This window comes from Schistocerca serialis, chromosome 3 (assembly GCF_023864345.2).
Source record: "Schistocerca serialis cubense isolate TAMUIC-IGC-003099 chromosome 3, iqSchSeri2.2, whole genome shotgun sequence".
In the NCBI taxonomy this organism is placed as follows: Eukaryota; Metazoa; Arthropoda; class Insecta; order Orthoptera; family Acrididae; genus Schistocerca; species Schistocerca serialis.
In genome coordinates this window covers 361,640,528-361,784,706 of record NC_064640.1, presented here as the reverse complement: position 1 = coordinate 361,784,706, position 144,179 = coordinate 361,640,528, and the positions used below count along the sequence as shown (strand labels likewise).

The following is a 144,179-nucleotide window of genomic DNA, read 5'->3' as shown; positions in this document are numbered from 1 at the left end:
GGTATGAGGTGACAGGGGTAGTTACTGTACATGTGGTTACAGTGTTTTCAGATTGCCACTCTTTAACGAGTGTGGGGATCTTCACCTTCAGACACTGTACATGAAGTTCCTCTGTATGGTGAACATGTCACTGTATGGTGTGGCTTCACGGCCATGTTCATCGTTGGCCCATTCTTCTTTGAACAGGTTGGCACTCGAGGACCAAAGACTTGCAGTATGACTGGCCAGCGTTACTGTGATATGCTTCGCCAGCTTGTCATACCCGCCCTACAGGAGAGAAACACATTGAACTCGACAGTTTTCATGAAAGATGGGGCGGCCGGCTGGAGTGGCCGAGCGTTTCTAGGCGCTTCTGTCTGGATCCGCGTGACCGCTACAGTCGCAGGTTCGAATCCTGCCTCGGGCATGAATGTGTGTGATGTCCTTAGGTTAGTTAGGTTTAAGTAGTTTTAAATTGTAGGGGACTGATGACCTCATATGTTAAGTCCCATAGTGCTCAGAGCCATTTGAAGCATTCGAAAGATGGGACGCCACCGCAAATCGATTGTGAAGTTCACCTGCTTCTCCGAAACACCTTTGGAAACGATCGAATTATCAACTGATGGTTTCCAAGTGCTCGGCTGGCATGATCACCTGACCTCAAGCCCTGTGGTTTCTGGTTGTGGGGTTACCTGAAGGAAAGGGTTTGCCAGGAGAACATTCACATATGTGCTGACCTGAAGCACAGCGTATCAAGAGAAGTAGCCAGCATACCTACGGACATGCACTTTCAAACTCTTCTGGACACCAATGGGCTCCATACTAAGCCTCTTTTGTAGCCTTAATGGTATCGGTAAGTAATGGTTTGATGTACCGTAACAGTACATGAAAAGTGTTTCAGTTGAATTGATTCTACATTATTTCTCTTCCCCATGTCCTTGACATTAATGCTATCAAGATTGATCCTCATACGGGAATTAGTTTCTGTGTTATAACGTGTTAAATAGGGAAAGTTTCATTATAACCACCCAGTACATGATATGGGGACAGCATGTGAACACGGGCTTGCACCTGCTACTACTCCATCAGCTGACCCTGCAATAATGTGTTCACTGCCCCATCTTGGTTCTTTGATGGTGTATTCGCTGCACACACAAACGTTTTGCAATTGGGTTCACCATCATGAGCTTGCTATGGGCTGATGCCACAAACTCGTCTGCCAACACAGCAACACTCTCCATGTCCTGGACCATCTCGAATTCATCATCCCTGGATATCACGTCGACGTCATTCTGGGCCTAGCAGCAGCAGTAGCCCTGGACGCTTTGTTGTGAATCACCAAGTCCTGTAGCCACAATGGACTACTCTGTGGCTGCTGATGGATTGTGTAACAGGATCTCAGAAGCCTATATTGACAACATGAATGTGAAGAACCGAGATACTGAAACTTCTCTCGATGCTTGCCAAGGCGTTTAGGAAAGAGTGCTCCCCAAAATCGTCAGCGACTCACACTATCCTACCATCAAGTGTATGACAGCTCTATACTGTGAGTTCACACCTCCTCCCCCCGAAAGAGGACAGTGATGCTGATGAGGGAAAGGACTCCATCGAAATTTGGGGGAGAACTGGAGTGATATCATGAAGCAATTCAACTGCAGAGCAGTACTAAACTTTTGTCAAGAGTGGCATACTCAGTCTTCCTTCCGATATGCAAGAAGGGGATTCAGGTAAGGCGCTCAGTAGCGTACTTCACCTCGATGTACATTCACATGTCTACAATCCACTTACTGTGGGATCCAGTTTCATCCCTCTTCTGGACGATATTGCCACTTAACATGCTTGTATTATATCCAGAATCTCGTGCCTTACATGAGTAGGCACTTAACTTCATCTTTGTGTGGTACCAGTGGATAGAAAGGCAGAATGTCCGTATAGAGACCACTGTCATCTAATGGGAAAGTTATGCAGTGCAGCTCACAATGTGTCCAACTTGAAATGCCAATTGCCATGACACATATGACACATACCCTTCTTCTTCCGTAATTTGAGCAGTATGACGCTCAAGTCCTTGTTGAGCATGTGGATCAGTTTGGTTTCAAAGATAATAAGGTCATGTTGCACCTGAGACAGTTGAACAGTATATTTCATTGTCAAAGCACAATTGCACAAAGTTTTCAAAAAAAGTTGTAAAGAATTTATTTTTCGAAAAACGCTGGTAATAACTTTAACTAAAACTGTATGAATGTGTAAAATAATCTGCTTTTATTAATACCATAGCACAAGTGAATTCATTCAAACAGGAAAAAACAAAGCTCAGTGTTACGGAAGTTGTACAGTATACATACAGTTTCACAATACATTCACAACAAATGTTCAAAAATATCTCCACCGAGTTCAATGCATTTAGCTGCACGTGTATGAACAGATTTTGTTGCTCGTTTCAGTTTCATAAGGTTGTTCTTTTCATAATTCTAGCAAGTAATGCCTCACGTGTTTCATGGTTAGGAAATGACTGAAACAACTCACTAACGGTTGCCAACAATGACATTAACATTTCTACATTCTTAATGCAAAGTAAACAAATTTACTTGTATAATAATCTATGCTTCTCTGGATGTCCTGGAAAACTGGTGCAGATACACGTCTGAGACATGTCTTATTGGATTCACCAGACCAATAACAACAAAATAAATGGAAATCGTGCTTTACTTTAACATCATACAGTTTTGTGATGGCTTCCTACTACCGAAGTTGCTAAATTTCAGGCAAAATCTTCTATTAGCCATAACGCTGTAACTAAACATTTGCAGATCTATGTTTATATGAACGTTTTTCTTCAGTTTTAATTGTAGAATAAGATATAAAATATTGGCATATCTTCGTGGATCACTCTGTATATAGAAAAATGTGTACAGATTGATCAATGATTAAAATACAAATACTGTATATAGAATGATCAGAAATAAAGTGTAAGTACTGCACATAGCACAATCAGATAGAAATTGATTAAAAATGTAAATACTGTATATAGAATAAAAAACAGTCAGTTCTATGTGAAACACAGTTTTATATATATATATATATATATATATATATATATATATACACACACACACTCCTGGAAATTGAAATAAGAACACCGTGAATTCATTGTCCCAGGAAGGGGAAACTTTATTGACACATTCCTGGGGTCAGATACATCACATGATCACACTGACAGAACCACAGGCACATAGACACAGGCAACAGAGCATGCACAATGTCGGCACTAGTACAGTGTATATCCACCTTTCGCAGCAATGCAGGCTGCTATTCTCCCATGGAGACGATCGTAGAGATGCTGGATGTAGTCCTGTGGAACGGCTTGCCATGCCATTTCCACCTGGCGCCTCGGTTGGACCAGCGTTCGTGCTGGACGTGCAGACCGCGTGAGACGACGCTTCATCCAGTCCCAAACATGCTCAATGGGGGACAGATCCGGAGATCTTGCTGGCCAGGGTAGTTGACTTACACCTTCTAGAGCACGTTGGGTGGCACGGGATACATGCGGACGTGCATTGTCCTGTTGGAACAGCAAGTTCCCTTGCCGGTCTAGGAATGGTAGAACGATGGGTTCGATGACGGTTTGGATGTACCGTGCACTATTCAGTGTCCCCTCGACGATCACCAGTGGTGTACGGCCAGTGTAGGAGATCGCTTCCCACACCATGATGAAGGGTGTTGGCCCTGTGTGCCTCGGTCGTATGCAGTCCTGATTGTGGCGCTCACCTGCACGGCGCCAAACACGCATACGACCATCATTGGCACCAAGGCAGAAGCGACTCTCATCGCTGAAGACGAGACGTCTCCATTCGTCCCTCCATTCACGCCTGTCGCGACACCACTGGAGGCGGGCTGCACGATGTTGGGGCGTGAGCGGAAGACGGCCTAACGGTGTGCGGGACCGTAGCCCAGCTTCATGGAGACGGTTGCGAATGGTCCTCGCCGATACCCCAGGAGCAACAGTGTCCCTAATTTGCTGGGAAGTGGCGGTGCGGTCCCTACGGCACTGCGTAGGATCCTACGGTCTTGGCGTGCATCCGTGCGTCGCTGCGGTCCGGTCCCAGGTCGACGGGCACGTGCACCTTCCGCCGACCACTGGCGACAACATCGATGTACTGTGGAGACCTCACGCCCCACGTGTTGAGCAATTCGGCGGTACGTCCACCCGGCCTCCCGCATGCCCACTATACGCCCTCGCTCAAAGTCCGTTCACTGCACATACGGTTCACGTCCACGCTGTCGCGGCATGCTACCAGTGTTAAAGACTGCGATGGAGCTCCGTATGCCACGGCAAACTGGCTGACACTGACGGCAGCGGTGCACAAATGCTGCGCAGCTAGCGCCATTCGACGGCCAACACCACGGTTCCTGGTGTGTCCGCTGTGCCGTGCGTGTGATCATTGCTTGTACAGGCCTCTCGCAATGTCCGGAGCAAGTATGGTGGGTCTGACACACCGGTGTCAATGTGTTCTTTTTTCCATTTCCAGGAGTGTATATATATATATTACTACTGGCCATTAAAATTACTACACCAAGAAGAAATGCAGATGATAAAAGGGTATTCATTGGACAGATATATTATACTAGAACTGACATGTGATTACATTTTCATGCAATTTGGGTGCATAGATCCTGACAAATTAGTACCCAGAACAACCATCACTGGCCGTAATAACGGCCTTGATACACCTGGGCATTGAGTCAAACAGAGCTTGGATGGCATGTAAAGGTACAGCTGCCCATGCAGCTACAACACGATACCACAATTCATCAAGAGTAGTGGCTGGCGTATTGTGGCGAGCCAGTTGCTCGGCTACCATTGACCAGGCGTTTCCAATTGGTGAGAGATCTGGAGAATGTGCTGGCCAGGGCAGCAGTCGAACATTTTCTGTATCCACAAAGGCTCGTACAGGACCTGCAACATGCGGTCGCGCATTATTCTGCTGAAATGTAGGGTTTCGCAGGGATCGAATGAAGGGCAGAGCCACGGGTCGTAACACATCTGAAATGTAACGTCCACTGTTCAAAGTGCCGTCAATGCGAACCAGAGGTGACCGAGACGTGTAACCAATGGCACCCCATACCATCACGCCGGGTGAGACCCTAGTATGGCGATGAGGAATACACGCTTCCAATGTGCGTTCACCGCGATGTCGTCAAACACGGATGCGACCATCATGATGCTGTAAACAGAACCGGGATTCATCCGAAAAAATGAAGTTTTGCCATTCGTGCACCTAGGTTCGTCGTTGAGTACACCATCGCAGGCGCTCCTGTCTGTGATGCAGCGTCAAGGGTAACCGCAGCCATGGTCTGCGAGCTGATAGTCCATGCTGCTGCAAACGTCGTCGAACTGTTCGTGCAGATGGTTTTTGTCTTGCAAACGTCCCCGTCTGTTGACTCAGGGATCGAGAAGTGGCTGCACGATCCGTTACAGCCACAAGGATAAGATGCCTGTCGTCTCGACTGCTAATGATACGGGGCTGCTGGGATCCAGCACGGCTTTCCGTATTACCCTTCTGAACCCACTGATACCATATTCTGCTAACAGTCATTGGATCTAGACCAACGCGAGCAGCAATGTCACGATACGATAAACCGCAATCGCAATAGGCTACAATCCGACCTTTATCAAAGTCGGAAACGTGATGGTACGCATTTCTCCTCCATACACGAGGCATCACAACAACGTTTCACCAGGCAACGCCAGTCAACAACTGTTTGTGTATGAGAAATCGGTTGGAAACTTTGCTCATGTCAGCACGTTTTAGGTGTCGCCACCGGTGCCAACCTTGTGTGAATGCTCTGAAAAGCTTATCATTTGCATATCACAGTATCTTCTTCCTGTCGGTTAAATTTCGCGTCTGTAGCACGTCATCTTCGTGGTGTAGCAATTTTAATGGCCAGTAGTGTATTATATCAACAAATCCGATATGGCGTATCTTTCCACCAGTGAGGCATATCTGTATTGTTCGATTCAATGTTTGCATCACAAAAATATAGGTTATAATTATGTTACATTGCTGCTAGTAGACATTTTCCTCACTTTTTCTTAGACAGTTGTTACCTGTTACTCCATCAAAGTAATTTATCTGTGCAGCATTGTTAATTTCATTTTGATACTACATCGTGCTAATCACATTCAGCCAGTCAGTCTTAATGTGGATTTCCGACAACGACTCTCATCATATGACAGACTCGGTAAACAACATTCCTAATCAGACTGTTGAATCTAGATCACTTATTTATGACAGGGTCTGAATTCTTAAACCCTATGGAAAATACTAACACAATGTGCTTATTGTAAATAAATGTCGTGTGACTAGGGCCTCCCGTCGTGTAGACCATTCGCAGCGTCCAAGTCTTTCGATTTGACGCCACTTCGGCGACTTGCGCGTGGATGAGGATGAAATGATGATGATCAGAAGAAAACAACAACCAGTCCCTGAGTGGAGAAAATCTCCGGCCCAGCCAGGAATCGAACCTGGGCCCTTAAGATTGACATTATGTCGTGCTGACCACTCAGCTACCAAGGGCGGACAATGTGCTTATTACAAATACGTTATTTAAATATAAATGTATGAAGTAGCGAGATGACAATTTACTTACAGGACCACAGGCCCATTCATCATAGCAGATTACTCCTAGATTTATTTCTGGGCAAAACGAGGACAAAGCTGTTGGCGTTTGTTCCACGATCACCGGACCTCAACCTGATGGAGAATAAGTGGGTGGAGGTAGCGAAGTCATTGCCATTCGGACCTACAAATGCAAGCGAACTTTAGACGAATATAGAAAACGTATGGTGGGAAGTAAATCACCACATTACCGTTAGTGGAATCAATGCATCGATGCCTTCGAGAAATGTTATGTATTGATGGTGGGTGGGTTGGTTACTAAAAGTATACTCGTACACAAAACCCATTTGGACAAACATCCGAAAATCAGTCAAGCTTTGTTTTGTCGCAACTCTTTAGCAAACAAGTCCATTTATTTTCAGTCTTCTCCTCACAATTCATGCAATCCAAGGTAGCTGAAATATCTCACCCACTCGACGCCAGTAGTGGAACAATGCGAGCGTCACCCCACTCTCCATTGTTGTCAGATGTATCAAAGATAGAATTGGCAACAGCGCATGACATCATTCGAGATGGCCCATTCTGGTGGGAAGATAGGTCAATTGGGCTACCTCCACTAACCTAAGTCATCTGTCCACCACTTCTTAATAGGGATTGGTGGGAAGTTTGAATTTTGGTGGTAAAAAAAGGTCATTTGAGGTATCTCTACTGTTGTTGTTGTTGTTGTTGTTGTTGTTGTGGTCTTCAGTCCTGAAACTGGTTTGATGCAGCTCTCCATGCTACTCTATCCTGTGCAAGCTTCTTCATCTCCCAGAACCTACTGCAACCTACATCCTTCTGAATCTGCTTAGTGTATTCATCTCTTGGTCTCCCTCTACGATTTTTACCCTCCACACTGCCCTCCAGTATTAAACTGGTGATCCCTTGGTGCCTCAGAATATGTCCTACCAACCGATCCCTTCTTCTAGTCAAGTTCTGCCACAAACTTCTCTTCTCCCCAATTCTGTTCAATACTTCCTCATTAGTTATGAGATCTACCCATCTGATCTTCAGTATTCTTCTGTAGCATCACATTTCGAAAGCTTCTATTCTCTTCTTGTCTAAACTATTTATCGTCCATGTTTCACTGCCACACATGGCTACTCTCCACACAAATACTTTCAGAAACAACTTCCTGACACTGAAATCTTTCCTTGCCATTACCAGTCTACATTTTATATCCTCTCTACTTCGACCATCATCAGTTATTTTGCTCCCCAAATAGCAAAACTCCTTTACTACTCTAAGTGTCTCATTTGCTAATCTAATTCCCTCAGCATTGCCCGACTTGATTCGACTACATTCCATTATCCTCGTTTTGCTTTTGCTGATGTTCATCTTATATCCTCCTTTCAAGACACTGTCCATTCCATTCAACTGCTCTTCCAAGTCCTTTGCTGTCTCTGACATAATTACAATGCCATCGGCGAACCTCAAAGTTTTTATTTCTTCTCCATGGATTTTAATACCTACTCCGAATTTGTCTTTTGTTTCCTTTACTGCTTGCTCAATATACAGATTGAATAACATCGGGGAGAGGCTACAACCCTGTCTCACTCCCTTCCCAACCGCTGCTTCCCTTTTGTGTCCCTTGACTCTCATAACTGCCATCTGGTTTCTGTACAAATTGTAAATAGCCTTTCGCTCCCTGTATTTTACCCCTGCCACCTTTAGAATTTGAAGGAGAATATCTCTACTAACCTAAGAAAATGGCAGGAAGATAGGTCACTTGGGCAGCCTCCACTAACATAAGTCACCCAACCGCCACCTCTTCCTAGGGATTGGCGGGAAAATAACTCAGCCTCTCCTCGGCTGCTAGAGAGAGGAAGGAGTGTACTTTATTTATTTTGGAACAATTTATTTAGGGATGGACGTTGAAAGATAGTATATTTATCACAGTGATACAGAACACACGCTCTGACATGCTTGGGGACATGCCACACAGCCTACAGACCTCCAAGCCACTAGTAAATAATGCAATAAATTTATGTCCAGAGAGCCAAACAACCCGTAAATCGTCAAAATAATAATCCGCCTAAAAGACTCTTCAAACATGCTTGCTAATCGTCAACTGTCGAAATTATGCACCAGTCTTTATTTAAACAATTTGAGGCACTACCACCATCCAGTGTGTCCGCAATGAGGTCCAGATCTAACTGATCTAGAACACAGTACCGCCAGCAGAGGACGCTGTCGTCCATTCCGTGACATAACCAACCAACCAAAGATGACTGTCTGAAAGGGAAAATGACTCAGCCTGCGCTGAGCTGCTGGAAAGAAGAAGGAGTGTACTGTATTTATTTTGGAACAATGTATTTAGTGATGGATTTGAGATAATATATTTATCACAGTGATACAAAACACGCTCCGACATGCTCGGGGTCATGCCACAGAGCCCACAGACTTGTAAACTACTCCTAAATAACGCTCTGAAGACACGAAAACATCTCCTAAATTACCAAAATAATTTCAGTACAGACATGCAAACACCTCCTAAATAATGCAGTACACTGATGTGCAGACACGTAATCAACTCGTAAACTGTCCAAATAACACATAGCACAACCTACAGACCTGCTCACAAAATAATGCGACAGACATGCAAACAATGTACACAGGTACTGCTCGCCGTTCCCTGTCCACTAGGTCGCACAGGAAGCTACGGCAGATGTTACCAGAAGTCAAGATGCGCAGGCACCCCCCACGAAGTGACGCACAGTTGCCATTAGGGCCCTGCAACTATGAGGTGGCAACATTCCTTCCATACTTCTTATCTGAGAAATTAGTCTCCGAATACGTGTTCACCCAGGTTCTGTTGCTGACGCGACTGGATGGGAGTGAAAACCTATTTGCAGAGTGCACACACTCCAAGGGCATGCGCCAGTCATCCCTCTCTCTCCACTGCCGATGGCATGTGAAAGTTCTTCAAGTGTTCTACCGATGTCACATGTCTACCTAAATCGGCGCCAAGTCATCCTTTGAACCGGGTGCACTTGTGTTTACCGTCGGTCGCGATGATGCATAGCTGCGGTGTGGGTCCATTAGGAGAACCGTTCGCCATTGTTTTCAGCAGATGATACTTTCAGCGGTAAAAATATTTTGCACAGATAGCTAAATTGCACTGATAGTTAAACCCACAAAAGTTGTCTACAGATCATCAAATACATACAAGACTCACAAAATATTGGAAGACAGGAACATATTTACCAGTGTAACTACAATTAAATATTACGATTGCTGCTACAGTCTGACACCGATCGATATACAGGTAATGTCTCCTTTTGATGAATGTGGTTCTGGAACGAATCTCAGTATCTATAGCAGACATAACATTCCACGTAGAAAATCTCACTCATACCCTCACAGTCATCGATGAGCTGAATCTATACATTCCTCATGATAGGACACATTTACCTTGTCTGGTCATGCCACAACATTAGCCACAGTAAGTTGCTGCATCCTGACAAGATTTCTCAAACAAGTGTTATGAAGGACAAGCGTCTAGCACTATGCGTCATAATGAGTACCACACCCGTAGATGTAATGCTTGGAAAGACAACAACGACGCGGGTTATTGTACTGTAATCATCATCACTATCGATAGAACAACAAAGAAAATGCGAATTCGTTCTTCCTCAAGGTCCTAACATGGCACCCCATCCATCACATGTCACCCTTCCTGCTTTCAACATACACAAACATTCTCACCGCTTTGTAGAGACAGCACAAAGGATGTCTTGTGAATGAATGGGGGATTATGATTGGCACTTATCGAAGTTACCCGCCGAATTACTGATGCCGACAGTGTGGAAGCACCGTTCGCTATTTTTTTTCTTTCTGCAGACGAGACTTTCAGCGGCAAAAAACTATTTTACACTGATCGCCATAGTGCACCTGCTAAACATTGCAAAGAGCCCTACATATTGTCAGATACAGAAATACTCTTATTCAGTTACACTTCTCTCCCACTGAGGACAGGAGCTTGAATATTACAGCATGACACCGATCTCCTACACAGCAGTATATCACTGTGTCCCGTGTCGAACCAGTAAACATACTATTCGTGTCTTGCGCCATACAAAATCAGCCCCCTTACATCATTCGTACATAGACCACAAAGACATACAGAACCGTATCTACCCCTCGCAGCACTAGATATTTCCGTATGAGGTCGGAGGTATCCTCTCCTGATGGGTGACCAGCGTGCCCTCAGCAGACCGAAGTCACTCTCAGAACTGTTCTACAAATTCGGGCTCATTCCCCCTTGGCACGGATGCATTACTGTTTCTGGTCTGGACCTACTTGTTTGCTTGCTTTTCTACATCCATCACCAGACTTTGGGATTACAAGAACACAGGTATTTTCGCATGGTTTGCCATAATATTATACAATTTTCGCGCTACTTCTCGATATCAAGCACACAGAAGCATCCTACCAATCGCTCGCGCAACATAATTCCAAAGATATAGACTAGAAATTATTTCTCTACAAACCCCAAACTTTAGCGAGGTGGACTATGCTCTAGACCACAGACTAACTAGAAACTTATCCCGTCTCTGAATATCTTTACTTGAGAACTCGAAACAAATAGAGGAGAATGATATTTCCACTCGCAAATACAGATGTTGGTGATGTAACAGATTCCAAATAATCCCTATAATTCAGAAAGTCAACTAAGATGTTTCTCATGTCTAGAGAACCGGCAAATGTGTCTTCCACCTGCTAGACACACACACGACAATTGATCTTTTCTCAACTAAATAAAGGAGTCAAATGCAAAGAACCAGTCAACTGAACAATTTACATGGGAAGGAATAATAGCCTATCGCAAACACATGTCCATATTAAATCTTGTCAAATTTCCACTAGATCAAATGGTTGAAATGGCTCTGGGTGCTATGGGACTTAACTGCTGTGGTCATCAGTCGTCTATAACTTAGAACTACTCTAACCTAACTAACATAAGGACATCACACACATCCATGCCCGAGGCAGTATTCGAAACTGCTGCCGTTGCGGTCGCGCGGTTCCAGACCGTAGCGCCTAGAACCGCTCGGCCACTCTAGCCGGCTGCACTTGATCAGGAAATCTGCCCAACACATACTAAGTATGAGTTCGCTATTCAACTGTCTAGAGAACAACTCCGTTAAGTCAACTGCATTCCTGCACTGCAACAGTTCACTCCATTCAGACGGTTTCTACCGTTAACGGGAAATGTGAATCATTCCCGTCACCAGCTCTGCATGCCAAGCACGCACAGGTAGAATCGTCCTAGGAAACCAGTCACATGTATGTTTTATCATTTTACTTACAACTAAATGTTACGGTTGCGGTCTCAGTTGCACGACATTCGACAATAAGCGAAGTATTGGAAATACACCCTGCTGACGACTGTGGCTCTGTAAATAAAAATATCTGCACCATTTTTATGACTTAACATACTCTTCCCTTTGCTGTCACAGTACTGCATGTCATATCCATACCTTCCTTGCGACTGGACATAGTCATTTCCTTTGCAAATGTCGGAACACAAACACATACTCTATAAGACTGATGCTCAAGGCAAACCTATCATGCCATTGCAGCATTGCTCGGTGTTGAAGTTACTGTAAAATTGCTAAAATTGTTTGCTCTATCAACTGTGATGCTTCTTATTAGAGTACATTGGTGGTGTCTTTTCCACCCCATCTGTCCACTGGTACACTGTTGGTTACCACATAATGACTGACTCACATCGCCTGTTTGAGTTGGAGAAAGAGTTTTGGTGGAGGGAAAACACCTTCTGGGGATGAATAGCACCGAAAAAGCGATAATGTACATGACTGCAATGTGAGGAATCAGTCGAAATGTAGCGCAGAGACATCAGCTATTCAGTCACTGTGACTGATGAGTTTAAATGCAGAGGTCGTCAATCACTTTCGCCAGCAGTTTGGAAACTCTCCACAACGCCGCTAAACTCTTACAGTTTCCTTATGCTGTAACAGTCTTTTATTTAAAATCATCCACTTTGTGGGGCGTGTTATGGTAGCCACAGTGACAATATGATTTACAACATGCGACGTCTAGTTTTCTGCGAGAGGCAATGAATCAGAATGTGTTAAAGTCAGTTTAGTACCTGACACGGACCTCGAAGTCGTGGTGCAAAAACAAAATGTATGGCAGCGTACACAACGTGTTACGGCAGGAACAAAAAAAAAACAATGTTACAAACAACGACACAGGGTCACAGGGAGAGTCTCTTGAGACTTACAGTATAGTCTGTGGAAGTGGAATACGATCATCCTCCTACAGTACAGGTGATGAAACTGTAAACTGATCTGTGAAGTGGATCAATACCTGCATATTTAATAATACATGCAGTACTGGGACAGCAAAGGGAAGAGTATGTCAAGTCATAAGAATGGTGCAGATATTTTTATTTCCAGAGCCACAGTCGTCAGCAGGGTGTATTTCCAATACTTCGCTCATTGTCTGATGTCGTTCAACTGAGACCGCAACCGTAACATTTAGTTGTAAGTAAAATGATAAAACATACATGTGACCAGTTTCCTAGGACGATTCTACCTGTGCGTGCTTGGCATGCAGAGCTGGTGACGGGAATGATTCACGTTTCCCGTTAACGGTAGAAACTGTCTGAATGGAGTGGCCTGTTGCAGTGCAGGAATTAGCTGCCTTAACCGTATTGTTCTCTAGACAGTTGAATAGCGAACTCATGCTTACAAGGGAACCTCCCTATCGCACCCCCCTCAGATTTAGTTATAAGTTGGCACAGTGGATAGGCCTTGACAAACTGAACACAGATCAATTGAGAAAACAGGAAGAAATTGTGTGGAACTGTGAAAAAATAAGCAAAATATACAAACTGAGTAGTCCACGGGCCATATAGGTAACATCATAGACAAAACAAGGTGAGGAGCGCCGTGGTCCCGTGGTAGCGTGAGCAGCTGCAGAATGAGAGGTCTTTGGTTCAAGTCTTCCCTCGAGTGAAAATTTTACTTGCTTTTTTTTTGCATATTATTATCTGTCCGTTCGTTCATTGACGTCTCTGTTCACTGTAATAAGTTTAGTGTCTGTGTTTTGCGACCGCATCGCAAAACTGTGCGATTAGTAGGCGAAAGGACGTGCCTCTCCAATGGGATCCGAAAACATTTGATCGCAAGGCCATAGGTCAACCGATTCCTCCACAGGAAAACACATCTTATATATTCTATACGACACTGGTGACGGCATGTGCGTCACATGACAGGAATATGTTGTGGACCCACCTAACTTGTACACTTCGCGAATGGGTAAAAAGATTCTTCTACTTTGCCCGATTTAGGTTTTCTTGTGGATGTGATAATCACTCCCAAAAAAGTGATGAAAACATAAGAGTTTGTCACATAAACTGAAAATAAAAAATTAAATTTTTGACTCGATGGAAGATTTGAAACAATGACCTTTCCTTCCGCAGCTGCTTACGTTACCACGAGACCGCGGTGCTGCGGCGTTCCCAGTGTACATGACGTTGCCTATCTTCCCATGAACTACTCAGTTTGTATATTTTGCTTATTTTTTCACAGTCCCACACAACTTCTTCCTGTTTTCTCAATTGATCTGTGTTCAGTTTTTCAAGGCCTATCCACTGTGCCAACTTACAACTAAATCTGAGGGGGGTGCGACGGGGAGGTTCCCTTGTTAGTATGTGTTGGGCAGATTTCCTGATCAAGTGGAAATTTTACAAGATTTAATACGGACATGTGTTTGCGATAGGCTATTATTCCCTCCCATGTAAATTGTTCAGTTGACTGGTTCTTTGCATTTGACTCCTTTATTTAGTTGAGAGAAGATCAATTGTCGTGTGTGCGTCTAGCAGGTGGAAGACACATTTGCCGGTTCTCTAGACATGAGAAACACCTTAGTTGACTTTCTGAATTATAGGGATTATTTGGAATCTGTTACATCACCAAAATCTGTATTTGCGAGTGGAAATATCATTTTCCTCTATTTGTTTCGAGCTCTCAAGTAAAGATGGTTCCAAATGATTGGAAAAGAGCACAGGTAGTCCCAGTCTTCAAGAAGGGTCGTCGAGCAGATGCGCAAAACTATAGACCTATATCTCTGACGTCGGTCTGTTGTAGAATTCTAGAACATGTTTTTTGCTCGAGTATCATGTCGTTTTTGGAAACCCAGAATCTACTATGTAGGAATCAACATGGATTCCGGAAACAGCGATCGTGTGAGACCAAACTCGCTTTATTTGTTCATGAGACCCAGAAAATATTAGATACAGGCTCCCAGGTAGATGCTATTTTTCTTGACTTCCGGAAGGCGTTCGATACAGTTCCGCACTGTCGCCAGATAAACAAAGTAAGAGCCTACGGAATATCAGACCAGCTGTGTGGCTGGATTGAAGAGTTTTTAGCAAACAGAACACAGCATGTTGTTATCAATGGAGAGACGTCTACAGACGTTAAAATAACCTCTGGCGTGCCACAGGGGAGTGTTATGGGACCATTGCTTTTCACAATATATATAAATGACCTAGTAGATAGTGTCGGAAGTCCCATGCGGCTTTTCGCGGATCATGCTGTAGTATACAGAGAAGTTGCAGCATTAGAAAATTGTAGCGAAATGCAGGAAGATATGCAGCGGATAGGCACTTGGTGCAGGGAGTGGCAACTGACCCTTAACATAGACAAATGTAATGTATTGAGAATACATAGAAAGAAGGATCCTTTATTGTATGATTATATGATAGCGGAACAAACACTGATAGCAGTTACTTCTGTAAAATATCTGGGAGTATGCTTGCGGAACGATTTGAAGAGGAATGATCATATCAAATTAATTGTTGGTAATGCGGGTACCAGGTTGAGATTCATTTTGAGAGTCCTTAGAAAATGTAGTCCATCAACAAAGGAGGTGGCTTACAAAACACTCGTTCGACCTATACTTGAGTATTGCTCATCAGTGTGGGATCCATACCAGATCGGGTTGACGGAGGAGATAGAGAAGATCCAAAGAAGAGCGGCGCGTTTCGTCACAGGGTTATTTGGTAACCGTGATAGCGTTACGGAGATGTTTAACAAACTCAAGTGGCAGACTCTGCAAGAGAGGCGCTCTGCATCGCGGTGTAGCTTGCTCGCCAGGTTTCGAGAGGGTTCGTTTCTAGATGAGGTATCGAATATATTGCTTCCCCCTACTTATACCTCCCGAGGAGATCACGAATGTAAAATTAGAGAGATTCGAGCGTGCACGGAGGCTTTCAGACAGTCGTTCTTCCCGCGAACCATACGCGATTGGAACAGGAAAGGGAGGTAATGACAGTGGCACGTAAAGTGCCCTACGCCACACACCGTTGGGTGGCTTGCGGAGTATAAACGTAGATGTAGATGTAGAGACAGGATAAGTTTCTAGTCAGTGGTCTAGAGCATAGTCCAACTCGCTAAAGTTTGGGAATTGTAGAGAAATAATTTCTAGTCTATATCTTCAGAATTATGTTGCGCGAGCGATTGGTAGGATGCTTCTGTGTGCTTGATATCGAGAAGTAGCGCGAAAATTGTATAATATTATGGCAAACCATGCGAAAATACGTGTGTTTCTGTAATCCCAGAGTCTGGAGATGGATGTAGAAAAGCGAGCAAACAAGTAGGTCCAGACCAGAAACAGTAATGCGTCAGTGCCAAGGGGGAATGAGCCCGAATTTGTAGAACAGTTCTGAGAGTGACTTCGGTCTGCTGAGGGCACGCTGGTTACCCATCGGGAGTGGATGACCTCTGACCTCACAGGGAAACATCTAGTGCTGCGAGGGGTAGATACGGTTCTGTATGTCTTTGTGGTATATGTACGAATGATATAAGGGGGCTGATTTTGTATGGCACAAGATGCGAATAGTATGTTTACTGGTTCGACACGGTACGCAGTGATATACTGCTGTGTAGGAGATCGGTGTCATGCTGTAATATTCAAGCTCCTGTCCTCAGTGGGAGAGAAGTGTAACTGAATAAGAGTATTTCTGTATCTGACAATATGTAGGGCACTTTGCAATGTTTAGTTGTCGGTGCACTATGGCGATCAGTGTAAAATAGTTTTTTGCCACTGAAAATCTCGTCTGCAGAAAGGAAAAAAAAGTCAGATGTTACTTTGACACCGGCGACATCAGTAATTCGGCGGGTAAATTCCATGAGGGTCAGTCATAATCCCCCATTCATTCACAAGATATCCTTTGCGCTGTGATATAGGAGTCTGTAAATAGTGGTGAGAACGCTTGTGAATGGTTCAAATGGCTCTGAGCACTATGAGACTCAACATATGAGGTCATAAGCCCCCTAGAACTTAGAACTATTTAAACCTAACTAACCTAAGGACATCACTCACATCCATGCCTGAGGCAGGATCCGAACCTGTGACCGTAGTGGTCATGCAGTTCCAGACTGAATCACCTAGAACTGCTTGGCCACACCTTCCGGCGTTTGTGTATGTTAAAAGCAGGAAGGGTAACACATGATTGATGGGTTGCCACGTTAGGACCGCAAGGAAGAACGAATTCGCATTTTCCTTGTTTCTATCGATAGTGGTGGTGATTACAATACAGTGATGTCTTTCCAAGTATTACATCTTCAGGCGTGGTATTCGTTATCACATTGTGCCGGACACCTGTCCTTCATAACACTTGTTTGAGAGAATCTTGGCAGGATGCAGCACCTTCCAGAAGCGCTGATTCGAAGACTTTGGCATACAGTTTCCTAAGACTGAGGAAAATCGAGACATATAGCTAGTGTGAGTGTAGGCATACCACAATTTTGTCAGTCACTGTACAGATATAAAAGACAAGTACACTGTTTGTGTAAAACGCGTATACATTGCAGTGTAAAGTTACTGTGGCTTGTGTTATGGCATGACCAGATAATATGAGTGTATGTCCTATCATGTGGGACCTACAGATTCAGCACATCAATAACTGCGAGGGTATGAGAGAGAGTTTTTACGTGGAAAATTATGTGCACTGTAGATAGTGAGATTCGTTCCAGAACCACAGCCATCAAGAAGAGACATAACTTGTACGTCTATCAGTGTCAGACTGTAGCAGCAATCGTAATATTTAGTTGTAGTTACACTGGTAAATATGTTCCTGACTTCTAATATTCTAGTGAGTCTTCAGTGTATTTGATGATCTGTAGACAACTTTTGTGGATTTAACTGTCAGTGCAATTTAGCAATCTGTGCAAAATAATTTTACCGCTGAAAATCTCATCTGCTGAAAACAATGGCGAACGGTTCTCACAATGGACCCGCACCGCAGTTATGCATCACCGCGCTAGTGACGTTAAACACAGGCGCACACGGTACAGAGGATGACTTGGCGCTTATTTAGATACACATGTGACGTCAGTATTGTAGGCGCCCCGGTGGTCCCAATGGCCTATGGTGGACTGGAGACCGAGCGGTGACCTCTCCAGTTGTCAGGATGCTAGGAAATGACTGTGGACGCGTCAGAAACGCCAAAGAAACATTATTAATTCATGACAACTTTATTCCTGCCGATTACAATGTGGCTTGGTGATATCAACGACCTTCCCCGAGTCCTCGCTGCCTCGTAGCGATGACACCAGCTCTGGGCCGTTTAACTGCAAGTGCCTTGTTGCTATCAAAGCTGGCGTATTTAAAGGAAGCACGAGCGACGTCCTGACGTCATGCTCGTTTGTAATGAACGCATTCGTTCCACTTATACTGCTGATTCATCTGTCGTACTCGCCCCTTAGGTGTTCTTGCGACAGAGTTACGTGTTGTTACGGCAGATTCACGCAAAGTTGTGAAATGCAATACAGCTGACGCTATACCTCTGTCTTGCACTCTACGAAAGTCTCCGTCTAACACAAACCCGCGTGCTAAGCAATTTTCTCTCGCCTGTTGCGTGTAACCAGGCCATTGTCCCTGCATGACGACACATTCCCATATATGTGCAACCTTCCTGCCTCTGGATCTCGGCACAGGCAACGAAACTTTGACCATATTCCACGTTTCCAACTCTTTACTATTCCGCAACACTACAGTATAACATTCGAAGAACTTTCTCATGCCGTCGGCAGCGGAGTGAGAGTCATGGCTCGCACATGTCCTTGGAGTGTCTGCGCTCTGCAAATAGGTCTTTGTTCCCATCCAGTCGCATCTGCAACAGTGCCTAGATGAACACGTATTTTGAGAGGAATTTCTCAGGTACCAAGTATGCAAGGGATGTCGCTGCTTCATGTTTGTGGGACCCAAACGGGCAGCTGCACATCACTTCACGTGGGGTGCCAGTGCATCCCAACTTCTGGGAACGTGTGCGGTATCTTCCTGTGAGACCCAGTGGACAGAGGGCGGCGGGCGGTGCCTGCGTATGTTGTTACTTTGTGAGCAGGTCTGTAGGCTCTGCTATGCATTATTTGGACAGTTTACGAGTTGATTTCGTGTCCGCACATCAGTGTACTGCATTATTTAGGAGTAGTTTGCATGTCTGTACTGAAATTATTTCGGTAATTTAGGAGTTGTTTGCATCTCTCCAGAGTATTATTTCGGAGTAGTTTATAAATCTGTGGGCTCTGCGTCATGACCCCGAGCATGTCGGAGCATGTTTTTTATCACTGTGATAAATATACTATCTCAAATCCATCACTAAATAAATTGTTCCAAAATAAATAAAGTACACTCCTTCTTCTCTCCAGCAGCTCAGCGCAGGCTGAGTCATTTTCCCTTTCAGACAGTCATCTTTGGTTGGTTGGTTATGTCACGGAATGGACGACAGCGTCCTCTGCTGGTGGTACTGTGTTCTAGGTCAGTTGGATCTGGACCTCATGGCGGACACACTGGATGGCGGTAGTGCCTCAAATTGTTTAAATAAAGACTGGTGCATAATTTCGACAGTTGACGATTAGCAAGCATGTTTGAAGAGTCTTTTAGGCGGATTATTATTTTGACGATTTACGAGTTGTTTCACTCTCTGGACATAAATTTATTGCATTATTTACTAGTGGCTTGGAGGTCTGTAGGCCGTGTGGCATGTCCCCAAGCATGTCAGAGCGTGTGTTCCGTATCACTGTGATAAATATACTATCTTTCAACGTCCATCCCTAAATAAATTGTTCCAAAATAAATAAAGTACACTCCTTCCTCTCTCCAGCAGCCGAGGAGAGGCTGAGTTATTTTCCCGCCAATCCCTAGGAAGAGGTGGCGGTTGGGTGACTTAGGTTAGTGGAGGCTGCCCAAGTGACCTATCTTCCTGCCATTTTCTTAGGTTACTAGAGATACTCTCCTTCAAATTCTAAAGGTGGCAGGGGTAAAATACAGGGAGCTGAATCTTTACCCAACCCATGTCCTGCATATTACATTAAATAAGATGTATTAACACCATAATATCGTTAGGAGAGACAGTGCGCTCTTGTTGTTGCGGCTCACGACAAGTGCAGCAATTAGCAGTGCCCAATGCTGCTGCAATTTGTTTATGTTGGCTGAGCGTTGACAGTGCAGCAAACGCTTTGCGATAAACAGAAAGAAATCACCTTAACTCTGACTGGAGTGAGCAGATAAAAAATGGTTCAAATGGATCTGAGCACTATGGGACTTAACATCTGAGGCCATCAGTCCCCTTGAACTTAGAAACACTTAGAACTAACTAACCCAAGGACATCATACACATCAATGCCTGAGGCAGGATTCGAACCTGCGACCGTAGCGGTCGCGTGGTTCCAGATTGAAGCGCCTAGAACTGCTCGGCCACGCTTACCGGAAGTGAGCGGATATCACTGCCTACATGTTCTAATAGTAACCAACGTGAAACTCTACTCACAGGTGCCATGGAGCAATTAGAACGGGTATCATGTCATTAGTCATCAGAATATTAACCAGTGATGAAACGTCCACTCTATTTGAATCCCAAGAAAATAGGAATATTCACATGAAGTAATGTGAAGTAATATCGAAATTTATCCAACACACAAAAATTAACTGCAAGAGCTTCCATGCACTCCTTGCACCCAGTAGTAGCACACAAGTAGTATGAAGTGAAAATATAAACAGTAGGGTCCTGATGCATGACACCAGATTCTTGCCGTAGGCCATATCGGAAACGCAAAAAGCAGAGACCTCTCCATTCTTTTGTCCAACAGTCTGTTTCCTTTCATGCATTTCTACCACTCTCAAAAAATGGTTCAAATGGCTCTGAGCACTATGGGACTTAACATCTTAGGTCATCAGTCCTCTAGAACTTAGAGCTTCTTAAACATAACTAACCTAAGGACATCACACACATCCATGCCCGGGGCAGGATTCGAACCTGCGACAGTAGCAGTCCCGCGGTTCCGGACTGCAGCGCCTAGAACCGCACGGCCACCGCGGCCGGCCTACCACTCTCAGATTCTTATTTAAGGACTTGTGGGCATCAAGTTCTTCAGCAGAATGAGCCATATGTTATTGTGCTAATCACAGTGTGAAAAAAATGCAACAAGGACGAGTTCCCCTTGAGCAGTGAAGATGTTTGCACATGTCTGTATTCAGCAATGACTGCCAGCTGCCAAAACACTTTACAGAATTCATGTGGTGGGCAACACAACTGTGAGTGCACTTCAGACTTCACTCAGTAAGTAGTCACGAGACGGACGGAAACGTCAAATTAACGTCGCTTTCCTAGTCATATTCAGTCCAAAATGAGGTATTATTAAGGTAGTTGAGTGTTCTAGCAATTACACTTTGATAATTCCCATATGAGTATTCCGATAGCCAAAAGAACCCGTTATTGAGAAACCATCAGGAACTACTTTAATATCAAACTGCAAGAATTCGAGACAATACGTGGACTCTTCCCTTCGCTAGGTAATCTCTTACTGGATTCTTTCTGTCCTAGGCGTAATGCAAATAGAACTTCACATTCACGAGGCACTTTCCATTATTCTTGACAAACATCACCAACTTGTAATCACTGTGAGTAACAACTGTGTGATGATAATGGTACAGGTTTTCAGTTCATGTGGTGGTGTTATGCTGTCAGACTGGTTACAGTAATGTAATGGTGGCGCACATAATACAGCGCTGACTAACTGAGTAGAGATAGAGTGGTGGCGTCGTCGCTTCTCTTTATTTGGCGTCCTCTTGCGTAATCTGATATAACGAACATAGTACTCCATTCACGAACTGCTAATGATACAGTATGACTACAGAGATCATTGTTCAGATGTTACACTAATTCTGCAGTGATAGCTTGACAAATATTACCGTCAGCTATGCAGCTGAAATGACTCACTACCCAGGTACTCTATGCTGCACTTGGTTAAGTAATCAGCTCTCTGCAAACCTGCTTGTACTGTTCGTAAATACTTGTATACTGACCATTCGTTATTTCACAAACTATGCGCTACAATCTGATTCGCATGTATGTGACAAGGGTTAGCGCCATCACAAAGCAATGACTAAGGAATGGATGCTGTTGGAGTACCATTACATTGATGGCAAGACAAATGTTCGCAAAACACCTGTATTGCCTCAGAAAACAATTGCATACAGCTGGGTTCCACGCATTTTCGTTTCGTTTGTCGGTCCTTATAGGACCCCGTTGTCGACACTTCCTTGAAAATGAGCTTCTAGCATTATTTGGCTACAAGGATGCGTATGTTCGTCCAGTGCAATTGGGGCTCCTGCACATTCTAGTCGTCAGATGAAACAGCATCCAAACCTAACATTTCCTGGATAATGGATCAGTAGATATGGGCACTTTTCTTGGCACCCAAGGTCCCCAGAACTTATCCATTTGGATTTTTGCCAATGGGGATGGTTGAAAGGCTAAGTCTACAAAAGTAAGCCCAAGGGCCAATTTGATCGTTCAGATTGTGAGTAGTGCTGCCCTCATAAAAGAACAGAAAGACGATCTCAGAAGAGCTAGCTGTGGTGTTATCAAGAGAAGTCAAAAGCGCATTGTAGTTGCTGGGGGAATTTTTGACAGTCAACTTTGAACGCCCTCACTTGCCTTTGCTTTGAGTCTGTTAGGGTTACGTACTAACATCTGTACCACTGTACTCAATAAAAGGTGAACACATTTATATGGAATTTTTTATGCAATTCGTCTATACTACCATCTACTAGAATATCTAATATTCCTCCTGAAACACCCAGTATATGCATATATGTGTGGTGCCTGTTCTTTCAGACATGTTCAAAAGAAAAGAAACCCCAAATCTGGGTTAGAACCTGGTCAGGCACAAACTTTCATCTGCCCCTGTAGCTGGTTTTTTAACGCCCTGTGACAGCCTAGACAGCTGTCCTTCGATATTTAATTGATTAACAAGGCTGAATGTTTCGATTCGTAGTATCTGTGTTATTCGGAAAATGTTTGGCAACTCAGCGATAGTGACGGACTGGAGTTGCATTAACCTACTTATTTCACTAGATATAGTTGTAATTTTCTGAACAATTCAAGTTTAATAAGTGACACCGATTTGGAAAATTTACGTTCACGAGATGATTACTTCGTGCGTTAATTACAGTGTCTGTTATCATAAGACTCATTGACAGATAATGAGGATATTCCGGCCCTTGCTACCCACATCTTTGAGACGAGATATGATCTCTTGACCGGCACGCGCTAGAGCCATCTATCGGTAGGTCCGGTAGTTGAGCATCCCTCATTTCGCTAGCTTTAGACGCCTGTACTCACAGAAGACACCAGCTGCTATCCTTCCTGGCAGTAAAACTGAAACTTGGCAACAATGCAGATATGTTTGGCAAGTGGCAACTCTGTACAGGCGTCTAAAGCTAGCGAAATGAGGGATGCTCAACTACCGGACCTACCGATAGATGGCTCTACCAGCTGATTACTGTCGTCTGTATTGCCCGCCATATTTGAATTTGCCAAGAAGTTTCTCTCGGTCTGTACGGTGTATAAGGAATTAAGGATTATCGAAATGGTGATTTCTTGTTCCGCTTGCAATTGTACGAAGCGATGGAGTAAGGAAAGTGACTTACCATTTCACAGGTAATAGGACTACCGATACAATACGCCAACAATGCGTTTGCTAATTCGATGTTTTTGAACAGGTTTCCTCTAAAGCACCCAGAGCTGCTAAAGAAGTGGATTACTTCCGTGAAGCGGAAAGATTTTAAACCTATGTCTTGCAGTTTTCTTTGCGGAAACATTTTCCGACAAGATGATTACGTAGTGAGCCCTGGAACGTGGAAGAAACGTCTCAGACCCGAAGCAGTGCTATCAATTTTTTACTTTCCGACACATTTGATGCCACCAAACAAACAGCCACGACGACATGTTAGGATTTTGAGTGACAACGATACTTCTCCATTTGAGGTAGCTAATTAATTTCCTTGTTATGTGTGTGGTTTTGACTTTTGTGAATTTATTTCGTACGGACACAAATGGGTTGCATAGGTCTAAGCAATGTTGTAATACAGTTCCACATTTTTGTTTTTAGCGTTCTGTCCTGGAATCCGTGTTTGATTTGCCCTCTGCAGAAGCTACTGATTGCGTGGAGAATGTTGTCAATGAGAATTCTTCCGTGGAAAGCACGTCCCATTTATCCGATGCAGAAGCTACGAATTGTGTCGAAATCGTTAGTATAAGGATGTTTTCACACCCCCAAAGTTTTCTTATAATATTTTTTCATCAAGCCGTGAGTTATTTCAATCATATATAACGAAATTATTTCTTTATTTCAGAGTGCAGTTGGTTCTCAAGTAATTGATTGTGGTATACAGTCGAAAGTAGAAATGGAAGACAAGGCGACCGAAACTTGCAATTTTTTCTCAGACATTGAGCACGAATTAAAATGTAAACTGAAGTGTGTCCGTGAAAAACTTTCGAGGAAGAGAGAAGAAAGTGTTTTCCATGGATGACATCATAAGTTCATTGAAGGAGAAGGGGCATCTTCCTGAGAAGTTACATAACTTCCTCAATCATCAGAAAGGAACACAAGTGGAATTAGTGTGCAATTTAGTGGACAACTCTCTCTCGTCAAAGGGTAATAGATACACAACAAATGTGAAAATGTTTGCGATGACTGTGTACTTTTATTCACCAGCAGCATATGAATACCTGCAAAAATTAATGCCTCTGACTCATAAATCATTGATTTCCAAAAGGGGGGCAAGTGTCGACTGTGAAACTGGCTTCTTAAAAGATGTTTTTAATTACGTTAAATCGAACCCAATTGTAAAGGACCAGTTCAGCGATTCATGTCTAATTGTAGACAATATGGCACTCAGGAAGCAAGTAGTTTGGGACCAAGGAACTAAGCAATACACAGGTTTTTTAGAGTTTGGTGGGGAAGTGCCTCAGTCAAAAGAAGTAATAGAGGCATCTGAGGCTCTGGTTTTCATGCTTGTCTCTATTAAAGGCAAATTTATATGCCCGATCGCATATTTCTTTATCAATGGTGTACAGGCAAATAATCAGGCCACACTGATAAAATCCGCTTTGGAGAGGCTGCATAGTTCTGGCATTAGGGTTTGGTGTGTTACATGTGATGGCTGCAAGGTAAATATAAGCACTTTACGTACACTTGGCTGTACTTTAAATTTTTCCAAGGGTGATTTTAAGAGCTACAATGTTTATTGTATCTTGGACATGTCATATGATTAAGTTTGCCAGAAATGCTCTAGCAGAAGTATCTGCTAGAGTCTCCAACTGGCATTATTAGATGGCATTTTGTTGAGCAATTGAACAAGGTACAACATCTCCAACTGGCATTATTAGATGGCATTTCGTTGAGCAGTTGAACAACGTACAACAAGAAGAAGGTATGACATTTGCCAAAAAACTATCAGGACAACGTATAAGTTATGTAAATAGAAAAATGAATGTTTCATTAGCTCCACAGACTGAGTTCTAGTGTGGCAGATAGTATAGAGTGTTTGAGGAGGGTTGGTGATCCAAATATTAAAGGAAGTGAAGCAACAGTAGAATTTTTGTATAATATTTATAGGATTTTTGATATTCTGAACTCCAGAAATCCATTAGGTAAAGGGTATAAGAGCCCCCTGAGACTTGATAACAAATCTTATTGGCTTGGTATTTAAAAAAAAAAATTAAATTAAAAAAAAAATGGTTCAAATGGCTCTGAGCACTATGGAACTTAACATCTATGGTCATCAGTCCCCTAGAACTTAGAACTACTTAAACCTAACTAACCTAAGGACATCACACAACACCCAGTCAACACGTTGGTATTTTCAGACACACTGAAAATTATATCAAAAGCTTAAAAATCATTGGTGTTCCATTGCTGCTCCATGCAAGAAATACTTTTGCTTTTGGGATAATTTTCAATGTGCAATCAGTAAGGCACATAGCTCTGACAAGTATGCTTCGTGTTGAATCTCCTTTGAAGTATTTGCTAACATATAAACTGTCACAAGACCACATAGAGCTTTTTTCCCCTGCATTCGGTCCAGATGTGGTTGGAACAACAATCCAAATGCATACCAGCTCAAATGTGCCATGAGAAAGTTGCTCTTGGGTAACAGTGTCACTGCCATGAATGGGAATTGCTCAAATTTTAATGTGTGTTGTTTGCCACCTGTTTATGATTTTCATGCAAGAAAGCATGTAGTAGAAAGTGCTGCAGAAAATGAAGTAGAGGAGTGGTGTGCACTTCACATACTGAAGCCACCAGTAGTTAAATCTGCATTAGAATGTGATTCTCTCTATGCTTTTCCCAATATGGCCAATAAAAATGCATTTGTAAATTTTGTTAAATGGGGAAAACTGGTTAAAACAAGTGACTGCGTGTACTCTGTTGTAGAATACTCAGAAACTGTTTCAGATGTTTGTGACTGCTGGGGATATGTGACAGAAACATATACAGGCCAAGATTTTGCATTGTGTTAAAAATAAATTTGTAGATTTCCTGCTCTTGGTCATGATTACCGTTATGAAATTAGGATTGAGGACTTACATCAGACTCAACTTGTTTGTAAGATTGCATCCCTATACTCCTGCATATGCTTAAAAACATGTGGAAAAAAAGCCTGCTGAGAAAATTTTAAACAACAAATCAAGTATAAGGCAGAAGTTAAATAAACTCATATTGTTTAATCATGTATAGTGCTCAAATTGGAAAAATTATGTAATGGGACATTCCATGCAGATGGGTGTGACATTTTGACAGCTTTTTTAAAACTATTTTGTCCATAGATTTGTTGTTGTGTAATGATGAACTTCAAAAGATGAATCACATTGAAGTAAAATCAAGTCTTTACATCCTGTGTAGATATTGTAACAAAATTATAATTGTTTATTATACAAGCTTATTTTAAGATGTTTGGTGTTACAAAATATGCACTTGCATTAAAAACAGGTGATTTTTGTGAAATTAATGAAAAAAATGTTCTGAGACTTATTTGACAGATGGCTTTCAGTGTGAGAAAATATGTCCCTCAATAACTATGTTAACTTGAATTTTTCACTTTAAGAAAACAGTTTAATCACAGGATGGGTGTGATCTAATGAAGTATGCAGTGGCCCTATATTTCAAACAGTAATGTTTGTGGATACTCTGCAACATAAGAGCAATAAAATTGTTACTCTGTTAATTCTTCCTATAATGAACACAATGTTCCAGTTGATCATAAGCATTCTTATTACTTTATAACCATTCTAGAATAAGGGGACTTGAGTCAGGCAAAACCTAATTTTCTGAATTTTGTCCTTATTTTGTTAGGATGTCTTTCTATTATATTTTCCTGTGTTAAGGGGGTGGGGGGAGAGAATGCAAATAATCATATAGAATTATCTTTCTAGCACTACAAAGTACAGAATGCAGTGATTACAGGTGCACGTGGAAATCTAGGAAATTTCAGTATTCATGTTACATGCCTAATTTTCATCAACATTTACCTTAATTATACGGTTACACTTTTTGCTGATTTGAACTGTGTACTACATGTTAAAAAGATTTTGTTTGGTCATAGTAATAAAAGCATTTCATTTTGTTGGTTCATATGTCCCATACGGAACTGAAATTATCGAGTTATGACGACAAAGGAAGGAAATAACATTAAGGAATCTTACTTCACAGAAATTATGTAACAATGGTTACACTTTATGCTAGTTAACTTTAACATAAACCATTTAGTTTTCCATTAAGAGTGAAAGCAGTTGCACGAGTCACGTAAAGAACAAAGTTTCCCATAGGGAACTAAAGTATTTTACATTTGAGTTATTGCAGACCCAAAGTATTGTGATCTTCATATTTCTATTTAAAAAAGTTTGTAACTCAAATTCACAGACATTTTGGAATCTGTACATACATGTGTGTAGCAAGGTACTTTTCATGTGCCATGTGGAACCTTTAATTTTCTGGTTTAAATATAATTTATTTCATGAATTACCTTTAATACCAGCACTGTCTGAATGCATTAGTTACCATTTAGAAGAAGAAATATTAGTGTACAGAATAACAAACCTCATGAAAAATGCGAGAGATTGTTCTGTACAAAACTTGGAATGGCTCTTTATCAATAACAGGTAAAAAAGAAGGCTTCTATTAAATGTTCAAAGAAACCAGTCAGTACCTCTTAATTCACCATAGGGGTGATACAGTAATAAAACAATTTCCTTTTTTCAGAATTTCTGCTAAGTATTAAAAGTGTGAAGACGTATTCAATTAGTATTTGCTTTACCAATAACCTGTAGTACAAGCACACGTATAAGCAGATAATTATGGGAGTCAAGAGTTACGTTAAAATTAAAGATACTGACTGTTATTACTTGCTCACAAAGCATTGTAGTTGCTGTACAGTTTATGCTGTATGTGGTGTACCCAATGTGATTCCTGGAGGACATAATATTCTGTTATCCTATGGGAGTGCACTGGTACCACACCTATTGAAAGTACGTTTTGTTGTGGAATAGTTGTATCAGGTGTCTGTACCAGAAAACAAATCTCCACTGTGACACCCTCATGTTCTTGGGATGCTATTAGCTATTATTACAGGAATACTCTTCACATGGAGGAGGAAGCATAGTGAGATTTTCTTTTTCATCATTTCCAACATTGTACACAACTTTCTTGCGCTTTTGTTATCACATTTTTCCCATGATAATCGAAAAGAGAGAGGGGAAAAAAAAAAAAAAATTAAGCAAGCTTTCATAACTGAAAACTCTACTTGCGTCATTTGTTATTTTCAAAATGTTACTCTCTTTCCAAATACTGTCCTATTTCTTCAAACCAATTTTGAATTTCTGATTATTACATATTATTTACTGTACATTGTCCACCAATACTTCTGTTTTTTACCAGATAGTTTGTAATGTGGCACTACCTTTGTGCCACTGGTATTGGCTAGTATACTTTTGCAGATAAGAAAATCGACTGGACTAGATTGTCCTGTCAGTATAGGACAAATTCAGACAATATGGAGCTTTTTTACAATAATTTTGCAATATAATGTCACCCTTGTCTCACACAGATTGTAGCAGCCATTGGGGTGCCTGTCTAGCCAGCTTCTGCAGCTTTCACTTTCAGGTTTGTTTTTTGCTTGGGCCGTATAATGACAACTAGTCATTCCAGTGATTGACACCATGTCAAAGACTGGAACCAAGATTCACAGAAATAGAATTCTATGGTTGTAAGTCAAAGTGTAATTAATTTTGCTCACTGACATGTTTTGAATTCAATTTTAAAATTGTTTGGGTGTCAGACTGGAAAATTACAGTTTTAAGACACGCCAACCTTAAAATTAACAACTAATCGAGGTTATTTTCAACATGGATCAGTCCAATATAATATTATTACTAGACTTAACTTCCAAATGATACAAGTCATGCATTTAAGAGGAGCCTTAACGTTGGGCTTTGTGTTTATCTCATTTAAATGTATTTCTTGTCTCGTATCAAAGACTGAAGCACTGTTAAAAACTGGTGCTTCTACCATATCACTCAGTTTAAATACACCGTGTCATGTACAGGCGTTAATAAAATCATGGCATTTAAATTACTGATCAAAGGGAGAGCCAAATTCGTAAGTGCATGTTGCAACTACAGTGTCAGCATATATGCAGATCGGTAATGCATCACTTCAGATAAAGAAAAATAATGATTTTTTCTGTTTATACGTAAGTAATACTTTAATAGTTCGGTTGTAATTTCTGTTGTCAGTAAAGATACCCCTCAGCAAACGATGTCAACTTTTCTTCAAGAGACGTCTTCACTGTTGTCCACATTTGATTTTCCGAATTATACCAGTAGTTACAAGTTTCGGCAAGTAAGGTAATTTGTTGACCTCCATTGAATCTTAAATAGTGTTTTAAAACGGGCAAATAAGTAAAGCACTCATAAAATAGTAAACAATTTATAGGTCAGCTTGTCAAACTTTCAAAACACACTCGAATTTAGGAATTTCATAGCAGAACTGTCACTGTTTTTTCTCGCTAGATTAGAAACACTTCATTATGTTGATGTGTAGATATCTAGAACATCCAATATAAAATACTTATGAGGGCGCAGAACGAAAAACATTCTCATCCGTGTTTTGACACTTCGCTTTTTTTGCCAAATTCAGATATGCCGGCACGCGCTAGAGCCATCTATCGGTAGGTCCGGTAGTTGAGCATCCCTCATTTCGCTAGCTTTAGACGCCTGTAACTCTGTGATCAACGAGTTACTTCCTTGATGGCACGGAACTATCCTGCTAAATTCACTTGATATTATCGTATGATTTCAATTGAATAATGTGAATGATTTGTCTTGAGATATTATATCAGTATATTAGTTAATACTTTTGGGTCCACGAAAGTCGTTCCACACAGGAAATACAACTACTCACGTCTCTTATGTTGCAATTTATCTGTCATAGTGACTACTGGGGCAATAAGTAAGAAAAGGAAACTGCACCTATTCGCTAGCTCCGTGGTAAAGTGCTTGCCTGTCTGTTGCAAGTCGCTTTTGTTCGTCTATTGAGAGTCGGTGAATGCCAGATTTTTATTCTTTTGTAGCAGAGCTACAAGCAGGCAGATGGAAATACAGTAAGGGAATCGTAAGACAACACTCGAGCAAAATTCTTCTTGCTAATTTTGGTACTCCTTAGTGTCAGAGCAAAAACGTTATGGTACTGCAAAATTCATAATGCCATTTTTGTTTTCTGCCGACATTTTTTGTTGTTGTGAATTCATAATTTTATCTATGAACTGCCACGCTTTTAATACTTGAGTACTATTTACATGAAGTAAATACAGACTTCTCTGAAGTCAAAAAGTTGGTAATATACTACTAATTCGTGTCCAAATAGGCACAATCGTCTTACAGACACTTGATGGCTTATTAAAATAGACTTTCGTCGTGATGTTTCTGCAGTAAGTTGAATTTGATTTCTATTAGTACAGTGAATATTTAAATTGCGTTTTCTATTAGTTTATTGAACACGTCAGTAATCATCAAAGAGAAATTAATCAGCGACAGTATATTCTTTCACAATATCTAAAACCATCTGACAATTCTAAAGTAATTTACAAATTCTATGCCTGTAGAAACCTACTGGTTCAAAGGTTCAAATGGCTCTGAGCACTATGGGACTCAACTGCTGAGGTCATTAGTCCCCTAGAACTTAGAACTAGTTAAACCTAACTAACCTAAGGACATCACAAACATCCATGCCCGAGGCAGGATTCGAACCTGCGACCGTAGCGGTCCTGCGGTTCCAGACTGCAGCGCCTTTAACCGCACGGCCACTTCGGCCGGCTCCTACTGGTCCTAACGATGTTATTAAACCAGTGTAGTTTGAAGAGCGTTTTCGTCTAGAAATGGATTGCCTTGACGGTTGATCGATCAAAAGCAGGAGAGGTAAAATTTTACGACAAGAACAAGTGCCTGAGAGATGACTTCCCTATCAATCCAAGTGCCTGAGTGATGACTTCCCTATCAATCTCCTTTAATAGGGAATGCTCACAGCCAGAAGGCTCAGTGTGGTGCAAACGTGTGAAGTAGGCAGATAACCATGCCATGGAGAAACACTTGTGCTTCCTGCAGACAACTGAGCAAGTTTGAAATGGTGCAAGTGTATCCTTCCGAGTGGTGGGAAGGTCCTTTCAGAGAATTGCCACACGAGTTGGACATGCTGCATCAGTTATGCAATGAGGTGGGCATTGGTGGTCACTTGAACATTCTCACACTAGTAGGTGAAGTTCAGGATGATCGTGCTGCACAGACACCTGCCACGATCATCGTACTGTTAAGGCTGCTGTGTCAGGTGGTACAGCTACCACAACACAGATAAGAGGACTTGTGTGCCCAGACACATCAACTCGAACCGTTGCAAACCATTTATTAGCAGTGGGACTACAGGAATGCACACCCCTAGTCCATCTTCCTCTTACATCATATCATCAATGTGCACAACTACTGATGCTGTCAGAGGGTCACTCGGAAGATGGTCAATGATGAAAGCAGATTCTGCCAGCATGCGAGTGATGGTCATGTGTGCATACAGTGTAGACCTGATGAGTGCTGTCTTCTAGAGTGCATTCATCCATGACACTCTGGCCCCACCCCAGGCCTTATGGGGTGCAAGAAGCTACAACTCTCAGTCAACTTTGGTGTTTGTGGAGGGGACACTGACCACTTCTTGGTACATCCAGAATGTTGTTTGATTTGTTCTTTTGCCATTCTTGCAACAGGAAGGTGATGTGTTGTTCCAACAGTATAATGTTTGCCCACACACTACTAGTGAAACTCCACATGCTCTGCTAGATGTGCAGCAACTTCCCTGGCCAGCCTGATCTCCGGACTTATCTCCAATCAGAGACATGTGGGATATGATGGAACAAGAAGTGACACGTGCAACTCATCAAGGAACAACTCTTACAGAACTGTGTGAACAGGTCAAGAGGTATGGCATAATGTATCCCACGACTGTATTCACCATTTGTATGATCAACTGGATGCCAGCCATCTGCATTGCCACCTGTGGAGACTACATCACCTATTAATGCGGGTGTTTCAACATGGGTAAATACCTAGTACCTCAGAACCGCATGTGTTATTGATATGTAAATATAATCATTTCACGTACTCCATATGCACTGTTGCAACAATAAATCTTCAGTGTATTTTTTTCTGGCATTGCATTATTAATGGTAAGAGGATGTTTTATTACTGCATTACAAAGTTTACTATTATTAACTGGTTTCTTCCATTTATCTGCAACCATGATTTATTTATGGGTATAGGACAATTGTCATAAATCATACTTTTACTATCCAAAACATTTGACCAATTGCGTAATAGCATGTTGGTTTACCTTTGTAACACAATATGGCAGTGACTCTGCAAGGCATTGATTCAACAATCCTTGGTGATTTTCTGAAGATATGTTGGCACTGGATATTCATGCGTAGGTCACGCATTTCCTACAAATTATGGGCTAGTGGTTTGTGAGCATGGAGAATCCTAGATGTGTACTATTGGGTTAAGGTCAAGCAAATTTGGTGCCCAAGGCATCAGTGTGAGTTCACTATCATGCCCTTCAAACCATTGTAGCAACAATCTGGCCTTGTGACATGGACAACTATCCTGTTAAAAGACACTGTCAGTTTTGGAGAAGACATCTACATCTACGTATGTATTCTGCAAGCCACCTAACAGTGCATGATGGAGGGTACCACAGACCACTACTAGTCATGTCCTTCCTTGTTACACACAGTGGCAGAGTGTTGCATGGTCTGATGAATCCCGGTACCTTCTTCATCATGCTGATGGGAGGGTGTGAATCCATCATCTTCGAGGTGAACAGAAACAGCTTGGAGCAGCAAGCCACAGCAGACTGGCAGTAGAAACAGTTGCAGCCATGGACAGTGTTGTGGGGTTCCAGTAACTGGACCGGAGCTGGCAGCATTTGACGGACATACTCTGTTGTGTGTGTGTGTTTGTGTGTGTGTGTGTGTGTGTGGAGAGAAAATTGTCAACATGGAGAAAAGTGATAAGCCTGTAATAAGTGAAACGAAGGAGTGTGTAGATTTTCATGATTCCACACTTGCAGATGATAGTTTAGATTCCACACTTGCAGATGATAGTTTGAGAGGAAATATTAGTTTTGATGTGTCTCAAATTAATGACAGTGGTTATCCAAATTCAGTCTCAGATACTTACGGGTGAATCAATGAGCAAGTCATGGTGGAAGCTAATGTTAAGTTGGCACCAGGTCTTGTGAAGAAAATAAGAAGGGAGTCAGATTATGAAGCTGATGAGAAAAAATATATGTATTCTTATTCAAGAAAGAAGTAGGGAACAGACACCTGGCCCTAATGTTAAAATTAGTACCATTTACTGTTACTGAAGCAACAATAGAGCTAACATTGGAGGCTGGTGAGCAGAAAGTTAGCGTTGCAACCATGTTCCAAAACATTATGAAATGGGTGCTTGGTATTAGCAGTAGTATTATGAATGAAGTAAGATCTGAAATAAATGGATATTAAAATACACGCATCAAAAAAAGTTTTGCACCACCCAGTTCTCAGAACTCCTGAAGACAGACGTTGACTGTGGATATTGTATTACAGACACAGTCCCTTTGACTGTTCAGAGATGTCACTAAACCTGGCCAAAGATGTAAACAACCATGCATGAGCAGCGCCTATTAGATGGAGGGGGTCCGACAGCCAATCAGTTACAGTCATCCCACCAGGAAGGAGGTACAGGGCTCATGTTGTCTGTGGTACAACCATGCCTAGACGGTCAATACGGCGGTTTGATGGCGCCCACATTGTTACTGTGTGTCAGGAAGGGCTCTCAACAAGGGAAGTGTCCAGGTGTCTCGGAGTGAACCAAAGCGATGTTGTTCGGACATGGAGGAGATACAGAGAGGCAGGAACTGTCCATGACATGCCTTGCTCAGGTCGCCCAAGGGCTACTACTGCAATGGATGACCGCTACCTACAGATTATGGCTCAGAGGAACCCTGACAGCAATGCGACCATGCTGAATAATGCTTTTTGTGAACCCACAGGACGTCGTGTTACAACACAAACTGTGCGCAGTAGGCTGCATGATGCGCAGCTTCACTCCCGACATCCATGGCGAGGTCCATCTTTGCAACCACGACACCATGCAGCGTGTACAGATGGGCCCAACAACACGCCGAATAGACCACTCAGGACTGGCATCACATTCTCTTCGTCAATGAGTGTCGCATATGCCTTCAACCAGACAATCGTTGGAGACGTGTTTGGAGGCAACCCAGTCAGGCTGAACGTCTTAAGACATACTGTCCAGGGAGTGCAGCAAGGTGGAGGTTCCCTGATGTTGTGGGGTGGCATTATGTGGGGCTGACATACGCAACTGGTGGTCATAGAAGGTGCCGTAACAGCTGTATGGTATGTGAATGCCATCCTCCGACCGATAGTGCAACCATATCGGCAGCATATCGGTAAGGCATTCATCTTCATGGATGACAATTCGCACCCCCATCTTGTGAATGACTTCCTTCAGGATAATGACATTGCTCGACTAGGGCGGCCAGCATGTTCTCCAGACATGAACCCTATCGAACATGTCTGGGATAGATTGAAAAGGGTTGTTTATGAATGATGTGACCCACCAACCATTCTGAATGATCTATGCCAATCTGGACCAACAGTGCCTTGATGAGCTTGTGTACAGTATGCCACGACAAACACAGACACGGATCAATGCAAGAGGCCTTGCTACTGGGTATTAGAGGTACTGGTGTGTAGAGCAGTCTGGACCACCACCTCTGAAAGTCTCACTGTATGGTGGTACAACATGTAATGTGTGGTTTCCATGAACAATAAAATGGGCGGAAATGATGTTTATGTTGATCTCTCTTCCAATTTTCTGTACAGGTTCCAGAACTCTCGGAACCAAGGTGATGTAATACTTTTTTGATGTGTGTAAGTGGACTGGGTACTGATATAAGTAATATGAATACAAAAATATTTGAACTTGGGTCTGATGTGGATAGTAAAATAACTGGATTAGTTTTTGAAAATTCAGAACAGTCTGAATATAAATTGAAAAATTTTAAAGAGGAAATTCAGGGAGAAATGGATCACAGAATTTCAGGCTTAAGTGATTCTGTAAAAAATGAGATATCACAACTTAATGAAAGTTTGAAAGGACAAATTTGCCATGCAAAACAAGAATGTAAGAATGATATTGTAACAGTAAAAGGTGAGCTAACTACCCATATAAAGCAAGTTGCTCAAGGTAGTAAACAGCTAGGTGAGCCGTTACGTGCTGGCTTGAATAAAGTACAGGCCCAAGTAGATCATGCTGAAAACAGTGTAATGAGGATCACAAAATTCTGGCTGATAAAATTAAGGAGGAATGTGTAAAATGCAGACTGCTTGGGGGGGGGGGGGGGGGGCAACGTGTGCAAGAATAACTGATTTAGAAACTAACTTGTCAGAATGTGGTAAAGCAGTAAGTGGTAACCTACAAGAGCATGACACAAGACTCACAAATGTAGAACAGATAATTACTAACAGCAGTGGTCATGTAATAATAAGTAGTGTTGTAGAATCATCATTACAGTATCAGTATAAAGATGGGTGCCCCACTAGCAACTTGCACCAGGGAAGAACAGCGTTCTGTTATCCCGTTTTTGCGTAGTGAAGGTGTGAAACCTATTGAAATTCATGCTTTTTGTGAACCCACAGGACGTCGTGTTACAACACAAACTGTGCGCAGTAGGCTGCATGATGCGCAGCTTCACTCCCGACATCGGTAAGGCATTCATCTTCATGGATGACAATTCGCACCCCCATCTTGTGAATGACTTCCTTCAGGATAATGACATTGCTCGACTAGGGCGGCCAGCATGTTCTCCAGACATGAACCCTACGGTGATGCATGTCTGTCACAGCAGCATGTCTACGAATGGAGTAGGAAGTTCGCAAATGGTGTGACTTCAGTGGAAGATGCTCCTCATCCAGGTCAGGCACTACAAGTTGTGACTCCACAGAACATTGCAGCAGTTGAAGCCATAGTGAAGGAAAACTGCCAAGTGACACTGAATGACACTGCAGCATGTTTACAGATTAGTCATGGGTCAGCATACCACATTGTGCATGATGTGCTCCAGTTTCACAAAGTGTCTGCAAGATGGGTGCCACGGCAGCCGACTCCTGAAATGAGATAATGACGTGTTGATGCTTGTGAAGAAATTCTTCGGCGCTTTGAACGAGGTGATTGCTTTCTTGCAAGAATCATTACTGGGGACGAAACCTGGGTTCACTTCCACCAACCGGAAACGAAGAGAGCGAGCAAGGAATGGCGCCATTCCTCATCACCAAAACCAAAGAAGTTTTGAACAGAACCATCAGCAGGGAAGGTTACGCTGACTCTCTTTTGGGACGAAAAAGGCATCATTTTGGAGCATTACATGCTTAGAGGGACCACTGTCACCAGTGCATCATAAACAGATCTCCTAAAAGATCATCTGCGGCCTGCAATCAAATCAAAGCGATATGGATTGCTGTCAGCAGGTGTCCTTTTGCAACATGACAATGCAAGCCCCCACACTGCCGGTACAACAGTTACAACAATCACAGGCCTGCATGTTGAGTGTCTTCCTCATCCACCAGACTCACCAGACCTTGCCCCAAGTGATTTCCATATGTTTGGACTACTCAAAGACGCAATGGGAGGAATGAAGTTCTGTTCTGACGAAGAGGTACACCACACGGTGCACGAGTGGTTGTGCAGACTAACAAAAGAATTTTTTTCTAAAGGAATTTATGCACTTTGTAAGCGCTGGAGGACTTGCATTGAGCGTGGGGGACATTATGTTGAAAAGCGATACAGCTTTGTACCACTTCTGCACAATAAATAATATTTAAAAAAATATTTAAGGTTTTCATTTGACTCACCCTCGTAGTTAAAAGCAGACTCAGTCATCCAAATTTTCCAAAATTAGTAGAATATTACAGATTGCATCTAGGTGTGCTGTTTAGACAAAGAAAAAACGGTAGGTAGGACTAGCAAACTTTGCTTTCCAAAGCAACAAGTCGATTTAGTAACAGACCATATGCATCAACAATATGGTCATTATGGGATCAGAAAATTTTAAACAACATGTGGAGAAGAATTTAAAAGCATTTAGAGTTCTGTGATAAATGTCAAAAGGTGAGAGCTAACAACAGAATAGTGCAGGGACAGATGTATCCAGAAGAACCTCAGAATAGAGTAGATTTAGGGAAGGTCGTCGTGCCTTGCTTGTTGCCTGCTTGAATGGGGGGTTGTGAGTACGTATTTGTACTAGTCAATGGATTCACTAAGTATGTTAGATTGTACCCCATTAAAAAGGCAAATTACAGAATAAAGGTTAGTAAACTGGAAAAGGGTATTTTGTGAGCATTAGTGTACCAAAGGCAATAATGTCAGATAATGGGCCACAATTGTATCTAAGAAGTTTGAAGAGTGTCTGAGAAATAGAAATATCGAACATATAAAGATTTCTGCGTATTTCCCACATGGTAATATGTGTGAAGGAATAATATAAGAACTGAATTGACTTTGCAGGACATATTGTCGTAAGAAACAGTTAGCTCGGGCCAACTATATTTGATATTGTGAAGAGGTGATTAATCACTTAAAGCATGAAGCCACTGGATTTGCACCTGTAGAATTGACGTGTGGTTATTAGATCTAATAATTTATTATTCGAGCTAGTGGGATTCCCTGAACTAACAGAAGTGGAGCAGAAAAAGAAAATAGCAAAGGCAAATATTTGGAAGGAGCCCCCTGGGGGAGAGGAGGGAGTGGGGGGAGAAAAGACACGATGCTAGGGACCCTCCCACAAGTTTTCGGACTGGAGACTTGCTAATCGTTAAAACTAAGGAAAAGTGAAAAAAGGTGTCTGCAGAAACCAAGAAATTCACAGATGAATATGTGGGTCCTTTTAGAATAGTGGACAAGTCTCATGCGAATGCCTATAGGCTAGAGTGTTGTAAGACATACAAACTGTTAGGACTACGCAATGTTATTGACCTAAAGAAGTATATACAGAAAGATGATGGGGACAGTAGTAACTGTAACTAAGTGGCCACTGGGGACGCATATTCTTTGCGACGTCAGGTATTTGACGAACACCAGGTATTCCGAGTTGTTAGCAATATTATTTCCTTTTTGTTTTCATATTGACAACCTACCTCTTCTTCGTTCAGAACTTTCGCTATCGTCTGTTATTTCTTCACTATTTGTGTATATAGTGTTTTGTAAGAGATACAAGTTATTGACAAACCATTTTTGAACAAATTTCAGTACTAAATACTGTACTAACATACTAAATAGTGCATGAGGAATGAGAGAGGAAAATATGTGAAATTTTTTAAGAATAAGATAATGTAAAATGTTAGTGTGATGAAATGTGCTAAAGATTTTCTAAAGTTGACAAATGTGTTTACTGGTATTTGAGAGTTAATTTGGAAAGATTTATGATCAGAGGCAAAGAATTTGCACAGTAAAGAGAGATGTTTTCAGCAGTAACTTGCTTGAGCGAAATTGAGTGTGATGTGCCTTTTAATGAGTTGGGTAAAGATAGGGATAGTTAGAGTACCATTTACTTTTGATTAGTAATTGTGAGTTCACTTTATACTGAAAAATATTTTTTCTGAAGAAGAATTTATAATGAACAGTACCTCAGTGGAGTAATGTTGCAACTGGATATGTAAAGTCAATGAAATCCAGAAAATTGTCTTTGTAAATGTACCGATGATGACAAGAAACAAATAGTGTATGTATTTGGAAGAAATATATATAACATTCTTCTTACGAGGAAGCAAAGTAATGACTGTTTGGCTTTGAAATACAGTATTTTGCAGGGACACCCATTACGTAAACCAGTAAACTGGATATGAGAGTCACTTGTACCTCACAGATGAGAAGATGTTCATGTTTATAAAGTACCCAGGTATGGAGTTGGTGTAAGAGTAAATGTGAAAAGAGGTCCCCATGCTGTTTCATTGAAAAGTAGGTGCTGAAATTATATAATTTTCATAGACACTCACCACAATGAAAAACTTTTTGTGAAAGATAGGAAATGGTTCCCCCTCTCGTACTACTGTAGATCAGGTATTTTTAAGGATGCCAACCCTAGTGCTTTTTGTGAGAAGTTTGTTAAAAGATGTATTTACTTAAAAAAAGAGACATCCTCCATAGTACCTTGAAATAGTGTAGATTATGTAATGTTACAAGTTTTCTTATGAAAGCTCACCATAGTGAATTTCAGGAATGGTAATGAAGGGCACCCACCAAAGTGCCTTTTATATAAATATGGTTTCAGTGAAGTAGTTTTGTAGGTTCTTTCATCATGAAAATTTATTTCTGCAATGAAAATGAGAAAGTCAAGTCTTTTTTTAAAAAAAAAGTCTGAAAAAATTTCATTTTTGTAATAAATTTTTACCAAATGGACATTTGCTTTGTTCAAAAGAATCAAAAATTTGAATTTTGTGTAAAACATTTTTTTCGTCACAATTTTTGTAAATAATTTCAGTGTATTGTTATCAAGTCCAATCCACAAAAATTCAATGTATTATTGCAACAGAGTTAAATGTTCCATAAATTTTCATTTTTTCAATAAGATTTTTGGCATTCAAAATTTTGTAAAGAAACCATGGGCAATTAGTTTTAATTTGTTCAGTTAAAATTACGTTGTGGCAATAATTTTGCCATTATATGAACCTCAAATGTACTTGAGAGCAATCTTGGGTCATGGGGGGGGGGGGGGGGGGGGGGGGAGATATTTTGATTCTAATGCTGGCTACTGGACCGAGCAAGCCGTGTGCTTTCCTAATGCTGCGTGAAATATGTAACACATGCACTCTATGAATCTGAAGAACAACTGTGAAGTATTAACCAATCTTTTTCATACTTAGTATACTAGATTCTATGGATAAAACAACTGTTCTGTTAAAATTTCAAATTAATAAGTTCAAAACTTTTGGAGGCATAAGTTTTTACCTAAAATACATAATAACTGTGGTAGCACTGTGAAACTGAGTTAGGGACTGTAACGTATTCATCTATAGTATCAACTTAAACCACAACCAAGAGGATAGGTTTATATAATCTAAGTTTCTGTAATTTTCTTTAGTTTCATTACCACAGTTTCTGATCTAATTAAAAGTGATTTGGAAAATTATTATTTCATCATGTTTTGCTTGCGCCAGTATTTTGGAGAGACTGAGAGATTGAATGGAGGGCAAACATAAAGGGAGAGAGTGATATTTTATTAAAACTATGTAAATGTATGCATGAGAAAGTTGTGTGATAGGGAAATTTGTGACGTGTCCGAGTGAGGTTGATATTGTGAGAGGTAGCCAGAAGAAGTGCTCAGTATGAAATTTATTAGTAATTAATTTTGTGGAGAGGACTCATATTTTGTTTTCATTAAATTTTATTTAGTTTCGGAATTATGAGATTTCTAGTCTAAATTACTTGTGGTAATCTGATTCACTGACATTAGAGTATAGAAGTGCTTGAGACGATCTGATTGGCTGCTTATGTGCTAGCCAATAAGAATCTGGCATTTCCCAAATGTTTGAGTAGGGCTTTGTGGCTCAGCTCTATGAGAGGAGAGAGTTGCTCGGGAGCCATCTTCTGGTAAACACCTATGCGCATTTGATCAGTCCTCATGTTGCTGACAAAAAGTGACTACAGTAGTGAGTATTTCATGAAAGTTTGAGCTTTGTGAATGGTTTATTTTAGGAGATATTCACATGTGAACATTTCATGTCGTACATAAACTCCGCGTGATTACGAGACATTATGGCTAACACTTCTTTACAAGAAGCACACTGAACAACTGAATGTGTTAACTCACAAGTAGTCATGGGTCTGTGACTGTTTATTACATTTAAAATATCTTCTGACTGCTTTCAGGCATGAACTTGTAACAGGGACAGCCAGTAACACTGCATAATTGATGTTGGGATATTAAATACGGATTTTATAGCCATTTTCTGTGTCTTAAAGACAATAAACCAACTTAAAGGAAATGTTAGACCTTTTTTTGAAATGAGTCATGCAAGAATCCCAAATGCCCGATAGTTTAACAAACTTTCAGTTACTGCCCATGTACTGGAGTTGCATGGCCTATGCGGGGTAGGTGCTTAGCCAAATTTTTGTGAACGCTGCTTTTGTTGGCAAATCATTATCTACCATCGAAAAGTTAAGTGGCAGACAACCTGAAAGCTATCCAGATAGATAGACTGATTGTTTGAAAGGGCAGTGAGAGACCAACTCGCACCACCGCAGTGCTCTTTACTGCTTGCCTAATGCTGTTACCTGTGCCAACGGATGGTGTTCCAGCCACTATGAAATACTTAACTGAATTCCTTTTTGTTATTTGTCATAGTAACTGTGCTGCATCAAGTTAAGTAACACACTGCATGAAATTTTAAAGCATTTGCAGAGATAAAACACACTGCATAAACTTTGCATATGATCGATTTTAGCACATGTATTCCTGTGTATTTAAGACCAGATATCAACTGAAAACTGATGGCAGAATGATGTCTCATTTCATTCTCAAGTTATTGGTTTTTATATCCAGTGGATGGTCATGCATGCCATGCCAATTCCCATCCCCACACATCGAAAACTATGTCCTCAGCCATTAAAATATGTCCTCAGCACGTAGGGAGCTGCAGAGCATGACAAGTTAATTTGTCCACAGCAGTCAAAGGGCTAGTCTTGTGCAATAAAGAGGATTTATTCCTATTATTTGGATGACGATCACATGGGAGATGTTACAGATCAGACTGTATAAGGAAAGTGGAAACTTTTAATTAGTTAAAGGTCCTTTTTTACTGGTCTATAAAAACTCCACTAATTTATACAGAATATGTAACATACATGACAGTGAAATATATGGCATACACTTTGTGTAAATTATAAACATAGTAAGCATCAAGTGTGGAAAATACAGATTTACAGTGTACTTATATTTATTCAACATTCCTGCTTAATGTTTACACAAAGGAAACAACATCATCATCAACAACAGAAAAACTTCAGTATTTTAACAGTGAGTAACATCAATAATTAATCATTATTAGGTCATCCAGTAATTACAGTACAGATTTAACAATAAGCACACAGAGCAGCATGTAATCTGTACACAGCTAAAAATATACAACAAAATTTTCTGTCTTCTTATCTAGTTGTATGTCAATAAGGTGATACAATGCTCTAAACATCAAAGATAGTAATGAGTGTAAGCAGTGTGGGGAGGGGAACACCTAAGCAAAAGCCACTCAAGATAGAGAGAATTTCGAGAGAACAAGTTCCTTAACAATAAAGGTTCAGAAGATGTAAAAATGTGGAATAACACACAAAAAACTTTTATACTGATACTGTAAGCCATCATATACGGACACAGCTAAAAAAAAAAAAGGTGGACAGTTTGGCACACAGAGTTTTGTGTTAATTTGGTGATTTATTCCTGATAAAACAATTACTACTAAATGTGAAAAAAGGTTATCAGAAAGTGCTTTGTGAAAATACCAAAAATCAAACTCACTGTGCTGTGATTGGGCAAAAGAAGCTGTTGTCATCCATACAATGCAATGCGTTTAATCAGGTACTACAAATTGATACTTGGAATTAATTTTCTGTTTACACCTCCACTTATGCAGTTACTTAAACATCAGTATTTAGAACATTAAACGCAAATTTTAGAAAGCTTAACATGTACACTACGAAATTAAGAAAACCACACTATAGCTAACACACACACACACACACACACACACACACACACACACACACACACACACACACACACACACACACACACACACAGAGAGAGAGAGAGAGAGAGAGAGAGAGAGAGAGAGAGAGAGAGAGAGAGGGGGGGGGGGCACAATAATTTTGAGACCTTGGTTACAATATGATGGTTGTAGCATTTAAAAAATAATAAAAACTAGGTCAATGAGATTTTCCACCTTATAAGCTATAACAGAATTGCCTAGATATATACGGTTGCTGTGTTCTGTTGCTCGACATTCATTGACTCTTGGTCCAGGATGGTCAATGGATTAAGTCATCACATCGCAATAGAAAGCTCTTCTCATCTGAAAACTCTTTAGTAAGTACATGCAGTAGGTTTGTAAAATGCCATGGAATATGTGCACTTCAATCTTTCTTAAAAATGTGTTGTTTAGAACACAACAATAAAACAAACTAACTGAATATAAAAAAATTTCTAAAAAAATACATACATATACATACATATTTAATAAGTGCCTAACATGGCAGTGATATATGTGGTCCATAAAAATACAAGGGACACCAAGTTACAAGCACAGTGTGTGTATTTTCTGTTTCACAAAAACAAATGTAGTGGGACAAAATCTTGCTAAAGAAGAAAAGAACTTCCATCATTAGGCCAGATACATATTTTTTCAACCCATTTGTCAACAAGAGCTGGTGCAGAAGACACAATACTTCTGATTGGTACAGATAAAAAATACATGCAAATGTTGTATTAATAAATTCACAAATTTTTCATGTTATTGTCCTATTAGGACAAACCAGTGCTCTTTTGGAGGAGCCTTTAAACATGTCATTTGTAAATCTCTCTTTGCAGTAAATGTTGTAACATATGCATTACATAATGCAGTCTCATAAGCACTTCAGTAAACAAACTAATTTCAGAAACACTCCATAATTCATTTTCATAAATCTCTTCTGTAACTGCTACAATGTGGTGTTACGATGACTGTTAGAAAATTTTATATACCTTGACTTTGACATTACGCTTTAATGCACACATTACAAAAATATTTATATCCCATCTAAAACCATAGGAGACAAATATGATGACTTTTGTGATATTTATCTAATCTTTTCTTGTTTATGTGAACCTAATTTGCACAACTAGAAATGGGTAGGTGAAGGTTAGTGGTGGGATAGATACTAGGTTTGTAAAAATAAGGCAGCCTTATGCCACAATGTAGACATGTTGGACCTTGTGCTCTGAAGCAATCAGTGAGTGCCACTGTACCTCACTATAGTATTTATATTACAGAATCACAAAATATTTTTCCATGCGAAGCTCATATATGACATTAATAGTCAGTTTAAGTAGTTATATTACAAATTCATTTTCATAACTTTGTATGCATCCACTAGCAACAGCAGCATGAAATGAACACTTTACGCACAATGCTATTTTCTTCTCTAACAATTACCTGACTGTGTATGGTAGAAATGACACTAGATTCATACAGGTTACATTACAGTATTTGTCACAAACATTCAATACAGTGGAATATACATTATGTTGAAATATAACATTTCAGACACAGTGCTGCTGTTTTTTTTTGCAGTGTTGTTGACAGCAACTACGAAAGGCTCACAGGTTACTACTTACACCTAGAACAGCGAAACACAGTAATTTACAAGGTTTGTGGCAAGGAAGGGAACAGGTAGAGGGCAGATTCAGTGGTCAGTATACTATTCTCCATAATCAATTTTCTTTCTTCAGCATTTCAATAGGAAATGTGTGAACATGAACATGTGTATGCATGCACATGCATAAACTTATGAAAATTTGTGTTGTAGCAGTTACAGGTAAAGGGGAACAGTGGTGTGGCTAACTGAAACTAGACACGATGTGGAAGGTTTATGGAAAGTGAGAGAGAGGGAGACGGGTGTGTGTACACAGAGTCTTGAATTTATGGACATAATGCTGTCAGTTATAAGACAAGTAGAAACTTATCTGAGTGAAATGACACTATTTCAACGACTTTAATGGTCTCATACAGATATGATTTTATGTATATAGACTGAAGCAGAATTTGTATAAGTAACTGCCACTGGGTGTCAGACTGGAGGCCCCATTTACATTTGATGATTAGCTGCTATTCCACAACATGATCCTAGGTAATTATGTTTGTGTGTAAGAGGGAATTTGAAGTAGACTGGGGTGGCAACGAGAATCTGGATCAGGGAGGGAGACATGTTGGGGTAATCCAAGCAGTTGGTTGAACCGCTGTGTCGAGATGGCTTAGTGGCTAATGCACCTGCCTAGTAAACAGGTGACTCGGGTTAGATTCCCAGCCTTGGTACAAATTTTCACTACTCACTTCAGTCTATATACACAGAAAACTTATTTGAGTGTCTCATGGTTTAAGAAGCTTTGTAACTAGGCCCTGATTTCATTTTTGCAACTGCCTTCCTCTCTCTTTTAGAAACTACCCTGCAGAGAGTCCTTTCAAACAAATTTACAAATGTTTTCTGACAGCAGTCAATTATTTTACTTGTAGGCAAATATAGCCCATTCAGTTGTCCTCAATCCATCAGCAAAATTATGACATCCATGTTTCACTTTGAAAATAATTGTCCTACATTTAGAAATATAGTGTCACTAATTTTCACAACAATGATCTGTGCAATTCAAATACATTCGTCCTAAATACTCCATGTTGTCCAACTTGCAATAATAAATTGAATATACAGTTCTGTGACACTACACAGAAAATTAAAAATGCATAATAAAGTATGCAAGATTACAGAGACCCTCCAAACAAGCTTTAATGGAACAGTTTTGAAATACTATCAGTCAAAATTATTACAACAAAACTTTCAGAATGGAGGAATAGATGCAAAGACATCTATGATGTATATTTTCAATACCACATTATAAAATTATTGTTGCAACAAGGAACAAATTTGACACACACACACACACACACACACACACACACACACACACACACACACACACTTAACTAGTGCCTCAAAATATTAACTTTTAAAGTACATATTAAAATAAAAAATATCATTTTTGCTACTTCATTAGAGCCCAGTAAATATATTGACAACTTTCAATAGTTACCCTAAAGATGGGGCTTGTGTTACCAGTAACACAACTTTATTTATTTGTTGCACTGGATTTTAATATTTAAGGAACTCTGTAACAAATGCTAATTAGTCATGCAGCTTGACCAAATAAAGATGGAATCTAGATTTACACTGATAAAAAGGAGTGAAGAAACAAGAGTGGAGTTTAAATTCATAGGACTAGATGAGTACGTTAAGCATGAATAAAGTAGTCACAGGCATATGACTGTGGACAATTTCTGAGGATTTTGCAATCGATTAATGCTATACTGTCCACGAGTATGAACTTAACATTCCTTCACAAAGGTTGTTAATATTATTGACATTTCATCAGCATAAATGACACACTGGTGGCATAATGAATGTAAAGTAAATTGTTTTTAGAATCTTGGCCACTCTTAGCGTCCAGCATTAAGAAACATATGCCTTCAAAAGACTGAGACTCAGTAGTCAGTTATGAATTTCCCCACTGGCCACACAGACAGGCTGCAATTTATGTACTGTTTTTACACATATTTCATGCTTCATTTCTGTCTTTTTTTTTATATAAAAAAAAGCTAATGAGTCAATGGTAAAACAAACAAAAAAAAGTAAGCACAGTGAGACAACAGGATGGGAGTAGTGAACTACCCAAAACTAGTTTGCTGTGATTGGAGTAAAAGTTCCGACAAAGTATGTACAGAACGAATGTACAAATACAATAAAATTATGCCTGGGCAATATGAGCAATGAATGATTTAGGCCACAGAAAAACTATTATCAGAAAAATTATTATACACAGGTAAATGTTCTGGCAATGAAGAAAAATGAAATAAATAAGGATGTAAGAATGGGACTAAACAAAATAAAACGTGATACTACCCAATGAGCATATTCTCACAGTCCATATATGCCTGCATACAAAGGAAGCTGGCCAGGATGCATAGTTTATTAGCAAAATCTGTATTTCAGAACCTGCTGCATGAGACTTAAGTAATCAGTACATCCCTAAAACCTCCATTAATTAAATGGAATTAGGCTCTGCAACACGTTTTGCTTTACCAGCAAAGGTACATTATAATACCATCAGTTTTTGGAAGTCCTATGAAATATTTTAGGAACACAAAGAGATGTCATGTACTACTTCTGCAAAACATGAATATAAATGTGTAATGTAGAATTGCACCTTCTTCACATACAGCAGTTTCATTATTAAATATCAATAAAAAAGGTGACAATGATTGTTTGTACTAGTAAAATTATACAAATATGTCGGCAATACATAAGACAATTATTCAGTCACATTAGACTCCACAAATTTAGGACAACCATCTGGGGGAAAAAACATAGCAATAGGATTACAGGCATTAATTATGTTGTCCACACAACACTACACATTTTGCTACCAGTTTGCAGCACATATCACCAAGGTATTGCAGGTGTATCACTAAGACTTTGTGTTGTGGTTATGCACATGGCTAACTAGGATGGACAGGAAAGGCTGCAACATAAACATATTTATTTTGTTTCAGAACATGATCACTCTCATACAACATGTAAGCTTTTGAAACTTTTGTTGGAGGCTGGGTCAAATATTCAGCTTCATTAAATTATAAACAAAGTAGGAACTCATTATGACAAGATGGTTAAAGTGAAAGGGAGCATGAAAGATTGCCAAAGTTGTAATAAATGTTTATAATTTTCTCCCACTTCAAAATAAAGCAAATGCTCCCAAGGTATTCAGCTTTAAGGAACCTGAGGTAGCTAATAAATGCTGCACCCATTTTCCCCCAATCATCATCATCATCATCATCATCATCATCATCATCATCATCATCATCCTTCTTCTTCTTCAATGGTGACAGTGATACAATTTCAGAATAATTAAAGCTAATCTAATGAATGATTGAAACAATATTTTGAAAATAAATTGTTTGTTGAGAAAATAAATAGGTTCATGAAATAATCAGTTTGTTTATGCAGTATTAACACACTGACATTAAATACAAGCCTGTTCTGCATGTTACATTATTGTATGCATCCATCTGCAACTTGTGAATTAAAATACTGGTATAGTGAACAAAATGTTTTTTAAAAAAGAAAAAACCAATGAATTGTCAGAGGGGCATCATTAACAAAACTGAATACATGAAATTATTAAAAAATGCACTTTCAGTCAACTTTTTTTGTTCCTCTGGCTTTCCAAGCAGTTACAAGATTCCATGCAAAGTACAAGGAAAAGAAATGGACTTGGACAGCTAGTAAGATGAATCCATACCACAGTAGTGCATAGGGGTATCCCTGGAAAGAAAATTTCAATATTAAACTGATGAAAAAACTTGCTATATTTAGGCAGCAAATAAGGTTTGTAGTGGTAAGACATAAAATACAGGAAGCTACACATTAACCTTACAGTCACAAGAAGCAGAAAGACTAACCTCCTTGAGAACAACACTCATAAAGAAACATACACAGATGAAATCATTATACTTGTAAAAACTTTAATCTGCCAATCCAGTACTTATAATCTTGTACTTGATGCTGTGCAGGAACTATCAGCAAACTATAACTATCTTCTTTTGCAAGTAAGTTTGAGCAGAAGACCACTCATACTAAAATTAATTATGTTGTTATCAGTTTCCTTGCCACTATTTAAAATAGCTGCATGGGGCAGGGCCGCGGCGAGATGCGACGGGGCAGGGGCGGGGCGGGGCGGGGCGATGTATGATTAGGTGCATGTAGGTGAAGGGGGTGGAAGTGGGGGGTGGGATAAGACAAGGTGAAGGGTGCAGAAGTGGGACAAAGGAACAGTGTTGGGATGGGACAGCGCAGAGTGGGATGTGGTAAGATGGAGTGAAGGGATGTCAAATGAGCGGGGGCTGAGATGGACCTTGGGAGGGGGGGGGGGGGGGAGGGGAGGGCGAGATGGAGCAGAGGTGGGGAGGGGAGGGGGCAAGATCGAGGCGAGAGGTAGCTGAGGGGTGGTGCAAGTGAGAGTGAGCCAAGGAGGGTGAGAGGGAAGAAAAGAAGTTATAAGAGGGATTTGCAGGGGAAACCAAGTTGGTGGGTGGGTGGGTGGATGGGGGTGAGGCACAGTGGTGGGGAGGGTGTGAAGCGAGGGTGTGAGAGGGAGGGGGGGGGAGAGGGAGGGATAGGGGGAGGGGGAGAGGGAGTGGTAGGGAGTTGTGGAGGGCAGAGGGTGAAAGAGTTAGGGGGGAGACATGTATGTATACACTCTTCATACTTACTTGCCACATCTGAATTTCCTCAGTTTCACCATCACTGAGGTATTCCAACACCTCAGTGAAATAGAACACTGCTGCATACATAAGTGGGCCAAATCCAAATAGAATTATTCCCATCATATATTGTTTCATGGTTTTTATCCTGTTCTTGCGTACAGCTGCCAATCCAAGAAATGACAGGAGCAGACTAATGCACCAGATATACTCCCACCAGAGTGGCTGAAACATTGTTAAACACTAGTGTAAACGTTGAAATATATATAAAGAATAAATGATATTTTATAAGGATATCCCCCTTTTACTGAAAAAAGGTCATCCTTACATAGTCTTAATGAGGAGATCAACTTAGAATGGTAATACATGATACATTTGGTCCTATGAGTTGCAGATGTACTTGACTCCTAGACAATAAATGACATACTGGCTGCAATGGTTTATTTAGCAAAACCAACTGCTTTCACCTCTGGACAGTTTTATTACAGCATGAATAGCTTTGAATATACTGCATGACAGATAGCTGATGAAATGCAAGATAATTACTGAAAAGCGTATCATCCAGACGAAATTAACACACTACCAATAGATACCCAAGCAATGATTTCTGAAGGTCTTACACTTTAATAAACAGATTTCACTGTGTTTGTAGCTGCACATTTTAAGCAGACTAAATAACCTTTATGCTAATCTAATAACACATGCACACATCTTCCAGTATGAAATATAATCAAAGTACTTCTTGTGATTTCTAGTCGGAGTCTAATCAACAAGCTCACTTTAAAATCACTGCATGTAGCACTTGATGAAGACAACTACATTGGTTACCAAAATATTATGTGAAGACTATTGCTGCCTTCTCTTTTTTTAAGTAAGAATAATTACAAAAATAGTATGTTCATATAAACAGCTGTAAGTAGTGTTTGCCTAGTATCCCGTTTACATCCAAATGCTGTGACAAATTTTCATGGATATTTATGGAAGATACAGATATGCTGAGGTGGGTGGCAAGACTTGCATTTTTTACATAAATAAATTAGTCACTTTTGAGATGTGTCATGCCACATGAACTAAATTTCGTAAGTGACCCAAAAGCTTATTACATCCCAGAAAACTGGTGCTTACCCTCAAGCCCCAAACTGCTCCAAGAGCCCTGAATGTCGCACGTTTATAAGACTTTTGTGAAAAATAAATTAAAATAAAAAAATTTGCAAGTCAGTCTCCACCTATGCTTTTGAAATTGTCATTGTACTGCTCAACACAGGAAAGTGAGAGAAAAGCTACCCTGTTGCGCAATGTCAACTACACCTTATTTATTGACATGATAGTCCTATTAAACACAGTATTATCTAAAGCTGGTAGTGATCAGAATGGATTAAATACCAATTAGCATTTTTCAGTTTCATTCAAAGCAAGCTACTCCCATCGGTCACCTTGTTAAGAGTTGCTTTAGAGTGCATATACACTATTGTTACACTCCAATGAAATACTGTGTATTATAACAGCGATTATTTTGTCAAAATTAGTGTTTCAAGTTCCCTTATAGTGGCTTCAAGACAGTTAGTGAAAATATGGAGTACTTCCTGCAGTCACACAAGTGGGCATGGTATGATCTACCTCCGCTATATAAAATGTAAAAACAATTGATCACGCTCTTGCAGACAGTTTAAATACTCACAAAATTGTAATACATAACATACAGCAAGTTTTTTCAGATGACTAACAATTTTGCACAAAGACTTTGCTGTGACTGAAACAAGTACACATACTGTGAAGAACTACGTGTTCTTCGGGTGCTAGTCTCACAATTTTCTGTGTAAAACCGAATTCTCTGCATGCAACCACAGGAGGTGCATGGAATTGGCAGAAAAAAGATTGGGGACTCTTTTTCAGCACTGTTCAGCAAAGGCTTGCATATGGATTGGATTAAGGTCAGTGCAAAACCACAGTTGCACCAAGGGAAACAGCATTACTTCTCATCCTTCTGACTAACCATTATGAAACTGTTGTCTACTATTCATCTGCAACAATTTTCATCCAAAAGTGACATTAGAACTAGAAATTCAGTACTTTTAAAGAAGCTCTGGGACAACACAGAAAACTAAACATGCATTGATCACCACCACCAAAGAAGATATTGTACGAAAAAAAATTGTGTGTGTACTGCAAGAACATACAGAATATTTTGTTGTAAATCTGTCAAAGCATATCTGCGGGAGCACTTGAATAACTTTATAGAGTTTCAGAATATTAATGCACATAAGATCTTACTTAATGAACACAATTATTCCACACATGGTGCAGAAATAATATGGTGTTGATTATATAAAGGGCTGGTAACCAAAAATTGACACTTTAGGAAATAGTCAAACTACAGAATGAATATCAACTAATTATAACAACACACAAGAGTGACACTCAGTAATGATTCCAGAATGATGACAGTAAAAATTACCACTATTAAAAAGTGAATACAAGAAATCTGAGATGAGGAAAGCAAGCAATGATATCACACACACACACACACACACACACACACACACACACACACACACACACACAGCGTCAAAAGCTTATCAGGTTTGTGAAAGTAGAAACTACTCATCTTAAGGATGTATAATAACTCAGTTGGCTCACTACGAAGATTACAACATGGTTCAATGAAGTAGAGTTCTGCACAAAAAGGAATAAAGAGTCAAGTGAAGAATGTATGTAACAAAATAATCCGGCAATAAAATCTATACAGAGAGATTGCAGTGACAAAAACCCATTAACAGATATTAAAAAATATTTGTCAATGCATAGTCAATTTGAGCCGTTCTGTATTTTGGTGGAGACCCAGGTACAGGAAGATCTCACTAGAGGACAATGCTATGCACTGTGGATGGCCATTATACATGCAGGTTCCAAGGGCCAGACAGAAGGTTTGCTGTCACCTTGTTTGTCAGTGAAATTGCACAATAGACTAGTCTGAAGACAATACTTATGAAACAACAGGGAACAGAACTTGCAGATATTGAAGAAACTAAACATGTCTTAAAATCACACATGAATGCTTTTACAGAGGAATGTTTTTTTTTTTAAAAAAAGCATCGGAAAAGGAGAGTGTTATGCAAGGAAAAAAGTTGCTAACAAATTATTTGGTTGGGAATCAGATGTCAGGACATGCGCACAGCAAATTTTACAGATTGCTATGGAACAGCTGTACTCCTTGTGTGGAGTACTTCATTGCAAGGTGTGATGTAAGGCATTTCAGCTTGTGATTTGATATTCCTCGAGATAACTTCTGAGTGTAATGACAAATGGTGAGAGTCACTGGTGATAACAGCAGGGACCCTGTCTAGAATGGGTCAAATCACACAGTCCAACTGCTGTATTCGCACCAACCAAGCAAAAATGCTCCATGTGCTAAGTGCCATGAGTCTCATTGTCAGTGCTTTGCTTGGCAATTAGCATACACCCAAGCCCTCGAGTAAAAGTCTGCCTGTCATTGTTCAGTTTGTCTCAAAGTAATAATTAACACCTTGGTAAGTGACCAATTATAGTTATTAATATAATGAGAATAATGTTTTCTTTTTAATACTGGAGTCTGATGGAAAGAATATGTTTCATAAAGAGTAACTGCAATAAAATTAGCAGCAGCCCAAAATGGAACATTCAATGACTACAAAATGCAGTTATTTTAGACAGTAATTATATTACTGCAGCTGTGCGTGTAATCCTTTAACTTGATACTTATAACAAATGCTGCACTAAAGCGCAATTTTTATAGTTAATAAATATAATTAACATAAATCATTTTTAGTAATATAAAATTACACACATGATAAATGGCATTCAGTGTGGGGTGTAAACAAATACTACATTACAAACTAATTTAGAATAGGAACCAAATGGACTTATAATGCAATATAATGGTTCTTAAAATTTAACGAAGTCTTACTGAAAGAAATTTGAAATACGGAACACACACAATATATAGGCCTCATGTGCTCAACGCCCAACTGAATGCATTAGCGTATGAATTGTTTAATGTAGAGTGACAGCAAATACGAAGAAACTGTCCAGCATAATGAAGCAGAAGAGGACAGTATATCTCCTTTGGGTATACCTGAACTGTCCATAGAATAACACACATTCTGGAAAATGAATGTTATGAAAAGAAGGAAGAGTGCAAAAGCTAATTCTGGATTGGAAAAATGTAAAGCTTGTTTCTCACTAATAGAAGGACAATGCTTTAACCACTGCATCGCTTTGCTGAACCTGAAGAACTTAGTGAAAACAGAATAACCAAACACGAAGAGGAGGCAGGTTGTGATGATTAGAAAAAGCTGAAGAACAAGGCACTTTTGGACAAGAAGTTTGATGCAATTGTTGGAACACTACATTCGAGAATTCAGAACGACAATATAAACTGGAGGACTAGTCGCATGGGCACCAACAGATAAAAATATGTCTGAGAGATCATGCAAAAATTATGTACATTATCCAGAAAGTATGATGGGTCAATCCTAGGTACACCAGTAAATAAATTCTGAAAACAACGTCAGCAGCATTTGATGATTATTTACAAATGATGATGTAGTCAATTCTATCAGTGAACATAAACCATGCTATAGTTCTGAGTCTCATATCAGTCATGTATGTGCAAGATACTTTCAGGACACCCATTCAGAGCAATGACACCTGATACATATGCATTAAGGGGCTCCGGAAAGGCTCAAAATCATGAAAAGTTCCATTTTTACTTTTTTTGCGTTTTCTGAATCTGCAGACTATTACCTTTTAATAGATATATAATTTATTCAATTCCGAAGACTACAACTATTTTTAAATTTTTTTTTGAAATGTGTTCTACATGGGCGTGACCCACTGTGGCGCTGTTAAACTGCTGTCAAATGGTGTTATTATTAACGTCCGTGTTCATGAGGTACATTTTAGTGATGTGAGATAAAGTATGTGTTGTGGCTAACCTGTGATGGTTCAATATATATCGCTGGTGTGATTGTCAATTGTTTCATGTTTATTTACTCTGTCGTTATCTCGAAAATATTCGTAATTAATTCTGTTTCTTGAGTCTCTGTTTTGTTGAAGTATAATAATGAGTAAAAGTAAAGTTATTAGAAATCCTCTGAAGGCTTTTAAGAAAAGGAGAAATGTTGGAAAGCCAAAGGTATGTGTTATTACTGTAAACAATAAAGACGATAACCAAGTGAGTGAACCTAACCACTCAAGTACACCTGCCCATAGCAGTCAAAGTGGGAAAGAAAATACTTCACAGAAGAAGCTTGGTTCAATGAGTGAAAACTATGAATGTTTTATGGGCGAATCGGACGTGAATGAAATATTTGATATGTCGGTTCTCAAAGGAATTTTTTCAAACTGTGTAAGATGTATTCATTGTAGTGAAGTTGGTCTGGAACTCTCCATAATAAAGCACGTAGGACTTGCTAGTGAAATACAACTGAAATGTGATAAGTGTTCATACATGACCACCTTTTGGAACAGTGTTGCAGTAACTGCAACTGAAGAAAATGGAAGCAAAATCTACAAACACAACAACGAGCGATGCTTGCTTTAGACAAGGAACGCCTTCGGGCTGCAGACAGGGCTGTAAAGAGTCTAGAAATACAAGCAAGAGTAAACAGGAGGAGGAACAAGAGGAAGCTGGTGGAGGAGTTTGCAGAAGATAAAGATAATCCATCCTATGGACCTGGAATGCACTAAAAAGTTAATCCAATCTCTGTCGCTCGATTCCCAAAACTTTTATTTTCTCATACTAATTACATGTTTTCTAACAAGGGAACCTCCCCATCGCACTCCCCTCAGATTTAGTTATAACTTGGCACAGTGGATAGGCCTTGATAAACTGAACACAGATCAATTGAGGAAACAGGAAGAAGTTGTGTGGAACTGCGAAAAAATAAGCAAAATATACAAACTGAGTAGTCCATGGGGGACATAGGCAACATCAAGGAGGATGTGCGCTCAGGAGTGCTGTGGTCCTGTGGTAGCGTGAGCAGCTGTAGACGTAGAGGTCCTTGGTCCAAGTCTTCCCTCGGGTGAAAATTTTACTTTCTTTATTTTTGCATAGTTATTATCTATACCAACTAACTTCTGCAATACGTTGTACAATGGCCTGTACAGTAAATCTGTAAGTCCAAGATAAATAAATCTGTACATACAGGAGAAATAAGGATAAGGAAGACCTGGGAAGATCCAAACAGATCTGGGACAGAAAAATAGTGCCCAAGACAAGGAGCTCTAATCAAAATATTTCCATCAGAGTACATGAGCAATGATGTAAAAGACTGAGATATTTAAAATAATGGAACCACTGGGAAATATGTAACAGTTACTGAAATTATATATATATATATATATATATATATATATATATATATGGTTATAATAGAGGAAAACATTCCACGTAAGAAAAATATATCTAAAAACAAAGATGTAGTGACTTACCAAATGAAAGTGCTGGCAGGTCGACAGGCACACAAACAAACACAAACATACACACAAAATTCAAGCTTTCGCAACAAACTGTTGCCTTATCAGGAAAGAGGGAAGGAGAGGGAAAGACGAAAGGATGTGGGTTTTAAGGGAGAGGGTAAGGAGTCATTCCAATCCCGGGAGCGGAAAGACTTACCTTAGGGGGAAAAAAGGACGGGTATACACTCGCGCGCACACACACACACATATCCATCCACACATATACAGACACAAGCAGACATATTTAAAGACCTCGAGGGCTGTTTGGTTGAATCTGGGAGTGGGGCTGAAGGTGAGGCCTTTGGATAGGACAGAGGTTTCGGATTGGGAGAGAGGTTTGGAGGAAAGGTTAACTACTGAATTAGGGTGTTGTGGTGCCAGATTGTGTTGATTCGAATTTTGAGGTTTTGGAGGGAGTGGAGCTGGAAGTGGGAGACTGAGTAGATGGGAGAGACTGGGTTTGTGTGCAATGAGAGGTGGTTGAGGTTTGCTGGAAAAATTTTGAAGGGTGAGTGAGTTGCCTTGCCGGAGGTGGGAAACCAGGAGATTGGATAGTTTTTTGAGGTGAAGGGTGGCACATTGTTCTAATTTGCGGTTGGCCTGTAGGGGGATGCTCTGAATAGCCGGTGTGGATGTGGGAGAGGAAAGATTGAGGACTTTTATTAAGGATAGGAGTTGACGGGTGTGTTCATTGGCTGAGTAGATGTGTAGGTGAAGGATTAGGTGGGTGAGGGCAATGGATTGTTCAGTTTGGAACTGGTATAGGGACTGATGGAAAGAAGGGTTGCAGCCAGAGATGGGAACTTTAAGTGTGAGGCCTTTGGGGGTTATGCCAAATGTCAGACAAGCCTGAGAAAATAAAATATGCGAGCGTAATCTGGCTAGGGTGAAGGCATGTTTGCAGAGGGAATGTAAATAAAACTTAATGGGGTCGTTGTGGGGGTGTTGTGAGGGTGACACGGTATTGGAAGGTGGAAAGTGTAACATGAGGTTGAAATGAAAATGAAAGATAAAAAAAATATGGGGAGAGATAAGGGTGAACTAGAAAGTAACTGGAGATCTGGTATGAAAAAAGGCGAAAAAGTGATGGTTAAGTTGATCCTGTGGTGAACTTGGGTTGGTAGACAGCGATGTGCATGAAGGTTAGGTGGTTGTGTTGCCGCTAAAACACGTAAAAGGGCGGAGAAATTCGAGAAAATTTCGAAAAAACGTGTAAATGTATTAAAAGGAGTGGTGTTGTGGTGAAAGATTACGAAAATGGGGTTAACAATAGTCTGACGAAGAAATAATGACGTTAAAACCTGTGGGGAGCGGCTAAAAATGATCAGTGATGTGCGAAAAACGGAAGTGGAAATAAAGTGAAAGTAATTAGAACTCGCCGAAATGGTTGTTTAATCCGTGAAAGCAGCTGTTATTGAACTAGAAACGGTGGATTTTATAGCAGCGGTAGTGTTGAAAGCGGAAAATAAATATGTCTGCTTGTGTCTGTATATGTGTGGATGGATATGTGTGTGTGTGTGTGTGTGTGCGCGCGAGTGTATACCCGTCGTTTTTTCCCCCTAAGGTAAGTCTTTCTGCTCCCGGGGTTGGAATGACTCCTTACCCTCTCCCTTAAAGCCCACATCCTTTCGTCTTTCCCTCTCCTTCCCTCTTTCCTGATGAGGCAACAGTTTGTTGTGAAAGCTTGAATTTTGTGTGTATGTTTGTGTGCCTGTCGACCTGCCAGCACTTTCATTTGGTAAGTCACTACATCTTTGTGTGTGTGTATATATATATATATATATATATATATATATATATATATACACACACAAAATTTTGTTCTGGAGAGTACAGATTAATCAATAAAAAATCAAATAGGATTAAAGTATGTATATATATATATATATATATATATATATATATATATATATATACTTTAATCCTATTTGATTTTTTATTGATCTGTAAGAGTAAGTGTATATATATATATATATATATATATATATATACTATTTGATTTTTTATTGATTAATCTGTACTCTCCAGAACAAAAGTGTTGTTCTTGTTGCTATCAGATTTAACTGATTCCCTCTGTACCTAATTTAAGACAACCCAATTCTCTTTTTAAATTCTCTAACCTACCTACCTACCTACCTGATTAAGTGATCCATTATTCCACACTTCGCCTGATGCTTGTGAATTTTATTAATCTTCCATTTTGAAAAGATAATGGCTGTTTTCAAGAGGGCTTTTTTTGTACTCTAAGAACTTTTGACTTCTGATTTGCAGATTTCTTATTCAAGTGGACCGGCATCAATTTATAAGGCATGATACTACAGGAAGGACATCTACAATCGGCAATTTCTTCTTTCTGATTAATAAAAGGCTGTCACAGTACACAAACTTTTTTTAAGCAGGAGTTTCACTTAGTAGATGGAAGAAATATGGTTGCAGAAATGAACAAATATGGAAATGCACCACCGGAGGATGAAAGACACAAGAAAATTTCAAAAATAAACCACCAGGTTACAAATTAAAAGCAGTGGAAAATAAACCAAGCAGTGGGAAACTTTATATAAAGAAAGCTGTTACACTACATATAGAAGTGTGAATAGACACTATTTTTCACTTGAATTGTAGCTACTTTCAGACTAAATCAAATGTTTGAAAAACAGCACAGACCTTCTTGTGTACATAAGCATATTTGGGAGAAAATATAAAAACCAATTCAGTCTCTCTAATTCTGCCGGCCCCTCTCACACTTTTGCTAACAGTGTTTCAAGTACAGAAATGAAGATCCCCAGGCACAAAATTGAACCTGACACAAATGACGACAGCTATAGCAATAGCTTTCAACCAGACTATGACTCTTCCAACTCCAAACTTATATACTACAGTGTGTTGTTATATATAAATGGCAGTTCTGAAAATACTGTTATGTCATGCACATTATGGGAACGCAAAGTACAGATGTGGTATAAAGGATTTGATTTTATGCCTTATTCATTCCATCAAAAATTATATGCATAAAAAGAAGTTACTTACAAACTTGAGTCAGGGATGGTGGCAGAACAGATACATTAATTGTCTCTCTAGTACAAAATCCAGTTTTCTTACAGAAGAAAGACCAGAATATCCTTTGATAACATAACTTGACAATAGTTTTGATCTCATTGAAATGCACTCTTTCCTAATTCAATAACTGGGCTTCAGTGGGTAAAAAAAAAAAACAAGAAACTCTTTATTGAAATATCCATTTGGGGATTAACTGGGAGGATGTATTTATCAAGAACTACAAAACTGGTATTCTATCAGGCGAAGTGTGGAATAATGGATCACTTAATCATGTAGGTAGGTAGGTTAGAGAATTTAAAAAGAGAATTGGGTTGTCTTAAATTAGGTACAGAGGGGATCAGTTAAATCTGATAGCAACAAGAACAACACTTTTGTTCTGGAGAGTACAGGTTAATCAATAAAAAATCAAATAGGATTAAAGTATAAATAACAAAACAGGCATTATTGTTGTCAAGAGAGAGACTAAGTCAACACCCAACATACTAGTTAACTAAGTTAACCTAATTAACTAGGTAACTAAGAGATTGAAAGAATGTGTGAAGAACATGGAATGCGGTAAGGAATGAAAAGGGAAGCCATTGAGTACAATAATTCTAATCATTGTTAACACCTGCTTTAAGAATCACGAAAGAAACTTGTAAATATACAAAATTCCTGCCGAAGCTGAAAGTTTGACATAGATCACATAATGTTGAAACAGAGATTCCCAGAGAAATCAAAACAGGTGATGCTGAGGGAATTATATCAGGACATGAGATGCTACAATTGGAAGTTGAGTTTACTACTGGAGTAGCACAGTAACTGTCAATGGGTGAAGAAGAGAGGATATAATGTGCAGCTTGACAATTGCAAGAAAAGTGTGTCTGAAAGAGATGGATTTGCTAACAGCGAATATAAATGTAAGTGGTAGGCTGTAGAAATACTAAATCGAATTAGGAATGAAAGAAATTTATGGCACAACATAACTGGAACAATCTTGTGACATCAAAGAATTATCAATTGCAAGGGGGGGGGGCAGTGTGGTGTGTGTAGGGGGGAGTGTGCAGAGGGTGGGTTGCAGTGGGGGAGGGGGGTTGCAGAGGGGGGATGTAAGTGTGGTGGGCAGGGGGAGGGGAAGAGTGGTGGGCTGGGGGGAGGGGAAGAGTGGTGGGCTGGGGGGAGGGGAAGAGTGGTGGGGAGGCGGAGAGTGGTGGGGAGGCGGAGAGTGGTGGGGAGGCGGAGAGTGGTGGGGAGGCGGAGAGTGGTGGGGAGGCGGAGAGTGGTGGGGAGGCGGAGAGTGGTGGGTGGGGGGAGGGGAGAGGGGGAGAGTGGTGGGTGGGGGGAGGGGAGGGGAGGGGAGAGGGGGAGAGTGGTGGGTGGGGGGAGGGGAGAGGGGGAGAGTGGTGGGTGGGGGGAGGGGAGAGGGGGAGAGTGGCGGGTGGGGGGAGGGGAGAGGGCGAGAGTGGCGGGTGGGGGGAGGGGAGAGGGCGAGAGTGGCGGGTGGGGGGGAGTGGCGGGCGGGTGGGGGGGGAGTGGCGGGCGGGTGGGGGGGGGAGTGGCGGGTGGGGGGGGAGAGGGGGAGAGTGGTGGGTAGGGGGAGGGGAGAGTGGTGGGTAGGGGGAGGGGAGAGTGGTGGGTAGGGGGAGGGGAGAGGGGGAGAGTGGTGGGTAGGGGGAGGGGAGGGGAGAGGGGGAGAGTGGCGGGTGGGGGGAGGGGAGAGGGCGAGAGTGGCGGGTGGGGGGAGGGGAGAGGGCGAGAGTGGCGGGTGGGGGGAGGGGAGAGGGCGAGAGTGGCGGGTGGGGGGAGGGGAGAGTGGCGGGTGGGGGGAGGGGAGAGTGGCGGGTGGGGGGGGAGTGGCGGGCGGGTGGGGGGGGAGTGGCGGGCGGGTGGGGGGGGAGTGGCGGGCGGGTGGGGGGGGAGTGGCGGGCGGGGGGAGAGTGGCGGGCGGGGGGGAGAGTGGCGGGCGGGGGGGAGAGTGGCGGGCGGGGGGGGAGAGTGGCGGGCGGGGGGGAGAGTGGCGGGCGGGGGGGAGAGTGGCGGGCGGGGGGGAGAGTGGCGGGCGGGGGGGAGAGTGGCGGGCGGGGGGGAGAGTGGCGGGCGGGGGGGAGAGTGGCGGGCGGGGGGGAGAGTGGCGGGCGGGGGGGAGAGTGGCGGGCGGGGGGGAGAGTGGCGGGCGGGGGGGAGAGTGGCGGGCGGGGGGGAGAGTGGCGGGCGGGGGGGAGAGTGGCGGGCGGGGGGGAGAGTGGCGGGCGGGGGGGAGAGTGGCGGGCGGGGGGGAGAGTGGCGGGCGGGGGGGAGAGTGGCGGGCGGGGGGGAGAGTGGCGGGCGGGGGGGAGAGTGGCGGGCGGGGGGGAGAGTGGCGGGCGGGGGGGAGAGTGGCGGGCGGGGGGGAGAGTGGCGGGCGGGGGGAGAGTGGCGGGCGGGGACTAACATGATGATTTTCAATGAAGGAATCAAATGTTGTCCACCAGGAGGACAGAAGAATTTGAGTGAAGAGACAAATGGGTCATGAAGCTGCAGATGGTTATTACAAAGGAATCATCCTGGTACTTGCCTCAAAGTTTTGGAGAAACATTGGAAAATCATTTCAGTTCTGTACACAGGCAGGTATCACCTTGACATGATTCATATCCTCCAAAAATTAGTAATTAAGTATGGATCTGATTGGCCATTTGTGAACTTGGGCCCCACTCCCGCCACACCTCACTCCAATATGCTAATCACTGTACGACATTACTCAATTAGGGCACTTGAGTTTTTCCGTTCTTCCTGCATTAAGGCCTTCTAGGGACCACATCCTTTCATTGCTCCTTCAATTTCTTCTGGCATTCTGTCACTTTTTCCTTTCTTTAGACCATTTAGTACCTCTTTCCTTTTCCTTTCTCCCTTGAAAATTTTCAATTCTTAAAACTTTCCTCCTAAATGTTTCTCTTCCTAGCACTACCACATCTCTTATGTTGTTTCTTTCTTTCTTTATCATTCGAATTCTAGTGCTTGTTGATATCTCCCCCCCCCCCCCTTCCACACACAAGAAAATAAATGATACATGAAGATATTGTCCAATTTGCTAGCGTATAACCATCCTGGTTTCATTGCTGTGTTTTGCTGTTTTAGATAAGAATGTTTTGTTGCATGTATACTTAATTGTACCATACGAAATTCCCATCTAGTGTATCTTTCCCACCACAGAAGTTTTCTTCTAAACCATTTTCTTGCACTGTTTCCCAAAATATCATAAATTAATAATCTTTTTTATTAGACCATCAGTTCTTAAACATTTTGAAGCACTTTTTATATTCAGTGCTATGAAGAAACTATGTTAAATGTAACACTATATGAAGCATTATTCGTTTCGTTCAGTAAATATTCAAGATGTGGTTTTTTGCATCTACTTGGGATCAAGTTACTGAACTAATGATTCTGAAGTCGCAGGAAACAGTATGGCCTGTAATTCGTCATTCCATCACTGAAATGCTTGGTGAGTCACCAGCTCTTAATTTATCGCTTAGGTTGCTATCACCTCACATGGACACTATTTCTAGGTAAGCTTCAGCACCTCACATTAGTTACAAAAGTGGGATTAAAACTCTATGGAGTATCCTTTCAGTACTTTTCTTTTTTTCAGCTTGACTCACAACCGCACCTCATCTTTTAAGGCTGGGAAAGTTGGCTTTTCTTTAATAATGTAAGATAGTCAAATTACCCAAGCCTCCACTATGAATGTGATGAAAAATGTTTGGCAACTCTATTATTGTCTGCCAGTTTACAGGTGTTGCCCAGAATTAGCCCACTAAATTCAGTTGATATAGTCTTGTCAACTTCATGAAATATTCTGAGTAATTCATATGTAAGTTGAGACACTTTGTAAATTTATTTTCTCAGCTCCTGAGAAGTTTTGCTACATATAAATTTACATAATAGTTCAGATCTCACTGGAGACTCAGTATCAGAGCTGTACATGGCTAGAATGAAATTTAGTATCAAAATCGCAATAAGATCTACGAATTTCTACCACTGCTACTGTGCAGACTAAATATCAGTTTTTGATATTACTCTCACAATTGTGGAACATCTGATGTCCAAAAGCCCTCTATAATTGTCCAAGAGGTTATTGTTGTGGCAAAAGAGCCAAACTGACCTGCTCTAGAAAACAGTTTTTGAAAGAACTAACTGCAGGACGAGCACAAGGCTCTGTTTGCAGGCTCATCTTTTAGGACATTGCCTTGAGCTTCTGTTGGAAAAACCAGGAGCGCGAGAGAAGCAAGAGGTTGCACTGTTTATGCATACTACACAAGAACCTTGTTTATCTGGACCAGATGAGACCAGATGTAATCCAAATTACTGAAAATCTGGAAATATTCTACTAAATGCAAAAACTCTAATATTTACTACAATATACAAACCTTTTATTTTGGCACTAGCAAGAAACACTTTTTTGTACTTATACTACATAATTACTGAAGTCTACTTATGTTAATTTACTGAAATAGTTTGGAACTTGTGTGGAGTCTGAGCAGCAGCAAATTCATGGAGGAGTTTCACTAACTTCAGTTGGGCTGGAGTTGTTTCTGGCAGACATTCTAAAATCTAAGTTAGCTGTAGTTTTTCGAATTGTGCTGTTGCCCCCGCACGAAGCAGTTCACCATCACTATCATTATCTGTAGTACAGCAGGTGATGCAACAAATTTTGTCATTACTCAACATGCCATATCCAGCATCACTGTCATTCTGCAACCAGGCATCTACGTTACATCCAAACAATCATGAATTTATGCTAACATTTCATGAAATTCAGAGGTGTTGACAACTTCACAAACTTTGATGGTGGAACACAAATAGCAAGCCATACTGTTTTCTGCAACTTCAAAATCATTAGTTACGTAACTTGATTTCAAGAAGGTGCAAGCACAAAAACCTCATCTTTGGTATTTACTAAACCATACGAATAATGTTTCATCCAGCGTTTCATTTCTTGCTTTCTTTATTGTACTGCAGTTCTGCAAACTTGCAGTTCTGCAAACTGTCTTTCATTATCATTTTGAAGTGGAAGTCTTCAATTTCCTTTCAGTTTGACACAACTGATGTCTCTACATCATATTCTGCAGCTATGTTTTCCAGCAGTTCTCCTTTGACAGTTCTGTTTAGTAGTTTCAACTTTTTGTCCATCGCAAAACCACTTACTTTCGCTTCAAACCAATTCCACTCAGGCACATTCGAAACATAGGAACAATACAACAGTACCAGGATAGCTTCTTAACTCTATAAGGAACAGAGTCACACTAGTTACACTGACTGCAGTAACAGAAGCTGGAAGCATATGATAGGTGATCTGTGTGCTGCCTGTGGTGCCAACAGAGTAACTGTACATATACTGTACTGCACCAACTATATCTATCTCCTGATTAATGAGGGCTTAATAAATGAGGTTCTTGTGTATCTACTATGTGCAGTAATAGGTGAGAAGATATAAGTAGAAGACAAGTGCAAACATGCACAACAAATACTGCCAGAATAGTAGACAACAAAATATCTGGGGCTGATGTCAGGCAAGCTGCAACTTCTATTGGGTTCTGTGAAAGTTACTTATTAATGTAATTACAAGGTCATTAGAGATGGAGCACAAGTTCAGAATGGGAAAGAATGAGGCAGGAAGTGTCCCATGCCCTTTCAAAGGAAATGTCACAGCACTTGCGTTATGCTATTACAGAAATCACGAAGCAAAAAATTAAATCTGGCTGACTGGACACAAGATTTGAGCCATTGTCCCCCCAAATACGAGTTCAGTGTGTTATCACTGTGACATCTCACTTGGTAATTGGATCTGAAGTTAGTAATAGAATGTCCTAGAATGAAATTTTCACTCTACAGCGGAGTGTGCGCTGATATGAAACTTCCTGACAGATTAAAACCGTGTGCCGGACCGAGACTCGAACTCAGGACCTTTGCCTTTCGCGTGCAAGTGCTCTACCGACACAGTTTTAATCTGCCAGGAAGTTTCAATAGAATGTCCTGCAGAGATGTCTTTAAACACCTTAGTATTTTGATAACTGTTTCACAATACATTCAGTCATTAAGATCCTCTGCTATTATCTCTATTCTCCTTCCTCAAAAAATAGTAAAAATCACAATCGTGATAACATGACTGAAAATAATTTCTAAAAATAGTTCATGGTTCGATAAGAAGCAGCAAATGAGAAAATTATCAGTATACAGAGTTGGTAACTATTTTTTTCTGGAGGAATGCAAAGTAGTAAATGAACATACTCAATGGAAATTTCATAAAATTATATTTTTACCAACTCCTGAGACTGTAAACAATGGTCTTATTTACATAGAGGTGTCAGTGAAAAACTATTGCAAAATGCAAGGTAAGTTAGCAGAATGTTGTCCTATTTCTAGTCTGACTGCTTGTGTACCATACAAACTAATGTAATTTAATGAATATACATAGGTGAAATGACTTTATATGTTTGGGTATACCATATGCAATGAGTAAGCTTAGCCAGACAAATGAACACGCAAAAAAATCGCTACTGACAACATACAAAAAACAGAAACAATGAAAAATTAATTTGGACACAGTAAAATTGAACAAGGAATAAAAAATAGCTGCAGTAAACAGGAAAATCTGTTATGGAAATAATCCTGTTTCACACACACAAATAGTGCTTAAATTTGTAGTTCACAAAATTAAAAAACGGACATGAGAGTGAGTAAAATCTGGCATAAAATGACCACCTGGAGAGCAATCATATGTTTTATGTAATTTTTTATTTAACTGTCTTGATCACAAAGTTTTTTTAACAAAATTTCCAGTCTCTTTTCTTCAGAATCTAAAACAGATTGGTTGGTTGGTTTGGGGAAGGAGACCAGACAGCGTGGTCATCGGTCTCATCGGATTAGGGAAGGATGGGGAAGGAAGTCGGCCGTGCCCTGTCAGAGGAACCATCCCGGCATTTGCCTGGAGTGATTTAGGGAAATCACGGAAAACCTAAATCAGGATGGCCGGACGCGGATTGAACCGTCGTCCTTCCGAATGCGAGTCCAGTGTCTAACCACTGCGCCACCTCACTCGGTCTAAAACAGAGGTGAAAGACGAAAGCATTACTCTCTACTACATTAAAAGGTTAAAAATGAAACAGAAATCAACCAATTATAAAGCAGAGCATGTTCCGGATCTCCTCCCCAACCCCTGAACTGATTTCAACCAAATTTGGCACACAAACAGCAGGCCCCAAGTATCAGCACTGTGTGGTTTATAACCTCTTAGCTCCAATAGGACCAGATATATGGGCCAAAATGTGTTTTTCCCAGTCCCTTGCATATAGGCTGCCCTGCAAAACTGGCAGATTGTGTGGGAAAAGTATCAGCTGGCCTTACCATCGTCATTTGTGTTGCAGTCTACCTGTCAGGGGCACACAATGGTTTCCCAGCCTTTTCTATAAAGGCTGTACAGAGAAATAAGAAGGATCTGCAGCAATTCATCAACACACAAAATAACACGAGTGAAAGCTGCCATGAATGCCTCCACATGCATATGCTGGGCGATTCTCAAATATATGCAAATATTTTAATATGTTATTCTACAAGTACAACTAAAGAAAAAAGTTCATATAAACATAGGTTAGCAAATGTTTAGTTAAGTAGTTATGGCTAATGAAAGATTTTGCCTGAAATTTAGCAACTTCGCTAATATGAAGCCATCGCAAAACTGAACGAGGTTAAAGTAAAGCATGACTTCCATTTATTTTGTTGTTGTTAATCTGGTGAATCTAATAAAAAATGTCCCAGATATGTATCTGCAGTAGTTTTCCAGAACGTCCCGAGTTGCAAAGATTATTGCACAAGTAAATTTGTTTCCTTTCCATTAAGAATGTAGAAACGTTTATGTCATTGTTAGCAATTGTTCGTGAGTTGTTTCAGTCATTTCCTAACCATGAAACGAGTTGATTTTCTGTATTGTTCTGCAAAAGAACATGATAACAATAGTCTAAGTGAAACCACATAGTAACTGTTGTAGTCTGTAGATTATTCATGAAATAGGGATGCCTTTCAAATTTATGACAGAGGAATATGTTGATATGGTGTTTATTCATGGCAAATGTAATGGTAATGCTACGGCTGCAGTTAAAGAATATCATGTACGATATCCAACTCTGAGGATTCCGTATGCACAAACCATTAGTGGAGTATTTTGAATGTTATGGGAGACAGGTTCTCTAGCTTGCGTTCATAATCAGTATGAGCACTTGATACATGAAGACGACGATGAGAATATTATGGATGTTGTTCAATGTAGCCCGAGTACCCGTACAGGATGTATCTCTCTCAACGATTAGGCATTTCAGAATCTAAGGTATGGTGTACACTGAAGTACAATAATCTATATCTTTACCATACACAAAAAGTGCTGCCTTGTCTGCTTGTGCCTGCATAACACATAGATAACTGTACAAAGTAATTACAAGAAGGTTCATTTAGAGGTACAGTTCTTAAAAATATTCTTGGTTGTACACAAGTATGCAAACAAACTTTTATATTTAACCACATAAAAATCTATTAGTTTTCTGATAGTTTTGTAGCTGATCTGAATTTAGTAGAGTGTTCAAAAAATAAAATTTAATTACAGAAATCATGCAAAAATTGAACATGTTCTGGCGACTTTAAAATTTGTATTTCTACACGAAGAAGCATTTATTACTAAGAACAACAGGAAAGAAGAGAGAAGCATGTTTATTTTTTATTAGCATCCGGAAGATCCTGCCCTTTGCTTGGAGTTGTGCAACTGGTTAAATACTTATCAGCAGTTGCACAAATACATTTTATTTACTGATGAGGCACAGTTTACTCAAGATGGTTTACACAATTTATGTAACTAGCATGTATGGTCTGAAGCAAACCCACATGCAACAGTGCAGGCGAGAAGTACTTACAATTCATTCAAGAAGAAATAGCTCACTTGCTTGAAGATGTTCCACTTGCTATGCAATTGCAAATGTATTTTCAACATGAGAGCATGCCTTCACATTTTACCAATGCCGTTGCTTCACATTTAAATGAACATTTTCCCCAGAAATGGATTGGTCACGGTGCTACATGTCTGTGGCCATCCAGATTGTGTGATTTAACACAAATGGATTTTTGTGTATGGGGATGGATGAAAGACATAGTTTACGAGGAAAAAGTCAATACATGTTAGGCATTACTTGCTACGATTATGAATGCAATAGATGAAATAAAGAACAACCCTGTGAAACTGAAATGAGCAGCAAAACCTGATCATACACGCGCTGCTAAATGTATGGAACTCGGCGGAGACATTTATGAACATTTATTGTGATTGTATTGTGGAATTGTATGTACATTGTACTACTTTCTTAACACTGAGCTTTGTTTTTTCTGGTTTAACATGAATTCACATGTGCTATGGTATTAATAAAAGCAGGTTATCTGATACATTCATACAGTTTCAATTTATGTCATTACCATTATTTTTCCAGAATTAAATACTCTAGAACTTCTGTTGAAAACTTTGTGCAATTGTCTGGAATTTAAAAAACAAATTGGGACAAGCAGTTAATAATATAAAAAAAATTACAAAATTACTTCTTTGCATCTCTGGATGTTCTGGAAAACTACTGCAGATACATGCCTGAGACATGTTTTATTACATTCAGCACATAAAAAAATAAATAAATAAATAAAAAATAAAAAAATTGGAAATCATGCTTTTCTGTAACCTTGTAGAGTTTCGTGATGGCTTCATATCAGCGAAGTTGCTAAATTTCAGGCAAAATCTTTTATTAGCCGTAACTCCGTAACTAAACATTTGTGGACCTATGTTTATATAAACTTTTTCCTTTAGTTTTACTTGTAGAATAACATATTAAAATATTTGCATAGCTTTGAGAATCACCCTGTATAAGATACAAATGTTATCCTGGGGGTTGCTTGTGCCTGCATAACACACAGATAACTGCACAAAGTAATTACAAGAAGGTTCATTTAGAGGTACAGTTCTTAAAAATATTCTTGGTTGTACACAAGTATGCAAACAAACTTTTATATTTAACCACATAAAAATCTATTAGTTTTCTGATAGTTTTGTAGCTGATCTGAATTTAGTAAAGTGTTCAAAAAATAAAATTTAATTACAGAAATCATGCAAAAATTGAACATGTTCTGGTGACTTTAAAATTTGTATTTCTACAGGAAGAAGCATTTATTACTAAGAACAAAAGGAAAGAAGAGAGGAGCATGTTTATTTTTTACTAGCATTCCAATTTCTTGTGCAAAGGGCGGGGGGTGGGGTGGGGTGGGGGGGGGGGGGGTGCATGTTTGCATGTTGCTGACACCCGTTTATCATTTACAATGTTGTTGTTCTTTTTACCAGTTCTACTCTTCACTCTTGGTCTTTTTCTCCAGCGCGTGCATGTGGAAACGAATGACACACGCACACACACACACACACACACACACACACACACACACACACACACCATGTAGAACAGCTGTGTAGTGATAAACTAGGGGAGGAAAAAAAAACACCTTAGGTCATCGCTTTCTAATGTAACACACTTTATAATCCATGTCAAATCCAAACTATTATTGACGGATGACTATTGCTAACAAAATTATTATTGAATGTATTAAACAGCTGGAATGTGTTTCTTGATGATAAATGTATTTTTAAATGTTAAACTGTTTTCAGTGAAAAAATGCTTCACTGTCAGTCAAATGTAGTGACACTTGAGACACACTGTAGCTTTCTATTCTGCTGCTTTCTTCTATCTACTTTCGTGATGATAAAATGAGAACACTAATATAAAAAAGATTTAATAACAAAGAATCGTTGCCCAAGATGTTGGAATCATTGATTCCAATACTAATCAATTCCTAGAGAATTGGAATCAGAATGTGACATATCCCTAATTAAAATCATTATGGATAAATTTTTACTCCAATTTTTTTGCAGTAGTATAGTATAAGTAAAAATACTACCTATAGGCTGCACACCTTATATAAACTACACTTTATTTCAAAAATTACTTTTAACATTGAATCTTGTTTTATTTTTTAATACGTACTACCCCAAGAACTGACGTCATTAAAGATGTAAAAAGTTATGATCACAGTCCAATTTATCTCCCCTAACTCTCAAGCAGCTTTTTCAGCTCAGTTACCCAACTGCTACAGCAGCGGTGTTGCAAAACATATTTTCCAATACAAAATATCGGCTTAGAATTTTTTTTTATAAGCACCACTTATCAATTAACGTTTAAAATGCACAAATGCCTGGGCATTTACAAATTTTGGGTATTTGCCCAGGCATTTATCCTGGGCATTTGGCCCAACTTATAAATGTGCAGGCATTTTCAACCACTACCTGTGATGATTGCAATTGCTTTCTATTTATACTGGGCACATGAGACATACTTTCAAAACAAGATTTAAAGAGAACACATACACCTGCAATAAAACTTAAAAAATAAAAAGTAATGGACATAGCACACAACGTGAAAATTTTGCACCCCATTCCTAAAAGTAGATATCTTATCACATGATATTTAAATTTTTGTCATTAAGAGACAGCATTCTAGGGTACGCATGGCACATAGGGCTGTGTGCTGCTCCCTGCAGGAGCGTCTGCTACATTGAATGGCACAACAAGAACTGTAGGCGAGATAAACTAACATCAAACTACAAGTACCCTGCACCATCTAGCAATAGTTGCTAAACTTCACTATCTTCCCAACGTAAATTATGTTATCTCTCATTTATTTTTGAAATGTTGATGTAATTTACTCTTTTCTGTCATTTCACACCTGATTCGCTTTCCATTTTCACTTTTCTTACTTATTGCTCTAACCACAAAATAAATTTGAATATGTGAAACACACTAATATATGTGCGCTCAAAGCTTGTTCCACATTCGTCCTTCAGAAATACCGGGTGGTTGTAATTAAAGTGCAGCTACTCACAGAGTTCAAATGTGGGCTGTAATTATTGTATGACAACGAAACTTGGTAGATATACTAATGTGTTAATGTGGAACTGATTTAAACTGGAGAAAATTAGTTCAAATTTTGGCATGTGCAAACATGTCATTGTGAACACAAGAAAGACGTATAGAAATGTTTCTACATGTGTTGTGTTGGCAGAAGAGCCAACACCGTGTTACTAGTGGAGGCCGAAATGCACACGTTTTAGCTCACGCAGGCTGGTGTGAGGAGGGAAGGACTATACTTACGTGAGGTCTGGAACATGACAAGGAATTAGAATTCTGAAAGCGGACGAAATTAGTTTGATATTAAACTTTAATCCATTAATGATGAACTTCGCTCTTGACGGTACATGATTCACAATATCTGTTCAGAATACATTCATAGTAACTGAATATGGCGCCTTGCTAGGTCGTAGCAAATGACGTAGCTGAAGGCTATGCTAAACTGTCGTCTCTGCAAATGAGAGCGTATGTAGACAGTGAACCATCGCTAGCAAAATCAGTTGTACAACTGGGGCAAGTGCTAGGTAGTCTCTAGACTAGACCTGCCATGTGGCGGTGCTCGGTCTGCAATCACTGATAGTGGCGACACGTGGGTCCGACGTGTACTAACGGACCGCGGCCGATTTAAAGGCTACCACCTAGCAAGTGTGGTGTCTGGCGGTGACACCACAATATGTATAGGATTAGGAACAGACCATGGGCAGAAAAGAGCAAACAAGTGAGAAAGACATAAAGTTTATTTTATTATTAACCACCACTTACACAATTTTTCAATTCAATAAACTTTACCAACAGCCATACACTTTAAGATATTTTATTTTATTTTATTCTCAAAGCAACCAGTTTCGGCAATTCATTTTGCCATCTACAGGCTCCATATGTTTTTACGAATCAACGAACTTATCGTATAGTGCCATAAAACTGGATATTGTAAAATCCGATTGTTGTGCAGCTGGTTCAGATGAGCACTGAAGACATCAACAAGATGCTGTACAGCACGGTTTGCACCAGCGTAAATTGGGTCCACATTAACTCATTAGAATATCTACCAAGTGTCGTTCCCATATGATAATTACAGCTCCCACTTGATCTCTGTGAGTAGCTGCACTATAAATATAACCACCCAATGCTGATTCTGAAGTCATCTATTCAATTTTAGCATGATTTTGGTAATTAAATTTTATTTTTTGAATAGTTTGCTATATTCTGATCAGCTGTAACTGTCAGAAAGCTCATAGATTTTTTCATGATTAAATATAGAAGTTTGTTTGCTTACTTGTATAGAATTGAGAATATTTTTAAGAACTGTGCCTCTAAATGAATCTTATTTTAATTACTTTGTACAATTATCTGTATGTTATGCATGTGTCAATGACCTTGAAGATAGCATTTGCATATTTTCTAGTGGATGAATCATGCATGGAAACTCTGAATTGTGCTATTTTAGATATTAATGACTTGTTTCGGCGGAGCACAATGAGAGGTATATCATGTTTACAATATAACTTTTTCGTTTGTTAACCTTTTAATGTAGTAGACAACAATACTTTTTTCTTTTAGTTTTACTGTAGATTCTGAAGATGACTATTGCGTAGCTGATATCAATGATCTTGTTCAGAAAGCTTTACTACCAAGACAGTTAAATAAATTATGTAACACATGAGAATGTAAGGTGTCTTACGTGTTTACTGAGATAAATCACAACTGATGCATTTTAACACTCAAGAGGATGCTCCAGTTACACAACCTCAAACTATGCTTAAGTATTTAATTTCCAGCTTATTCACTGATTATGATTCATAAAAGAAAGGTTACCGTAATTAGTTACATAAGTACAACATCAAAGGTTAGAGTAATTTTTCTGACTGGTTGGGTGGTTGATTTGAGGGAGGGGCCAAACAGCAAGGTTATCGATCCCATTGGATTAGGGAAGGAAGTTGGCCGTGCCCTTCCAAAGGAACCATCCCGGCATTTCCTGAAATGATTTAGGTAATCGTGGAAAACCGAAATCGGGGTGGCCGGACGTGGGTTTGAATCGTTTGTCTTCCCGAACATGAGTCCAGTGTGCTAACCACTGCACCACCTCGCTTGGTAATTTTTCTGAGAAGGTGTTACATGTCATAGCATGAAACTATTTATTACATGGGAAGTGAAAACAGAAATGAAAATGTTACTCAATATTTCAAGGAATGTTTGTTTAGTATAAATGGTACATTTATTGTTGCTACGGGGTTAATTAATGTGTGCTAGTGCAGTGGAACATGACTCTGAGGTAGCCTGTTTCACCCCTGATGGTCAACATATTGTTATCTCATTAGAGATGGACCTGACGATTAGATTGTGGAAAGATGGGGAAGGAAATGGGTTGTGTCCTTTTCAAGGAAAGCAATGTAAGATTTGCTTTAAGTGAATTAGAAAAACCATATAAAATCTAAATCTGGATGGCCAGATGGGGATTCAGACCCAAGTTCTCCTGAATATGGGTTGATTGTCTTAACCACTATGTCATCTTGTTTGGTCACTGGCAGGAGCAATTTTCTTCAGAGGAAATTGATCATCAGCAGAAACGAGACGGCATACAGTTCATGATCATTATACAGGGTGTTTATAAATGAATATCGGGGTTTTAACACTTTATAATACTTATTACATTTAACTTGCAGTTAAAAATGATATGTCAAATGAAAGAGAAACTCAAACAGTTTTACCAAGAACCTTATAAATGTTCAATGTGAGCACCATTTGTCACATGGCACACATCAATTCTATTTACCCATGCACCCAAGTGCTGGATAGGCCGCAAGGGGCCCAATGACAGGGATTGCCCAATGACAGGGACGGTGCTCCCTGCCGCCGTTGGATAAGCAGCTGCAGCAGCAAGTCGTATACTCCTAGCTCACTCATTTGTTACATAGTTTAATTCTTAATTTCTTTGCGTGTTTTGGTACTTGCATTGTTTAATTCATAAATTTCAGGCGTATTATAGTATTTGAGAGTTGTAGCATCGCGTTTTAGTACCTGAATAGTGTAAAATCGCGTAGTCTCCTTCCGCCGCCGAGCAGTGTCAGCAGTGCGCAAGTAGCAGCATTACTGCATTTACTAGGCAATCTTGTATTTTAATAACCGTTTAAATTTTGTCGATTTGTTTGCGCTCTCTGTAGATTAGTTCAGATGTTCTTTGCAAAACAGTTTTTAGCATGGATAGGGACTGCAACTGCTGTGTTCGGATGCAGGCTGAGTTGGCATCCCTTCGCTCACAGCTTCAGGCAGTGTTGGCTTCGGTCACACGGCTTGAGGCTGTTGCCAATGGGCATCACTGTGGGGGTCCGGATGGGGGTTTGTCGGGGACGGCCAGCTCGTCCCACGCATCCCCCGATCGGACTACGACTGTGGTTGCCCGGGATACTGCCCGCATTGAGGCTGATCCCTCAGCTGTGGTAGAGTGGGAGGTCGTCTCAAGGTGGGGCAGGGGGCGAAAGACATTCCGGAGGGCTGAACGGAAGGCCTCTCCAGTTTGTCTGACGAACCGGTTTCAGGCTCTGTCTCAGGCTGATACTGATCTTTGGCCTGACATGGCTGCTTGTCCTGTTCCAGAGGTTGCCCCTCAGTCTGCAAGATCCGGGCGGTCACAGAGGGTGGGCTTACTGGTAGTTGGGAGCTCCAACGTCAGGCGCGTAATGGGGCCCCTTAGGGATATGGCAGCCAGAGAGGGGAAGAAAACCAATGTGCACTCCGTGTGTATACCGGGGGGAGTCATTCCAGATGTGGAAAGGGTCCTTCCGGATGCCATGAAGGGTAAAGGGTGCACCCATTTGCAGGTGGTTGCTCATGTCGGCACCAATGATGTGTCGCTATGGATCGGAGGAAATCCTCTCTGGCTTCCGGCGGCTATCTGATTTGATGAAGACTGCCAGTCTCGCTAGCGGGATGAAAGCAGAACTCACCATCTGCAGCATCGTCAACAGGACTGACTGCGGACCTTTGGTACAGAGCCGAGTGGAGGGTCTGAATCAGAGGCTGAGACGGTTCTGCGACCGTGTGGGCTGCAGATTCCTCGACTTGCGCCATAGGGTGGTGGGGTTTCGGGTTCCGCTGGATAGGTCAGGAGTCCACTACATTGAACAAGCGGCTACACGGGTAGCAGGGATTGTGTGGCGTGGGCTGGGCGGTTTTTTAGGTTAGATGGCCTTGGGCAAGTACAGAAAGGGCAACAGCCTCAACGGGTGCGGGGCAAAGTCAGGACATGCGGGGACCAAGCAGCAATCGGTATTGTAATTGTCAACTGTCGAAGCTGCGTTGGTAAAGTACCAGAACTTCAAGCGCTGAAAGGAAACACCGAAGCTGAAATCATTATAGGTACAGAAAGCTGGCTTAAGCCAGAGATAAATGCTGCCGAAATTTTTACAAAGGTACAGACGGTGTTTAGAAAGGATAGATTGCATGCAACCAGTGGTGGAGTGTTCGTCACTGTTAGTAGTAGTTTATCCTGTAGTGAAGTAGAAGTGGATAGTTCCTGTGAATTATTATGGGTGGAGGTTACACTCAACAATCGAGCTAGGTTAATAATTGGCTCCTTTTACCGACCTCCCGACTCAGCAGCATTAGTGGCAGAACAACTGAGAGAAAATTTGGAATACATTTCACATAAATTTTCTCAGCATGTTATAGTCTTAGGTGGAGATTTCAATTTACCATATATAGACTGGGACACTCAGATGTTTAGGACGGGTAGTAGGGACAGAGCATCGAGTGACATTATACTAAGTGTACTATCCGAAAATTACCTCGAGCAATTAAACAGAGAACCGACTCATGAAGATAACATCTTGGACCTACTGATAACAAACACACCGGAACTTTTCGACTCTTTAAGTGCAGAACAGGGAATCAGTGATCATAAGGCCATTGCAGCATCCCTGAATATGAAAGTAAATAGGAATATATAAAAAAAAAAGGGAGGAAGGTTTATCTGTTTAGCAAGAGTAATAGAAGGTAGATTTCAGACTACCTAACAGATCAAAACGAAAATTTCTGTTCCGACACTGACAATGTTGAGTGTTTATGGAAAAAGTTCAAGGCAATCGTAAAATGCGTTTTAGACAGGTACGTGCCGAGTAAAACTGTGAGGGACGGGAAAAACCCACCGTGGTACAACAACAAAGTTAGGAAACTACTGCGAAAGCAAAGAGAGCTTCACTCCAAGTTTAAACGCAACCAAAACAGAAGCTAAACGATGTCAAAGTTAGCGTAAGGAGGGCTATGCCTGAAGCGTTCAGTGAATTCGAAAGTAAAATACTATGTACCGACTTGACAGAAAATCCTAGGAAGTTCTGGTCTTACGTTAAATCAGTAAGCGGCTCGAAACAGCATATCCACACACTCCAGGATGATGATGGCATTGAAACAGAGGATGACACGCGTAAAGCTGAAATACTAAACACCTTTTTCCAAAGCTGTTTCACAGAGGAAGACCGCACTGCAGTTCCTTCTCTAAATCCTCGCACAAACGAAAAAAAGGCTGACATCGAAATAAGTGTCCAAGGAATAGAAAAGCAACTGGAATCACTCAATAGAGGAAAGTCCACTGGACCTGACGGGATACCAATTCGATTCTACACAGAGTACGCGAAAGAACTTCACCCCCTTCTAACAGCCGTGTACCGCAAGTCTCTAGAGGAACGGAGGGTTCCAAATGATTGGAAAAGAGCACAGGTAGTCCCAGTCTTCAAGAAGGGTCATCGAGCAGATGCGCAAAACTATAGACCTATATCTCTGACGTCGATCTGTTGTAGAATTTTAGAACATGGTTTTTGCTCGAGTATCATGTCGTTTTTGGAAACCCAGAATCTACTATTTAGGAATCAACATGGATTGTGGAAACAGCGATCGTGTGAGACCCAACTCGCTTTATTTGTTCATGAGACCCAAATATTAGATACAGGCTCCCAGTTAGATGCTATTTTGCTTGACTTCCGGAAGGCGTTCGATACAGTTCCGCACTGTCGCCTGATAAACAAAGTAAGAGCCTACGGAATATCAGACCAGCTGTGTGGCTGGATTGAAGAGTTTTTAGCAAACAGAACAAAGCATGTTGTTATCAATGGAGAGACGTCTACAGACGTTAAAGTAACCTCTGGCGTGCCACAGGAGAGTGTTATGGGACCATTGCTTTTCACAATATATATAAATGACCTAGTAGATAGTGTCGGAAGTTCCATGCGGCTTTTCGCGGATGATGCTGTAGTATACAGAGAAGTTGCAGCATTAGAAAATTGTAGCGAAATGCAGGAAGATCTGCAGCGGATAGGCACTTGGTGCAGGGAGTGGCAACTGTCCCTTAACATAGACAAATGTAATGTATTACGAATACATAGAAAGAAGGAGCCTTTATTGTATGATTACATGATAGCGGAACAAACACTGGTAGCAGTTACTTCTGTAAAATATCTGGGAGTATGCGTGCGGAACGATTTGAAGTGGAATGATCATATAAAATTAATTGTTGGTAAGGCGGGTACCAGGTTGAGATTCATTGGGAGAGTGCTTAGAAAATGTAGTCCATCAACAAAGGAGGTGGCTTACAAAACACTCGTTCGACCTATACTTGAGTATTGCTCATCAGTGTGGGATCCGTACCAGATCGGTTTGACGGAGGAGATAGAGAAAATCCAAAGAAGAGCGGCGCGTTTCGTCACAGGGTTATTTGGTAACCGTGATAGCGTTACGGAGATGTTTAATAAACTGAAGTGGCAGACTCTGCAAGAGAAGCGCTCTGCATCGCGGTGTAGATTGCTCGCCAGGTTTTGAGAGGGTGCGTTTCTGGATGAGGTATCGAATATATTGCTTCCCCCTACTTATACCTCCCGAGGAGATCACGAATGTAAAATTAGAGAGATTAGAGCGCGCACGGAGGGTTTCAGACAGTCGTTCTTCCCGCGAACCATACGCGACTGGAACAGGAAAGGGAGGTAATGACAGTGGCACGTAAAGTGCCCTACGCCACACACCGTTGGGTGGCTTGCGGAGTATAAATGTAGATGTAGATTGCTTTGCACAGCCTCCACGTTCACCCAATCTAACGCCATGCGATTTTTTCCTTTGGGGCTTCATCAAGGATCGTGTGTACATGCCTCCACTACCAGCAGACCTCCCTGAATTAAGAAACCAGATTGAAGCAGCTGTTGCTACAATCACTGGAAACACACTTATCAATGTCTTGGAAGAACTCGGCTATAGACTTGATGTGTGCCGTGTGACAAATGGTGCTCACACTGAACATTTATAAGGTTCTTGGTGAAACTGTTCGAGTTACTGTTTCATTTGACACATCATTTATAACTGCAACTTTAATATGATAAATATTATAAAGCATTAAAAGCCCGATATTCATTTATAAACACCCTGTATCGTTGATCAATAGCTTGTATTTAGACCTATCCTGTGTGACACTTCATCATGATCTATCCACCAGATGTTGACAGAGTTTGCCCCCCCCCCCTCTCGATGCTATTCTGAAACAACAAAAAACATGGTAACAGCACAAAAACAATGAAGTAGGGTGTGTGTGACCTTTCATTACAAGTGAAACAAAAACAACAAATAGTGATTCAATACTTTTAGTTACAGCTGGAAGTATTGCACAGTCACTTCCAAAAGAATGAGAAAATGATGAATGATATTTATGAAAATTAAAGTAATTTTACACAATTGTATTTGATGTAGGTATGCAGCCTCACTGAATTGTTAACAATAAGTCGACAACATATACACCACCGATTGCAAACATTTATTGTAAATCTCACAAATGTAATTCCAGGTTAAAGCTACTATCAATGTGGTTTAAATGCTGAAATGTCATAAATGTCAACATGAGTACAAGAAATAAAATTGATGTGAGCTTGTGTGGCTCTTGACAGTGTTTGTTACAGATACTGTCAGTATTTGATGCATGGACACCATTCTCAAGAAACTGTCTCCTCGGTGTCTACACATTCTACATGTGTAGCATGAAACCACTATTGACAATCTATGAAACTGAAATAATTTTGTACAGTGAGTTTCTTTTAAAACAAATTCTATATAGAAATTAGAAATTATGATTTGTCATACTGTCTCCACCACAAGTCACTATGAAGAATATATTAAAACAACCACCACCCTTTTTTTTTTTTTTTGTTTTTTTTTGTTTTATACAAACTGAAAATCTTACTGGGAATTAATAAGTAAGAAAGAAACACAAATGAAGCACTAACTGATATTTTTCATTACAATTCAGAATTAAAGACAGCAGTACACACATACATGAACAGACATGCAATATTCACACATAAAAGACAAGAAAATTGAGGACAAGTACAACAGGTGAAAGTATCAATGGGGGGAGTTATAAAATTTGCTCAATTAGACATGCCTTATTATTATTATTATTATTATTATTATTATTATTATTATTATTATTATTATTTTATGATAGATGCTTTTCAGTTCTCTCCAGAACATGGTAGAATAATGCAAATCTCATCTGCAGCCCACATAACATTCCTTTATTACTGTTACTACACAATACACACACCTCAAGGCAAAGAGATGGTTTGCATGCAATTTCTGATAGCAAAACAGTATACGACAAATTGATGATATGAAATTTGAAAATAAAACTGAACTCAATTGCAAAAGCTTTCAGAAATACAAGCCCACATATGAATAAGTATGATGATTTCTTAAAACTAAAAGAAACACACAGAATGCAACAATGATGGTTTCCAAACCAATAATTTGATCTAGGAATACAGTACAATAGGAGCTCAGATTCTACACAAAACCTATTATGTATACATGCATGTACAAGCTGGTCTCTATTACATCCTTCCTCGAGACAGTAGGAATAGATTTTACTGCACTTTCAACACATGAAAAATCAATGCAATGGAATGGTTACACCATCATACATACAATATCACTCCACACTATCCCAAGCAAATTTAAGACTTCTAGAAGTGGAGAAACAAATGGAGCATGTCTGCTGAGTACTCTGTTCATACAGATGACATTTTGAAACACGAAAACAAAGAAGATTTGCTTACAGTCACAAACAAAATATAAAATTGTATACCTCTGGGATCTGAAGTTCTTCTATTTCTAAAATGAATATATCCAAGCGATCCAGAATATCTGCAGACAGTTTTGCAAGCATCGCAAAGAATAATAAGTAGTGAAAAAATATGCAGTATTTAAGCCGTGATTTATTTAGAGCACTGAAAAAAATAAGGCACTGCATTACAAATAGAGTACTATTTCTAACATTATTTCCTTAAACCTCCCAGGACACAAATTGATGTACGATATAGTTAAAATAATGAGTATAATTAAGTTTACAAGTATACAGTAGTACTTTACTTTGTTGCACCAGTTTATAAAGAATGTAGTTATGAAGTTTCATGTAGAAGAAGTTACTGATATAAGCAATAAATTATTATTACGTATTCTAAGTCACATTATTAATATGTAGAAATACATTATCCCATAATTAATTCCAAACTAGGAAATAGTAAGGAAATGCATGATCAACTGATTATTACGAGATTAAAAACCTATACTCACTGAAAAAACTGTAAGTAAAATAGACAACAGATCCACTGACTTTAAGAAAATTTCATGTTTCTGGACTTTTCCATTAGAAGATAAAGAGAGAAGAAGAAAGAGAAAAGTATAAGGAAATCAGTAAAGTAACTCATGTCCAGAATTAAGAGAGGTATTGAAGTTCCATAGAGCACAGTTTCAACTTTGTCATTTCACTGTGTGACGAATGTAGTTGAAAAATCCAGAAAGTTATTGAAAATATTGAAAAATTCAACAAAACACTAAAATAATACAACAGATTAATCTGTTACCTCCCTCCCTCTTACCTATCGTAAAGTAGTAACTTAGACCACCACACAGGATTTTAAAACCTCCATCAGGCTTCCAGAAGAAATTTTCATTATGCAGCGGAATGCGCAGTGTTATGAAACTTTGTGGCAGATTACAAATTGTGTGCCAGACTGGGACTCAAACCTGGGACCTTTGCCTTTCACAAGCAAGTGCTCTGCCAACTGAGCTACTTGAGCACAACTCAGGATCTGCCAGTACCTCATCTGCTACCATCTCCTGCATAAGTTGCAGGATTAGCACTCCCGGAAGAAAGGATTATACAGAGACATAGCTTAACCACACCATGGCAAATTGTGTGCAGAATAAATTTTCACTCTGTAGCACTGTGTGCACTGTTATGAAACTCCTTGGCAGATTACAATAAGACTAAGTGGAGACTGGGACTCGGTTCTGTTTGTAGAGCACTGGCACATGAAAGGCGAAGGTCCTAGGTTCGAGTCCTGGTCCAGCACACAGTTTTACTCTGCCAGGAAGATCCATGAGGCACGTCTTACCACATAAGATATGCAAAAAAAAAAAATTATTTGGATGTAATGACAGCTCCTTGTTACTATATGAAAAGCAGTGAATTAAAATGTGGTTCACTGTGACTGATATATCGTGATACACGCATATGGAATGATTTACCTACAACAGAAGCCCACCTCATATTGAAGGTTCTTTTCCTCATGCCACACCTCATTAAGAGTGATTTCACTGGATCTGAAAAACTGGTACGAACTTTGCCAGAGACAGGCAGCTGCTTTAATTGCCATTTTGCATCTAATTCAGATATTTTACCATAGATCTTTCTCCTCAATTAGCAAGTAATATTATGCAGGAAAAAAGCATTTTATGCACTGTGCACCGTTGTTCTTACTTCCTATATATCCTGCTAACAAGAAACTGTTTTTTCTTTTCCACTGTGAAGGAGGGGATGTCCTGCACAAACTCAGCCCTTTTACCCACTACATAAATAATGGAGCAATCAGTTAATTCAAACATCTAAAGAAATTATTTTTTCAATGAAGTTTCGTCATCTTTAGTGATTCTCTGTTATTGTACTAGAACAGGGTGGCAGCTCAAACATGGGACAAATAATAAAATAAGATAAAAGAATTCTTTGGGTAATTCCAGATTGATGATGTCATAAGAAGCATCTGATAAATTAACAGACTGGGGTAGGTTATCTCACATTACAATAATGCCTCTTTTTTCTCATGGTTGAAAGATACTAGCCAATAAGTAGTAGTTTAACCTGGGTTTTTTAAATATTGATAATTTACATGGAATAATATTCATATAATTAACAAACTTTGAAGAATTAAGCATTTTAAAATTTGTGATTTATGAAGCTCAATGAAATTAAATTACAATCTATGTTAAAAACATAGAATTCCAAGAGATTTTTAAGAAATGCCCTCAGATTTCCACATAAAATCTCAATTTCCCGAGAATTCCCAGGTTTTCCAGAAAATTGCCCCTCCTGAAGAAAGGAAGTCAGTTTGACTGAAATTTATAGAAGGAAACTAGAAAAGGATGGAAAGCAAACAGAACTATGACTAGGTTTAGATGCAGCAATAAAACTGTTGTAATTATACATTAGAGGTAAAAACTGTGAGCTAAATGAGGATTCAAATCTGAAGAAGCTGTGAAGCAAGCCTTGCTTTGTTGCCAGCCTTATTAATCATGGTGTGTGCATGTATTACTTCCAGATGACTGGACTGTGTCAGCTGATAATATACTCTAATATAACAAAATCATCTTTGAACCACAATTATTTCTATTGAGACACTACAATTACAGTCCTTGCCTGAAGTTCCTTTACATCTGGAAATGAAGTGTTCTGCAATAAAGTAAGAGCAGGAACTTCACAGAAGTTTCAAAATCAAGAATAATGCCCATCAGGTACAACCCCAATAAATTAAAATACTGTCAAAAAAGTTACAATTTCCCCATCAAAATTACTGATAAAAGATAAAAGCCTGCCTTTCCAGCTATTCCTTCATTCACTTAAGAGTTGACTGAAGCTGTAATTAACAAAAGATGTGGGTGTATCACACAAATAATAATTCACCATTGATCAAGCATCTTTCTTATGCAACCTCTCAACACAATACGCAAATTGTATAGGGGAGTTTAACCCCACCCTCCCTCCCCCTCTCTCTCTCTCTCTCTCTCTCTCTCTCTCTCTCTCTCTCTCTTTGTGTGTGTGTGTGTGTGTGTGTGTGTGTGTGTGTGTGTGTGTGTGTGTTTCTCACAGACAAAATTAGCTTAGGAGGATCTGATGAGTAAATGTCAATGTTACAAATGCTATATATACCAAAGGTATTTTATTGTGGAATTGTCACACATGCAATGTGGCCTTGTGTTCAAATGTGAAGAAGGGTTTTTTGGGCAACATTACCACAAGAAGTCAAGAACACTCAATTCCTTAGTACAATTCCCAGCTGGGTTGGAGATTTTCTCCACTCGTGGACTAGGGGTCATCACCATCATTTCATCCCATCACCGGCACGCGAGTTGCCCAATGTGGCATTGACTGAAATAGGACTTGCACTCGGCGGCCGAACTTTCTCAGATGGGGCCTCCCAGCTGGCAATGCCATACGATTATTCAGTTCCTTAGTACAAAAGTACCTTGAGTTAATCTGCTTTTGCCTTAAACTTTTTCAAATATATTGTGGTAGTCGTCGAATGATTATCCAAAGTGGAACTCTTACTTGGACCTACAGATTTATTTCATAACTTTCCAGATTTTTGTTCTCCTGACAGGAAAGTATATGACATTCTCTGTTGATTTTACCCTTAAGTTGCCTGTACATGCCTGCAGAATGGCATTTCTTTGTCCACTATGAACAGGCTGCTTTTGAAGCTGGTCCTAAGACTTTGGCATGGATAATTCTGTGGCTCTGTGGAAAACACTATTAACATAATTCACCACTTCCACATTTACACCACAGCATTCAAACAAATACAACACTATGCACTACATCAAAATGAATCATGTCCACAACAAAAGATGTGGAGATCAGATCAATGACTCTTGATGAGTGTCACTCATTAAATGGCACATAAGATGGATGTTTATGTGAGGACAAAGCTGCTCACAAAGGGAGGGGCTCGCAAAGCTTCACATGTTATGTAGCTCAACAAGTGGAAGAAACAGTTGAACATATGCAATTTATATATACTTCACAACCACACCTATGGATTCTGGTACGGGATCCTTTTCCGTGTCCAGTCAGGAATAGTGGGTAAAAACTTAGTCTGTTTCCTTGTGAACTTGAATTTCTCTAATTTTATTTTTGTGAGATATATGTACGAGAGGAAATATAGTCACTGAATCTTCTAAGAACGTGCTCTTTGGGGTTAAACACATTTCCTACTGAGTCTTACAGTGTAACTCAAGTCTGCCATATGCCTTTTCTGCAATTAATCTTACATCATTATTTGAATTTATCTGTATGCATATTACAGGTCTTTAATCGATGTGACTGTTTCTAGTGATTATTTGGCAATTTGTATAATCAAATAATAACAAGTCTTTTCACCTATTTAGGTACAAAACTATTTATGTTGAGGATGTCGGCAATCCCAGCACCAAGAGTGGATCCCCTGCAGCTCTTCCCGTATTTTACTGCAATGTTCTATGGATGTGCCTTCTCTGTATACAACAGCATCATCCATGAACAGCCTTACAGAGTTTCAGATGTTACCCACTAGGCAATTGTGAAAAGTAATGGTCCTGTAACTGTCCCTTTGAACATGCTCCAACCTAGTGTTACATCTCTGTTAAGAAAATAGTCTTGATCATCTGTTGACAATGACATGCTGTGTTTTATTTGTTAGGAACTCTTCAATTCAATCACAAAACTGGCCCGATATTTTGTAAGCTTTTACTCTGTTCACTGAGCAACAGAGCAAACTGTATCAAATACATTTCGGAAATCAAGGAACATGGCATGAACTTGGGTTCTGGTGTCTATTGCCTTCTGGGTTTTGCGGACAAACAGGCATGATGGCTTTCACACGATCGTTCTTTGTGTAATCCATGACAATTTTTTATCATGTTTCAGAAACATGTTAAAAAATTATACAACAAATTCACATATACAATATAGGTCTACAGTTCCGTTCACATACTCTTCTCAGAAATAGGCATGCCCTGTGCCTTTGTGCAGTCACCTGTAATGTCTCATTCCTCCAGCAACTAAGACAGACTCGTACAGGTACTCCATCAGATCCAGTCACTTTTCCTCTGTTGATTAATTTAGGTAACTCTCTTCCAAAATCACTTTATCTCAATATCCGTCATTCTCGTGCTCGTGTGAACTGAAAGGAGGAATCAAGATAAAATGTTCCTAGGCACACCAATTTTGAAAAACAGAAGTTAGCACTTTGGCCTTCTCTGTATCATCTTCTGTTCTGGTACCACTATGTAACTGAGTAGTTAACTTCATCTGCTTAACTAATGCAATGTTCATCAAAAACTCTTAGACTTTTCTGTGAAATTGGGAGATGAAAAAATATTACTTTTGAATCCGTAGATTGCTTCACACATAGCAAGCCTTACATTCCTTTAGGGTTAGCCAGATTTTCGTTTGTCTACAAGTCTTTGACTATGTTTATATTGGTAGTGAAGCTATCTTTGTTTCTGAAGCAGCTTTCTAAAGCAGCTGATGAAGCACCACAGATCTTTCCCATCACCCACAATTTTGCTCGGCTGATACCTGTCTAAGGAGTATTGTAGAATACTCAAATTTTGAATATTTATATTTAGCACTTTCAATTTAGAATGGCATGTATAGGCAAGAACAATGAACACATCATCATATTCAGTGAAACAACTGCTTGCAATTGTAAGTGGTACTGGTGAACAGTGAAATGTGGTGATGACAAACAGACCTCTACTCCAATTGATACCAAGTCAGTTGTTCTTGTTGAGACTGTAGTCCCTTACCAAAGATATATTAGCTTTTTAAACTGTATTTGTTGCAGGCACAAGCAAGAGTGTAGCTTTGAGGCTCAGTGGATAAGTCGTCATGGAATGCAGGCTTTCATGCCTCATATTTGGTTTATGGGCATAAGGCCTCAGTCTAAGGCAAAGTTTTCAGCTTAACATTTCATCTTCCAATGCTGGAGACATCATTAGAGGTTTTTAACAACTCTGAAAGCAGTTAAAAGTCCCAAACAAGCTCAGCAGGTCGAACTGTTTATATGTATACAAGAAATGGTTCATTTGTGATGTCATCAGACATCTGCCTGGGACAAGGGAACCACCAAATTCATTCATCTGATACTGTGGTTTTAGCAAGACCCAATCATTCCTATGCTAAGAAGTGCAGAGAAGCCATAGAAATTCAAAAGCACAAAAAAACTCTAAAAGAAAAGAAGGACAGAAGTTATCTATGTCGTGGGCCTTAGTGCTAAATGAAACAAACAGTGCTAACTCTTCCCCACTAAAAGCTCCAAAACTTAACATTTGCACGACTTCATGATCTTAGGCAGTAGTCTGATAACATCAGTAACTGACCATTGAATGGATACATATTAATGGTTCAGCTCGTTGAGCTTGTTCGAGACTGGAACTGCTTTCTGAGTTGTTAAAGCCTCTGATGATGTCTCCAGCATTGGAAAACAAAACATCAGGCAGATAATTATGCCATGGGAATGGCCTTATGCCCATAAAACAAGTATCAGCAATAATGAAATGGGTATGAGCCAGGTTCCATATCTAATGACCTGGGTTCAATCCCAGGTTGGTCCTCGGATTTTTTTGCCACTTATTGCTTCTTTCTCCTTTGGCAATAGTTGTTAGATGTGAAAAATGTCAAGCTGTACTGTGGTTCTGAGAGCGCATTAAACTGTAGGCCATCATGTAACTGGCTAGGCAAAACAGGCTAAAGGTTGGAGGAAGACAAGTGAAAATCTCTCCCCATAGGACTATTACAAAAAACTGTGGCGTTCCATTCGAACTTTGGTTTGATGACAGCTTTACTTACGCACAGGTTATTATACTAAGGCAAAATGCTGTCATTTCACACAGATACCTTGCTGAACATTACTTTATAAGCTATTGCTTATGAGTCTAGCTGACCCACAACATGCACTTACAAATGCCACTTAGCTGTTACACTTAGAAGCACAAGGTAATCACTGTAATACTACCATTCATCCATTTTGAGATACTCAGATTTACAACAGGCATTTTCTTAATTCAGGAAAATTGTGTAGCAAAAAGTGAGTGATGCATTACCTTGAAGGACTACTATGCTTCACAGGAGATATTCACACAATGACATACAGCGCACTATTTCTTTCTTCCTGCCATAGTATAGAAAATGGGTAACTGTACAAGCAACTGACAAAAACCTGTAAATGGAGAATGATATCCCTCTCTTGTGCACAGGCGTTCTTTATTCATTGTAGGTCGTTTCGCTAATATCTTGAAGGCCACATGGGACTCAGAATGCATTATCACACTTCATGGTGATCAAATCTGACTTTGAAATCAACAAATGGAAACTCCAGGTTGGATTATCAACAATATTAGGAAAAGGATAGATTGCTACTCACCATATAAATGACCCATTGAGTAGCAGACAGGTACAATGAAAGGAAACTGACTTTGATATGTTCATACATTATCGATACACCAAAATCCATCTTTTTGCCGTTTCTCTATGATCTTTGTATAATTGTAGACTCCTGTAAATACTATTTCTGCTATTCTCCAAATAGTTTTGAGGTAATATTTATAATGTGTTCACATGTGATAAACATCTTACTACCGTTATGCTATAGGAAATTCTCCAGCATAGTCTTTTTTGGGATGGGTTGTAACTGTTGAGACATACTGACTTGACATGGAAGATTTTAGATTTCTTTCATAAATTTTTGACTACAAGTATCCAGTATAAAGTATACCTTTTAGGGACGATAGTGAAGAATGATACATTTCGATCAGTGATACTATGCAGCATGGTCATTACAATGCTATACAAACACATACATTTTAATTATCAAAGTATTGAGACCCTATGGAATATGAGATTTTTGGGCGGGTATGTTGTTGTTATTAATGTCTTCCAGAAAGTGAAAATATATCAAGATCCAGATTTCAATAAGTTATAGTGGACAATAAAGGGAATTTTCTGACATACATAAGTAAATTTTAACATTTATACAGCCAAACTGTGATACAGATTTTAATTTTTTGCTTTTCAATGGTAGTCTACTACACACTTTTTCTGTGGCATTGCGAACAACCTTCGAAGAAGACTTCAACAGCCAAACAAGTATGGAACTTGATTAAACAGTAACGAGACAACAGTACCGCAAACCATTGCCCTTCCTTCATGACACCAAGGTCCCACAAACATATGTCCTTCTACAGTACCAATGGCAAGCAAACATTTAACTCAGGTGAAGTTTGAGTGTTTACCTGACCAATCGAAGGCCAACGGTTCATGTGTCACTTTAGTGGTGATCGGACTACTTACTCACGAAACTCCTCAAACTTTCACTACGTATAAAGCAGTTGTAAAACTGGAAATGGTTTACGTTTATAGCAGATCTTGTCAAATTGTTGGAGTAGCACTGGGGCTGGATGCTGAAAGGTATTATGATTGCACCAAGCACCCACAATCTGTCTTAGCAAATATTATAAAAAGAATTCCAAAAAACTGGAAATGTTGGAAAAGAAAACAGCAACTGCTGAGAGAAAATGTAACTAACTTTTCAACAGCAGTAACAGACAATCCACGTCACTATGAGACAACTTGTGTGTGCGAGTGGGATCAGCCCAAGGAGTATTCCACAAATAACTTAGACCAGTGGATTTTATCTTTATCACATTGCATATCATTAACAGCTTCGTGGCAATGTCTTTCAAAATCAGTTACAGTTCTCTGAATGGCTTGTACAAAAGCGGCAAAGGGACATGGTATTTCTATGTAAGATTTTGTATAGAGATTTTCACTTACAAACCACAGGCAAATCAATCTTCAAAATGTGTACTACAGGCCACCTGAAAGCCCACCCAAGGTGAGAGAAATTGATAATCAATGACATTGGTCTGTCAATATATGGTGTGAGCTTTTCATGTCATTGGTCATTGCTTTATTGCTGGGATTCTAAATAGACACAAGTATCTACAGCTTCTACTACATGTGCTGCTGCAGTTACCAGGAAACACCCTATTGGACAGCAGGCAATCCAAGTGACACAAACATGACAGATGACTCACCAGTGCTGCACAGCATAGTTAAATATAAAATACTGTATGCATGAAAAATAAACTTAAGAAATCAAGTAAATGGTGAGCATGTTGCCACATTTTCCACTGAGCAGGTGTACTATAATTCTAACACTGACTCATTCCATATCATAGCAAGAGTTTGTAATTATGATCCATGGAACATGCAACCCACACTTAATTTTTCTGTTTGTTATACATATTATTATGTTATCTGCAAGCATGAAGTATCAAATTGACTATACATACTATAAGCTAACATGTATACTATCATATCCAAGTTAACAGTTATCCTTGTCAAGAAAATTTACATCAAAATGTGAAAGAAATCACCCGTCACAAGTCAGCATGTATATGCACTGCACCACAAATTTATCAAAAACAAATGTACATTAAATTTCTCAGCCAGCATAGTAAAATTTATAATGTTAATAAAATGAAAATGAGACAACATTCTAAAACCTGGTCTGTGCACAGTAGACATGATACATTTATATAAAATAGTTTCTGTACTGTTGTAATATGTTCTCCACCACATAACAACGGCAATGGGTCTAACCTTAATCGATAGTTATATTACAAAGATGCGGATTTCAAAGACGTTTCTGTCTCATGATTGTAATATGATGTCTGCCACAGAACCCAACGCATGGTGTTTTCCGGTAAGTTGCATTTCATGAGAGAATGAATGTGTCACAATTCAGGTTTACCTTAATATCTGATAAAAACCACTCTCTCTCTCAATATGCAAGTTACTTAAAACATTGGAAGGCTCTCTGATAGCAGTCATATTACAGTTGACAGGCAACATCTTCTGCATGTTTGTAATGCTGTTATTATCATGTTTAACACAGAAGCCTATTTGCAAATGTCAGATCCATTGATATATGTTGTACAACTGTGACAGATACTACTTGATATGTGATGTAGAAAACATATGACAGTAGTAAATTAAGGTATTAAATGATTTTATATAAATATAAATGTCTATTGTGTACAGTTTTAGATGAGCGTTTCAGTCTCCATTTTATCATCATTATGGATCGTACAGTACTAGCTGAGGGATTTAATGCATGTTTGTTTATGTACATATGTGGTGAAGTGCATACAAAAGCCAGTCTCTTAAATTGTGGTTTCTTTCAGGTTTTCATGTAAATTTTATCGACAAAGACAACGGTTAATTTGGAAATGATGTTTTAAGTGTTAACCTATCCTACCAAGATGTTTCTATTATAATGTTTTTTTATGTGAGTACCTATATGCAACTTCCTGCACATTATTGTTATGATTCATGTAGAAATAATTTTGAATTTCCATCATTTCTTGTGGTATTCTTCCTGTTATGTAGGACAACTTGAAAATGGTATTTCCTACCACAACTAAAAGATTTTAGGTCTGATTCCTGGTCAATGCAAGGATTTTTTCTAGCATTAAATAACACTTAAGTCTGGCAGTCCTTCATGTATGTCAGTAATGGAACATTGTAAAACAGTTAGTATGCCTTATGAAACTACAGGGTGAATTCATGTTTGAATAAGTGCACTCACAGAAGAAAAAAGAAAGAACCTCACAACGGGGCATGCTTTAGGTGTTTTGCAGATTTAAAATTACTTAACTATTGAATGACAGGACCTACTAGTTTATAAGTTATAGCCTTCTATAAAAATGACAATAATCCCAATTTCAAAGGAAGATAAACAGCCACTAACATAAGACTATGAGGTGGGGCAATAATAGTGATACTAGCCACAACTACACAACTTTGGGCTCAAAATAAAACTTGTGGGGGAAAAAAAGGAAAAGAAAAAAGGGTGCCTAATCAAACAACAACTCTGAAAAGTAAGCAAAAGTGAATCCTCCTTCACATTACCTGTCCATCTTATTCCACAGAAGGATTTGTGTCTAGACAGAAGGAGCAGCACGAGTAATACAGAAAAGAAACCCATTTCCTTTTCTCTGTAAGTCTATCTGTATAGAAGACGGTTGTGGGGTCTCAACCATTCAATATGAAATAAATCAAATCCCATCCAGCCATCTAAATTTCCAGTTTTATTTTATTTGTGCTACCAGTTTCAGTATTACATTACACCATCTTCAGCGAAATGTAATGCTGAAATGGGTAGCATAAATAAAACTAGAAATTTTGATGGCTGAAGGGGTTTTGATTTGACATTTTACATTTATTTTGGTTACTAAATGTAACTATGTCACAACAAATGTATAAAATGTTATTAAATTTAAACCCTTTTGCCATTTAATTACTTGTAAATGGCCAGCATGTAATTGCACATAACAACAAATCATGTATATGTAGCCAATTAACATGCTAAGTATGCACACAACAACAAACATCTAATTTCGTAAAATTAGTGTGTTCTTCGGTGGTTTCAAACTTCTACATCTGTCATATACGCATCTCCTATCAATGTATTAATTTTTTTCTTTAACAGGTTTTTTCCCTTACTCTAGAGAACTACTGTCACCACTTTTTTTAGCTGATTATTCTTCAAAAGAGGCTATCCTATTCAGTCATTACTATATCATGATATAAATTAATGTCTGCTTCACAGTCCAAATACCGATTGATCTCCGTTCCCGACTTATCCTCACCTAATCCTATCCTACTACGTTTTATATGTGTGTGTGTGGGAACTCCTTACAGGAGCCTCATTATGAAAACACATTGTTTAAAAGTAGAGTAAGTCAAGCATTTAGCGGCAAGCCTAATCCTTCTAGACCTGAAATTACTTCACCAGAAATAACAACATCCCCACACTTGGATAATATTATATGGCTGGTCTTGAATCAAGATATTATTACAATGGCTTATAAATCCAATACACTGATTTTAACTAAAAGCTACAAAATAGAAATAAAATTGAATAAAGAAGAGTAGGGTTAGTTTACACACACAAATTTAATATTAAGAGATGAGCATTAAACTAAGAATGTTTGATTAAGAGCTAAATATTAAGCAAAATTGGGGAAGTTACATAAACACTGCACATTAAAGACAGGAAAGGACAACTCATGCCCAAGTTTAAGTTAACAGAGATACAATTTAAAACAGTGTGCTGGGCCAAGATTCTGGGATCCACCCTGAGTTTCTTGGCAAGTGTACAACCAATCAAGCCATTCAAGCATAACATATGGACTAACTGAAAGTTCTAACTTCCCACAGACAACTGCTTCTTCCTTTCAAATTCTGGTTAGGCCAAGCTTCCCTGTATGTGCTTTACCTTGGAGGTTTTGATATCGTAATACTAGACAAGTTAAAACTTTCATTTAGTATTTGAGATATGCTTAAATGGCGTTAATTCAGAGAGCACGGAGTGCAAAACACCTGGTATCTGAATCTTTGTCTTGAGAATAGTTTTTTTACTTGAAGGTACACACTGTGCAGTTGAATAAAATGAATGAGTTCAACATTTATTACAGTAGGTAAAGTCAGCCTATTTCAGACATACTGTGTACAAAAAATAAAAACTGTCGTCTACCAACAGATTGGTTTGACCACCACAGTGCTCTACTAAGCACAGGCTCATTAGAGATGGTATAGTCACAGGGCACCTAAGTTCGGAACTTGTGTGAAATTTACATGCATTTGTCTCAACATACATTACTATAATTCTGGTTCTATCCAGATACAGCAATGAAACTTATTTCATTGAAAAGCTAATGAGTAGAGCTCTTCATTCATTTTTCAACACGGTGGGTTTCACATTGAAGGTCACTGACTTTATATCTTAAAACACCCCACCTTCAATTTTTAGGAAAAAAAAAAATGTATGTTACTATAAACACGGTACACCAAAGGCATCATGCCCAAAATTTTATCCTGTCAGCATCAGTACACTATTAAAATGCAGTAGGTAGTGCACAAACATGAAACATTTATTATTAAAAACTGCAACTCATAAGTAATATTGTACATAAATATAGTTTATATAATTGCAGTGGTAATGTGAACAATTTATGGTGTAACTTCAATGAAAAGGCGATATAAAGAGGTTGCATCTCGTTTCACAAGTCTCCAATTAAATTTTTTATGTTCATCATATCTAATGCAGGGTTAGTGTATGTCCTTGCAGTTGATGTCACATTCTTGTGAGAATGTCACATGCTCTGATAACACAACTGTCTTGTTTGGCAAGGAAGACAAATTATGGAGATGTTAAGCTAGCCTGTACATCATTTCTTCATTTGTAAGGCATATTCAACCCACCAATGACGTCATGCATACAGGCAAGAAATCCATGTGTCTGTTAACAGCATTTCATTTACCATAGCAACCACTGGCTATTTTATGCTCACTGAAGAAGCAGCGTATGCCTTTGTTTTCACTATACTTTTGTTATTACAGTAGATATTACACAATGAAACTTATGGGTTTCTAGAATCATCCTTGTATTCCTGAAACATTGCTTCAGCTTGGCAAAGTCTTCATCGTGATGGAAAACAGGTGTATAGTGAACAAAACATGAAAGAATATTTTCTTTGCACCACCGAAACAACTGCTGTGATGTCAAACCATGGATTCCATGAGGCTGCTTGAGGTTGGCAAGTGTGGATAATCTGTCCACAGTCCCTGCAACCCATCACAATGTTGTTCACCATGTGCTGTAGGAGGGGGGAAAATTGCCATTCTGCTGTAACATCAAAGTTTTCCTCACGGTAGAGCATATTCATGACCTTTTTTGTATTGGGCAACACATCCATTCAGAAAGTAATAAGCGTGCTTTGGAGCTGTAAAGTGACATTTTATGAAATTGGTGAAATTGTGCTAGAAAGAATACACACACACACTGTATTGTACGGAAGGCAGTCAGCTATTTCCACATATGAAACATGGTGTTAGTATTTGCAACTCTGTAGTAAGCTATGAATGGGTGAACTGTAACCTGTGAATTTTTCCAGTGAAACCCTGTCACTTCAAGGTGAATATGTAATTCTTGGCAAAATCACAAAAAAAACATTATATTAATTTACTTTAAGTTATTGTTTAGTGATTTTAAAGAAATGTAACTGCTGCTGGATAATAAATGAGTGTGTTACAAGCTGCCGTAAATTCAATGAAACCTTCTGTTGATTTGTTATAGTTTATAGCACTACCCTGCCTGTAGTTAACCAACACTTATATGTAAGTTTGTCAATCCAATTTGTACGAAACAGTTCATACAGATAAGTCAGTTTTGTTGCACTTGGATAATAGGGACTTGCACCTAACCAACACGCTGTTAAGTGCAGGACTGCACATATGATGGTAATGTGACACACACACACACACACACACACACACACACACACACACACACAGAGACAGACAGACAGACAGAGAGAGAGAGAGAGAGAGAGAGAGAAGGGGTCCCATACGCAAGAACACAGTGCTTGGGTCACAATTCACAAAGTTTTGAGAATTCAATATTTACATCTAGTGCAACACTAGCTGCTGGTGGTTATGCACTCCACTTCTACTTTCTTCCACAGACACACTATCTTTTCTTTCTGGCATCACATAGCTCACAGTAAAAATCATATACAGGTCAGTTTCCTCACACAATGTCTTACCCTGCTTTGGATTTGATGACACGAATATACCATGTCCTGCTACTATTTTGCTTTTGTACCATGCAATCTGAAGTGGAACATTTTTTCATAATTTTCCAGATACTTCAGCTCTTTCAAAGTACAGTAAAAAATTATATTTTGTCGCACATAGAGTCTGAATTGTGAAACTTATCTTTCAGCTGGACTATGATTTCTCTGTCTCCATTTTTTTCATGCTCTTCTTTTTCCAGTTATGCCACATAAGTATGTTCCAACAGTGAGACAACCATCTCAATTTTTGCATAGTGTACCATATCTCGCACTGAAGCTTCTCTCTTCACAAGAGTGTCACATAAATACAAAAGTACATTATTTAAAGAATCCAGTGACAGAGCCAATTCTATTTAATCTTCTTTGGAAGACCCTAGCACAGCTAAGCCAACATCCTCAGGGGTTTATGAGTTTTGTGATATTTGCTTTCTACATTTGCTGCAAATTTTCCACCTAGCAATATAGCGCGGCAATTGTTTACCATCTTCTCCTGAACATTCCTCAAATTCTTCTGTACTCTTGCATGACCAGTTGCTTTAAATGGATTGATACACTACAATTTGACTTGAAACCAATTATTTTTACAAACTATTACTAAATACTACTTCACAGCAGATGTACACTGCATTTTGACTTAACTAGCAATACTTGCGAAGCAAGGTAATGATGACTGGCTGAAATAAAAGTCTCTCTGAATGGCTGTTTACAGCAAGAAATGTTAACCAATTGGACAAAATACTAGTGAATGCTGTTCTTAAAATAAAAAATGGATGCACAGCTGCTCACTCCATTTTGTTAGTGTAGGGGTGGAGATGAAATAAATTTTTGGGCATGATGCATGTGTTATCTTGATATTTACCATGCTTATAGTAACATATTGCACCAATACAACATACCTTTTCCAAAAAAAATTGAAGATGAGGTGTTTTGACATATTCAAGGTCAAACATCACAATCACTGACCCTTAATGTGAAAATTCTTAGAAACCCACCATGTTGCACGTCAATGTAAAGTTCTACTCATTAGCTATTCAATGACATCAGTTTCATTAATGTATCTGTATTAGGTACCAGAATTTTAACCATTTATGTTGAGAAAGATGCACATAAATTTCATACAATTTCTGAACTTTGCAGACCTGTAAGTTTTTTCACAATTGTCATCTACCTCTGCTGACAGGTAGTTTTTTATCTCTCATCTAGATCATTGAATGCACTCAAATTAAATTTATGAGTGATCTGTGTTGAGCACTGCGTTGAATTGATGTGGAACTGCCCAAAGGCGACTGAAGTAGTATATTACAGAACAGACCCTGGCACTGACAGAGAACTGAGCACTACAGCTTTTGGTTTTTAATTTAGCATTTACCAACCAAGCCATTGTACATTAAGTACAGTCATGAAACTTCCTGGCAGATTAAAACTGTGCGCCGGTCCCAGACTCGAACTCGGGACCTTTGCCTTTCGCGGGCAGTCATAATTGTAAACTGTTTCATGTAATTTAATTATAAAATATGTACATAAACACAACAAAATATTAATCCAAATCATATCAACTTTCAAAGTGTAGCTTGTTTGCATACTCTCACTCCAAATGGTGGGTCAACGGAGGCATCCGATCCCACCCGTCTGCTTTGACCCATGACATAAGAGTGTCATGGTGTGTGACGTCATTATGGTGTAAGGGTGTCGTGATGTGCGACGTCATTATGATGTGGAGTGCAGTTTATGAGTTGGTTGTGTTTGTAGATGTTGTCTTGTTATGATGGTGATGGTGTGTGTGTGTGTGTGTGTGTGTGTGTGTGTGTGTGTGTGTGTGTGTGAACGTTATGTGGTGTATTGGGTTCATTTGAGCTTTGGTGGTGGCAGTGTGCAGTTTTTCAGTGTGCCTGTACTGAAGAATTGAAGTTGATTTCAGTGAGTTATTAATTAATTGTTTTTTGTTTATGTGATTGCGTTGTCGATAGGAGATAGGTGTTATTAGTTTGCTGTTTGTCATGTGGTAAGGTGTTTAATTTATGGTGTGGGTTCTTTAGTTAGGTATGGGTACGACTATAAAATGACTTGAGGAGATTTCGGGATTGCAGCCGGTCATCGTAAACTTCACTCCAAGATATTTCAGCTGGACAACTGCCAGCCATCTTCAGGTGAACCGAACGAGGACTGACGAAGACGTTCTCAGCTCTGTCTTATATAGTGCACATGTGTTGACGTCGCGGAGACAGAAGGACCACACCACCCAGCAGCAGCACCCTCACTGGTGGAAATGCAAGACTCAGCTGCTGTCGGTACTGTTGCTGGCCGCAGCTATCGAAGTCTTCTGGTGTCTTCAGTTGGTAACCACTGTCATGGTTCATTATATTTTCCGCAATGCGATTTTCACAGATTCTTTGATAATGGAGTCCCAAAACGTTGCTGCTGTGGCCAAAATCGAAGTTTTGTCAAACTCCATTGAATGTCTGTTGGAAATACAATGTTCCGCAACTGCAGACTTACTGGGTTGAAGTAGTTGAGTGCAACGCCGATGTTCTGTACAACATTCTTTCACTGTACGCGTTGTCTGTCCTATGTAAGTCATACCACATTGACCCGGTATTTTTATAAATTCCCACTTTCCGCAGTAACAAATCATCCTTCACCGATCCCAGCAGATCCGAAATCTTAGAAGGTGGACAAAAAACAAGTTTTAGATTGGTATTCTGTTTGTAGGGAAGTGTGTTCGGAATATGTGAAGTATAGGGGTAAGTTGGGTGGGCCTGGAGTGGTGGTCGAGATACATGAATCTCAGTTTGGGAAGAGAAAGTATGGGAGAGGTAAGTCTCCGGTTGGTTTTTGTGTGTGTGTGTGTGTGTGTGTGTGTGTGGGGGGGGGGGGGGGCGTTATTTTGGGGGTGGAGGTAAGCGGATTGTGTTTTCAGGGTTTTGGAGGGTGTTACTAAGAGGAAATTGGTGGGATTAATTGAGGAGTATATAGAGGGTTGGGGAAGAGGGTTTATGATCATTTAGTTGTAAATCAGAGTTTAGAGTTAAAAAATATGAAACTGGAGCGTGTACCAATACAATAGAGGGGTTTTTTAAGGGGGGGGGGGGTTAAATCAGTCATAGGTAGGGGAAAGAGGCGCTCTTCTAACCTGAGTATTACTACCGAAAGAGCATCCCTGGGGAGTATTGTATTTTTCGAGTTTTTCTGAGGCCAGTTAGTAAGATGTTAGTAGAAGGGGTTTAGTATGTGGGGGCGGGGGGGGGGGGGTGCATTGTGGGTAATGGTTGAGGATTTAGGCAGGTTGGATTGTAGGGGGCGGGGGTGGTTTTATGATTATGTTGCAGAAGATCTGTTTTATTTTGTGGTTTTTATTTGTTGAGGGATTTTTGTTTTTTAGGAAAGGGGGAAGTGTAGTTTGGAGGGGGGAGGAGGTTGGGGTTGGTAGGTTGTGAGTGGTTTTGAAGATTTTTGGTTGTGTGTGTGTGTGTGTGTGTGTGTGTGTGTGTGTGTGTGTGTGTGTGTGTGTCATTGGGGTCGCTAAGCTAGTGTGTAGTGCCGGAATTCTTTCGTGGTAAGTAGTCATTTTTTTGGGTTTATTGTTTGCGAGTTGTGATGTTTTGTAGGGTTTTTGATGTGTCGTGAGTTTGGTTTTATTTATTGCATGTGTAGGTGTTTGTTTTTTGGTATCGTCAGCTGTGGTTGATCTATGTAGGTTGAGGGAAGTGTCCAATCCCAATTTTTGTCATTGGAGATGTATGTGTTTTGGTATCGTCAGCTGTTGGTCTATATAGGTCAAGGGATATGTTCGATTCCAATTTCTGTCGTCGTAGCTGTATTTGCTTTGGTATCGTCAGTTGTAGTTGACCTATGTAGGTCAAGCGAAGTGTTCGATTTCAATTTTTGTTGTTGGTTTTGTGGTATCGATAGTTGTGGCTTGACTCCAGTTTTTGTAGTTGTAGGTTTTTATTTTGGGTATCGACACTTGCAGTTGAGTTATGTAGGTGAAGGGAAGTGACCAATTCCTGTGGATTTTCTGGGTGTAGCGGAATGTGGGAATCTTGTGTTGTCTTTCATCGGTTTTTTGTCATTGTTTTGTGAGGTTTTGGGTTGTAGTGTGTGGTTTTATATGTTCATATTTAGTTTGTCCCCACCCAAAAAACGCAGTGGTTGTCGCATTAGTTTGATTATATTTTTGGAGGGAAATGTTACTGTACTTATATGTATTTTCGTGTTTGTTGTCGTGTTTATGTAGGGATGTCACAGGCACCATATTCACGACGTTGAGAATGGTAATTTCCGCCATATTGATGACATCATGGGTCAATGCAGACGGGTGGAATCGGCCACTTCTGTAATCCCCAAATGGTTATTATAATGGTAATGATTTCAAGTTTAATTTTTATACACTTTTCATTTTTGCTACAAGTCACGCATATTGCATCATTACAGCTCATTCAACTTTAGAGAAATCTTACAGTATTAAATATTTGTTTATAACTATTTTCATTTCCCACAGTAAGGTTATCAGAGATTAAATACTGCACAATTTGTTACAAATAATGGGCTTTAAAATACCAGTGCAAAGAAAAGAAACATTCTAGTACTCACAAGAAGTTTATAAGTGAAATCAAACATAGGAAGGATGGAAGACTAATGTAAAATCCTTTTGACAATGAGGTAGTTAGAGATAGAGCACAAGCTTGGATATGGGGAAGTTGGGGAAGGAACTGGTCAAGCCTATTCAGAGGAATCATCCTGACATCTGCCTTAAGCGATTTTAGAGAAATGTAGGAAAAGCTAAATCTGATAACCAGAGGGGGATTTGAACCATTGTCATCGCAATGTGAGTCAACTATTGTACCACCTTGCTTGGTAAATCAAAGTCTGATAGAGGATTTCTACTTCCAGCTATCGAACAAGATTCTCTTTTATTTAAAGTCAGTGCAAACTCAGTCTATCTATAATACTGCCCTCTTCTTGCAAACACAAAGTGGTGTATTCTTACACAACTCTGTTTTCTATAAATGACTAGGCCCTACTGCAATTTGTATAATGCAATTTTAAGTATTTAAATTGTTAACATATGATAAGTCATTAAATCTGTGGATACAAGTTCAACTGTAGATCAGATTAATAAACACTAACACTTTTCAAACACTGTCTACTGGACAGATAACCCATTAATAGATTTAATATACAATACTAATTAAAATGAAAGAAACTGAAAATAGGTATGAAATTACAGAGATGGGCCTGGAAAGTTCATAAGAACAGAGGCTGTTGAGAGTTTTAGACGTGAGCATTAGGCAATGACAGGCTACAACAGGGGATAAGAATACAGTAGAAGATGAACAGGTAACTTTGAGAGATGAAATAGTGGATGCAGCAGAGGATCAAATAGGTAAAAAGGCAAGGCCTAGTATAAATCCTTCGATAACACAAGTAACTATTGAATTTAACTGATGAAAGGGAATATACAAAAATGAAGCAGGAAAAAAGGAATACAAAAATCTAAAGTACAAATCTGGCAGGAAGTGCAAATGGCTAACCTGGAATTGCTAGAGGGAAAACCTAAGGATTTAGGAGCATATTTCACAAGGAGAAATATCGATACTGCCTACAGGAAAATCAAGAGACTTTTATGGAAAAGAAAAGCAGCTGTATGAATCTCAACAGCTCAGATGGAAAACCACCCCTACACAAATAAGGAAAATGTGCAAGGAGTATCTCGAAAGTTCATACACGGAAGATTATAGACATGGAAGAAGACGTAGATGAACATACAATGGGGGTATGATACTGTGAGAAGAATTTGGCAGAGGACTGAAACACCTAAGTACAAACAATGCCCCGGAAGTAAACGAAATTCCATCAGAACTATTGATTGCTTTGGTGGAGCCAGCCACAGCAAAACTCTTCCATCCTGTGTGCAAGATCTATGAGACAGGTGAAATACCCTCAAACTTGAAAAATGTAATAACTGCAACTGCAAATATAGCAGTTGTTGCCACGTGTGAACGTTACTGAACTGTCAGTTTAATACATCACAGTCGCAAAATACCAACACTAATATTTTACAGAAAAATACAAAAACTGGTAGGAGCTGAACTTGACGAAGATCAGTTTGGATTCTGGAGGAATATAGGAACAAGGCAACGCTGATGCTCCATCTTCCCTTGTGAGGAAGGTTAAGGAAAGGCAAACCTATGTTAATAGTATTTGTAGACTCAAAAACATTTTGACAATGTCGAATGGAATATTTTCTTGTAAATTCTGAAGGTAGCAGGGAGTGAAAGACTATTTGCAACTGTACAGAAACCAGTGGCAATACTAATCGTTGAGGGGCATGAAAGGGAAGCAGTGGTTAAGAAGGGAATCAGACACTCAATCTGTGCATTAAGCAAATAGTAAAGGAAACAAAAGAAAAATCTGGAGTAGGAATTAAAGTTCAGGGAGAAAAAGTAAAAACCTTCAGGTTTGCCGTTGACATTGTAATTCTGTCAGAGACAGAAAGATTAACTGAACAGAATGGACAGTCTTGAAAGGATGATGTAAGATGAACAACAACAAAAGCAAAACACAGATAATGGAATGTATTCAAAATAAATCATGCTATGCTGATGGAATTAGATTAGGAAATGAGACACTTAGAAAGTAGTTGATGAGTTTTATCATTTGGGCAGTAAAATAAGTGATGATGGCCGAAGTAAAGAGTATACAAAATGTAGACTGGTAAGGGCAAGAAAAACATTTCTGAAGAAGAGAAATTTGTAAACATCGAACATAGATTTAATTGTTGTGACGTCTTTTCTGATTGTATTTGTATGGAATATAGCCATGTATGGAAATGAAAGACGGACAATACACATTTAGACAAGAAGAGAATAGAAGCTTTTGAAATTGAGTGCCACAGAAGAATGCTGAAGATTTGATGGCTAGATAATGTAACTAACGAAGAGGTGCTGAATAGAATGGGGGAGAAAAGAAATCTGAGGTACAACCAGATTATGCCTATTACTGTCTCCCAGGAAAGATGTTAAAGCAGCAATATTGTAGGAGGAAGTACTGGACAGTAACTACGAAAATATACGTGATGACTATGACAAGGCTTCTGTTGGAAGATCTCAAAATAAACATGAAACACACATGATGTAAATTTTACACTGCAAGTTTGGTCTGGTGAAGTTGGGGTACAGCTCACCACTATTTTGGGTAGTCCGACTACTCTTTACTAAATTGGTCAAACAAGATCTGCACTGTTCCATTACAATGACGATTTTCAATGCATTTCCAAATACTGATAAAATCAATCATTCTTCTTCATAGCCTTGATTAATGCAGACTGATGTGTTACTTTTTAATAACGTGGAATGACACTGAATCACAAAATCATAATTTCTAGAAAATTTGCGCGATAAGAAAGCGCTTAAACCGGAAAGTTATTTATTCCAAAACTTTCACATGCAAATACATGAATCCGCAATCTAAAAAGTTTCGCTGAAACTCCCTTTGATTACCATCTACTCCAATCACATGTTTCCTTGCGTCATAATTTACAGCTGGTAAAAACTCTGAATGTTACAAGCATAACAGGTTCTTTATGGAACTTAGTTGGAAGTAACTTCATTTGTGTTTTTCAAACTACGTACAGCATGTTTTGGTTTAAGAAACAGACGATACCTAAAGTAGTGACAAGCAAAGTTCAAATAACCTACTTAATAAAATAACACAAACCTAATCTGATACTGTGCTGCTACACGCTGTCGATGCACAAAATCAGCTCCATCCGTGCCAAGAGCAATTGGTCCACCTTTTGAAGCCATAGCAAGACAGTTGTCAAAGCTTAACTATACCACACTTCAATTCACTGTATTCAACACAAAAAAAAGTTTTGTGCTGCTCGTTATTTCTTTCTGCACGCCACTAGAACAACACACACATGTCGTATACCAAAACCCCTGATCGAGATATTTTTACACCCCCAGCTAATCCACAAATTAGCATCAGTCACATCTTTGCAAATCAACTTCTTTGATACCGATTTCATTGAAATGAGCCGCCTTCTACAGGTGCTCAAAACTTGCAGATCCAGACCACTCACCATAGCCTTCAAGGATCACATGGAGTTTTTCAATTTACATTCAGAGTCAGGAAATAAAAGCCGAGTAGTGTCGAAAGTATTAAAAACGGAAGCAAATGAAGCATCCCCTAAAATAGAAAATATCAATCTGAATCATAAAAATAGTGTTTCTGATCCCCAGCCTATACAAATATCACAATCAATTTAATAGTCAGTGACGAAAGAGGAAGAAGAAACAAATAGAAAAACAAAGTACACTTTTGTTCCTCTTCAATCTACATTTTCGAAACAACTCGTCATGGAATCATCTGTTATACATTAACTTTCAATAAAATGCCATTTGGAATGGATCATATTCCAGATTACATCACAAATCAATGTGTTACAAACATTTTCTTGCCTCAAGCAGATGTCAATTCATCTTTTCTAACTGGGGACTTTCAGACTGAATAAAAATGGCTAAAGTGATTCCTGTTCATAAGAAAGAAGTCAAATAAATTGCAGAAAACTATAGATTCATACTTAAGTAAAATCATAGAAAAAGTTAGAAGTAATGGGTAGTAGGTTAAAGAAATGTTTAGACAAAAATCTTATTGATACTCAGCATGGAACCACGAAAAATAAATTGATAACTGAAGCCATCTATAATCTATCACAAATTGTTCTAGAAACATAAGACAATCAACAAAATTCCACTACCACTTATTTACATTTAAGTAAAGCCTTCGACTCTGTGGACCACAACATACTGTTGGAGAAGCTGAAAGTATGGTATTTGAGGCACTTTACTGAAGTATTTAACATCATACTTGACAAACAGGACACAGAAAAAGCAAATAAAACGTGAACGGAAGGAGAATACTAAGTCACGTTTCTCAGATGCTCAAATTCGAAAAAAGGAGTTCCTGAAATATCAATTCTTGCGCCAACCCTCTTTTAGCTGTATACAAATGATCTAGACATAGCAGTTAAGACACAAATAATTTTTTTTGCGGATGACACAAGCATCCTTATTACAAGAAACACCCAACTCAGTCACTAGCAGCTGTAAATAAAACCATAGCCTAACTAAATAGATGGTTTGTAGTTATTACAGTGATGATAACACCAAAAACTTCTGTGTTTCTGATTAAAAGATATTCTATGCAACATCATTGTAACAACAGACTCCAACAAGATTACATCTTTGAACACAAAGCTTTCAGGCATGTAACTTCAAGTGACTTCAAATGAAATACATATATAAACAAAAAAAGAGACACTGAATAAAATATGTTATAGTCTACATCTACTATACAATGGTTGTGAGTTGTATGGTTGTGACTGCTGGCCGACTGCAGTTGAGACAGAACACTGTCGAAGTGTACTGGAAACGAAGATGCTAAGGTGGACAGCAGGCCTCACTAAGTTAGATCACGTTTCCAATGACAGGAAACAATTTGGTGTTGCACCGATCCAAGACAAGATGCGTGAGAGTCGTCTTCCATGGTTTGATCATGTTTTCCGGCCCAGTGATGACTCTATTGCCAAGATGGGTTACACGCTTGAAGTCCTTGGCAGAAGACCCAAAGGACAACGTACGCCACGTTGCGTTGATACGATTCATAAAGACCTTAAATGCGTGAACATCCACCCAGATGCAGCCCATGATACAGCGAAATGGAGACAACGGACGCGTGTAGCGGACGCCGCAGCCACACGGTACAAAAGCTGAAGGAAAATAAGATTATAGTGTATATCTACTTTCAGCTGAAACAAGTGTTTATACTGTCTGAATCGACTACTTTATCCAATTGCCCAGCTTGTATAGAATTGTATTTTGGGGTACTGGTAATACACAACTTGGTTGAGTCATTTTCTTAACTCAGAAAAGATCTGTAAGAGAAATGGAACACCCTGGACAAAATAGATCTTTTCAAATGCCTCTTACAAAAGTGGTGAATCTTCCCACTTTGCTGTTCATACGAGGTAGAAATTTGAAAATTTGTTACAAGGAATTTAAAAAACACAAATAAAAAATTAATATCTATCATGATACAAGGCAAAATGAGAAGCTTCATGTTCAGTCAGTAAGGACACAAACTTCTAAAACATTATTGATTTACAATAGTCTTCCATATAAGATAAAAATTGTTTCACTGTTCGCATTTTTTTTGTAAAAACGTGAGGGTATTCTTATTAGATCACTACTTCTGTTCAGTAACAGAATTTTTAGAATGTGTGAAACAAAAGAGACTTGAAACAAGACAATGGATAAGAAAGAATCATTTATTTGCTGAAGTCTTACTGTCTCTGAACTTCATGTAAGTATGTATGTGTACTATATCCCACAAAGTGGAAAGAGCTTTTGGATGAAAAATAAATACATATTCTAGAAATCACTGTGAAATGCATGACAGAGGCATACCTCTCACTGTACCTTGTATTAGGGTTTCTTCTCATTCCATTTGCATGTGGAACATGGGAAGTCTGATTGCTTAAATGCCTCTGTAATTGCTGTGATTAGACTACTTGTCTCTGCAGTCTATACACGAGTGACACATGGTGGTCTGCAGAATATTCGAAGATTCCACAGTTAATATTGAATACTGAAGCTCAAAATTTAGCTATTGCAGGTAATGGGAGACTATCTTCAAGAGTACTTCTGTCAAGATTGTTCAGCACGTCCTTGATCCTCTGCTTTGGGTCAAACACACTTTTTACTATCTGTACTGGCTTCCTTTGTATACATTCAAGATCTGTTAGATCTGTTCGGTATGGATCCCTCACACTTGAATAATATTCTACAATGGGTCACATGAAAATTTTGCAGTCAGTCTCCTTTGCAGATTGAATGGATTTTCGAAGTATCCCACCAATGAACCAAAGAAGGCTGACCCCTCTTTTACTAAGTACCAGTTCTGTATAATCATTGCATTCCATATCCTCAGAAGTTGTCACACTCAAGTATTTGCATAGGCTGACTGACTTCAGTTGCGATTCATTCATATTACAGTCGCATGATGTCACGTTTCTACATTTTGTGAAGTGCATTACTTTACATTTACAATCATGTAAAACAGATTGCTAATCTAAGCATCTTACTGGAAAGTTATCTAGGACTGAGACAAAATTTGTGCAATTTTTCCATCATTATAGAGAACTGCATCTGTTTTAATTGAATCAGCTGTGGGTTCTTGGTGAAATATTGTAAAATAACTAAACAAACACTGTTTCTTGCCCTGTTTCACAATTTTTATTATTGGTACTGCACAACCTAGGTTTCGAGTTATCAGCCCATTTCCAAGTTCATTAATGATTCCAAAGATGGTAACGCAAAGACAAACATGATGATAAGGCAAAGATTGTCATCTCGGCTTCTTAATGTATGGATTCTTGGTTTAATGTAAAATTACTTCAGTGCCCATTTCTGACAAATTACACATGGAATTACACAGTTCAGCAATTACACTGACATGACTAAACATACCTAGGAATAATGTTATACATCAGCCAACAACTCCAGGATAGAAGTAAACTTTGGGCCTCAATCTATCAGTAGATAAAAGCTTCTGGACTGATGTATAGCTTTATTCCTAGGTGTGTTTCGACATGTTAGTGTAATGGCTGAATTGTTTAATTCAACATGTAATTTGACGAAAATGGTCATTAAAGTGATTTTGTATTAAGCCAAGGATCGATAGATTAAGAAGTTGAGATGATTGTCTTTGCCTTATCATCATGTTTATATTTTCATTACCATCTTTGGAATCTTTAATGTATTTGAAAATGGGCTTATAACCCAAAACCTATGTTGTGTGGTAAAAATAATAAAATTTGTGAAACAAGGCAAAGAACAGAGTTTTTTTAGTTTAGATAACTGCGTTATTTGAACAAAAAACTCTGAAAATAATATTAATATACTCCACCGAATTATTAATATACATCAACAATAAGGGATCGAACATACATCTTCAGGACATACCCAAGTTACTACTAGGGCTGATGACTACTCTCCATCCAAGACAGGTTACTGAGCCCTCCCTATTAAAAATTTCTAAATTCAATTACAATTTTAGTTTGATATCCTGTATTATTGTAAATTCGATAACAAGTATTCATATGGTACTGACAACAGGACATTCTCTAGAGTAGATAAACGATCTTAATGAAACTTGGCAGGTCTGTGAAGGGTGCAGACTAATGAAATACATATTTTGTGTTTGTGCCCAGTTTCACTTTGAAAGGGTAAAACACACCCCAAAAGTTAATTTGGCGTCTTGGGTTTAAAGGGAATATATCTGGAGCAATGATATATAAAAGTGTTTTTCATACAGAAATTGAGATATACATAACATTCTTGAAAGCTGTATAATCAGATTCTGTAATGATTTGGAATTTTGCGAAATACACCACCACCATTAATTAATTTTGAAAAATTAAATAATCTTTCAAGTGTGTAATGGAGCTGGTTTCTGAAATACCATTTTTGGAAAATAAGCTGTACATAGTGTGCTGTCAGAGTATTTTCAACATAACTAATAATATTTCTAAACATTCATTCTTACCATAATTATTTATTTTACTTACATTCGTCTTATACTTTAAATTGTTATATTGTGCTTTTTGTCTTCCTTTACTGTTTCATGTAAGTGTATTTTTAATTGAAAATACAGAATAACTCATTATTATGATACAAAATCATTAAAATAATGATAATTTGTACGCACAATATAAACGAAATTTCTTCACATAACATACTCAGTGGAGAACACATCATCAAACAAACTTCAGAAGGATTTGAGAATGTTGTGGGTGATCCTCTAAATATACTGATATGTATCAGGCATACTTCAGAACATTGGTAAACCTTGATCAAGAGAATTGATTATGTACCAGTGACTGTGGATAAGTTATATTGTTTCTCAAATGGAGATTGATGTAATAATCATCCAACAGAACTAGATCTGAAAATCTTCTGACAAGCTTCTAACATTGAAAGCAACATACCTCCCATGGCTATACCTCTGCTGTCAATCCCTTTGGGTTCACCAGATAAAGAAGTTGCTTGTCCTTGGGTACAATGCTCGAACTGTCTTTTTTCACACTGACCACCTGCCTTTTCATAGTTTTAACAAACGTCCTTGTGATAGCACCGAAATCTGTTAAAGAAATGTCTGACCAGACCAAAAATTTTTTGAGAGATAATTTCTTTCCTAGTATGGGACAAAAATCCGTTTTATTGTTAGATTCTTAGGGTAGTCAATGAGAAAGTAATGTTTAGAACATCATACTTGAGGACAAGGAGCTTGTTCATCTCATGAAACCTAAGGGCTTGACAGTACAGGTACAGCTGTAGTTCTGCTAAATGATAATGATGTCAATCTCCAGTTGAGAAGTGATATAATCGAGCTGCAATCACTAGCACATAATAAATTCTCTTCACCAAGGCTTGCTAATCTACTGAAAGATGCCTGATATGAGTCGGTCTACTTAGAGGATCATCTGTGGCAGTTTGAAGTCCTGCGCAATTTTGTTTTATATTGTGTTCTCCATTGTTCATATAATGTGAAGAAATGTCGTTCATTTTATACACATGATGTAAAAAACTGTGATGTTTTAAGCATTTATTTACAGATTAACATTAGTGTATTGATTTTGTATCGTAATAATGAGTTACTTATTATTTTCAGGTAACAAAATAGATGTATGTGAAATGGTAAACGAAAAAACAGAAAAATAATGTAAACACAAAATAACTAATTATAACACGAGACATATATAAGTAAAATAAATAACTGATGCATTAAGAACCATAAGGGCCCAAAATACAGAAATAAAGTTTTGAGAAAAATAGTTGCTTGTGAAAATAAATTTTGTAGACAAACTAAAAGTCTCATAGGTCTGAACTGTTTTTAATCAAGTCTCAATATTCTATACTTCCTACTAAAAATTATTTTCCCACATTGTTATGAAATATTAATCAATATTTAAGATTATATTTATTATTAGTTTTAGTTCACAAAATTTTCCACGTACAGGCTGGTGACAATAGCGTCTTTTCACAACTGTAAAGTTAGTAATTAATGTAAAATTAAATCAGAACATAAAGGACAAATACTAGATACATCACACACAAACACAAAATTAAGACCTATTGCAACACTTCATGGTCCTCATTACCGTCATTTTCATTAAGCACATGCTGTGGCTTGAGGCTCAGATAAAACTGCCAATACACCTCTGATTATATAGTATTACTACCACATGCATGATGCAGACACTAAATTACTTGTGTACTCTTCATAACAATTGAACAATGCAAAGCAACAAAATTCACTTTGTGCTTTGGGCCCATATGGAAATTAACATCCGAGAAATCGGCGAGACAGCTTTCAGTGAATGTTCATATATACTGTATGGGGCTACAGGAAAAGATAAAGCTGGTTCACTGTAAGCCGAGCAGATGTTAGGAGAAACCATACATGCTAAAATCTCAAACACAATGACACTTTGCTTTAGGCCCTAATGGTTTTTAGCACTTCAGTTAGATTAATAATATTTTCATATTTTAATTAATTATGCTAACACTGACAGCACATTATGTATGGCTTAATTTCCCGAAAATATTGTTTAAAAAATCAGCTTTATTATGCACAAATGTATGTGGCATGAAAGCTTCTTTAATTTCTGCTGTAACTAAAGTCTTCATGTTTCAAAATTAATTAATAGTAGGGGGCTATTTTGCAAAATTTCAAATTATTACAAAAGTTGATTATATAATTTGCAAGACTGTTAATTCCATACCAATATTTATGAAAAAGCATTTTTTACATATCATTGTTTCTATGATATTCCTTCTAAACCTGAAATGTCAAATTGCCTTTTGTGATGTGTTTTAGCCCTTAAAATTGAAACTGGGTGCAAACATAAAAATATGTATTGCATTGTTTTTTCCCCCTCTACATGCTCACCAGGTTTGATCAAGGTCGTTTATTTACACATGGAAATATTACCTTGTAAGTTGAATGCTTATTGGGAACATGCAATATTGCATCTACCTGTCTGCCTTGATCCATGGCTTTCAAGATGTTACGTGTAAATAGGTTTTTGTGTGGTGTGTTATTGGAGACCATGCTGATTTGCTTGGAGGATGCCATTCTGTTCGGTATATTTTGTTACATTTGAGTTCAGGATATTATCCAAGTTTCCAAGGCAGATAGATGTCAAAGATATTGAACATTATTTCATGGATTATTTCTGCTACATTTGCTGTAAACAGGTGTTACTAGTGCTTTCATCCAACTCCTGTAGGTAGGCCTTTTGTTGACAGATCTATGGTAAATCATGGTTGAAACAGGAACTGACACAGATGCAAATCTTTTATAGAATGTAAATCAATTGGGCCCTGGGGCCTTGTCTAATTTTAGTTATTTCATTTATGCCATTGACACTAATATCTAAATCACTCATCTTGGCAGTGGAGCAACAATTAATCTGCAGCAGTTTTCCTGGATCTCCATTTTTAAAGGAAAATTTAAAAATGGGGTCCTGCATTTCTGCTTTTGTTTTGTCACCTTTAGTTCCTGTTATGCGTCAGCCATTAGTGTCTGGATACTTACTTGGGGGTCACTGACAGACTTTGCATTACATCTACATCTAAAACTACATTCATGCTCAGCAGGCCACCATACAGTGCTTAGTGGAGGATATCCTATATGACTGTTAGTAATTCCCTTTCACTAGCGTATGGAAGCAGGAATAAACGACTCTCTTCATGCTTCCATATGATAACAATAGCAAAGTCAGTGTCTCCAGATGTCAAACCACACAATATGCCTCTCTGTTGGGTAAGCGTTTGAGTACCTCTAATGAATATCTGCCTCACAATATCTCTAAGGCAGAGAACCACCACTTCAGTGAGACTACTGTGAAAATTATATGCAATGGATTTAAATGTGAATGACTATAAAATTAGATCCTGTGTAGTGGAACTGAAGATGACATACTGTATTTTTTTACTTGAAGATTATTGCTATTATTTCATACACCAGTAAGTAAAATTATTAAAGGTGATCATGGGCTCATGTATACTTGAATAATAGATAAAATTCAACAGATTTATTCATGAAAACATGAGTTAAATAGTATGTAGGTCAACATAACACAAAGATTATACTCTAGCTCGTGTTCGTAAAGTGAAGTGTTCTGATAGATAGCTGACGAAGTTGAACCTGGGGTGGTGACTTGGCTTTAATTGTGATTTAAAAAACGGATGGCGCGATGTTACCATGATTAATGATAATGACAAAGATTGTGAGCTGAACCCTGAAACGAAGTACCATGATGTGCTTGAATTGTACAACATCTGCTGCTGGAGTGGGAATGCAGTGAAGTAAGAGAAATTCACTCAAAAGATTCCTAGAGGCATTGTTGCAAAATGACAACCATGTTTGTTGCTGTGAAGCACAGTCCAGAAACTGGTTTGATGCAACTCTATATGCTACTCTATCCTGTGACAGCTTCTTCATCTGTGAGTAACTACTGCAATCTACATCCTTCTGAATCTGTTTAGTGTATTCATTCGTTGGTCTCCCTCTACGATTTTTAGCCTCCGTGATTCCCTCCAATACTAAATTGATGGTCCATTGACGCCTCAGAACATGTTCTACCAAACAATCCCTTCTTCTAGTCAAGTTGTGTCACGAATTCCTCTTATCCCCAATTCTGTTCAGTACCTCCTCATTAGTTACGTAATCTATCCATCTTATCTTCAACATTCTTCCGTAGGACCACATTCCTAAAGCTTCTATTCTCTTCTTGTCTAAACTATTTATCGTCCATGTTTCATTTCAATATGTGGCTACACTACATACAAATACTTTCAGAAAAGACTTCCTGACACTTGATCTATACTTGACATTAACAAATTTCTCTTCAGAAACGCTTTGCTTGCCATTGCCAACCTACATTTTATATCCTCTCTACTTTGTCCATCATCAGTCATTTTGCTCTCCAAATAGCATAACTCATTTTGTACTTTAAGCGTCTAATTTCCAAATCTAATTCCTCTGCATCACCTGATTTAATTCGACTACATTCCATTATTCTCGTTTCGCTTTTGTTGATGTTCATCTTATATCCTCCTTTCAAGATACTATCCATTCCGTTCAACTGCTCCTCCACATCCTTTGCTGTCTCTAACAGAATTAGAATGTTGTTGGCAAGCCTGAAAGTTTTTATTTCTTCTCCATCGATTTTAATTCCTACTCCAAATTTTTCTTTTGTTTACTTTAGTGCTCGCTCAATATACAGACTGAATAACATTGAAGATAGGCTACAACCCTGTCTCACCACCTTCTCACCCACGACTTTTATAACTACAATCTGGTTTCTGTACAAATTGTAAATAGCTTTTTGCCCCCTGTATTTGACCTCTGACATCTTCAGAATTTGAAAGAGAGTATTCCAGTCAACATTGTCAAACGATTTCTCTAAGTCTACAAATGCCAGAAACATAGGTTTGCCTGTACGGATAAATAAAACTCGAGTTGCAGCGCCCATTGTGCCTTGGCATCACGCCGAATGTGGATCCCTGTCGTTTCCTCTCATTCAGATCCACCTTCCTGCCCAAGTTCTAAGTCCAAAAAATCAGATCTCTTCTTCAGTTCACAACCGAAATTCAGCTACATTCCTTCATGGATTGCGACTGGAAAACGTCCTTGTTCCTCACACCATATGTAAGACCGCAGAAAGCTCCACATGGCGCTTGCGCCAAAAACCTAAAGCTGCCGATTGAAAACTCGGAAAGCACTCTCACACCCATATTGCATCACTCTATGTATCATACATCCTCTCTCCATAACACGGGAAAAAAACTGTTCCTTCAATTCCACACCATCTTGAGGCATCGAACAGACATCCATTGATTTCTGATGTGACAGACTGCATTCCAATAAACACAGTGGTATTTTATGCATGGGGGAAACCACACTGTCCCTTCAATTCCACACCATCTTGAGGCATCGAACAGACATCCATTGATTTCTGATGTGACAGACTGCATTCCAATAAACACAGTGGTATTTTATGCATGGGGGAAACCACACTGCCGTGCGCATCTACGAGGGGCGTTTGAAAAGTCCTTACAAAGTCCGAGAGTTGGCACCACCAGAGCATATTGAGGTCATGTTCAGTTATTAGAATCTTTGGAAAGAATATACACCAAGTTTCAGCCATATTGGTGCATTTCTTTGTGTTTGCTATTCGTGTGAATCAAGGAAGTCGGTTGATTATCAAAAAATGGACTAAAAAGAATTTTGTGTGGTGATGAAACATTACATGAAAAAGATGAGCCAACAATCAACACACAAACATTCTCATGGATCCCAACAGATATAGATATACGTATTTTACTGCTGAATACGGGGCTGAAGACCATGGTGGATGTTGCTGACATTTGACAGGACAGTATGGTCTCACAGTTACACTATAAAAATAAATAAAACTCAAATGAAACAAATTCAGCTGTCCAAAAAGAAACCTAACTTATTTACTGAGGCCAAAGAACAAATATCTAAAACAGACTTTAAAAATATTAAATAATTTCTACATGTCTACAAAAATATGGTCTCCCTGATAACAATTCCAAGAAACTTATCTTTTAATTGTCTTTTTATCTGGCTTCAGTACCCTCCTCTTGCTAACATTCATTCACGAAAAAGTAATAGCTAGTGGCACAATTGATGTGTGACATGTGTACATAATATCAACATTTAGAAATGTGTGAGTGCCTATGGTAAAACACAGTGTACTTGGAAAAGTATTCAGATAATAAATATGAAACTAGCCGGAGATGGGACATACATAGAATGTGACATGTGACAATAATAGACTGACAAAAAATTGCAATACCAAAAAATAATTAATGTAGACTAATGAAATTTTGGGAACTCATTTGTCTAGGTAAAATATTTAACCGATTAATATTGGAAGATCACAGGTTAATGTGAGTGTGAGGTAAGCCATTGCAAATGTGAAATGTTAGTATATTAATAACTGGTGCAATCGTCAGGATACCTAATGCAAGCATGCAAATGTGCATGCATTGTATTGTACAGGTAGCAGATGTCAGTTTGTGGGATGGAGTTCCATGCCTGTTGCACTTGGGTAGTCAGTACAGGGATATATAATGTCTCACAGCTGTGGATTCTGCTTGATGTCTCTTCTTTTGGACAGACATCACGAATTCATGTAGTACAGTGACAATCAATACTAGTTGTGGATGGCGTTAGAGTTGTTGTCTGATGATATCATTTCAAGATCACAGGTTAAGATAAGTGCAAGATAAGCCATTGCAAACGTGAAATTCTGATATGTTAATAACCTGTGAAACCACCAGTATGTTGAATTCCAGCATATACATGTGCATGCATTGTATTGTACATGTGTCAGATGCAGTTTATGGGATGCAGTTCCATGCCTGTTGCACTTGCCCCGGCATTCCATCGATGGTTAATGCTGATTGTGAATGATGCTAGAGTTGTCGTTCGATGATGTCCAATATGTGCTCGATTGGAGACAGATCTGGTGATTAAGCAGGACAAGGCAACATGTCGACACTCTGTAGAGCACGTTGGGTTGCAACAGTGGTATGTGGGTGAGCGATATCCTGCTGGAAAACACCCCTGGATTGCTGTTCATGGCCCTAACAATGCTGTTTGTGAATGGCAGCACAACAGCTTGAGTCACCAGACTGATGAATAAATTTGCATTAGGATGCATAGGATAACCACTAGAGTGCTCCTGATGTCGTACGAAATCGCACCTCAGACCACTAGTCCAGGTGTAAGTCCAGTGTGTCTAGCATGCACAAAGGCTGGTTGCAAGGTTGGTTGGGGCTCGCAACCAGCCTCCTTCTAACAACACATGGCCGGCCATCACTGGCACAAAGACAGAACCAGCTTTCATCAGAAAACACAACAACCTCTAACCTGCTGTCCAATGAGCTTTCGCTTGATACCACTGAAGTCGTAAGTGGCGGTGGTTTGGTGTCAATGGAATGCACAGTACAGGACGTCTGGGTCAGAGCTATCCTCGAACTAATAGATAGTAACAGTTCATCGTGTCACTGTGGTGCCAACTGCTGCTACAATTTCTGCTGCAGATGCAGTACGATGCGCCAGAGATATATGTTAAACACGATGGTCTTTGCTCATGATTGTGCCATCTGGAGACTGGTCTTCTTGGGACCATAAATTCTCGTGACCATCGGTGCCATCAATCGTATACAGTGACTACATTCCTGCCAAAATCTTCTTGGAATATCGCAGAAGGAACATCCAGCGTCTCGAAGCTCAATTACACGACCTTATTGAAACTCTGTAGGGAGTTGATAATGGCGTCTTTGTCACCTTAAAGGCATTCTTGACTAACATCAACTCATCTCAGCCAATCTCAAAGGTAACTAAACCTCATGACTGTTATGGCGTGTATGTAAAATAAACCTTATTTTCATTCTTACAGTGTCCAAAAAAAGCAAAATTTGGAGGGTGCAAATACATACAAACAAAATATTTGTTAGATATGTGTCACTGTACATGATATCACAAGAATAAAAACATATTAACTTCATAATGATTAAATTAATAAATGGTAAGTAGGATAAAGGTACATAATAAATACACATGAAAACAACAACAATCAATGCATCATGTCATTGCAGTCATAGTAAAAAAAAATGAGTACACAGAGAATATGTTTTCTGGGTGTTCATCAAGTGCCTGGCTAAGGACAGTGTAGAGTGTTACAACACAAAAATAATAATAAGATATTACACAAAACATACAAATTGTTAGATATGAATTTTTAGAAATTTGGTCAAGAATTTTATGATGGGAATCTCAAAAACTCGTTATTGTAGCACTGAGTGTCAAGCGACTTCACAATAACTCTTAATTGCCATGTATACGACACTGTCACTTTCAGTTGAGTGGTGAATTGTGGCTGGAGTTGTTGAGTAGGCATATTGTTCAAGACTCAGTGGGCAGTTGCAATGATCTCCCCTCAGTACTGCCTCTGGGTGTGGGACAGCTGTGGTCAATAATGGACATCCATCCCTCCTGTCAAAAGCAGCATGGGGTAGAATGATACACTCCTGGAAATTGAAATAAGAACACCGTGAATTCATTGTCCCAGGAAGGGGAAACTTTATTGACACATTCCTGGGGTCAGATACATCACATGATCACACTGACAGAACCACAGGCACATAGACACAGGCAACAGAGCATGCACAATGTCGGCACTAGTACAGTGTATATCCACCTTTCGCAGCAATGAAGGGCTGCTATTCTCCCATGGAGACGATCGTAGAGATGCTGGATGTAGTCCTGTGGAACGGCTTGCCATGCCATTTCCACCTGGCGCCTCAGTTGGACCAGCGTTCGTGCTGGATGTGCAGACCGCGTGAGACGACGCTTCATCCAGTCCCAAACATGCTCAATGGGGGACAGATCCGGAGATCTTGCTGGCCAGGGTAGTTGACTTACACCTTCTAGAGCACATTGGGTGGCACGGGATACATGCGGACGTGCATTGTCCTGTTGGAACAGCAAGTTCCCTTGCCGGTCTAGGAATGGTAGAACGATGGGTTCGATGACGGTTTGGATGTACCGTGCACTATTCAGTGTCCCCTCGACGATCACCAGTGGTGTACGGCCAGTGTAGGAAATCGCTCCCCACACCATGATGCCGGGTGTTGGCCCTGTGTGCCTCGGTCGTATGCAGTCCTGATTGTGGCGCTCACCTGCACGGCGCCAAACACGCATACGACCATCATTGGCACCAAGGCAGAAGCGACTCTCATCGCTGAAGACGACACGTCTCCATTCGTCCCACCATTCACGCCTGTCGCGACACCACTGGAGGCGGGCTGCACGATGTTGGGGGTGAGCGGAAGACGGCCTAACGGTGTGCGGGACCGTAGCCCAGCTTCATGGAGACGGTTGCGAATGGTCCTCGCCGATACCCCAGGAGCAACAGTGTCCCTAATTTGCTGGGAAGTGGCGGTGCGGTCCCCTACGGCACTGCGTAGGATCCTACGGTCTTGGCGTGCATCCGTGCGTCGCTGCGGTCCGGTCCCAGGTCGACGGGCACGTGCACCTTCCGCCGACCACTGGCGACAACATCGATGTACTGTGGAGACCTCGCGCCCCACGTGTTGAGCAATTCGGCGGTACGTCCACCCGGCCTCCCGCATGCCCACTATACGCCCTCGCTCAAAGTCCGTCAACTGCACATACGGTTCACGTCCACGCTGTCGCGGCATGCTACCAGTGTTAAAGACTGCGATGGAGCTCCGTATGCCACGGCAAACTGGCTGACACTGACGGCGGCGGTGCACAAATGCTGCGCAGCTAGCGCCATTCGACGGCCAACACCGCGGTTCCTGGTGTGTCCGCTGTGCCGTGCGTGTGATCATTGCTTGTACAGCCCTCTCGCAGTGTCCGGAGCAAGTATGGTGGGTCTGACACACCGGTGTCAATGTGTTCTTTTTTCCATTTCCAGGAGTGTATATTCTTGTGGATGTGTTGGCAGCATAGGGTGATGGCTTGGCAGTCGTGACAGGTGTGCAGGCTGTTGTAATGGCTCCACTTAAGTGTTTTCTGGTATGATCTGTCTATTATGTAACTCCTGCTGTTGGCCTTCTTTGTTATGAGTGTCTCACAAGACTGATAGTGAATTAGACATGACTCTAAGGTGAGCAAGATATCTTCAGAAAGAAGTAGCATGACCGGCGTGTTGTTGCTATCCAAATTGCCAGTTGATGTACGCTTGTCCTGATTGGTTCCATTTTCACAGCCAATAGAAGCTGGCTATTTCCGCTAGGAGAAAAAGATATGTATATGTATGTTACAGGTAATTTCATGGACTAAAGCTTCATTTGGTTACAGCCTGAGTGAAGATACTGAGTCACAGGAACTCAGTCGTCAAGAAGGAATTTGTGCAGGTTATTAGACCGGATTACAGAGAGATATTGCTGTAGTTGGTCATGATAGACAGTCTGCCAAAGAGGTGTTAAGCCATATGGGAATTCTCCAGATAGTAATGCCCAGGGAAAGAGCTTTTTGGCTGCACTGCCTCCTGGTGTTATGCTGTATACTACCTCTCGAGTTTGTCAACATTGTGTCCATCTTCCTGGGATGTCTGCTGTCATTCTTGCTTTCCTTCGCTGCATCCACCCAGGTAGATTAGGCCACATCCCTCAAAAGGCCCGCTGTGTTAAGTGCTATCGGCGTGAAACTGGGATGCCAGTCAGCTGACCACACCAACTGGGTATTTTCTAGTGCCCGCCATCTGGTTGCTAAGACTCCTCCATATCCAGTGCACTGACACTATGTGTTGCACGTATGCGCTGTCACATGCCATGTGCAACTTTGCAGGCACCTCATACATGCCATCAGTAATCGTCTAGTGACAATCCACTAATTAAAAATACAAGAAAGTCACTGATAATGCGAATACAAAAATTGACTTCTATAATATCAAAAAATAAAATGAGTCTTACACTAGCTTATCTATTACTTGCAATAAATACATGATGGGTCACAAATATGAAATGAAGATACAGTGTGCTGTGTGTGTGTTGCTGCCCATGGTGCAGTATGCACTTAAAGAACTACCACATCCCGCGATTTATCTTCTGGCAATGCCCATGCATCCCAGTAATAATCATCCCTCATGACCAATTATGTCTTAAGATTACGTTTGAATGTTCACTCCACCACTGAGATACATTACTCTTATTATAACATGCACTTAACCACTGATTTGAAACTACAATTACACAACTATGGCATATCTGTGAGGGTAGTCTACAGGTAGTTGACAGACTAAATTGGGCTTCCCTAGAGGTGCTGTGCATGGTTGGACGACAGCGGCACTGCCTGTAGACATAGTGTCCAGCTGGCCTGACTATCTAATGTGCTGTATTACTCACACCAAAATTCTGCTGTTTACTAAACGTGTGCTAATTTAAGTGTTTTGTACGATTTAATACAAAATACTTATGTCTTCAATGGAGCTCAGTCACTTCAGTGATAATGTGCTCAGTTTAGTTCGGAAGGTGGCCTGGCTCAAACATGGGATGGTATAAAACAAAGAAGAATCAGCTCAATGTGGCTCAATGAATTATTTTTTCTTTCTCCCTGAAACTCATGGTTGTGGGTTAATGACATAAGACAGATTTTCTTCCATGTAAAAATTATAACGTGGTGTGCTCAAATCTGCCAGCTGGTGTGGCCGAGTGGTTCTAGGCGCTTCAGCTTGTAACCGCGCGACCGCTACGATCGCAGGTTCGAATCCTGCCTCGGGCATGAATGTGTGTGATGTCCTTAGGTTAGTTAGGTTTAAGTAGCTCTAAGTTTTAGGGGATTGATGACCTCAGATGTGAAGTCCCATAGTGCTCAGAGTCATTTGAACCATTTTGTGCTCAAATCTCCTCAAATCATTAGTACACAAAAGTAGTAGGACAAATCCAGCGTCACCCAACTCTGCATTGTTACCAAATTTATTCAAGATGACGGATCCAAGATGGCCGCCATAGATGTGGCACGTCGCAATGACGTCATGGTTGGAAGTTCAAATTTTGGCGAGAAAATAGGTTAATTGGTCTACCTCCACTAACCTAAACCTCTCCCCTTCCCTGTCTCCTCCCCTCCCCTCACCCTCATCTCGAAATTGGAGTGAAAAGGACTCAGTCTGTGCTGAGCTGCAGGATCGGACAGATGTGAGTCTTTACTTTGTATCCATTACTCCCCACCCCTCCCCTTGTCATCTGGAAATTGGCAGTAAAAGGACTCAGTCTGTGCTGGGGTGCTGGATCGGATGACATATGTCTTTATTTTGCATGCACTGTTTATTTAAACAACTTGAGCTGTCATAGACTGTAGCTCCATCCAGTGTGTTCACAGTAAGGTCTCGAGTCCAACTGACCTAGTTCACAGTATCGCCACCAGAGTACGCTGTCACCCCTCTCCCTCTCCCTTTCAGTGACATAATGCAAGACGGCGGCCTTGGGGAAAATGGCGGAAATACGACTCAGTCTGTGTCTAGCTGCTGGACTGGGAGGATAGATGTAATTGTTTACTGTGTTCAGTGGACGCGATGTCTGTGCTGGAGAAAGATTATATTAGCATCTGAGGATTGTATCGATAGCATTGATATTTAGTGAAGACAAATAAGGGCTAAGTTACACTTCGAAACTCATACTGATAAATGTGGTTGCTGTAATTGTAGATCATTTGATAAATGTCCAGCCAAAGCGCAAGAGGCAAGACGTTCACCAACGGCGCCTTCCAACAGGCCCAGGGACTCAGGAGGGCAATGCGCCTGGCTATCTGCTCCCAAGTCTCGACGCCAGCTTACGGCACGGTCGCACGGTAGCCGCTAAGTACTTCCTGACATACTGGAAATACTCGCGACCTCCCCCATTCTCATCTTCGGTGAATTTATAGCCTTTGTCGTTGAACACGAAATGCTTCACGAGTTATTACATCTTGTGTTGGAGTATATTGTCACATACGTAACTTGAAGATATTACAGGAACTAATCGTACCATTGCACAAAGAAAGAGAGAGCTTTGCAGACGATTAGATTCATTCCGTTTAAACAATTAGACGTTTTATTCCGAGGAATACCGGCACCGGCACACTTGGACACGGACCCTAAAAGAAAAAGATAGCGAAATAGTTGTGAAACCATCCCAGAGACACTTCGCGCTCTTTTGTGGGAAAAACACTTGTCTTTGAGCATGAACTGCTTCAGAAGTTACTAAATCCAATTGAATAAGTCTCTAAATACACTTTCAAAAAGATCGATGCATAGTAGATTACCCCAATTTTGCGATGTATACCGCCACTGACTCTAAAAAAAGATTGCGGCACACTTATGAAACCTCTCAGTTTTCCTCCACTACTCCAGAATATTTGCATGCATAAAAAAATAACTAAGTGTTTAACACCTCAATACATTTGCAAATGTTGCTTTAAACAATTTGTTTCAAGTACACTCACACACGAAACACTGCACTGTCCTCCCAAGTGCTCATGGAACAGAAATACATTATGGCAAAATAAACTCGGAAGAAAATTACATTGCTAAAATAAATGACTGCAAATACACCGTGTTGAAACTCTGAAGACGATCCTGAAAAATATTGTTAAACACACTATCACAATAGTTTGTTACAAGAGGCACGGTCGTAACTAGGGGCATGCAAAGCGGCGGCAGGTCCACCCGCGGCCGCAGCTCACCACAGACTGTTGTGCAGTCCGGAAGCCAGGGTCTTCCCGACCGCATCCACGAGCATGCGAAAACCATGGCCGGTACCAATTTGTCCCGCATGCTCTGAGGAGCATTCATCTGCAGGTGGGGTAGGATGTCGCAATCCTATTGGCTCCCTGGGTAAAAAGGCGGGTGGAAGGGTCAGAGGTCGTGGTGCACTCGCTCTCATTCTGCCTTCGTCAGTTTACCAGCGTGCTTGATTGTTTGCTTATCAGCAATCATAGTATTCCCTTGTTCGCTTGCGTGTCAGTCATTTGCGTTAGGAGATGAAACGTTCAGCCAGCGACAACATCACCAGCGGCGGCAGCAAACGCCTTCGGCAACACACTCTGCCATGTATATATGTATGCCTCGTAATTTTAGTCACTATCACAGCATGTGTTTTAGTTGTAGTCGCTAGAAGCAAACATTCATACTACCGAGCTTTTCAAAGGGTCCTTGCTGTAATTTTAGTGTGTTAAGAATGTTTATTCTGTAGCAGGTATTGCACCCCTTCTGGTTGATTTAGATCGTCAGCTGGAGGCTGAGAGGTTATTGTTCCAACAGCCTCCAGAGTCGGCGCAGCAAGAACGTAAGCGCATTTATTTTTTATTTTTAACATTTGACTGTTACAGAAAATATTTTTTTTGTTCATGTAAATTATTGTGGTTCTGATGATGGGGACTGTGGAATGTATTTACATTTATTCTTCGTAACATGATGCATTCAGTTGTCTGCAACAATTTCTTTGCTTTTCTAGATGTTTCTGTTGGTGAAGAGGGAGACAGAGGGGTGTGTGCAGAGGCCGAGAGCCAGTCTTGTAAGTAACAGGATACTATTTTTAAATTCATTGTGTTTAATATATATAAGAGATTTCAGTGAACTAGAGAATACGATTTTGTCTTTATACGAGGGCTATCCACAAAGTACATTACGTTTTCGTTTGTGTCCGTTAGGGGCGGGGCTAGCGCGGCCATCTTGGTGTCTTGGCATTCCGCCGCTCAGTTGGCATCCTTCCGTGCTAGTGAGAGGTTCGTGCTGTACTCCGTTGAGTTACTGTGACAATTTGAAATGTCAGCGTTAATTGAAAATGCCGTGAAGTGTGAAGTGCTTGCTGTAATAAGGTTTCTGACTGCAAAAAACTGTACACCGATAGAAATCTACCGGCAGTTTTGTGAAGTGTATGGGGACAACATAATCACTGAAGGTGGAGTGCGTCAATGGGTCATAAAATTTAAAAATGGCCTAACTAACGTTCACGACGAAGAGCGAAGTGGAAGACCCAGCATAGTGACTGCCGAACTTGTCGAAAAAGTCGATGCCGCAGTCCGTGAAAACCGTAATTTCACAATAACGGAACTCTCTATAAGTTTTCCACAAATTTCACGAAGTTTGTTGCACGAAATCATTACGGAAAAGCTTGGTTACGACAAATTTTGTGCAAGATGGATACCAAAAATCTTGACAGAGATGCACAAAAATCAGCAAATGGCTGCAGTGTTAACGTTTTTGGACGCTTACGAGAAAGATGACGAATCATTACTCTATCGCATCGTTACTGGTGACGGAACATGGGTTAAGCACGTGAACTGCGATACAAAATTGCAGTCAATGCAGTGGGGGCACACAAATTCCCCCCTAAAACCCAAGAAATGCATGCAGACAATGTCGGCAAGGAAGGTGATGACGACTGTCTTTTGGGACAGAAAGGGTGTGATTTTTGTGGATTTCCTGGAAAGAGGCACTACAATAAACTCTCAAAGGTATTGCCAAACTCTGCACGACCTCAGAAGAGCAATACGAAACAAGCGCAGGGGAAAGTTAGGCTCAAAGATCTTGCTGATTCACGACAACGCCTGGGCCCACATGGCAAATGCCACTCGTGAAGTTCTCGAATCTTTTAAGTGGGAGCTGTTTCCTCATCCACCGTACAGTCCCGACCTGGCACCGAGCGACTTCCACTTATTCCCAGCAATGAAGAAGTGGTTGGCTATGCAACGTTTTGATGGCGATGCACAGCTTCAAGAAGAGGTAATCACATGGTTGAAGGCGCAGGCGGCCGAATTTTACGACGAAGGAATTTCCAAGCTCGTTCATCGCTACGATAAGTGCCTTAATTTAAATGGCAACTATGTAGAAAAGTAGTATTTAAGTGTGGCTTTAATCTGTATATAATAAAAAAATTTCCAATACTTTATTTATTTTTAATTCCAAAACGTAATGTACTCTGTGGATAGCCCTCGTATTTCAGTGAGTTAAAGAAAACGATTTTCAGTACGAACAAAAAATAATTACGTTCAATATCTTATTATTGTTGTACATAGTGTCAGTGAGCATGATAAACGCCCCCAAGACGAGGGCGAAATACCGGAGTGGGTAAATGAGATGGCAGCTGCTGCAGAGGAAGCTGAGAGGCAGCGCCATCTTGCCCTTTCGATGGAGGATGAGGAAATTCTGGGCTAGGTGGGAGAGCTCCTGGAAAACCTCACTGAACTGCTCAATCCCTGGACCCAGAGGGGAAAAGGTGATTATAATGCAACCATCCTTGTTACAGCATATAATGATTATTATTCTGAAACAATGTTGTTATTTCTTTACAGCATACATTTTCTTAAAATCTTGAGCGTTGTACTAAATTTTTTTCGTTAGTAATATTTTACAGAGGTACCCTAGTCGCCACCACAGCAGCTGGCTTTGGCATGGGTTCCTAGAGCAGTGGTTTTAGGGGCAGGAGTGGAACGTGCACTTAAGCGGCGTGCAGAACTGTGAAAGCGCCACTGGCGGCTATACAAGAGGCTGCAGCATCCACCACAGCCACGAAAGCGCCTGCCCCTGCACCATCACTAACTGCTGTCATTCATGGGTGGTTCAGTTGGAAGAAGAAGGAGAACAGCAACGATCTCCCACCCCCAGGCTGGTGGTGGTGAAGACCCCGGTATGCAGCAGCAGCATTGCTGGACACCATCACTGCAACTAGGGTGTTCCCACTGGTCCTCACTGCCACCACCACATCCTAATCTGGCACTGACTGATCGCCCTCGCCGACAATGGAAGGTATGGGTGGCTCAGCGCATAGCCCTATCCACCTCACTAATTCCATCATCGACATGATGGATGTCGTAATTCTACTGTAGTAGTAGTAGTATACTAATAGAGAAGATCCTGTGTCTAATGACAGTTCCCTCACCTGTGCTTTTAGTGAAGGATGTCAGGTCAGTGACACCGTACCACAGTTGGAATACTCGGTGATTGCAGATGCCTTTGAGGAGCGAATCTTGTTCATGAGGATCGAGAACCCAGCAGGAGGGTAATGCGACCCTGATGGTTTTCTAAGGGCACGCCTTAGTGTCATGAAACGGAACTCCTCAAAGTAGTCAACGATCCGCAGTATCCTTCCATTAAATGCAGTGCGGTGCTCTGCATCGAACTATCGCACCCCCCAAAGTTGACTCTGGCATTGAAGAGACAACTCTTCATTATCTTTGGGAGGAAAATAGCGAGATAAAGCGGAGCTAGTCAATCGCTGAGTGGTTTCATAAATCCACTATGAGTGCTATACTGGTCCAGTTTTCCTAGATGGAAGTCAGAGGGTTAGCTAAAGCACTCAGCTGAATACTACAATATCAAGCTCCCTATAGATATAGCTAATAAGTGGGCATGCATTAATATCGAAAATAAGACCGATCAGGATTGTTTTACGTGATCAATTCCGGATAGCGAGAGAAATTACAATTAAAGAGATCATCCTGAGCATCCCAGTACATACCACGTAGATGATAATATTCGTGGGTGTCATACTTTTGATGGTAACGGGCTCCCCGTCAACATCCAGGAAATACCTAAATTTGAGGTGCAAAATACCGGAATATCAGTTCATGTTTATGGCCTGGAGAAGAAAAGCAAGTCAGATGAGCAAGACAACCATATTGTTTTTGGCCCCATCCATTTCACAAAATTTGCCAATGAGTGTAACTTGCTGCTCTTCTCTGAAGGTGATAATTATCACCATGTATGAATCAAACACATGTCCCAACACCTTTCCACCCAGATGAATAAAAATGAACATAAACACCATATCTGCTTAAGATGCCTCAGTTATTTTTCCTCAGAGAAGCTATTAGGGACTTATCTAGTAGATTGTGCTTCCAAGGGCCTGGTACGTGTTATTATGCCTACTGAGGAAAACAAATTCATACAGCTTAAGGGGAGTTAGAAGGAAAAAAAATATTTACATGCCTTACTTCAAGATCTAATAAAACCGGTAATTGTTTATATAGAAGGCTGTGGATTGCTGTATTATAAAGGTTAAATTACGTGCTTATATTGGTGCACTGTCAAAAACAGTATCATATCGTTGTTGCCAATCTTGTAGCAAATACTTTCAGTGGGGGGGGGGGGGGGATAGAATGGGGAGAATGTTGGGAGAACAGAAGAGGCTCTCTCCTGGAACTGCAGAGTATGCAGTAGGAACACTTTGATCAGGGAACAGGAAAGGAAAATCTTTGTCTTTTAGGTACAGTTGGAGAAAATGGCTCTGAACACTATGGGACTTAACATCTATGGTCATTGTGGTGTCACCGCCAGACACCACACTTGCTAGGTGGTAGTTTTAAATCGGCCTCGGTCCATTAGTACATGTCGGACCCACGTGTCGCCACTGTGTGATCGCAGACCGAGCGCCACCACAAGGCAGGTCTCGAGATACGGACTAGCACTCGCCCCAGTTGTACGGACGACTTTGCTAGCGACTACACTGACGAAGCCTCGCTCCTTTGCCGAGCAGATAGTTAGAATAGCCTTCAGCTGAGTCAATGGCTACGACCTAGCAAGGCGCCATCAGTAACATTGCATGTATCTAAAGAGTCTCACTTGTATCGCCACAATCTACAGATGTACCAAAAGGATGGATTAAAGTTAAGTATTCCAGAAGCTACGTACTTTTCTTTATAGCATTCATTACGTATCCTGTTTCAGACCTCACGCACCCTGCTTTAACTTAGCGTGTGCCTTTCGGCTTCCTCTCATTGTGTCTAGGCTGTCTTGTCTAGACACAACAATTTTTGGCGACGAGTCCAAAAAGGGTCTTGTTCTTTCTACTTGCTTCCATTTACTTGTGTCATGGCTTCGCCAGATGTACTGTCCGAATTTTATCGCTTGCAGAATCAGCAGACGCAGGCGTTATTGGATGCCCTTGGACAGCTCGTCCAGGGTCAACGTGCACTGCAAAACGATGCGGCCGCCGCCGCTTCATCGCTACCGCAGCCACAACATTCAGTTGCACCACCTTTCCGTAATTTTGAAGCAGACGTGGAAACATGGACGGAGTGGTCACGCCAGTTTGGATTTCATCTCGCCGCCTACAGAATTCAAGGTAACGAGCGGCAGCCTCATTTATTGGCGTGTGTAGGGGTGCAAACGTACCGTGTGATAGTGAAATTATTTCCCCGACGTGACGTAGCAACTCTGTCCTACGAAGAAATTTTGTCTGCTTTAGATTCCTATTTCAAGGAAACAGTTAATGTAGTTGCAAAAAGGTATACTTTCTTTCGTACAAAAAGTACGGCCGGTCAGACTAATAGGGAGTGGGTTGCAACATTGCAAGGCCTTACTCGGGATTGTGCTTTTGAGTGTGAATGTGGACTCCCTTATTCAGATATTATGGTACGTGATGCAATAGCACAGAACGTTTCTGATGTTCGCATACGGGAACAGATTTTGAAACTAGTCAATCCCTCCCTTCACCAAGTGATAGACATATTGGATAGACAAGACACACTTGACTTTGCTCAGGAATCAATTGCAACTTCGCTGGCTGTGTGTAACATTAACCGGCCCTCCGGGCGCGCTGCACGGCCCGGTAAACTGCCCTCGCGCACGTCCACGCAGCTGCCGCCATGCTCTAAACCAGGTGTGCCGCGCCAGCATACAAATGCAGTGAAATCATGCCCGCGGTGTGCTACTAGACATTCGCGTGAACATTGCCCGTCACGCCAAGCTATTTGTTTTTACTGTAATAAGAAAGGACATGTTCAAAGTGTTTGCCAGAAAAAGCTCAGATCAGACAATCACAACCATTCCAGGCCCTTTGCTTCGCGCCGGAATCGAACCAAGAATACTCGGCTCGTGGACCTTCGCCCATGGACATTCATGTAGTTAATTCCACCCCGTCCAGTGCCACTTTCTCAAACAATGACAGTGTTCGTCCCACACAAAGTGTGCGTCGAAGTCGCCGGAAATCCCGTCAAGTCGCAAGTGCTTCTGTACCAGTGTCCGTTCAAATTGCACGCGAAAGTCGCTCTTGTCGTCGGCAGGACAATAAACTTTTTGTAGATTTGGACTTTAATGGCAAGGTCATACCATTCCAGCTCGATACCGGAGCTGCAGTTTCATTGCTCAATCACGACACGTACAAACAACTGCGCAAACCTCCGTTGCGTGCCGCAAATGTTAAGTTAAATAGTTATTCAGGTCAGAATCCCTGTGCTAGGACAGTGCAGCCTTCTTGCAACATATAAGGGACAAACAAAACTTGTGTCATTTTACGTTCTTCATTCTTCTACTGCAGTGAACTTGTTTGGTTTAGATTTATTTCAGTTGTTTAACTTGTCAATAGTAAATCGGGTCCTCTCAGTGAATCAGACTGTGCCTTCAGCCAGTGTTTCTCGGGTATGTGAAGAATTTGCAGACGTTTTTGCACCGGGCCTTGGTTGCGCTAAGAACTATGAAGCACATTTGGAACTGAAAGTAAACGCGCAACCGAAATTTTTCAGAGTGCGCAATGTTCCTCACGCATTGCGTGATGAGGTTGCAAGAACATTACCCGATTTAGAATCACAAGGTGTGAGTGAATGTGCGCAATGCCTCTTCCATTTCAGCTCCGCTTCGTCGCTTACGCCGTACAGGTGTTCCGTTCGTCTGGACGACGGAATGCGAACGCGCCTTTCGCCAGTTGAAATCGGCGTTGCTTTCTAATACTTGCCTTACGCCATTCGATCCCCAGAAACCCCTTTTGCGTCGGATTTCGGGATCGGTGCTGTGCTTGCGCACATAGATGGATCGCATGATCGCCCTATTGCTTTTGCGTCCAAATTGCTCTCATCTGCGCAAAGAAATTATTCACAGATAGAGAATGAAGCTTTGGCTCTCGTGTTTGGTGTTACTAAGTTCCATGATTTCTTGTATGGTCGTCCCTTTACCGTCATCACCGACCACAAACCTTTGACATCACTTTTTCATCCGCACAAGCCTGTACCTCCGCGTACAGCGCAGAAATTCATTCGCTGGTCTATTTTCCTCTCGCAGTACCGCTACGATATCTTGTATCGATCCACTGCTAAGCACGGAAACGCCGATGCGTTGTCCCGTTTGCCTGTTGCTGAGGATAGAGCATTCGATTCTTCCGAACTTGCTTGCATGTTCATTGATTCGGAAACCGATGAAGTGGTCGAATCGTTTCTGATTGATTGATTCGTGTAGCTACAGGAACAGCTGCTGACCCGGTCCTTGCTACCGTTTTGCGTTTTGTTGCTACGCAATGGCCTTTGTCAAAGTCTCGGATCGAGGATCCGTTGGTTCGCCGATTTTTTGCTCACAAGGAGAGACTTTTTGTTCGACATGGTGTTTTGTTGTTGCGTTCTGATAATGATCAGTCCAGAGTCGTGGTCCCAAGTTCGTTCCAGTCCTCTGTTTCACAGCTTCTTCACCAAGGACATTGGGGTATAGTGCGAACGAAACAACTTGCTCGTCAGCACTGTACTTGGTTCGGAATCGATGCTGCGATTACGAATATGTGTTCTTCTTGCATGGCGTGTGCTGAACAACAATCCGCACCGCCGCGGAAAGTCTTTGCATGGCCAAAAGCCACTTCCCCTTGGCAACGCTTGCACATCGATTTTGCTGGTCCATTCTGGAATGCTCGATGGTTGGTTCTGGTAGATGCCTTCAGTAATTTTCCTTTTGTTGTCCGGATGTCTTCCACGACGTCAACTGCCACCATCCAAGCGTTGTCTGCTATCTTTTGCATTGAAGGTCTTCCGCAGACTATTGTTTCCGACAATGGCCCACAATTCATGTCCGCAGAATTTCAGTCATTCTGCCAGGCCAATGGTATTCAACATCTGACATCCGCGCCGTTTTCGCCTCAGCCAAACGGTGCCGCTGAACGATTGGTCCGGACTTTCAAGTCACAGATGTTGAAGTTGCGAGAGTCGCATTCTCGGGAGGACGCGTTGTTGCTCTTTTTGTCATCGTATCGCTCTCAGCCCCGAGATGGTCGCTCGCCGGCTGAGTTGCTCCATGGTCGTCCTCATCGAACCTTGATGTCTTTTCTGCACCCGCCGCATCAGGTTCCTGTGCAGCGGCAGACTTCTGCTTTTGCTCCAGGCGACGTTGTATTCTATCGCAACTATCGAGGTTCACGGCGTTGGCTCACAGGGTGCATTCTTCGCTGCCTCGGCCGCGCGATGTATTTGGTTTTGGGGGCCTCTGCTGAGGTGCGTCGGCATCTCAATCAGCTACGCCTCTGTCGTCGCACGGGTTCTGCCACTCCCCGTCTGCTTTCAGCGACGGTGCCGTCCGGTCAGCGCCCTGGAGACCCATCTACTGGCTCGCCTCATCCCCAGGTGTTACCGACGATGCCTTCCATTTTGCCCCATGGCGAGGCGCCGCTGCCGCCTCCGCCGCCGCCGCCTGTCCTCCAGCCGGCGCCGCCCGCAGTGGACGCTTTGCTGCAACCGCCAAGCGCCTCCCTGGGTCACGCAGCGCCGATCGCTTCCCGTGACCAGCTGTCCTCCGCCCGATCCGGGCCACATGGCGTCTTCGCGCGTCGGGTACCCCGACGACATGGAGGTCGACCCTTCGGCCCCTCGTGTCTCTTTACGGGCACATACACCGCCTGTTGACGTGCACCCTGGACTAGATTTTCAGGCGTTTCCTAGCTCCCCTCGGACCGAATGGCCGGATGCGGGTGGCACAGCCTCGCCTGTTGTTAGGCTCCCCACCTCATCGCATACGTCAACGTGGGGTCCTCCCCACGGCGGGCGGAAGCCTTATAACACGACCGTTTGCCGATTTGCGGGAGAGGAATGTGGTGTCACCGCCAGACACCACACTTGCTAGGTGGTAGTTTTAAATTGGCCGCGGTCCATTAGTACATGTCGGACCCACGTGTCGCCACTGTGTGATCGCAGACCGAGCGCCACCACAAGGCAGGTCTCGAGATACAGACTAGCACTCGCCCCAGTTGTACGGACGACTTTGCTAGCGACTACACTGACGAAGCCTCGCTCCTTTGCCGAGCAGATAGTTAGAATAGCCTTCAGCTGAGTCAATGGCTATGACCTAGCAAGGCGCCATTAGTAACATTGCATGTATCTAAAGAGTCTCACTTGTATCGCCACAATCTCCAGATGTACCAAAAGGATGGATTAAAGTTAAGTATTCCAGAAGCTACGTACTTTTCTTTATAGCATTCATAACGTATCCTGTTTCAGACCTCATGCACCCTGCTTTAACTTAGCGTGTGCCTTTCGGCTTCCTCTCATTGTGTCTAGGCTGTCTTGTCTAGACACAACAGTCATCAGTCCCCTAGAACTGAGAACTACTTAAACCTAACTAACCTAAGGACAGCACACAACACCCAGTCATCACGAGGCAGAGAAAATCTCTGACCCCGCCGGGAATCAAACCTGGGAACCCGGGCGTGGGAAGAGAGAACGCTACCGCACGACCACGAGCTGCGGACAGTGGGAGAAAGCAAGGAAGGAACTCATAAGGATCAAGGGAGATTGGGGGGGAGGAGGGCGGTTGGGAAGTGGCAGCTGGTAGAAGGATATGAAGAAAGAGAACGCGATCTGACAGTTTTATCATCAACACCAAAAACAGGCATCTACCACTGCCAGAGTTAAATGGAGAATAGCCTCAGGTAGAATGAGGAGCAGGAAATGTGCAGCACACTTCAACCAAGGCCAAAAAGCCTAGGAATGTACAAAGTCTTAGAAAGAAGAAAGTGCTGCTGCTAGGTAGTAACCATGGGCGAGGTGTAGGCCCTCAGTTCCAGGAAAGTTTAGGGGCAGCATACCAGGCCACCAGTATCTTCAAGCTAAATGCAGGGCTAAGTCATGTGATAGAGGACTTGACAAAAGAGGATCATTTAGTGATAGTGGGTGGTGCGGGAAACAGTTTGGACAGGAATGGGGTATATGACATAGGTGGTGACCAGGACAAGATAGCTTTCCTGACTCATGGTACCAACATACACTTTGTTGAGCTGATCTTGCGTCATGATCGACCACACCTTGCTGGAGCTGTGAGGTGAATCAGTATGGGGTTAGGGATGGCTCTGAGGACAGCCAACTTTGCTTATGCTTCTCTGGTGCCCGTTGGGACTATCAACAGATGGGGTTTCACTAGGCATGCCCTGCACCTAAACAGGACTGGGAAGGGAAGATCGGTACTGCTGATTCATTAAAGTATAGGGGGTGGATCTTGGGCCACACATGGTCAAATATCTGTTGTCATAGGTAGGAGAAGTAGATCTTTTTTAGGATAAATCCAGACAACAGGTTCTCCTGCCCAAAGAGTATCTCCAGCAGTTTGAAAAATACTGAAACAATCACTCACAAAACAGATTTTAACACTTCAAATATCACATATACCGGATGTCACAATGAAAAACAAACCACTGGAAAGAGTAACATGGGGCATTTCACAAACTTAACAATCCTACATCAAAATATGTAATCAATAAAAAATAAAATTCAACTGTTAGAAGTTGAGCTCCAGTCTTTGAACTGCACAGTAGTTTGTATTACTGAGTGCTGGTGTAGAGACACAGAAATCCAACATGTTGTATTATCATTGTATGAAAAGGCGAACTCTTACTGCAGAACTACTTGTAGGAGTGGAGGATCATGCATTTATATCAGAAAAGGAACACAGTTCAAATCAAGACATGACCTCAATATAGTAAGTGAAGATAAACACTTTGAAATATCAGCTAATGAATTAACAAGTGTTGATATCACCAAGAAATTAATCATTTTGTGTGTGGATAGATCTCCCAGTGGTAGTGTGCACACTGTTTTCAATCAATTAACAGAAGTTCTAGATGAAGTGTCAAGTACAAAGGTCAAAATAATTCTGTGCAGGGAAATTAACATCAACACTAATATCATAAATGAATCCAACAGTACCTTCATAAATATCCTTCAAAGTTTTGGCTTGGCCCTGTTGGTCAATAGTGCAACAAGTGTAACTACAACGACTGCATCAGTAATTGACCATGTGGCCACAAATATGAATAGGGAAAAATGTGATGTAGCTGCAACAGATCTCAGACTGTCAGATCGTCCCTGTCAAATAACAACAGTAAAATCATGCATCGAATAATTCTGTAAAAGCCTACAAACAGCATCTATCAGAAATCAAAATAAAAGATTTTTCAAAAGAACTAGAAAAACAAAGCTGGGATGAAGTGTATAAGGAAACCAATGTAAATATGAAATTCTCTAAATTCTCCACATTGTTTAAATTGAACTTTGAAAAGGCATTTCCTAAAGTATGCATGTCTGTATGAACATCTCACAAAAACAGATGGATAACAGCAGATATTAAGATGTCCTCCCAAACACTTAAACACCTCAATTCCATGAAAGAGATTCGCAATGGTCCAGAATTCTTAAATCTCTATCATAGATACAAAAAAGATCTGTAGGAAGGTGCTGATTGCTGCAAAAAAGTCATTTAATGACAAAATAATATATAATGCAGAGAATAAAAGCAAATAAGTCTGGGATGTTGTAAGAAAGGGTACGGGGGAGGCAAACAAACGCAGAATATCATAATGATAAGGGAGAGGGATAAGGTAATAAATGTTCCACAACACTTAGCAAACTATGTAAATGAGCATTTTTCAAGTATTGCAGAGAAGTTACAGCAAAAATTCCCCTAAACAAATATAGCACCTGTAAATAACGTTGCACTAAATACAATGACGTTACTTCCAACCACAGAGAATGAAGTCAATAAAACTGTTCAAAAACTAAAAAATAAAAAGTCAATAGGTAGATGAAATACCAATGTGTGTACTGAAACAATGCATAGGGATTATACAAGGCCCCTTAACAAATATAATAAATGAATCCTTCACATCAGGGACATTTCCAGAGCAGTTAAAACAGGCAAGAGTTGTACCTTTTGTAGCATCGCAGCTATTACGTGACTGCAGATTCTTGCAGTAAGTTTTGTTACGTTATGGCAAGCTTTTTTGGAAGCATGCAGTACAGTAGCATTCTGCAGCGGCCGACTTGTGGCCTGCCATATGTGTCATAGCCACACCTGTCGCTAAAGCGGACCGTGAGAATGCTCACTATTGCGCATACTAAAATCACTTATTCATCTCACCTAAGAAACTAAATAACTATGTTAAATATTATCTGTTTTATTTCAAATTTGGTACATAAACGTTTGTTATTCAGACGAAGTTTGTGTCAAAATTTGATACCGCTACCTGTAATAGTTTCGGACATATAAAAAAAACATTAAAAAGTATTTAACTGACACTTAAGAAAGTAAATTCAGATAGTAAAAATAACAGTTTATATTTCTTTTGTTGTTTGAAAACAGTAATAGCACTCTCATTGTGCTGATTTATTTTGTAAAGATTTTCAATTCTTAACTTTCGATAATTTTTCTTTCATAATGAAAATAACAGTTTAAAAGTTAATATTTATATTTTGTGTTAGGGTGAGAGGAAATGAGAGTGAATGTGAGTGTGTATAACGGACATCATCAAATTTCAATTCTATATTGTATTACCCCTTACGTAACTAGCAAGTGTTATGCTACCATGTGTCATGAAAACTGCAAATCCCCCTAACTGGCGGATGACGTATGTCTACAAGTGTTTGCTTTTGTAATAAGGCGGCCAGAAAGGTAATAAGAGGATAATCAGTTCTAAAGTATATTTCAAGCATAGTTTTCTCTTAGTTTTCGTCTGGTTTGGTGGAACTATTTGTTAATATTTGCAGTATGAAATGACGTAAATGCACCAGCGAATGTTGATCGGAGTAAAACAGTTTAAGCACGAATATGAACTTGAAAGATTGATCTGACTGGCTGTTCGTTTTGATCAACCAATCAGAGTAAAGTCTTTCCCGCGCATTGGAATGAGTTATATGCCCTGAAAGCAATGGCATTCAGACAGTCGTGGACTAGCTGCCGGACGAGAAGGTCATGTTAGACGTGTCGGAAAAAGTTATTTGTAAAATGAAGAAGTGACTGTTATTTTGCGTTCGGTTTATATCGCTATGCAAGCAGATGCACTTACGAACAGTTCTGTGAAGTTTAGGAGATTTTGGAGTGTGTGTTGTAGAGAAAACCGCCTGTGAAACTATCGGCCTTTGTGAAGAATTCTGCGTGGCGTGTTCAGTATGCATTTACAGAACATTTTTTGGCGAGCATCTTCCTTTGAAGAACCCACTGAAATGGACCAAGTGTGAATCTCATTTCATAGCAGAATATTGACTGTATTAATCTCGTAATTTTTCGGGTTGGGCTTAGTACATTTCTGGCTGTCTTGCGTGTGATATAAGCTGCATGAACTAGTAGTAGATGTGTTATCGACGTAAATGTGGGCTTGTTGACACTATAACTAAAAGACAATAATAAACATTGGTATCGGGAAGCGGACATTTTCAATGAAGGAAGGAAGCATCCACTTTTGCACGTTATTACTACAGATTTACAGGTTTATTTTGTTACTTGAGTTACGAGGACTATGCAATCGTAAGTATGGACGATGTTTTGCTTCAATGCTGCTTTTAACATCGTGTACATACATACCTATGAATGAAGAGCAACGGATGGTGAAAGAACGCTGTACTGAGGTAGGTGTACATTGATTTGAAGCTTGCTTCACTCAGTGCTAGCGAACTTTTTAACACTGCTCCGCCGCACTTCGCTTAAGAAAGGTAATGCAAAAGACATCGAAAATTACTGTCCTATTTCCCTACTATCAGCATTATCAAAAATAATAGAAGCAATTATGAAATACAGATTAATGAATTACCTGAATAAACACAATTTTTTAGGTGAACCACAGTTTGGTTTCCGAAATGGCAAAAACACAGAGTCAGCCATAGTAGAATTCACAAAAGTTGTGCTTGATGCTCTTGATAAAGATGAATGTGTCACAGGCATATTTTTGGATCTTGCTAAGGCATTTGATACAGTTGACCACAAGATTCTACTAAATAAATTAGAAGCATTAGGAATGAGAGGGGCAGCTAATGACTGGTTTCGATCATACCTAACAGATAGGGCGCAAAGAGTACAGACAACACATACTTCAAATAGATCTAAACATTTAGTAAAACACTTATCAGAATCAAAATACATTAATATCGCGGTTCCACAAGGTAGCATATTAGGACCAATACTGTTCCTGATATACATCAATGACTTTTCCAGTAGTGTTACTCATGATGAAAAAATTCTCTTCACTGATGAGAGCAATATTATAGTCACTGAGAAAACAGGAGAAATCCTTACTGAGAAAGCAAATGAAACTCTCAAGGAAGTTTATGATTGGTCAATAAGCAATAAAGTGACATTGAACGTAAAGAAAACTAATGACATGAATTTCAGTCTAAAGAGGAAAAGTGACAATGTTAAATTAAATGTAGATGGCACCTCTATAGACTGTGTAACAAATGCAAAATTTCTAGGAATGAATATTGGTTCTCAGTTGAAGTGGTGCGAACACACAAAAGTACTTGCAAACAGAATGTCATCAGCATGTTATGCCCTTAGAATCCTATCAGCAGTGTGTAACATGCAGTGTCTTTTAGTTACATATTATTCATATGTACACTCAATTCTTAGCTATGGCATTCTTTTTTGGGGAACAAATGCACAAAATATGAACACAATTTTCACACTCCAGAAAAAGAGCCAAAAATACTAGTCGAACTCGTTGTAAAGATCTGTTCAAAACACTGGGAATTTTAAATGCTCCATGTGAATACATTTACCAGTCAGTTATACACATCAAAAATAACATTGGTAATTACTGCACAAACAGCTCTGTCCATGTCCATGCAACAAGAGACAGGCTCAACTTACATTTACCAAGAAAAAATAAACATAAATGTCAAAACAGAATTTTCTACCAAGGAATAAAACTGTACAATAAATTACCAAAAGATGTTAAAGAAATAGCAAAAATACACTTATTTAAAAGGCAGCTAAAAAGTACCTGTTATGCAATACATTTTATACCATGAAGGGTTACTTAGATAAAACAGAGTAGGGGTTTAATACAAAAATTTTATACAAATAAATAATAATAATAATGATTATAAAACATCCAACATTCCACATAACACCTTCACTTTATGCTTTTTTCCTTCTTTTTTCCTTTCTAGAAATACGTACCCCCAAGCTATGCATAGCACAATACTAACACCCCTTCCTCTTTCTGACCTCAACATCTCACTCATTATAGAGTGACGCTGACTCAGTTTTTCAGGATAGCAAATGGGAAGTTGCAGCACAGAGATTGCCAGTGTGTGTGTGTGTGTGTGTGTGTGTGTGTGTGTGTGTGTGTGTGTGTGTGTGTGTGTAGTGAAGTGTAATGAAACTATGTGTATAGTGTGCACATAAACTGATAGTGAGATATGAGTGAACAGTGTGGCATTATATTATTTAATAAGTTACTTGTAAGAAAAGTATTGTATACCAGGAGTAAATCTAATTATTGTCTCTAACTAGAAGTCTGTAAATATATGTGTATATGAAATAGCTTATTTTAAATTGATCTAAACTTCTAAGTACTTTGACATGTCCTATATCGTCATAAAAAGAGATCTACAGATGAATAGAGCTACTACTACTACTACTACTACTACTACTACTACTACTACTATATTTTAGAATAAAGGGAAACATTGTGTTCAGTATTTGACATGTGAAGTGACATAATGAAATACAGGTAACCTCGTCAGTATCTATAGAAACACCCATTACTGCTTCCAAGATTAAAATAAAACGTTGTGATACACAGTTTTCTCAAAACAAAAGTGATGTAAATGGTAGGTTAGGCTATATTCTCACAGATTTACACATCCTAACAAGGGTGTTAGGTGAATGTGAGTGTTGTAAAATATGTGGAAGGCTAGTTAGTTTACATGAAGACAGTGAGATATCAAATGGAATTGCCAGGAAACTTATCATTAATTGTGGCAGTTGTAAATATACTCATTCATTTTGGAATTCCGATAAGTGTAAAGATAATTATTTTGAAGCAAATGTTAGGTGGTTTTAAGGATTGAGAGCTATTGGCAAAGGACATACTGCAGCAGAAACAATGTGTGCCGTGATGAATATACCATGCCCACCTTGTAAAATCGACAAGTATGCAGGATTTATTGGAGCTGCTGTGGAATCTGTTGCATGTGGATCAATGAAGTGTGCTGCAAACGAAGCTGTTGAAATAAATGATAGTATGACTGATGTAATAGTAGCTTTTGATGTGCTGCAAACGAAGCTGTTGAAATAAATGATAGTATGACTGACGTAATAGTAGCTTTTGATGGCAGTTGGCAGTAGCGCGGCTACAGTTCTAAGAGTTCTGTTGCTACACTGACCAGTGTGGATACTGGAAAGGTAATAGATTTAACCAAAAATTGTTATAAATGTAAATCAGGGAATGAAGAAGGGCATATCTGTGACAGAAATTATAAAGAAACAAATGGTGGTATGGAGGTCTTTGCAGCTATTGAAATTTTTAGTCGATCTGTGAATGAAAGGGGAGTGTGTTACACTAAGTTCTTAGGTGAAGGAGACTCAAAAGCATATAACAGTGTAGTAGGCGCTCAGCCTTATGGTGAGAAGGTTATCACACAACTGGAATGTGTTGGTCATGTCCAGAAGAGGATGGGCACCAGGTTGAGGAACTTGAAACAAAGTTTGAGAGACAAGAGACTTTCTGATGGTAAAACCATAAGAGGCAGGCTCAGAGACAAAATTATTGTCCAACTACAGCAGTATTATGGGATGACCATTACAAATAATACTAAGGATTTGTTGAAAATGAAGCAGGCAGTATGGGCTACCTTCTTCTACAGACTGTCAACTGATTAAAAACCAGTACACCACCTTTGCCCTCCTTGACCTGATACATGGTGCAATTAGCACAATGCCCACTACTCAAACAGTTCATACAGCCATAAACATTCCATCCCAGCAGCAGTCATGGATATCATAAAACCTATTTACAGAGACCTGGCAAATCCTGAATTACTGAAGAAGTGTCTTAATGGTCAGACTCAACATCCCAATAAGTCGTTAAATAATCATATATGGACTCGCTTACCAAAACAGGTTTTTGTTGGAATGAAGACACTAAATCGGAGGCCAGTGTTGCTGTTATAGCTTTTAATGATGGCAAAATTGGCAGGGAGAAAGTGCTACAGCATATGGGAATTAATCCTGGAGCAAATTGTATCGGAGAACTTGAACGGATGGACAAGGTTCGCATTGATATGGCAGAGTATGCAGCACAATTGGCCACTAAGGAGTCCAGAAAGAAGAAAAGACTTGGAAAAAGATCAAGAGGATGATACACACTGTGGTGCAGGGTGCTTCTGAGTGACTAAAAATAAAAAAAAATTAAGCATATATTAAGTGAGTTACAGTCTTTTGAAACTTTAGAAGGCATTCCTGAAAATTTACATTTTCTGTTGCATTTTTCCCTAAATTTCAGAAACCACATCTAGTAGAGTATTTAAATTTTCAGGGAGTAATAAAATACATATCCTGAGTATACTGAACTAAAAGAAGAACATAATATTATGTACAATTAAAATTATTTAGGGTAATGTACAAAAAAAGTACACAAAATTTTAACTGTGTAATTAAAAACTTGTATTTCGGCAAGCATTGGCTGAAATGCAATTATTGCAGTTCAGTAGACTCAGAACATACAGCTTAATGTCCTGTAAAAGTTTCATGTCAATGGCTACAGTGCTTTCTGAAATACAGGGAAGCCAATTTGCAAAATTTAACATTGTCGGGATGTGGCATTCCAATTCCCCTTAAGAATGCTATCAGGAGCGATTCCATTTTGTAGTGTACACCGATTTTGAATGTCTCCTCGTTCCAGTGACACACTGTGAATGTGATCCTGCTGCCTCACATACCAGTTTTACAGAAAAACACGTACCATATGTGGCAGCGTACCAAATTGGATCGTCCTATGATTCGAGTCTTAAGCACTCAAAATCTTATGTTGTGGATAATCCTGCGGTTTCATGGGAGAGTGATAAGCCTTACAGAGGCTAAATCGTATGAGAATGAAGATTTGTATAATAACGTGGTTCATTATCATATTTGGGGGCTGCCGTTAGACAGAAAAGTGGAAACTCCTCATGGTGACCACTATCATTTTATGAGGAAGCTCCGTGGCGCTGCTCACAATACGAGCAATTTGAAATACCAGCTACCAAGGCACATGCTCGTTTTCTTCCATAATTGAAGTGGGTATGACGCTCACTTTGTTGTTTAGTACTTGGTTGGGAGAAAAATCAGGTCAGTGTCCTACCCACGAGCGTTGAGAAATGCATTTCATTCTCCAAATGAATGATAGTAAGAATTACACATTTATGCAGGCACCACTCCAGAAACTAGTTGAAACTCTACCTTGGGGGGGGGGGGGGGGGAGGGGAGGACATGCATTTCACTCAAGCTGCATTTCCTGATGAGGAAAAGGAAAAGTTTCAGCTTGTTACTAGGAATGGTGTTTTCCCATACGAGTATGTGGATAGTATGGCAAAACTCAACAAAACCAGGCTACCCAGCATAACTACATTCTCCAGCATCCTTACTGGCAAAGCCATAATGGATGCAGAGTATGAGCATGCCATGAATATCTGGTGGAAATTCGACATCTTTGCTTTAGGAAAATATGCATGGCTGTACATGTATACGGATGTGCACATACTTGCAGACGCTTTCGAAAAATTCTGGAGTCTATGCATGGCCATATATTCTCTGGATTCCACGTTTTATTACATGGCATGTGGATTGTCTTGGGATGTAGAGATCAAGAAAACCAAGTGCAGTATCAAATTATTGACTGATACTGACACGCTTCTTTTCTTTGAGCAAGGGATCCATGAGGGACTTTGCCAATGTGTCCATAGACACACAAAGGCAAATATCCCATGGATGGGTGACAGTTTCAACACATCTCTTGATTCGAGTTACATAATGCACCTGGATGTAAATAACTTATACGGGCATGCCATGCAGCAATCACTGCCGACTGATGAGTTTCGATGGGTGCCCAAAGACGAATGCAAGGCATTAGTTGGAAAAATCATGGGAGTATGGCAGCTGATGCTTACGTAGGGTATGTGGTGGAGGCAGACCTCCAATACCCTATTAGTTTGCATGATGTGCACGCCGATTTCCCACTGTGTCCAGAGCAACTAGTTCTGTGAGGTGGCTCCACCCCAAAACTGATGACAACGCTGGGGAATAAGTGGAGATATGTTATTCATTATCGTAATCTCGAGCAGTGTCCCAGCTTGGGAATGGAGCGGGTTAGAAATACCCAGGCTATCTCATTCAAGCAGTCCCCCTGGTTGAAGGAGTATACTGATTTGAATACAAGACAGAGAGCTTCCGCAACATGTGACTTTGAGAAGGATTTTTACAAATTAATGAATAATTCAGTTATTGGTACAACAATGGAGAATTTGAGGGAGCAAGGTGAATGTTTGATAGAACTGAATGGGATGGGCGTTACGGCGTAAGAAAATGCGTTGCCAGACCAAATTATGAGCGAGTCGCCATATTCAATAAGAACTTTGTTGCTGTGGAGATGGTGAAGCCTGCAACAGAGTTTATGAAAATTATTTATGTGGGGATGTGCATACTAGACCAATCCTAACTCCATATGCATCACTTTCATTATGAGTTTGCGAAAACGCATTTTGCAGATCAGAAATTACTTTATATGGATACAGATAGCTTCATCTATTGGGTGACGAACTGTGATCCATATGAAGTAATGAGGTATCACAGTAATGAATTCGACATGTCCCCATACACGTTCGATAATCCTTATGGCATTGTTCCACAGAATAAGAAGGTTGTTGACCTTAAGAATAACGAAGTGAATGGTTTGCAGATTGTAGAGTTTGTAAGTCAGCAATCAAAAATGTATGTGTATTGCACATTGGAGGGTGCCACCAAGAGGCGGGCTAAGGATGAGCGTTGTAGGGAATCGAGAGCCCTCTCTATCGAAGACTATTTGCGGTGCCTGTACAGCGGTTTTTGTGGTGCTGTACCGCAGCCATTGTGTGGGGTACAGCAGACCAGCGTTCGATCGAGAGGATACGAGGTGTACACTGTGCTGCAGTCTAAAATCAGGCTGTCGCCTCATGAGGATAAAAGGGTCATTTGTGATGACAGAACTGAAACTCTCCTGTACTCACAGTATTCACTTGTAGTGAGAGAAGGGGTGAGGGACTGTGATTGAGAGAGAGAGAGAGAGAGAGAGAGAGAGAGAGAGAGGGGAGGGGGAGAGTGTGTCTGCAGAGTAGTATGTCCCTTTTATCATAGTGTAAGTAATTTTGTGTGTGTGTGTGTGCGTGGTGTAAATATTTACATGTAATATGTACACATGTATTTACACACATAGACCATGTCAGGAAAAAAAGATATATATATATATATATATATATATATATATATATATATATATATATACACTCCTGGAAATTGAAATAAGAACACCGTGAATTCATTGTCCCAGGAAGGGGAAACTTTATTGACACATTCCTGGGGTCAGATACATCACATAATCACACTGACAGAACCACGGGCACATAGACACAGGCAACAGAGCATGCACAATGTCGGCACTAGTACAGTGTATATCCACCTTTCGCAGCAATGCAGGCTGCTATTCTCCCATGGAGACGATCGTAGAGATGCTGGATGTAGTCCTGTGGAACGGCTTGCCATGCCATTTCCACCTGGCGCCTCAGTTGGACCAGCGTTCGTGCTGGACGTGCAGACCGCGTGAGACGACGCTTCATCCAGTCCCAAACATGCTCAATGGGGGACAGATCCGGAGATCTTGCTGGCCAGGGTAGTTGACTTACACCTTCTAGAGCACGTTGGGTGGCACGGGTGCATTGTCCTGTTGGAACAGCAAGTTCCCTTGCCGGTCTAGGAATGGTAGAACGATGGGTTCGATGACGGTTTGGATGTACCGTGCACTATTCAGTGTCCCCTCGACGATCACCAGTGGTGTACGGCCAGTGTAGGAGATCATTCCCCACACCATGATGCCGGGTGTTGGCCCTGTGTGCCTCGGTCGTATGCAGTCCTGATTGTGACGCTCACCTGCACGGCGCCAAACACGCATACGACCATCATTGGGACCAAGGCAGAAGCGACTCTCATCGCTGAAGACGACACGTCTCCATTCGTCCCTCCATTCACGCCTGTCGCGACACCACTGGAGGCGGGCTGCACGATGTTGGGGCGTGAGCGGAAGACGGCCTAACGGTGTGCGGGACCGTAGCCCAGCTTCATGGAGACGGTTGCGAATGGTCCTCGCCGATACCCCAGGAGCAACAGTGTCCCTAATTTGCTGGGAAGTGGCGGTGCGGTCCCCTACGGCACTGCGTAGGATCCTACGGTCGTGGCGTGCATCCGTGCGTCGCTGCGGTCCGGTCCCTGGTCGACGGGCACGTGCACCTTCCGCCGACCACTGGCGACAACATCGATGACTGTGGAGACCTCACGCCCCACGTGTTGAGCAATTCGGCGGTACGTCCACCCGGCCTCCCGTTGCCCTCGCTCAAAGTCCGTCAACTGCACATACGGTTCACGTCCACGCTGTCGCGGCATGCTACCAGTGTTAAAGACTGCGATGGAGCTCCGTATGCCACGGCAAACTGGCTGACACTGACGGCGGCGGTGCACAAATGCTGTGCAGCTAGCGCCATTCGACGGCCAACACCGCGGTTCCTGGTGTGTCCGCTGTGCCGTGCGTGTGATCATTGCTTGTACAGCCCTCTCGCAGTGTCCAGAGCAAGTATGGTGGGTCTGACACACCGGTGTCAATGTGTTCTTTTTTCCATTTCCAGGAGTGTATATAATGGCTGTGCAGGTCACAAATAGCTTTTCTGAGGATAATAAGAATAACAAAATATGTAGAATGGTTGCATGTAATTATGCCTATCATGCGACACGAATTGGGTTATGGGAACAGGAGGCATGTGACCGCATCTGCTTCTATAGACATATAGCAGACGTTTCTGAAATTACATCTCTGATGCTTGAAGAAAACAACAGACACAGTATCTGGTTAAAATTATATGCTGTCAAAACGGGAACTGGGTGAAGAAAAATCATACACATATTATGAGGTAAAAATTCAGTTATTTCTCATCCAATTTAAAAGTAACTTTACATTTTCATAAGCAGACACAGCAACACTATTTCCACACGTCTTCTTCTTCTTGACTCGATGCAGCATTCATAACTCGCTTGAAATTCATCACTCCTAAACCTAACTTAATTTTTCACGCACGATTTTATACAACTGCAAATGCTGCAGTGGGTTGACCTATACCAGTATCCTTTCTCCTGCGTATAGCCATAGCCTTACCAGCTAAAATCCTATCTGCAATGTGACGACTTGAGAGATCTTTATTTGCAGTTTAAGCAAAGTCGTCTTCCAAACACGTTTCATCGGTCAGATTACCCCCTTGTCACCTTGTGCCAAGCGCTTCTGAAGCTTTGTTGCAGG

At 40.2% G+C, this 144,179-nt stretch overlaps 1 protein-coding gene and 1 long non-coding RNA gene across 2 annotated transcripts; one reads left to right on the top strand and one right to left on the bottom strand.

The window, feature by feature from the left end:
* The first annotated feature begins 23,756 nt into the window (after positions 1-23,756).
* On the top strand, positions 23,757-25,083 carry LOC126470169 (uncharacterized). Its single transcript, XR_007586143.1, has 3 exons — positions 23,757-23,946; positions 24,071-24,208; positions 24,315-25,083. It is a non-coding gene; the product is annotated as an uncharacterized LOC126470169 (long non-coding RNA).
* A 23,308-nt stretch (positions 25,084-48,391) lies between these two features.
* Positions 48,392-102,944, bottom strand: LOC126470167 (protein jagunal). The gene is made up of 4 exons (XM_050097808.1): positions 102,700-102,944; positions 80,330-80,471; positions 49,686-49,901; positions 48,392-48,738 (listed from the first exon to the last, which is right to left on the bottom strand). The coding sequence occupies exons 1-4, from the start codon at positions 102,786-102,788 to the stop codon at positions 48,610-48,612; spliced, it is 576 nt and encodes a 191-aa protein (XP_049953765.1). The 5' UTR covers positions 102,789-102,944; the 3' UTR covers positions 48,392-48,609.
* Positions 102,945-144,179: the final 41,235 nt, after the last annotated feature.

Bases quoted from the DNA above. Each gene is read 5' to 3' on its own strand.
- LOC126470167 (XM_050097808.1), bottom strand. From the start codon at position 102,788: ATGGCTTCAAAAGGTGGACCAATTGCTCTTGGCACGGATGGAGCTGAT. The intron at 80,472-102,699 runs GTTTGTGTTATT...TATTTTTTTCAG, and splicing joins GCAGCACAGTATCAGATTAG to TGCTCTAAATAAATCACGGC. The intron at 49,902-80,329 runs GTATACAATTTT...ACAATGTTTCAG, and splicing joins AAGAACTTCAGATCCCAGAG to CCACTCTGGTGGGAGTATAT.